Here is a 105,619-nt window from a genome sequence, read left to right as displayed (position 1 = left end):
TCCCCTCGGTACACCTGCCTGAGCTGACAGCCGGGCCAGGCTCCCTCTCCACTCCCCCAGCGACCAAAGCCCAACCAGGCCCCCCACTCCCTACTCCCAGAGCATCCCAGGCTCACTCCTGTCCCCTAGAGAACTTTCTAGCAATTGAAGTGGCTAGAAGGGTAAGGAGAATCTATTAATGGGGATAAGCAAGCTGGGGCTGAAGGAAACTGGGGCGGAATTCCTGCTCCAGGACATGAGACGGAGTCCCTTCCAGAACTAAAGATCCTAAACACACAGAGATAAAGATTCCGATACCCTCGAAATCCACACTGATTTATTTCTCAAACACAAAGCGTTTATCTGCGCCAGGCCCTCATTTAAGCCCTTGACAAATATTAACGCATTTAATCCTTTCCACAATCTTGAAAATCGTCACTACCGTTTTACAGAGGAGGAGCCGTTGGCACAGAGAAGTTAGGTAACTTGCTCAAGATCACACAGCTAATAAATGGCAAAGCTGGTATTTGAATTCAGGGCGTCTGGCTCCGGAATCTGTGCTCTTAACTAGGATTCTGGATTCCGAGATTCAAAAACTCTAAGAGTTAAAGTTTCCAGGATCCCACACTGGCAAAGTGGCCCCCACCTACCAGAGCAGAACCTGGCCCATGATACCCTCACATAGGCCGCCCTGTCCCCCTTTAGAACGCATTCCCCCTGGGGCACGGGAAGGGACCGCCCTCAGTGCCAAGCAGCATCCTGAACACCTAAGAATCAGGCCCCAGGAGCAGCCCACTGTGATAGGAAAAAACCAATGGCCGAAAATGAACTTCAACATCCCGAAAGCCTTCATTAAGCATCTACTGGGTACCAGGCCTCTGCCAGGGCCAGAGCATGTTATGCGATGAAAGGTCTGGAAATGCTGTGGGTGACACAGGGAGGGATTTGGAGGGTGGGCCAAGAGGATACAGAGGAATGGGTTCCGAGAGGCCAAGGTGCTCTCCAAGCCCAGTCTAGGGGTTGAGGCTGGATCAGTAGAGGAAGTTTCAGAGAGAAAGTGTGGAGCGTGAAGGGAGAGAAAAGGAGGGACAGCAAAACGGAGGAGACAGGGTCACGTGGAGGGGGAGCACCCCCAGAGAGTCATGGAGGACCCGATGTGAGTAGCTTGTGTGGCTGTGGCACCGGTTCCCCTCCCTCTGCAAGTCTCCTGGAAAGTCAGCTAGATGCACACGGGCCTCGTGCAAGTGCACGTCTGGGGTGTGGATGTCAAGTCGGAGCTGACATGGCTGACCGGGCCTGGGACCAGCCAATCCATCCCCCAACTGGACTAAGCTGGCGGGAGGTCAAAGCCAGAGAGGACCAGGAGGATGCTAGCATCCCCCACCCTCCCTGGGTGTCACTGTGGCCACAGGACTCCTGCCCAGGCAGGAAGGGTGAGGTTGTGGCATTTTACCTAGATAAGGAGCAGGGGGATCCCTCCTCCCCACTGACAGGTGCCCATTTACTCCGTTAGCCCACTTAACCCTGGCAACAGTTCTGGGTGAGAGGTATCATGAAGCTCACTTTATAGATGGAAGAACGCAAATCCGGAGAAATTAAGTAAATTATCCAGGGTCACGCAGCTAATGAGCGGCAGAAGCAGGATTCCACGCCAGAGTGAGCGTGTGTGTATGTGTGTGTGTGAGACAGAGACAGAGACAGAAGTCCTTCTCCCACCTGCCCAGGAAGGAGGCTGGAGACAGAGGGAGAAGGGACAGATTACAGGATCCTCAGGTTCCTGCCGGGCGCCAAGTCCCTGACTCTCAGCCAAAGGCGGCCACTGACGCCCTAGAAGCTTCTGGATGGGGTTTGAAGAATCAAGTCCGAGTGCATCTGGAAAGGACTCGATACCGCAGCAGCCTACAACCAGCAAGGGTGAGGACGCAGCGGCAGTGGGTTTATTCCAGCGCGAACGCAGACAGAAGAGCAGCAGGGAACTGCCCACACCCAACCCCAGACAGAGGCACCAGGAGCCCCCCCCCACACCCGACTGGTGCTTGACCAGTGGCACATCATCTCCTTCCTGCCTCACAACATCCGGCAGGCACAACCTGGCATGCAGTAGGTGTTCAATATTTGCTGAGTGCACTTCTTGAAAGCCAGTGGTCTGAGCAGTCATTTCCATTTCCAGATCCATCTTACTGATGAAATTGAGGTCCTGAGAGGCGATGCGGCATGCCATCGGTTACCCCGGGTGGTTACTCAGTGATACTTATTGACCACCTACTATGTGCCAGGGGCTAGATATACAGCGATGACAAAACCCAGCCCGGTGGGGGACAGCCATGTTCAGACAGCCAGGGTAAGTGGAGTAGAAGAGGAAACCATTGTTCCTGGGAGAAGGCTTCACACAGTAGCCCTTGTGAACTTGACTGTGTGAAGGCTTGGAGGGACTTGGGGAGTGCGCAGGTAAGAGCCTTTCTGCCAAAGCATGGCAGGAAGGTCATTCCAGGCAGGGGTAACAGCAGGAGCAAAGGCCTGGGGGTATGAAGGTGCAAGGCTTGTGTGGGAACAGCAGGAAGTCCCAGCCTCTGAATGCCAGGCTGAGGGAGGTGTGAGTGGGGAGGGGCAAGGTTGGGTTTGGGGAGGCCCTGCTGGGTGCTGTGTGAGCTGAATGCGGAGGGCAAGATGAGGCCCTGAGGCCTGCACCAGCCTGGGCCTTATTGCTCACAGGAGGGACGAGACAGATTTTGAGGGATGTTTCAGAGGGCAGAGGAGCAGGACTGGAAGCTTAAGGAGGGAGGGAGGGAGGGTCCTGGTTTCCGGTCCTTCCCTGGCTGGACGGTGGTGCCTGATATCTCCCCCAGCCTGGCTCCCAGAAACTCCCCAGCCGGGGAAGGCAGAAGGTGCGGTGGGGAGAGGGAGAGGCGGCGAATCAGGGAGGTGTGGAAGCTGGAGACAGAGGACAGGGGCAGAGACGCGAAGGAAGCCTAAGGGAGGGGTGAGGGAGGGGAGGAATGGAGAGAAATCAGCACAGCTGGGGGGCATCCCTGCCCTCTACTTCTGTGGGTGTCTTTCTCCTTCTTCCTGGTTCTCCTGGCAGCTCCCTTCCTCCTTGGCTGTTTCTCTGTCTTCCCCTTTCTCTGACTGTCTCCATCTCTCTTCCTCTGTCCCCCTCCTCGCTCTCATTTCTCCTCTCTGTGACTCCCTGTCGCCTGGTGTGTCTGGCTCCCTTGCTGTCTGTTTGTCCTGCTCCCTGTCCTCAGGCTCTGTGCGCGTGTGCTCTCACACATGCACGTGCGCGCGTGTGCTCTCACGCCCTCTCCCTCTCTGCAGCTCCTGCTGCTTGGAGAAAGAATAATAGAGGAGGCAACTCTTCCTTTTATCCTCGACTGGACAAAGGCAGGCGCCCCAGCAGTCCAGCCTCAGGAAGTCGCCTTCAATGTCACCATCAAGGAGAGATGAGTGGGGGTTGTGCAGGTGGGAGCTGGCTCTGGGCCCGAGAGGCCGGCCCAGGTTGGCTTTGGCCCCTGCCCTACAACCTTCTGACCCCTGGTGGCTCAGGACAGGCATTTTAGGGAGCAGGCTGGCTTTGCCCAGGGGTGGGGGGGGGGGGGTTGGCTCCTCAGCCTCCCAGAGGCCCTGAAATTCCACCATCAGGGCTATAGTCCCTTTCAGGGTTTGATCTTTGTTAAAACTGGAATCCACCCCCTCCCAGACCCCCAGGAAGGACCACAGAGCTAGTTCCCCAGCTGTGAGGCCTACTCTGTGCCTTCGCCAACTCTGGGTTTTAGAGAATAATCCCCAGCCCTGCCCTCTGTTTGGCAGTAGTCCTAGGGCAGGGAAGGGGCAGGGGGTAGTAGAAAGAGCCATAATCAAATGTCTCCACCTGAAGAGCGCTTCCGAATCCTCAAGCCCAGCTCAGACATCTCCTCTTCTGGGATCACACCAGGCCGGGTCAGGGGTCCCCCACTCCCACCCAGTCTTGATGGGCTACCTCTCTGTTCTGCCCCTGCCAGGCTGGGAGCCGGGCAAAGAGTGGGGCACAGTGTTAAGTATCAGAGGTCTGCTAAAAGAATGAACAAACGAATGAATGAATGAATGAATGAATGAATGAATGATGATCACATAGGAGGATATGACAGGCCATCTTTGTCTCTTCAGCAGCTCCTTCTGAGTGTCCAACTGTGTGTCAGGCACAGTTCTAGGCCCTGGGGGTACAGCAGTACATAAAATGAAGCCCTTGCCCTCATAGAGCTTACACTGGAGTGGGTGAGTCAGAAAATACATAAGATAAATACATGAAATACATAGGACATCAGATGATGATCAATCTGTACAGAAAAAATAAAGCAGGGGAGACTGATGGAGAATGAGGATGTTGGGTCATCTGAAGAGGAGCAGATCACCCTGGCTGCCCTGATAGAGAACGTACCAGGAGCGGTGCTGTTCATCAGTCCCCACCCACCCTGGGGCCAAAGGACTGATGCTTTCTCAGCCCATTCCTTGGTCCCTGATGCAAAGTCTGGGCCCACCGCCTCAGCTGACGGCCCAGACACTTGTCCATTCTGGGAGAGCAGAACCTGGGCTAAAACAGCCCAAGCTCTTGGCACCTCGCTCCTCCCCTGCTCTCCATCTCTCATCCTTCCTCTCCTGCACCATCCCCGGGGCACACGCACTCACACACGCACTATTCCCTTGTGTAAATTCTTTCCAGGAATCCCCATGTTGAAGGCAGAGACACAGACCACGGTGAGGGTGTTAGACCCCCAGAGGAATGGAGGAGGCAAATCCACACCTCAGCAGAGTTCTGGGGAGGCTTCCTGCAGAGAGCAGCTTTCAAGATGTGTCTTGAAGGTGGGAGCGGACATCCACTAATTAAGATGGGGGAACACTCCCATTGGGGGGTATCCAGCCTCCAGTTCTGCCTGAACATCAGTATAAATTATAAATACACAGTTGGAGACACAGCATCAGCCCCACTGAGGCAGGAAAGCATACACCTAACAGAGAGGCCTTGGGTCTGACCACCATGTCCTCACCAGCATTGACCTGCACCTCTGCACACAATTCCCTTGCTCCCTGTCTCCCTCTCCCCCCCCACCCCCCCCACCCCCCCGTGAGGTGAGCAGGGTCATCACGCTCCTCTGGCAGATGCAGAAGCATGGCCCAGAGAGACTGAGAGACTGGCCCAAGGTCACACAGCAGAAAGCGGCAGGGCCCAAGAGCCAAGCTTGGGTCCACTCTCTAGATAGCCTGCAGCTTGCAGCTGCCTTGCTAGCAGTCTCTAGGGGCCAGAGATCCCCCTGCCTGCCAAACCCCCGGAGGAAACTGAGGAAGGGGTTCTCCACTGCTTAACCCAGAGTATTTACTTCTGGGGCACAGAGCTGCCCTTCCCCCGAAAGAGAAGAAACACAGAGAGACACAGACACACAGTCCTCACATTCCCATGTATGCGCTCACACAGACACAAAATGACACATTCACACAGATTCACAAACACCACAGACACCCTCACACGTACACCCAAACAGATATCATTTTTGTTAAATACACCCTCACACCAAGACACAAATTCACACAGACACAGGCACACCCCCTCTCAAGTACATACAGACACATGCATGTCGTTATCACTAGGTTCAAACAAAGTACAAGTTCAAAGACACCCTTTTCCCAAATGCACTCAGGAAGAGGGAAGGACACACTGAAGAGAGAGAGAGACAGAGGAAAAAGAAAGAGGAGAAGAATACAAATGGGGGCGGAAATCAAGGAAGAGGGAGAGCACACAAGGGGAAGGGCAGATCAGGGAGAAATGGAGTTTAGAGCATCCAGGAAAGACTTAGGGAGAAAGGTGGGAGGGGAGAGGGGAGAGGTGGGAAGAAGTGATAAGGAGATAAGGAGGCAGTAAGGGGATGGAGTGAGGAAGGGAGGGGAGAGGGGAGGGGGAGAAGGGCCGGGAGAGGGGGAGGGGAGGGGGAGAGGGGAGAGGGGAGAGAGCCTGTGATTGGAGCCTAACTTTAGCTGCAGCAGCACTGATGACTCACGCTTGGGGGGGAGCATTGAGTCCGCTCCAGGTTTCTGTTTATATACCTCGATGAGCTAAATATACAGGCTAAGGGGTTCTTCTGTTCTAGTCCAGCAGCTCCTCTGCGTTTCTCCCTCCGCCCTCGCCTCCCCTCCCCAGCACACACACAAACACCATTGGAGCCCCCCCTCCCTCTCCCAAGCCAGCCTGGTCCTGTCTGTGTTCTCCTGCAGCAGCCAGCACACATCCTGCATCCTGCCCTTGCCTACAGCTCTCCCCACCAGGGTAGTGGCTGCCAAGAGCTGACCATGGGGTTTGGCTCCAAGCTCAGAAATGACATGGTCCAAACAGCCCCTTTCTGAAGCCAGGAGGTCAGGTGGGAGGGGCGGGAACACTTGCCCAAGGTCACACAGTGTGCAAGTAGATGAGCCACACCAGATCCTCCTGTGACTGCCAGGCCAGAAACTCCCCCAGGAGTCAGGGGTGAGGGCCTGGGATGGTGGGGCTGAGTGCCCAGGGACAGGCAGGCTGGGGGCTGGAGAAGGAAGAGTGGGGCAGGGAGGGAGGGAGAGCACACCCAAGACCTGCAGGGCAAGGAAGAAATGGAACCTGATGTGTGTCCTGGGGGAGGACTGGGAACAGGGTGGTCAAGGCTTTGGGGAACAAAGGAGAGAGAGAGTTCCTTTGGAAAAATAATCTCTGGGCACGAAGGGAGCTACTCTGACAACATCAGCCCCCCAACCTAGCTCCCTGCACCCGACCTTCTGAGTCAGCATTCAAGGCCACCCACCCAGCCCCGTCAAAAGCCGAAAGAGTCACCTCCTACTGAGCCTGTCATGTGTCGCTGTCCGCGGTGCTGAACCTCCCATCTCCTCTCCCCCAGCCTGGATTGGGTCCACTCCCACCCAGACTTCTCCCAGCTGCCCTGTAGGGTTGGAGGGGGAGGTGATGGTGGACAGGAAGGGGAGAAGGGACTGTGAGAGAAGTGGCCCCCGCCAGAGGTTTTCAGGGAGGGAGAGCGATTTCTTCTTTGACATCATTCTCAAATAACCACAGTGACCAAGAACACTGGAAGCGAAGATGGCTGACAAAACGAGGAACCGAGGCGGAGTGAGATGTCTGCAAGTCTGGGCAAGTGTTGACACGCACAAACGAATCCAGGCCAGAGGGCGGAAACTGGGCAGGCTGGGAGTCACATCCTCAGCAGAGTTGAACCAAAGCATTTCTAGTTTTCCTGTGTTTTCATTATCCGTCTTAGTGAAAAGGCTGTGAGTTTTCACACTGTCAGAACAAACGGCTGTGACTTCCGTTTCCCAAGGTGCCTGGATGTTTCATGGACTCCTCACAGCTACATCACATTTCTGACAATGTTGAAATTTTTGTTTTCCTCTGGGAACATGGAAGAGCTCTAACCCTCTCCCTCCCCATCACATGCCAGGCAAGGAGCCTAGTTCCCTGGCACACACCTGCCCCACCCCCAATGTTCCAGTTACACTTGCCCCATCCCAACACTGTCTCCTGCCTCTAAGCCTTTGCACATGCTCTTTCCCCCCACCTGAAGTGCCTTTCTTTCCCCCACTTTCTCCTTGTAGACCCAACTCCTCTGCCTCCCCACTGGATACTACAGGGCAGGAAGTATCACACTCATTTCAGTATCCCCAGCAGCTAGCTCCCCAGAGACTGTCATACCCATTTACTTTGTTCCCTTTCCTTCTATATGAGGGAGCTGAGCCTAAGAAATTTCTGGCTAAATACCCTAGGACTGGTGGGGAGGGCTGCACAATTACTCCGTGAGCAAGCAGTGTGGTGCAGGTCTTCAAAGGGAGAGGGCTCCAATTTCTTAGATAGAAACTTACTACCTAAAGCAGCCTTAAAGACAGTTTAATAAAATCTTCCCTTCCCACCTGGCTTCATTTTTCAGATGAGAACACTGAGGCTGAAAGAGGAAGAGGAACACTGAGGCTGAAAGACGACCTCTGTGCTAGGTTGTCCAAAGAGACAGGGGACATCCTGAAGCTTACTGGGACTGTAGGGAACTCCTTCTGAGTCGGAACAAGTGGGGAAGAGGCCAGCTCTCTCTCCTGGGCCGCCAGGCCCCGCCTTGGCCACACACACCCCTCAGGAGAGAATCTTTGAGCCCTGGCAGAAAGATGGCCCCGCCTCCCCTCCTCCATCACCCCACCTCCTAGAGGATCCCAGCCTTCAAATAATGAACAATTCCTAATTTAATTACATCTTTAATTCATTTGAGTCTCTGAGGAGATCTGAGCTGGAGTCTTGAGGAAATGTTCAGTAATTCCCAAGAGGGAGGGAGGATTTCCTTTCCTGTTTCAGAGAAAGAAGAAGGAGAAGCCAGGGTCCCATTTTCCTTTGGGACTGTATGTGCCCCCTACTTTCCATGCAGAGGAGCCTTCACGCTTGGGCTTTAGGACAAGCAGTATGCTGGGCAGAGGTCAGGCAACTTCCCTGGAGGAAGCAAGGGGCAGAGGGGAAAGCCCCCTGCCCGGGTACTTTAAAAGACAGTCCTCATACACAGAGCCAGGGAGTTGGTTCTGGATTGCCATGTACTGGAGTATCATAATTATTGCGATCATCTTTTGAGGCTCTTTTCTTGTCAGACACTTTATCTGACTTAACTTTAAGCTCACAGTTTTACCTTCTGCATTTTGCGAAAGAGGAAATAAAGGTTCAAAGGAGAGGAAATGACTTGCTCAAGGCCACAACGTAGATTAGAGGGATGACCAGGACTCAATAGTGCTCTGTCTGGCTTAAAGCTCCTGCCCACAAGCCCCAACCCCATAGGGGTCTCTAACACACACACACACACACACACACACATACACACACACTTGCACGCATGCACACACACATCCCTCTGACAAAGAACCCTAGGGGGTGTCTAATCCAAGAATGCTGACACGCCAGGGATGAAGCTTCTGGAAATGTTTGGGAAATCTTCTGCATATGTGCAAATTTCCTCAACGAATAATAATCATCGTACCAGTAGCAAACACAGAGTCTCTGTTATATGCTCGGTGCTCTTCTAAGTACTTTTACACATTAACTTGTTTCATTTTCCCAACAGCTCTAGACCCATTTTCCAGATGCAGAGACTAAAGCACTGAGAGGCAAGTAACCTGGCCAAAGGTCATGCAGGGAGGAAGGAGTAGGTTCTCAAAATCCTGCAAAGTAAGGCTTATAACCCTGAATCTAAAGACCAGGAAACATGGGGTGCCCAGGTGGCTCAGTCGGTTAAGTGTCCAATTTTGGCTCAGGTCGTGATCTCACGGTTCATGGGTTCGAGCCCCATGTTGGGCTCTACACTGACAGCTCCGAGCCTGGAGCCTGCTTCAGATTCTCTGTCACCCTCTCTCTCTGCCCCTCCCCCACTCATTGTCTGTCTGTCTCTCTCTCTCTCTCAAAAATAAATATTAAAAAAATAATCATAATAAAGGTCAGGAAACAGGGTCAAAAAGAGTAGCCCCCCACCCAAAACACAGAGGAAATGACATGGCTTGAAATCACAGCCAGGTCCGACCCCCAAGTCCCAGCCTCTCCACTGCACTGTGTAAGTAGGGATCCCATTTCCCATATTTCTCAAATGGGTCTGACACCTGCGTCACAGATTAAGTGTGAGGACCAGATGCCAACCGGAAAAGCACTCTGTAAATGAACAGGCACCAAAAACATGATAGCTACATTCATAAAGCACTTAGAATGTGTTCAGTTAACCTTCACAGCAACATACAGGGTTGGCATTATCGTAAAGCACGTATGATGAGGAAACTAAGGCACAGAGAGTTTAAGTAACTTGTCCAAGCTCACACAGCCCATACGGGGGGAAGGGGGCCAGGATCTGAACCCAGGCAGTTGGCTCCAGAGTCATGCCCTTCACCACCACATTCTGCTCCCTCCCCCAAGGAGTACCAGGGAAGAGGTGGGAGGCAATGGAGCAAGCAGGCCTGGGGAGACACAGGAGGAGGTCATCCGGCAGAGAAGGGAGGGCAGAGTCAGAAAAAGGGGTGATCCTGGGACCAGACCTAGGGTGGAGTCACAGGCCAGCCCCCTACTCCCAGGACTGATGGGGTCCGTGAGCCTGTCTGTGCAGAAGCCATGGGGCTCCAAGCACACTATTGGTTTGTATGAGGAAGGATTGTTGCCAACCCAGGGGCAGGCAGAGGAGGCGCGGAGGCCCCATGTGGACTACCGGCTATGCAGGAAAAACTACCCTCCACTGTCTGCTCCCCAACTGGGCCTCCCAGCAACTCCTGCCGCTAGGACCTAGGACGCATCTGAAGGAGGTGAGCCTGGTGGCAGAGGGGAGGCGGTGTTGGGGAGGACTGGGAGCGTGGTCCTGGGGGTGGAGAGGTGGGAGAGTCTGAGAGTGATTTCGAAGTTTGAATCTACAGGACAGACGACTCCTCTCATGTAGGTTACAGGAAAAGGGGAGGATGGCACCCCAGTTTCCTGCTGGGGTGAGACAGAAGAAAGGGGAGAAGGAGCAGGTTTGGGGGAGGAGAGCAGGCTCCATTTGGGACAGGTGGAGGCTGAGAGGTCTGTGGGGCATTCAAGAGTAGGAGGAAGTGCCCAGGAGGCCATGGAGAGCCTGGGGAGCTCTGAGCTCACAGGGAAGCTAGACAGCCTCGGATGGCTCAACCATGGCGAGTGGATTCACCAGTCAGTCCTCCTCGTGCCTGTTGCTCAGGAGAGGAGTTGAGTCCAGCTGCCAGGATGCATTAGGACATCTCCTGCTGGCGTCCACCCTGCCAGCGCCCCAGCGGGGGGGGGGGGGGGGGGGGGCGCCGTTCTAGGACTCCTTCTTGGCGCGAGGCTGCCAAGGTCCACTGTCCTCAGACCAGGCTGTGCCTCCCTCTGGGCAATTCCGGGGATGTGAACTCGAGCACAGAATCTGGCAGACAACCCAGCTTCAGGGAGAACTTCCCAAATCTGAGGGCTATCTTGCTAGGGAACACTCTTCCCACTCAAGAACAAGCTCCCCGGGACAGGTTACAGCCAGACAACTGAGACTGAGCCTTTTAGTCCCTCTTCCTGTCCTGGAGTCTGTGGCCACCTTGAGTCGGCTCCCCCACATGCCCCTGCAGGCTTTCCGACCTCTCACACACAATGCCACCCTGCTGCTCCGCTTTGTGCCTCAAACCTCGCCCAGGCTGAATTCCCTGAAGATCTTTGGCACGGAGTGGGTGCTCAATAATGACTATTTACCTAAACAAATGGTTTGACATTCACTCATTCATTCAACAAACATCCGGCTTGTACCTGCTAAGTGGCGGAAACCATTGGAGGCTCTGCAGCTATAGGTGAGAACAGGGTATATAGAAGCCCTACAGTCCGTACACTGTGATTAAGAAGACAAATAAGAATAAGAAGTAAAACATTCGGTAACCAGAAAGTGCGAAGTGCTGGGGAGAAAAGCAGCAAGGAAGGAGGGGGAGGGGTGGTGGCTGTAACTTAAATCTGTGGAGTGATTACTGCCCCAGGCCCAAGACTCCAGACCTAAGCAGAGCATCGGCCCACAGAATCCCCACAACAATCCTTGAAGGTGGGTGCTGTTATGCTTTCCATTTTGCAGATGAGGAAACTGAGGCACAGGCAAGGGCAAGTCTCTGGCCTCTAGTCCCAGCTGGCTCGGAAGCAGACCACGTGGCCCCACAGGCGGAGCTGGAAGCCACCATGGTAACTGGGGTGGGGTGGGGGTTGTCCAGCCAAGCTGAAGGCCCAAGGCTCCCCATGCCGTCGGGCAGGACAGCATCACCGGGGCGTGACTGGTGCAGTCACACAGAGTCCCCCTCCAACCCTCCCGCACACAGAAAGGCTGCATTGCCTGGTTTACTGCTTGGCCGTTATTGTCTTAATAACTTCTGAACGAGAGGCCCCCTCATTTTTATTTCGCACTGGGCTCCACGAAGATGTAGCCAGTCCTGCCCTCCTCCTTCCCCTCCTCTCTTCCTCCTGCCTGCCAGCCCTCATCACACCAACTCAGGGGTCACTGTTGGCCAGGCTTCCCACCAGACTCCTTGATGGTGGGGACAGAGGAATGCTTCTCTGCGTCTCTAAAGACCAGCACAGGGCAGGCACAGGGCAAAGACTCGGGGAGCACCGGCTGGGCTGGACCGGCTGGGGTGGGATGGACCAACCTGGCCCGTCTTGAGTACAGTCTCTAACTTTGCTTCCTCCTCTGACATCCTGCCATCCCCCTCTGGCTGCATGCTGACTCCTGGTCCAGGGCTCCTCACCCAGATGTGGCCTCTCAGGACACACCAGTCAGGGGCTGAGATCCAGAGAAGTGACTACCACCTGCCCAGCCCCTGTCCCCCTGCCCCCTCAACTCCACCTGTGTGGGCTGAACAGATTCGGACATTTTCATGCTTTCTCTGGGTTGGCAAAGGAGGCTTAAAAGGGGCTGACTGTCCTGGGCGGCCAGCAAGGACAGCAGAGGTGGGAAGAAAGCCCCAGCCTCTGACCCTTGCTCTTCTCTCTGCCCCCCCCACAAGTCATCTTGGGACCCTCAGGTTTCCTCCTCTGTGCTTGACGAAGCCCCAGGAACCCGGCCAAAGGCTCAGCACACCCACAGGCCTCAAGCTCGTGGCCTTGGAAGTAGAGCGGCCAAGGCCCAGGCCCCAAGGTCTCTTCATTCTTTAAGCCTAGACCTCAGGGACCGACTGGGGTTTTCACGAGGGAGCAGACACAGGACCCTGAAGCCATGACAAAGCCTCCTCTTCCTGATTCTGCTTCCATGCCGGCCCCTTACAGACACAGGTCATCCCAGAGCCTCAGCTCGACCTCCTGGGAGGTCCTGGGGGGACTCTTAGGAGAGGAACCAAGAGGTGTATTCGTCAGGGTATCCTAGACCATGCCGCTGTAACAAATAGATCCTACGCGATCTCAGAACTTTAACAGAACGGTAGTTTATTGCTTATATGTGCCATAGTCCAACTGGATAGTGCCCTGCCACCCACAGCACACTGTACCAAGGTGGTGGGAGCAAGAAAAATGAGCTGGAGACCGCAAGGGATGCCTTCGAGAGCCAAGCCAGGCCCAGAGTGGCGTCATCCCCTCCACCAACATTTCATCAGCCAGAACTGGCCCTGCCTAATTGCAAGAGAAGCCACGGCAGAAGCGGGGGAGATGGTGTAAACACACAGCACTCTCCTGTCACGATCCGTAAGAGAATTAATGCACCTTCTCTGGCCTCTTCTGGGCGCTGAGCCGCCATCTTGTTCAACAACTGGCCCCGCCAAGATCATCCCTTCCAGCCCCACCTTTGTTCTTGCTGGGGCGGGTTATCCCCGGCCTCGTGTGAAGACCTCAAACTCAGTCATCAGACCCCTCACCACTCCCAGCCTTCCCCTCCTGGCACTTAGCCTAAGGCCGCAATCACCCAGAGGGTTAGGGGCTGAAAGGCTTGTGCAGAACAACCCATGCTCGTTCTCTGTCTCTCTGTCATAATTGTTCATTTATAATTTATATTCCCAGCTATTTCTAAAGAGGATTTCTTAAAACGTACAATAAGAGATCAGAAATAATTTAGGGAACGGAAAGGAGCTAAACGTACTAGAAAGTTAAAACGAACACTTATTACAGTTGAATGATATAGCAGCGTAAGACGATAGTGTGACAAATAACATCGCAGCAAGGCAATAATCACACACTGCGATCTGAGCTTCTTAGCAGCAGAGGCAAAAAGAGAAACACCTTCCTCCTCCACACATTCGTCCCTTCCTGCTTCTTTTGCCAGCTCTCTTTTCCTTCCCTTCTTTATTGTCCCTTATTTTCAGATTCAGTCAGGGCAGAAAGACCCACACACACCTCTCACTGTTTAGGTATCCCTGTCTCCCTTGCAAGAAAAGAACAGCATCAAGTCACATGGCTACAGGATTAGTATCGGGGCAGCATCAGCCTGAAGAACTGAGCCTGGACAGCACTTGAAGGTCACCCCACACCATCTTTGGGCTCCTTGTTCACGGACGGAGCAGACGCGAGAACTCCAGGGCAGGGCACACCGAGAGCCGCACGGGGAGGGGTCCAGTACCTTCATCAAGTACCCTGGAACTGCATCCGGAGGGCAGACCCCTTTCCCTGATGTCCTCCTACACGGTAATTTACTCAATCCCCAGGATTCACCCTGCAAGAGAAGCCTATAATGGTAGACCCAATTCACAGATGGGGAAACTGAGGCCAATAAAGGGAAATGATTCATGCAGTTACAGCTCCTCTACCATGAAGACCTAGCCTCAGCATAGGAGACCCTCAAGCTGCGCGTGAGATGCTGAGTTTGAGAGGGAGAGGAGGGGGGCCTCCGGGCAGGTACCAGCTTGGTCAGGAAGGATCTGGAGGTAGAGACCAGTTCCCCTCTCCCCCAACCTCAGTCTCCAGTTGCCATGACAACAGGGCTTCCAATCCTGTGTTTCCTAGAAATTTACATTTTAATGGAGATGTAATTAGAATTAAAAAGCTGAGGCTGGAAAGGACGAACCCTCCCCATTCCCTGGGGAGCCAGAAACCACCCCCCAAGCCCTGCCCCGACACTCCCTCCCACTATTTACCCACTGCCCACAGGGGGACCCTAAGCCCCGCCCCCCAGCAGAGAAGGGACTTACTCAAGGTCTCACGGTACAGCCAAGTCCCAAGAGTCTGGGCTCCATTCATTCTGCCTCTGGGACTCCCCACCATCTGATTCTCTCTCTGCTAGGGAGTTCTCAGGGTACAGGTTGGCTAGGGGAGGGGTGTCGGCTTGGTGACAGCCACCCAAGTCCTCCCCTGAGTCTTCCAAGCTCATCCCTTCCTCTCCCTGTAACTTTGTTTTTTCCCTTTTAATGTTTTATTATTTATTTCTGAGAGAGAGAGAGACAGAATGTGAGCGGGGGAGGGACAGAGGGAGAGGGAGACACAGAATCCGAAGCAGGCTCCAGGCTCTGAGCTGTCAGCACAGAGCCCGACACAGGCTCGAACCCACAAACCGTGAGATCATGACCTGAGCCGAAGTTGGACACTGAACCGACAGAGCCACCCACGCGCCCCTCTACTAAGTTCTTAAAATCAGTCGTGCCAAAAATTTCATATTTTCAAATCACTGAAAAGAATCCACTCTGCCTCTGTCTGGACCCCGGGATGGGGCTGCTGTCCCTGGGGCCTGTATCTGGGCCACCACCCTGAACCCTGAAAACCTTGGGGTCATAAAACCAAGGGGCATTTGCTAAGAGTGTAAAATGAATGTGTGAACATCACCCGGCCCCTCACTCACCAGGAACCACCTCCCTGTCTGCACACCGCCAGGCTCCTAGGTTCAACAGACCTGTGAGGGAGGTACCATCAGTCCCCCCAAAAAACCCCACGAAGCTCAGAGAAGTGACGTGGCCTCCCCAGGCCACACACTGGTAAGTGACAAAGGTTGCATTTGAACTCAGACCTGCAGGCTCCGGGCTCTTGAGCATTACTCTGTGTAGCGTCAAACCTCCCCTCGTGCTGATCACAAGAGCACAGAGGTCGGGTGGCTACATACACGTGCAGGCCCTACACACAGATGTGGGCACAGGTCCCACAAGCACCCTGCTGGCACCTAGGGCCATCATTTATTTACAAACATATGGCACTTACTCTGTGCCCAGTTTTCCTTCCTAAGCTCTTTGCACTCAGTCCTCACTGCAACCGTACTTACAAGGTAGGGACCGTTATTATAGTCAATTCACGGATGAGGAAACCGAAGCACAGAGAGGTTAAGCGACTTACACAAGGTCACACAGCTAGTGAGTGGGAAAGCCAGAATTTGAATCTGCACAGCCTGGCTCTCAAACTCAAGCTCCCTCCAGACCTCAGGACCCAGGAACCGGGAAGCTCTGAAGCCCTCCCCACTCTCAGCCCTGGGAGGCGGGCTGGACAATACTTCTCAAAGCCCAATTCACAGAGGAAGCAACAGGCCCAGAGACAGAAGGTAGCTTGCTCTGAGGCACACAGTTGCGTGAGTCCAGTCTGTGGAACCTCGAGCATCTGCATCTGCCTCCGACCCCTGGGGACGCCCCTCCCCCAAGCTCTGCCCTTGATCTGGGAAACTGAAGAGGAGTGACTGCCTGATGACAGCGTGGTCAGGAGGGAATGAGACAAAGCTATCACCTTTTAGAAAAGAAAGCCCGAGAGACTCTGAGAGGGACAGAGGAGACCAGAGGCTGAAAGCAGCCCCCTCACACATCAACCGAAAACCAGACAGGGCAGAAATGGATTCTCTGGAGCTCTCAGGTAAACACACTTCAAAGCCACCGAGGGCAGGAGTCGGGAGGCAGAGGTGAGAGGAGGGACAGCAATACTCCGGGCAGGCAGCACAGAGAAGGGAGGGCTGGACACACAGAGACAGGCAATCACCACTCGGAAAAGGCAATTGGAAATTCCATTTGGGTTTTCAATTTGAAGGTGGAGAGAGGCCAGGAGCTTGGGGGCTGGGGGGGGGGGCGGGTTGACGGAGGAAGAGATGGAAAGAGAGAGGACTTTGAGACAGAGAGGGCGGGGGCACAGAGAGAAAGACGAGAACCAGAGACCAGGGCAAGGAGACAGAGACACATAGAGCCCGAAGGAAGATGGAAAGAAAGAAGCAAAAGCAAAGCCCAAGATGCCAGGCGCCCCCCCCAAACACACACTCAAACTTGCACACACTCACACTCCTACATACTCACACACACTCTTCCTCAGCATTCAGAGACCTGGGTTCTAATCCTGCTTCTGCTCTTGAAATGCCGTGTGACCTTGCAGAACACCTTACCTCCCTCTGAGCGTTTGGTCCCCCTGAGGCCTGGTGAGGTTAAGCTGGTTCCAGGAAGGCGAGGAAGGAGACAGGGTCGGGCACGGGAAGGCAGCAACCTCCTGGGCACCTCCTTCCCGCCCAGAATGGGAGTGCATGTCTGTAATATCCCCTGCAAACAGTGGCTGGGTGCTGACCTCCAGTCCCAGCTCTGGGTGATTTACCCGTATTAATTTACCAGTTCCTCCTCACTCCCACCATATTAGGGGCTAAATCCCATTTAACAGATGAGGAAACTGAGGCACTCTCCATTAAGGGACATTAAGTCACCTAGGGTGACTGCAGCCTTCCTAACAGTGAGAGCCCACCTGCTGCCATTTACACCCCTTTTCGGAGCTAGGTCTCATCCTCCCCAACCCCTCCCCATCCCCCAACGGGGGGGGGGGGGGGGGAATGGTGGCCCGGCCCAACCTGACCGCGGCCTCAGCAGGCCCACGAGGGGTGTCTAGCCTGGCCTCGGAAGGCCGCGAGTCAGAGGCAGCAGGAAGCCGCAGCCATGTGGTGCTGGCTGCAAAGAACCAGCTGAGGCCCAAGGGTGTCCCGACCCCACACTCCCACCCCGAAACCCGAACCTGGACGCCAGCAGCCGGGATGGCCGGGAGTCGCGTGGTGCAAGAAAGCTGTCTTGCGGCGCCACCTAGTGGCCAAAGAGGCCGTCTGGCCCCTCCAGAGCCCGCTGAACCGAGGGCGCTATAGGAAACCACCGGCCTGTAGCGCCCCTGTTCGCTGGGACATTGGAATACACAGAACTCCTCCACCCCGGGGACCGTGTGCTGACTGTCCCAGATTGGGAGGAAGAAAGGAATACGACAGAGCTTGGTTCTTTGCCCTCCTGAGAGACAGACTCACACATCCCGCAATCATCTACTCATCTCTACCTAGCCTCCCACAGGCGTCCCACACTCAACCCTCATCCATCTGATTGGTTCATTTATGGAGTGCTTACTGTATGTCCCAGGAGCTAGAGCCATAACCATGAACCAAACAAAGATTCCTGCCCTTGTGGAGCTTACTGTGGGGCGTAGGTGGGGAAACAGACAACAAACACAAACATAAGAAAACAATCTACCTATTTTAGAAGCAGAAAAGAAAGAGCCTGTCTGACAGTGTAACTGGGCTCCATGACCCCCCCACGGTCCTTAAGGCAAATTCATGGAGTCTGATGTCAATTAGACCACCCTTCCCCGGTCACTCCTCTGGGGGCACTCCTGTCCCAGAGAATGTACCCGAAGGGGCCCTCCTGCCTGGGACTCCCCCCTCCCACATGAATAGCTCCCCTTCTCCAGAGACTTCTTGATCCTGTGGGCTCATCAGCCACCCCCCCCCAGGTCCACACCCCACCCCCCCCCGCCCCCAGCACCACAGCACTTACTCCCCTGGGTGGCTGGTGCAGGGTTGTGGCACACACTCAGGCCAGGCTCTGAATCTTGATTCCCAGCTCAGACATCAACACGTGTGACCTGGACAGCCTCTGCGGCCCCTCTGTGCCACTGTTTCCTCACCTGTAAAACAGGGGAAACAGTTGCTCCTACCAGAGTCAGTCGTGGGCAGTGGGAGGGAAAGGAGTTAAAGGTAAAGCACCTAGAACAGCACCTTGACATAGTGTCTGCTGGCATTAACATCCGTTTAGATGTTCTCTCCCTCCAGGACTGGCTGATGGAGGTTAGACAGAGAGGTGCATCCAGAAAGGTCCACCGAAGTCACCTCCATCCCCCACGCAACAGCACAGGGCGTACGAAAGGCCCTCGAACCAACTTCACTCATTTACTGAGTGCCTTCTGCATGCCAGGTACTGGGCTAGTACGGCTCCCGGCGCAGCTGCTGCTGCCTCCCCACAGATGCTTCTTGCCGGTTTGTCGGTTCCCGATTCACGTCCCGAAGGTGGGCGGGTCAGCTGGCGGTACTTCTGGATGGTTTGCAACAGTAACTCCCGGGCTGCCTCTTCATGCTCCTGGGCTTCCCGAACCCGCGCCCACCACGTCCAGCTGCCCCCGCAGCTCCGGTTCTGTCTCGCGTGCATCATCTCGTTCGTCGCTTCCAAGTCCCCCACGGCCTCTCTCAACTCTCGCGCTTTCTCTTCTAGACTCAAGTTCGGGTCTGTTAACATCTCCACCACGTCCTCGGCACCCAGAGCAGCATCCGCGTGCTCCCTGAGCTCATCGCTGGTGCTCTCTGCCTGGCTCAGCTCCTCCTGCAGACACTCCCGCCGGTGACTCACAGCTTCCAGCTCTTGGTTCTTCTTTTCCACGAGCTTCTGGAGTTTCACGTGCTCCTGCTTCGCCGAGGAAGAAAGATCCCTCGCCAGGGCACCCTTCAGGCGGGCGTTCTGCCCCGCAAACTGCTTGAGCTGGTAACTGGACGCTGCCCCGTCTGAGCCCTTCTCTTCAATCTCAGCCTTGAGGATCTCAAAGTCCGTGCTGAGCTCGTCCACAAGTTCTTTCAATGCCTCCACCTCCCGCTGCGGGGACTCAGCCCGCTCTTCAGCCACCTCCTTGTCCAGAGTGGCCACCTCGATGGCATCAGCAGGGTCGGCCGGCTCATCGAAGTAACGTCCCTTGGCCTCCCGTGCCTCCTTGGCTTCCTTCCCTGCCTCCTGGAGGACCGCCTGCTGCTCCTGCATTTCGCTCTTCCATTCCTGCACCTGCTCCAGCTGGATCTCATGTGTTTCCAGATCTTTTAGCTTTGCCTTGTCTTCCGCCTGTTTCAACCACGGGGTCTCCAGTTTCTCCTCCAGGTCCCGCACCGGGGCCCTCAGCCCCTCCTCCTCCTCCTCGGAGGGGGAAAGCAGTGGGGGTACTGTAGCTCCAGGAGAGGTGAGAGCCGGTGTGGGGATGATGGGTGCTGCCAGTGGAGTCTGAGCGGGGGTGCTGGGCTCGCTGCTGCTCAGCTCACCTGCTGATGCTGAACCAGAGGGACCCAGGGAGCTACCTAGTCGCAGCCACCCCAGATGGAGCTGTGAACAAGGCACTGTAAGAAGAGTAACATCTTGGGGCACCTGGGTGGCTAAGTCGGTTAAACATCCAATTTCAGCTCAGGTCACGATCTCATGATTCATGAGTTCGAGCCCCACATCAGGCTCTGTGCTGACCACTCACAGCCGGGAGCCTGCGTCGAATTCTGTGTCTCCTCCTCTCTCTGCCTTTTCCCGGCTCACTCTCTTTCTCTCTCTCTCAAATAAATAAACATTACATTTAAAAAATTAAAAAAGAAGAGTAGTGTCTAGGCTAGAAGTTCTCAAACTTTTTGGTCTCAGAAAGTCTTTTTTTTTTTTAATTTTGAGAGAGTGTGTGAGCCAGAGGAGGGGCAGAGAGAGGAGAGAGAATCCCAAACAGGCTCCACGCTCTCAGCACAGAGCCCCACACAGCTTGATCCCAGGAACCAGGTTCCATCCCATGAACCAGGAGTTGGAGGCTTAACCGGCTGAGCCACACAGGTACCCTGGTCTCAGGAAGTCTTTAACACTCTTAAACAATTTCAGGATCCCAGGGGTATTCTCTTTCGAACGTCCCCTCTCTGTAAAGAGAGCTTTCCTACTATTCTTTTCTGGTCTTACACTTTATTAAACTTTTGCCTGCTGTTCAAACAAAAAAAAAAAAAAAAAAAAAAAAATTCAGGATCCCAAACAGCTTTTCCATGTGTAAATACCTATTGATAGTTACCATATTAGAAACTAAAACTGAGAAATTTTTAATTTTTACAATTTAGTGGTTAATAAATTTTGTTTTAAAAAAACAATAGCAAACTCATTACATGTTATAAATAAAAGGACGTGGGGGACCCTTGGCCCAGTGACGTTGTCAGAGATGCTCTTTTTCACTGCTTTATGTTAAGTAAATATTTCTAAGGAAAACAGTCGTATTTTCCAAAGCAAAACAAAATCGCGGGAAAACACTGATACGGTTTTGCATTTTTGCAAATGTCTTTTAACGTCTGACTTAATGGAAGACAGTTTTTCATGCCATACTCGACCTGGGAGACACGCTGCTTTGGTTGAAGTACCTGAAAAATACTCCCCTTGCACACTTTTCCTTTTTCAGAAAAAATATAGTCGGAACACTCCGCTCCACCCCGGACCTCACCCACCACGGAGCTACTGGACGCGAGAGGCTGGACCAACCAGCCTGGGCTGGTTTAGGACGGCTTCTGGGAGGAGGCGTGGCCTTGTGCGCAAAGGGATGGTTGGATTGGGATTGGACAACAAATGCGTCCTTCTGCAAGTCGGCCCCGCCTCCGGTTCCCGCCCCCATTTCTTCTCAGTAGTAAAGTGGCAACCCCAAACGCATGCGTCCTAAGGCAGGCGGGCACTTCCGCCCGCCCACCCCGGAACCTTTGTTCTCGCTCGAGTTTCCGCGGAGAAGCTCAGGAAGGCCAAGGCGGAAGTAGTGTGAGCGTGAGGGCGGAGCTGAGTGTAGCCATGTCCGCGGCCTTGCTGCGGCGGGGCCTAGAGCTGCTGGGGGCGCCAGAGGGTGAGGGGGGTCCGGCCGGGGCCGTGCAGCGCGGGCGGAGGGGCGGCGGGGGCGGCGGGGGCGGCGGGCTGGATCCCCGAGGGTACGGAACGATCCCAGCCAGGCTTGGCCCCGGTGCGATGGAAACCCTGCGCGCCCTCAGACCCGGGTGCATGCCTCTCCCTCTTCCCCTGCAGCCCCCCAGGCCGCGCCAGGCCAGGCCAAGCCGAGCGGGGCTCCGGTGAAGCGGACCCGGAAAGCGAAGACTACCCAAGCCCAGAAACTGCGGAACTCGGCCAAGGGAAAGGTGCCCAAGTCTGCGCTTGGTGAGCTCGGGAGGGGGGCGGCACCCTGGAGGAGGGAGCGCTTGAGGCCGAGCTTGAAAGTTTCGCCAGGCATTTCTGGAACACCTGGTGTGCGCCGGGCGCGGGGCGGGATCCTGGGAATACGGAGAGGAACGAAACGCATCTTCCCGGAGAGTGTAAGAGCGAGGCGGGGGGGAAGAGTGCTCTAGAGAAAATCGCTCATGCGGAGTTTGGAGGAAGTTAGTTACTTTGAGAATTTTCTTTTTTTTTTTTTTTATTTTTTTTCAATGTTTATTTATTTTTGGGACAGAGAGAGACAGAGCATGAACAGGGGAGGGGCAGAGAGAGAGGGAGACACAGAATCGGAGACAGGCTCCAGGCTCTGAGCCATCAGCCCAGAGCCTGATGCGGGGCTCGAACCCACGGACCGCGAGATCGTGACCTGGCTGAAGTCGGACGCTTAACCGACTGCGCCACCCAGGCGCCCCCTTTGAGAATTTTCAAGAAAGAAGTCTGGTAATGACATTGTGAACAAGGGTCAGAGGTGGGAGCGCCTAACAAAACAGTTAATATTCTGTGGGCCTGGTGCTGTTCTAAACCCTGTATAAATAAACGTTCGCTCGCTTGATTCCTTGCACAACCCTGTGAGGTCAGTACTGTCGTTACCCCAGTGTTCAGATGCAGAAACAGACACCTGTCCAGATGGTATAGTAACCAGGCAGTGGGTCTCCAGAGATTTGCTCTCCCCTACTCGGTTCAGAGGGAGGCAGTGTGGCCTGGGCAACTGCCATGGTGCAGAAACAGTTGTGGGGGGCGGGGGGGAGCATTGATGAGCTTCAGTGGTGAATTGGCTGCAAGGATGGGGGAAGAGGGAGACACCGAGAACAGAGCCTAGTTTTAGTAGAGGATCCTGGGGGATACGATTCCCCTTAAGGAGACGAACAGACGTGGGGAGCGACGGGCGTGGGCTGGATGGTGGGGTATTCTGACCTGTGGCAGGGCTTGGTGAGTTCCTAGTGTGTCTTTGAACCCCTGGGGCCTGGTACATAAAAGATGTTCAAGTGATTGTTGACAGAGCTGTGAATTCCAAGCAGGAAACCACATGAACAAAAGCGTGGAGGCAGGAAAGTGAGCCGCGTTTGAGCGCCACCGATGTTGGTGTGAAAGAGGCGTGTAGCGTGCCAGAGGTCACCTCCTTTATTTATCCCAGCCCTTGTGCCCCCAACCTGTCACTGTACATAACTGATGATGAGGGGACTCTTGAGCCTCAGTGACCAAGCTAAAGAACCTCTGTGACGGCCACCTTGGTGTGAGCTGCGTCATCTCTCGCCTGGGTTATTTCAGCCACCTCTTAACGTCCATCCCCCCTCCCCACCACCACCACCACACCCAGTAATCTTGTTCTCGCCACAGTGGCCAGAGTGATCCTGTGATGTAAGTCGGACCTGTCTGTCCTCTGCCCCTCACCCTCTGGTGGCTTCCATCAGACTTGGTGCCCAGTGAGGTCCCGCGTGGTCTGCCCCCTCTCCAGCTTCGTGTCCTGCTCCCCACGCCAGCCATTTTCTGTGCTGCGAACACATGGACCACACTTCTTCGGGTTCTTCGCGCGGCCTGTTCCCTCTACCTAGAATGCTCTTCCCCAGATGTCCATACACTCTGCCTCCAGCATTTGCTAAAACGTCAGTTCAGTGAGGCCTGCCGAGACCCTCCTATTTAGAATCCTGGTCCTCCACCCTTGGCATTTCTCATTTGTCTTTACCGTGCTGTTTTTCTTCATGATGCGTATCACGCTCTAAAATACCGTTTACCTTGTGTACCATGTCTCTTCGCTCTGGAACGTAAGCTCCACGAGGGCAGGAGTTCCGTTCTGTTTTCTGCTGTATGTCCTGCACCTAGAACAGTGTCTGATACACAGTAAATGCTCGGGCCTTATTTGTTGAATAAGTCACTTGAGCATCTGGGAGCCAGTGGGGGGGCTTTCAATGGGATCTGTGTGGAGAGCCCAGGATGTTGGAGTAACCTAGGGAGGGGACACAGGGCCTCTGGTATGGCTGGTACAGGGGGTGGGGAGGAGATATCAGGAGGGGACCCCGAGGCCCCCAAGGGAGTACATCAGAAATGATTCCTGTCCGCCTGCCCTCCACAGCTGAGTTCCAGAAGCGAGAGTGTCAGAGCTACCTCGGAGTAAACCTGAAGTTTATGACCAGTGCAAGAAGCACAGTGGCTGAGTCAGTCACCCAGCAGGTTTGTCAGAGGGGTGGACCTCGGGGAGGAACCTGGGCGAGGAGAGCCATGGGAGTCCCTGCCCGGAGCGTGGAGCAGAGGTTGGGCCCTCGCTCTGGAAGGCAGAGAGCAGAGCAGGGCTGCTGGGAGGCTGGGCCTGGCCTTACTCCCCTGTTCCCCTCGTGGGCCCCAGTTTGCTTCTCTGTAAGTGGAAGTGGTGTGCCCCACCTCCCAGGACAGCGTGAGAGCCGGTTGAGAGCGAGGCATTTGGTAGCTGTACCAGGCTGTGCAGCTCCAAGGGGCAGTCCCTCATGCGCCAAGAGTCATCACCCAGGGATCCTGACTCCCCCACATTCCTAGATTGTGCGCCAGAACCGGGGCCGCAAGGCCTGTGACCGACCTGTGGCCAAGACGAAGAAGAAGAAGAAGGCTGAGGGCACCGTGTTCACTGAGGAAGACTTCCAGAAGTTCCAGCAGGAATACTTCGGCAGCTAGGCTCCCAGGAGGATGCAGCGGGAAGGGCACTCAGCCCATCTCCTCCTCTGACCTCACAGCCTCTGCTGGCCCCAGGACCCTGCCAAGCCGCCGGCCTGGCACAACGAAGCCTGGGGGCTAGAGCCAGGGCAGGGTGGCTAGAAAGGAGACGGTGAGCTGGAAGCCCTGGGGAGGATACGCACTCAGAGCACAGCTGACTTCTGCAGGAGGGGGTCGTCTACCTGCCAGATAACATGTCTGACTGTTTCCTTTGCTTTGGCCCGAGGAGGGCCTCTGGGCTGTTTGCTCTGGAGAAGCCAGTCACTAGGCCCCCAGGGCCACACCTCTAGGAGTAGCAGGAGGGCTGCTGGGCAGGCTTCCGGGCTCTAATAAACGTGAACCCGAGAGCCGTGTGTGCTGCTGATCTGCCTCGGGTGGTGTCTCCCAGTCTCTTCTGTCACCAAGGGGCCTGTCCCCATCTCCCATGGTTCTTAGAGCTCCGGGTCACAAGCCCTCCAGTCCGGGGCCGCAGGGGTGGCTCAGTCGCTTGAGCTTCTGACTCTTGATCTCAGCTCAGGTCATCATCCCAGGGTCATGGGATTGAGCCCCGTGTCGGGCTGCGTGCTGAGCATGGGGAGCCTGCTTAAGAGTCTCTCTCCCTCTGCCTGCCTCTCTCTCTCTCTCTCTCTCTCTCTCTCTCTCTCTCTCTCTCAAATAAATTTTTCAAAAAGTTCTGCAGTCCAGCCCCAGTGCAGGTGCCCCCTCCCCCGCAGTGGAGAGCAACTCACCCAGCATCTGCTGATGTGCCCAAGAGGAGCCCCCTCCCCTGAAGGTGGCAGCCACAGATGACAAGGGAGCCCTTGAGAAAAAGTAGCACCCACAGCAGCTGACTCGGGGTTTTGGGCAGTGGGAGTGCGGCTGCCCTGTTGCCCAAGGCTTGTGCTCTTTTGGGGGGCAACTCAGAAGGTGAGCTCAAGAAACAAGCATCACACCGAGGTCTGTGCCCAAGTGGGAAGATTGGGCTGGGTCCACACCACCATGAAAGGGCAGGCTGGGGACCGTTCCTGGCAGGCGCGTGCATGTTGACCGAGCATGAATGAGTGGATGTACCAACTAGCTGGGTCTTCAGGGTGGAGGAGACCAGTCCTGGAAGTCCAGGGGCCTCTCCGTGGAGGGGTTGCGGTCCTCGTGGGGAAGAGGGCCCTGGGTGCCCTGGGCAGCTCCATCTGACTCTCCACCCTACAAACAGGGCCCCAGAGGTCATGTCCAGCAGAGGACTTCAGAAAGGCCCCCTGTGGCTGAGCCAGCTGGGGACCCACAGTCTGCCAACCCAAAGTAGGTTCTGTCCAAGGAGAGAGGGTTCCACACCCCACACACATGCCCCGGGGGTCCGTTCTTGGTTGGTAACTGGCTTTCCATCCTACCTGAGGACAGAAGGGGGCCTGCAGACCTGCCTGAAGCAGAGCTGGAGCCTGTCCTGTGTGCAGGTGGCCTTCATCCCAGCAGCAGGAAGCAGACCATCCACCCAGGAGGCCAGGAGGGCCAGAGAGGAGGGTGCCATTACTCCAAACCCTTATCAACCCACTTTTCCTCAAATGAGCTGGTTCCAAAGAAGGGGAAGACGGGTATTCTTCAAATTCTCACTCCTGCCTGCTGAGCTTTAACGACCCCTATGTGGAGAGAGGGAGACGAACTTGGATACCCTTGCAGACCCCCTCCCTTCATCTTTTCAGCAGCTCGGCAAGAAGCTGGCTCAGCTGTGCAAGCACTCATGTGCTCACACTCCCTGGGAAGAGGGGCTGACCAGCCGCTGACAAGGACACACCTACTGTTCCACAGGCACCCTCAGGTGCCCTGTTTCCAGTTTCCAGGTATCGAGCGACTGGCCTGGCTCTACGGCAGGGAGTTTGCAGGCACGAGAGCCAGGGTTCTGCTGCTTCTCTGCTCCTGGGCTTTCCGGCAGTTGTTTCACCTGTGCCACGTGGCACTAGTGAGGTGGGTGTCCGTGCTCCTGAGTGACCAAGCTAGTGCTCACCGCTGAGGTTCTGGGCCAGCAGGTCAGGGGAGGACTCTGGGATCTAACGGTCACCCTGGCCAGTTCTGGTACCAGTGGTCAGGAGGTGGCAGAGGGCCCAGGAGAGGCTGGTAGAGGCACTGGGGAAGCGAGGATGTGCCACCATGGGCGGGGGGGACGGGGACGGTGTGCGTGCAGAAGTCACGGATCGGGGGGTGCAGCTCCAGGACCCGGTGGTTGACATCAGCTGGAAAAGGAAGGGACAGGGCTCAAACAAGAGGACGCTGGGTTGCCACATTCCCACCAGGACTACAGACCCAGAGGAGGAGGCCTTCCCCAGTTGAGACATTGTGAGCAGATACAAAGCGCCTGGAAGCATTTGTGTCTCACGTGGTTTGGGGGGACCAGGCTGAGCAAAGTTTCAGGAACTCACGTGACCAGGGGGAGGGCCCCAGCCAAGGCTACCTGTGGTTTCCACAGTGGGGTAGGCTGTTTGAGCCGTCTACACTTCCTGCTCCTTGATGACTGGAAGGGTCGGCCCAGGGGCCAGGTGGGAGTGGGGCAGGACTGCCACGTGGAGCCTCGCTAGGGCCCAGCCACAGGCCTGCCCGGAACTTGTGAGGACAGAGGGCTGGGTTCAGCAGGAGCTGGGTGGGTCCCCATCAGGGGCAACCAGTGTATCACTCCTGCTGCAGGGACTCCCCAGGTCACACAGAGGAGAGACTCAAGTCCCATCAGGGCTACTAGGCCCTGTACCGTGTGCCTGTCCCCCGCTGCAGGCAGCCCTCCCCCCGACCCCCTGGGCCCCTCACTCCCTCCCTCGTCTCCTGCCAGCTTTGCCTCCCTAAACACCCATCTTACGGGCAGATCCCCCGACCTGAGTACTCGGCCTGCCCCACGGCCATCTAGCGTCACATGTCTCACTTTAAGATTTTAAGTAATTTCTACACCCAGTGTGGGGTTCAGACTTACGACCCTGAGATCAAGAGTCGCATGCCCCACCGACTGAGCCAGCCAGGTGCCACTAGGTGTTTTATCCTTACTGGCGGTCTCCGTCACCAGAACGAGAGCAGAGACTTGTGTCTGTTTTTCTCACCACTGAATCCTCGGCATCCAGGACAATGTCTAGCCCGTGGTGGGGGCTCGTGAATAGTTGCAGAGAAACACGAAGGCCGTTCCCTGATCTCCAGCACTTGCGGCCTCATCCTAGGGGTGAAACAGGCGGCAATGCCGAGAGCTGAGTGGCTCCTGCCTCGGTACAGGCAGCAGAGGGCTTGGAGCTGAACCAGGAGCACCCCACCCCCACCGCACCACGGTAGAGCCCAGCCCTGGGGCTGGACCTGGGCCTCAATCCCGCCCCCTGCCCCGCACCCCTCCCTCTGTGTGGGTCTCTCTAGCACTGAGACCCCACGTGGCCTATCTGTACAGGCCTCGGTCATTGTCTATACCAGCTGCCCCTGGACCAGCATCCACCTGCAGCCTCACCTCATTAAAAAAGGCACGATTGGGGCGCCTGGGTGGCTCAGTCGGTTGAGCGGCCGGCTTCGGCTCAGGTCATGATCTTGTGGTCCGTGAGTTCGAGCCCCGCGTCGGGCTCTGTGCTGACAGCTCGGAGCCTGGGGCCTGTTTCAGATTCTGTGTCTCCCTCTCTCTGACCCTCCCCCGTTCATGATCTGTCTCTCTCTCTCTCAAAAATAAACGTTAAAAAAAATTTTTTTTAAATAAATAAAAAAGGCATGATCATCAGATCCTCCTCACAGCTCCTAATGAGGATTATGAGCCAATAACCGCAAAGCTCTCAGTGCCAAGCGTCAGAACTCTCAGTGACTATTAGCAGTAATCATTATTACATGCCAGGCACTGTCATGGGTCCTGGAAATACGGAAATGAACAAGACAGCAAGATCTCTGCCATTGGAGAACTTACCCTGTAGTTGGGGAATAGGAAATAGGTAGGGTCATGGAAAATAACAGTTAAGGCAGAGGGGCTGGGACATTTGCAGAGTCCTCTTGGAAGGCCTCTGGGATGACATATGAGACCTGCATGAGAGAGGGAAGGAGCTCTGGAAAAATCTTGCAGGCAGAGTTTACAGCAAGTGCAAAGGGCCTGAGGGAGGCATGAGCTTAGCAGAAAGATGCAGGAAGGCCCTTGTGGCTGGAGCACAGCAAAGAGTGAAGGAGGGCGAAGTCCGAGCATGGTCTCTGGTCTGAGCCTACAGACTCTACAGGGGCCTTTGCTGCCCACCCCATCCCTGCCTTTTGTGGTTTGAGGAGTCTTTACCTACAGGGGCCTGGGAAGGGGCATAGCCCAGTGTCCTGGCCTTAAGCCTTTAGTCTGCACTGCCCTTCAGGGCACCCCAGGGAAAGGTTTCCCTTCAGTCAAATGGGGGAGTGGGTCACTGTCTCCAAGGACAGAGGATCTCACTGGCACTGGATGTGACAAGGTGGCTGGGTCACTTCCAGGGCTGTGGTCTCCCTCACCTCCTCTCAGCTCTCCGTGTCCCCCTCCTGTCCCACCCCACATGCCCCAGGCTGGGGCAGCTGCCCAGTCATACAAAGCGTAAGATACTGTTGGGGGTAGATAGAAGGAAGCACTTGTAGTCGTAGATTCTTATTTCCCATCTCGGATTTAAAAACCATAAGGTCACAAAGCTGAAGTGAGGCATAGAGCAGGGGTCACAGGTGACAGCTGTGCTCATGTGGGGGCCTTTGGCAATGGCTGTAGACTCCCCACTCTCCTCCAGCTCCTTCCCAAAGCCACCAGGGATGATCCACGTGGACAATGGGTGTTATCTTAACAAAGCCTCCACGTTTGTGATCTGTGGCACACCACCTTAGCACCCACACACACTTTCTCTGAACTCCCAGTTTAAGACAAGTGTCCGGGGTCCCCCTATAATCCTTCCTATAAGGAATTATGGAGCCATACAGAATGTTTAAAAACATTCTGTGGAGTCAGACTGCCTGGATTTGAATCCACCTGGTAGCGGGGGATGTTACTCAACCTCCCTAAGTCTTGGTTCCCACATCTGTAAAGTGGGGAAGAGGTAATCCTGATGAAAAACTTTTTGGGGGCGCCTGGCTGGACTCTTGACCTCAGAGTTGGGAGTTCAAACCCCACGTTGGGTGTGGGGATTACTTAAGATCTAATTTTTTTAGTTTATTTTGAAATAAATAGCTGTGTTGTTAGTGCAGAGCCCGATTAGGGTCTCAAACCCACAAACTGGGAGATTACCACCTGAGCTGAAATCAAGTCGGACACCTATCCAAGCCACCCAGCTCAAAAATCTTTTAAGACATCTTAGGGGCCCCTGGATGGCTCAGTCGGTTAAGCGTCAGACTTTGGCTTAGGTCACGATCTCACAGTGTGTGGATTCGAGCCCCACATCAGGTTCTGTGCGGACAAACTTGGGAGCCTGGAGCCTGCTTTGGATTCTGTGTCCCTCTCTGCCCCTCCCCTGCTCTCACACACACTTTCTCTCTCAAAAACAAACATTAAAAGAAAAACTTAAAAAAAAAAACAAAAAAAAACCAGGCATTTTAGGGACGCCTGAGTGGCTCAGTGGGTTGAACATCCAACTTCCATCCAACTTTGGCCTAAGTTATGATCTCACAGTTGCTGAGTTTAAGCTCCTCTGCGGTCTTTAAAAAAAATTATTGAATAGAACTTAGTTTTTGTAACCTCAATGTGTGAGGCTGAGTGGATGCTGTTCAACCAGTAAATCCCCACATATTTAGCTGCAGTTAAGCTGCTTAAATGGGGCTGGGGGGTGGGGGTGGGATCTTGTCTGTGATACTAATACCTAGATGGGTGGTCCCTGCAGAGTAAACTGTGGAGAGAGACCCACAGCTTTGTGGGATCTCTACCACCTCAAGGTGTAAGACCTGTACCAGGCCCAAGGTCCACTGTGACCCCCCCACCCCCACCCCATGCCTCAGAGTAATGTTCCCATTTGGGTCATTGGTTGTATTCCAACACTAGGTGTTGGGAAAATCAGGGAAACATGGGCCTCCCCTCCCCTTGCACACACACCCAGTTCCAAACTCAAGGGGCAAAACAGGTTTAAGAGCCTGATGCTCCTTCATGCACCGGTTTCCCTTTGGGTTATCAAAGAACTGAGAATACACATTAAGGGCTCAAACACTGCCATGGAGATAAAAATCCAAGGCTCCCTCCCTGGAGAGCTAGACCCACAAGACACACAAGATGAGGTGACCTGACCAGGATGGACTCCAAAGGAGGACTTCTCAGACTTGAGAAATCCAAGTTGCAGTAGTGTGGCTTCCTGGTACTGTGCCGACGTCTGGCAGCCTTAGAGGCCAGGAACTTCAAGCTACAGGTCGGTCCTCAACTCCCAGCAAAAACCAAAGACCCATTTCTCTGACAACTGGGAAGAGGCCTCTACAGAAATGTAAAAGAGAAACTTCTCAGGCAGGCCTTATCTGGGCACTTAAGGACAGATCACAATTCTGCAGGAGGCAGAAGCCAGGCTGTACCTCCTGGCCATGAGCTCCCTCAGGGTAAAGCTCTTTGGCCTGAACTACACTCGAGAAAAACACCCAGCGGCCTACTGGAGGGGGCTCTAAGTCCAACGAAGTTGAACCAGTCCCTCCCTCCGGGGTGATCACAACCGCCAGGCCAAGGTCGGTAAGGCTGCCTTACCAGAGATCAGAAAGCAAGCACGACTCACAGGAGTACTTTCACTACAAAATAATTTATTACAACACACAGCTGCAGCACAAGCCTATGTACAAGCACATACTCCGCTGACAACCCCAACTAGGGGACCCTTTTCTTCTCCCTGGCCTTTCGGACCTCTTCTATCAAATCTTTCAGATACTGTATCTCCTTGGCCAAAGAGTCTGCCCTCTCTTTCAGAGCCTCGTTCTTCTTTTCTAGCTCTTTACACTCGCCAGTAAGGGCCTCTTGCTCCGCCCTCTTCTTCTGGCGGTACCTAGTGGCTGCTGTCTTGTTCTGCTCCATTTTTTTCAGCTTCTTATCCAACTTCTCCACCTTTACTTTTGCTGCCGTTTTCTCTCCAGGAGGATCGTAGGGTTTGGGGCGGGCAGAACCACAGAGGGAACATGGAGACAGCTGGCTCTTACTTGGAGAGCCCCTCGAAGCCGAGGGGCTATGCTGGGGGGACCCCAGGTAGGACTCAGGACTCATACAGATGCCACTATCATTATCTGAGGGGGCATCCTCCTCCTTTATGCACTGAGGGATCATGAGAATGTAAGCAGTAGAGTCTGGCTTTCTATCTCCTTCAGAGATATCCACCTCACTGCCTAGCTCTAAACTAAAAGAATGATCTGGAGTGGAGGATAGGGCCCCTGGGGAGAGAGAAAGAGGTTGCAGGAAGGTAAAAGGGGCAACCTGGTCTGTTTTGGGTAAATTTTCTGGGAGATGGCCAATTGGGTTCATGGTCTGGGGGGGCTCCTTATTCGTCTCCTGGACTAGGGGGTCAAAGAGATCACATGTGTCATCCAAAGTGGCCAAAAGCTCATCTGGCATGGTTTCCAGGTCATCTATATTGAACAGAGAATCAAAATCAAACTCCTTCAGATCCATTTTCTCCACCATCCAATCTGTCCCGGAGAAGGCATCCTCTGCAAAAGATTGAAAAGGAGTCAGATACACAAGGCAGCAAGCCGGACGCTCAGGTCCCACCGGCAGGCAAAGGACTCCTACTCACCCTTGCCGTTGTCTGAGGCACTGACCAACCCATCCACAGCCAGCCATTCGGAGGAGCCCGCCTTAGCCTTGTCGCTGGAGAACCCATGAGGTTTGAAGTGCTTGGCCACCTCCAGGTAATCGTCTAAGAGACCTAGGCTTACTTCAGCCCCCAAACCCGACTGGTCGAAGGGGGACATCAAGTCCCCCCCCAACACCTCGCTGCTCAGGAAGTTCATCATCTCGGCCATGTCGTGGGACTTTACTGGAATCGAGGAATGTGCTTGATTCGAAGAGGTCTTTGTCGGTTACAGCAACGCTGCTGCTGGATGCCGTGAAAAGCCTGAAAAGAAACCAGAAACCAAGGCCCACTAGACACCAGCCGGTCCCAGAACTTCATCTTTTCATCCTGGAGGGAGACCGGCCAAACTAGAATTCCACTCGGCAGCAGAGAATCGGGAACACGTGGCCTCAGAGCCATCGCGTCCACCTTCCTCGCCGCCGGGTCAAGCCGCACAAGATGGACGCCCTCGGGGCTGGGCCGTCCCTCCACCGGCCGCCAGAGGAAGGCGCGCCATCCTCAAGTCCAAATACGGCCTGGGCCGCCGGCCCCGCCCACACCCGCCCATGACTCACACCGCGCCACCGCCCTGCCCCGCCGCCATCTTGGCTCCTGCCACGTTTTGCTGGGAGCCGGACGGGGAGGCGCCCCTGAATCGGAGGCCAGGGTCGTCGAGGACTTCTATCCTCGGGGACGGGGCGCGTTCCCCCAACCCGGAGGCGTCGGCGTCTCGGGGACACCCAAACAGGGGTCACGCGTCTCGGGCGCTCGTAAAACCGCTTCCCCCTCCGGGACGCCGCCGGCCGCAGGCCGCGCCCAAGCGAGCCGAATGCCCTCGCCGACCCGCGGGAGCACGGCCAGAGCGGCCCGGCCCCGATACTTACGCCATGGCTTAAGCCGCTGGGGGGTGCCGCTGCAGAGCCTGGTGCTGCTGCCGCCGCTGCAAAGGCCAATGCTGCCGCAGGCACTGCTGCCTCTAATACGCCATGGCGGCCGCGGACCCTGGGGGAGCGGAGGAGGGAGAACGCGCACTCGCACAGGAGCTCTACATTTATAGGCGGGAGGGAGAGAAATGGCCGCGGCCCGCCGGCCGTGGGTCCTTTATAGACTTTGCCTCTATGAGGACGCATCACAGGGAATATCCTTCCGCCCCGGTCACGTGACACACGCCTCCTACCCACTCATTTTCGCCCCTCCGACGCCCCTACTATCTCCAACCTACGACTTTTATGTCTAGAAGGTAGCTGTGAAAAGAATGTGAATTATTTTTAGAGTCTCAAGAAAGGAAAAGGGCGCACTACTTTACACGGCAACTAAGATCAAAGAGTCACTTTCCCCTCTGGAGCCGGAGAGCGCGGAGGGATTCTTCAGACACACCTCGTTTCCGGTGTTAGCTTCGGGGGCGGGGAGAGAAGTCTTTCTGCCCAAGGAAGGTTTTTATTGTGAGGTTCGAGGCCGCTTGGTTGTCGCGCGAGATGTTGGCGGAGAGCGAGCGTCGAGCTGATTGGTTAGACATGGTGAGTCATATATATCTCGATTTTCTATTGGCTCTGAGCCCGAGGTGGGAGGGCTTCTCGCTGAGAGAGCCCCGGTCTGAGCGGGAAGGGGCGGAGTGGTGAGGGAGGTTCCCGCTGCTGGAGTGTGTTCTCGGTGGGCCAGTCTCGGTTAATTTCCCGCTGCGTGGCTTCCGCAACTCTGCGCACACGTAGCGGCCCGTGGCTGCGCCGGCTCCTTCCCCGATCTAGAGCGTTCAATGGTGACGACAGGCCGGAACCCGTGTGGCCCCTTCCTGCCCCCCTCAGTGAATCTCCGAATTAGCATCCAGTTTCAGGCCCTACATGAAATTAGGGGAAAGGAAGTGGCATTTCGTGTGCATTTCCACCATATGCAAGGCCTTAAGTAGCTGAAAGGGCAGACGACCTCGGTCGGGATCTCAAATGCTTCATGCCCACCTACCATAAAGGGCCAACTCTGCATCCTTACTGTCAACTCTCAAGTCCAGGCGGGAAGATGCATAATCTATAGCCCAGTTTAAGGTATTTTTACGTACCCAACCTGCTAAGATGTTTGCTATTCTATTAAAAGTATTCAGTCCATCACAAGGGAACTCCTTTTGGTTTATGCAGATGCAGCTGCCCCAAGAGATTTTATTAAACTGGTATCTGTCACTGTCAGTTAACGCCCAATTCTGGACTGCCCGGTGTAACCTAACCACTTCTCAGCCTAATGCCGCTAATGAGAGAAGCTTGAAAACCCACGCCCACTTGCGGGGGGCAGGAGGGTTCGTGTGTTCGGAAGCAGCGGTCCAGGGTAGGGCTTGCATTTTGCTCTCTATCGGGGAGCTACGAAGTGTGCCAAGAAAGCTCTTCACCATCCTCCAGTCCCCTTCCCCAGTCAGGCCCTGTGGGGGCAGAAACCTTAAGTTTCTGCCTCCCTTTCGGTGGGCCATAGAATTATCTGTAGCAAGGCTGTGAGGTCAAAAAACGTGGGGAGCGCTGTCCTTGTCCGTTCACTGCTTTGATTCCGTCTAGCCCAACGATTTCTTTACAACAGCAAACCGAACTAATGCGATGAGGTGTGTGGCCCAAAGCCACACAGCTTTCCGTGGAGGCAGTATGGGGTAGGGCTTAGAAGACAGATTTTAGAGGCAACTCCAAAAGGATCCTGGCTCTTCCATTTAGTGGCTGAGACATTTTGGTTACGCAAGTTATCCTTGCTGAGCCAGTTTCCTCATCTGTGAAATGAGGCTAATGATGAGTATCTTTATGCTTAGAATGAAGTAAGATTATGTATGGAAAGCATTGAGCAAAGTGCTGATAAATGCTCAATAAATGGTTATTACTATTATTAGAACTCAGGTCTTCTGCTCCTGACCTCCCAGTCCCCACTCCCCATTTTCCTTTTATCATCCTGCTTCCTCAGAGGACTACTAGTATTTATTGAGTTGATGAAACCAACAACTGGTATATGTAAAGCATATTGCAAAGTATGGTTTTTGTATTGCTTTGGAGAAATCACAGATGTCAAGATATAAAGTCTAGTCTTACGTGCAAAGGCACTTAAGTATCCCTGAACCATTACACAAGTCTTCCAAGGTGTACCGAAGAACCCATGGGGCGTGTGTCAAGAGACCTGTCAGTGCGTCCTTACAGATGACTAGGCAGGAGGTTGAGAATTAAAGAAAGTAATGTTGCCCCAGTTTTGACACTGCAGAGGTCATTGATGAATGGCTCCAGGGGCAACCTGTCCCATCCATTCTATCCTGGAGACCCAGATCAAGCACTTCCGAGGTTCTAGCCGAGACTGGAGAACCAGTACCGCTCCTGTAGGAAAATGTTTCATACCACACACAAGTCAACGCTGTGGGAAAGGAGATTTTTATTTTTTCTTTCCATGCTGTGGAAGGACATCATTTCCCCCAGCTTTACTTCCTCCCTCAAGGAGAATAAAAGATAGCAATTCCCCAGGTCTCAGGGCGAAGCTACTTCTATGTGGACCTAGCCAAGGTGGGACACAAAGACCAGTGACTGATTCCAAATCTACCAGCTGAATGTATCAACTGCTACTGAAGGGCAGGCAAGTGACTGGAAGGCAAGTTGTGGATTTGGCCTCAGGGACCAAGAATTTAAAGACTACAAGGTGATCTGAACGAAAAGGTAAACACGCTGGACTCCACCTCGGAACCCACATCTGGGGGGGCACCCGGGTGGCTCGGTTGGTTGTGTGTGTGACTTCAGCTCAGGTCGTGATCTCACAGCCCAGGAGTTCAAGCCCCGCATGGGGCTCTCCGCTGTCAGCGCTGAGCCCACTTCAGATCCTCTGTCCCTGCTTCTGCTCTCTCAAAAATAAACTTAAAAAACAAAAACCAAAAAACTCACCTAGTATTTTGGCCACTGAGAACCAGCAGTGTCTAAAAGGGCCGCAGCCTAACAGATCGAGTCTTAAGTGTCCCTTACCATTGTCTTTGGCCTGGACCTTTAGCAGGAAGAGCAGAGTACTAAGAAACCCTGTGAACACAAGTTTCCAGGCAAGGTCACAGCCTCAAGGAAGACAGGCTAAGGCAGAGGACTCCAACACAATGCAGGTTTTCCCTACTTACAGAACCCCTGCTGGGGCCTCTCCAGGAGATTGTGATCATGAAGCTAATTCCTTGTCAAAACCATGGGAGTTCTCAAGTTGGAGTACAAGGGAGCAAAATCAGCTAATCTGGGATGTGAACAGGGAGACCAGCAGGGGCCGAGACCCAGGAGGAAAGACCGTAGGCCTCGACACAGCTTTTCCAAACGTTAACTTTGATCATTTATTTGAAGGGGGAAAACAGTCATGACAAAGCATATCATAAAAATACTGTTATCCTGAACTCATTTTTCAGGAAGGGGCACCAGGGAAAAAATCGAAATATACTTTGGAATGGATTATGCTTTCGAGACAATGAGTATATTTTTAAGCATTAGGCTAACTGTGGTTTGCTAACATAAATGGTGCAAAACAATTTCCAGAGTAGGAGCTGGTGCCATGACTTCAGGCAAAGGTGGGAGCTACTGGGTACACAGGCAGGAGAGTGGTGGGGAAAGGCACGACGTCCTTCCCCAAAGATCAAAACAATTGGGAGGGGGTGCAGAATGTTGTCCTCTTCCATCCAAGAACCTCAACACACTGGACAATCTTCCACGTTTTACAAGGCTTGCCCAGTCTCAGTCACCAAACCCACTAGGACCAGGGCCAAGAATTTCCACTGCTTCTTGTTCCTGAGGACTTCCAGGTGGTTCTTGCTTGTGAAATGGGAAAGCCACGGTTTTTGGTTTTGTGAAACACAGTTAAGAGACAGAGATGCCCTTGTGTTGCTCTTTAAGAAAAGAGATAAAACCAAATGGCAGTTACACTTGGCTTTGATAATCTGGGCTTAAGTCTTTAAAATCTTTTCTTTCTTTCCAGCTCTCCTTCCAATGCTTTACATGCCATTTGGTCAGAGATGCCAGCTTGAGAAAACTAGACTCTATAATACATTGGGAAAACCGACTGCTTTACCTCAATGAAGACTAACCCACTCTTTTGCAGCCTCCCCTCTCCTTTCCCCCTAATGGATCCGAGAAGCGAGCTCCGTGCTCTGGAACCACCAAGGTCAGCTCCACCCCATCCCCTCCAGGCCAGTCCCCGAGGGCAGCACTCAGGCACAGAGATTTCCTTTAAACCCTAATTTGACTCTGATGAACAGCCAGGGTGGAGAATCTCTCTCAGGGTTCCGGGCTTTTTATGTTTCATTCTCTCTCAGGAGCTTCATACAAATGAAAGAGCTGAACCACTTTAAGGAACCTCTGCATACATAGAGAGGAGCAGGAAATTTTTCCCAACAGAATCGAGGTTAACCCTAGTTCACCCTCCTAACCCATGACAAGAAGGGGGCAGGACCGTCTACCCTAAATTCAAAGGTAGTTGAGGGTTCAATGCTATTTAGAGTCATTTCATGCTGCTGTCGTTGGGAAAGAACGAGACAGCTGTGGAGAGCTTCACCAGAATCTCACCGAAGGAGAGGTAGGAAGAATAGAAAAAATAATAAAAGTTGATGGGAGAACGAAATACTGGATGGGCAGATCAGAAACAATTATTACTGGCTTCTTGCCACGGACAGGACAAAAGCACAACACAAGACGCACAGACGTCGTGTATCAAACACTCCTCCCCACCCTCAGGATACTTTGCAATACACACAGCGCAGTTTTAGCAGCTGGAAATAAGAGGGGGTGGAGCAAGCTGCACCGCACCCCCCCCCCCCCCCCCGTGTTTTATCCACGAACTCTCTCCCTAGGTAGCACCAGTCTCCCCAGGAGCGGGCTGAGACAGGACGGGGAAGAGGTCGGCGCAAGTCTGCTCGCCCTTCGACGGTGCCTTGGGGGCTCGGCACGCACAGCTCTCACGTTCCTGTGGCAGAAGCTGGGGAAGGAAGGGCTGGCTTTGGGCCGGTTCCTGCTCTGAGGCAGCATCCTAGAGGGGCGGGGCCTGATGGGGGAGAAACTCGGTCACCAAGCCTCGACTGGTGACTGGATTTTCCACTTAGTGTTCAGACACCTGTCAACCTCCCCCAAGGCTGTGTCCTCGAAGGCTTCGTCCTAATTGGCAACAAGCAAGGAAGGGGCTGAACAACAGCACTTGTGCAGGGGGGGGCGGTGCCCCGGCAGGCAGCCCCTTCCCTCCCTCGTCCTCCTCCTGTCCTCCTGCCACTCCGCTCTCGCAGCTGATCTGGACCAGCCAAAGGGGAGGTCTAGACACCAGGCACACGCACCCTCCCCAGGCCCCCCTCACCACCTCCAGCTCCCCCGCGGCACCCTCACAGATGGCCACTAAAAAACACAATCTCCAGGCAACTTTGCATCCAGTTTATCTTGAGCCTCACTCCTGCGTGGGTCAGTAACCGTGTTCCCAGGAGGGACCTTCTCAGCACTTAGGAATCTGAGCTGGTCAGGACGTAGGCTGCTTCTCCAGGAACCTGGGTCAAGAGCCAGCTCTTTTCCCGGTTTTAACCCCAGAAATTCTAAATAGCGTCTGAGCGCTCACTCTGCAGAGCTCGGCTCGGAAACGTGCCGATCGGAACTCTTCGGTGACATTCAACTCAAAGGCAACATCTTGACGGGGCAGATATGCTCCAGGGAGAAAAGCAAAACAGAAGGCGTGAACAAGAGGAACAGACAGAGGCGACACTGGAAAGAAAACAGGCCAAAGGGCAGACAGGAGCAGAAAACCTGGGCCAAATTGCAAAACAGCAGCTCAGGTCAGGCCAGTGCTTCACCTTCTCAATTCATTCCAGAAAAGTCAGCCTGGAGCAAGGGGGCGGGGAGGAGTAGGAGCACAGTGTTTGGTAACAAAAATAGAAAGGGCTGGGTGAGAAAAGAGGCAAAGAGACGGCATTCTAATCAGCATGAAGTGACCGGGGCGATGACCAGCAAGATAGGAGGCACCTAGGGACCCTGTGAGGCACCAGCTGTGCAGCCACGTGTTTCTAACGGAGAAGCCCGGGTCTGACCGCCTGACGTCCACTTTGGCCTTCACCTGCCCTACGTGTGCAGCAGCACCTCCGGCTCAGACAAGGAGCAATAGAGAGTATATCCCAATTCATCTATTTCTTCAGGAGTGAGCTCTGCAAACAAGTTCACCTTGGGGTTCAGGGCACTGGGCAGGACTCCGGCCTCTAGGTAGCTGATGAGTCCCCTCAAGGCCTGCAGGAATCGGTCGGCCAACATATCTGGAGACCAGTCAGCCTCCTCCTGGGCCAAGTGGAGGATGACGTTGGTGAGCTGGCTGGCAGTGAGGTGGCCCAGAGCCGGAGTGGACTTGCATATGGCCTTGAGGATCTTGAGGCACAGAGATCGGCAGCCCGAGTCGGCCTGGTCCAGAGCCCGCAGGCGTGCCGTCTCTGCGGGCCGCAGGCTCAGCCGCCACAGGTTGTCATACTGGGCCAGCCGGTGTGGTCTGGCTACCAAGACGGTGTCGCCGAGGGTCACCGACGGCAGGAAGTCAATGACGAGATGCTTGTCGCGCTCATACTGCACTTCCAAAGTCAGGGCTTCTGGGGGCGGTGCCGGTCGGATCACGTAGTCCAAGAGGGACCCTATGGCTGGCCAGTTGATGGAGCCAGCCACTACCTTCTCAAATGTGTCTGCCACCGTCTTGGGGGAAAGGTAGCCCCCTACTACGCAGCGGTCCCAGTAGCTGCTACCACGAGGAAAATACTCCGGGTTCTCACGGCGAACCAGGCAGAAGCCGGGGACATTCATGATGGTGTCCTCACCAGGGATACACGACCACAGGTTCTGCTCCAGCACCAGGGGCACGATGAGTTGGATGTGGTCAGCTGTCACCACCTGTTGGAGCACAATTAAAAAGGTTTTGAGGGATTTAATCTGCTCAAGAGAGAACTTTCCCCGAACACAGGTCCCACCATCTTGTATTCCCCCAACAATAAAGGAAACGACGAATTCGTTCAGAGCAAGGATTTGAACCCCGGTCTGTCAGAATAAGAAAAAGAAAAAAGAAAAAAAAAAAACTGAAAAAACAGCAAGGGTTCAGGAAGACACGACAAGGGCTACGGCAGCAGGTGGACTTCAGAAACAGTAAGACCCAAGACTTCAGTCTTTCTGGCACGCCTGGGACACCGATCTTCTGTACCAAGAGCACTCTTGAGAAACGGCTTTTTTTGTTTTAAATGTTTCACTATTTTTTTTGAGAGAGAGCGTGAAGAGCGCTCGTGCGCACATAAGCCGGGGAGGGTGGCGGGGGCGGGGCGCGGGAGACAGAGGATCCGAAGCAGGCTCCGCGCTGTCAGCACAGAGCCCGACTCCGGGCTCGAATTCACGAACTGTGAGACCGTGACTTGAGCCGAAGTCCGACGCTCAACTGACTGAGCCCCCCCCAGGCGCCCCCGGAAAAGCATCCTGGTCAGCACCCGACCCTACCCTTCGTGAGAACCACCTTGGTACCTGTAGGTCGTCATAGAGGCTGCCACTCAGGTACATGTCCCGGAGCGGCATGTCCGGCAACTTGGCCCGCAGGAAGCTCCGGAGCTCGGCACATATGTCCACGGCAGCTTGCTTGGCCCGAGCCTGCTCGCCAGCAGGGATGGCCGCCCGGTTCCGGTAGTAAGTAAGAAGTTTCTCCTGCAGGGACATGCGGAGCCGTGACTTCTTCAAGTCTACCTGGCCCTTCCTGGCCAATGGCTTGGGCCGGGGCGGGCAGAATGTATCTGCCAAGGCAAGAGAGAGAGGCACATGAGCTCTTCCCGCGCTCGCTCAGTCCACAGCTGCCTCGGCCCCGGAAAGGAGGGCCCGGCACGAAAGTGTGAGCGCGGTGCCTGGCACACGGGCGCTCAAGAAAGGTCTGCTGAAAGCGGGGGCGGCACTGAGCACCCAGAGAGAGGCCCCGGAGGGGCGGGGGCCTTGTCCTCACCTGCATCAAAGGCTGAGGAGTCTGTGGGAAGGGTCTGCAGGGACCGGCTCAGGCCTGTCTTCATTTCTTTATTCAGCAGTCGGGGCGAGCCCATCCAGTTCGGTTCTTCCCAGCTCCTCTTCCCTGAATGGCTCAGGCGGGTGGGGCTGGTAGGGGCACTGATCGCCCTATCGTACATCTGAAATAGCAGAGGCCGCGGCATAGGAAGCTTCCTGCCTCCGTTTCCCTTCTTCTCAGCAGCTCTGCCCTAGGGGGTTCGACTACTGTTTTTCAATAACTTTAGTTTTACTCTAGATTATGGAACACTGTGCTCTGTGCAGAGAATCTCGGGAAATACTAAATGATGCAAACAAGAAACAGATCTACCATAAGGACACAACACAGACACGACTGTTAATATTTTGGTCTGGCTCCTGCTGGGAAATATGTAGGTATATACTTAGGATCCTACTCTACGTGTACTTGCGAAATTGGATTTTTTTCACTCATCCTTTTTATCATCTCCCCACTGTCACTGAAAACGAACCCAGTGGTCAACACTATGTACCTTTTCTGACTATTCAGCATTGTACCTTATGAACGTACCATAATGTTGAACACGGATTCATTTATTTAACGGATATTTACCGAGTGGCTCCTACATGCCAGGCGTTGTTCTAGGTGCACAGAGTCAAGCAGTAAAACACAGAGACCCAATCCCTGCCCGCATGAGTCTGCAGTGCGGTGGAAGGATACAGGCAATATGTAATAAACAAGTTAAATGTGACATACGCAGTCAGAGACAGATGTTAAGAAAAATAAAGTAGAAAAGGGAAATAGGAAGTGTGTATGTGGTGGGAGTGTTGCTATTTCAAATCAGGGAGTTAAGGAAGGGCATTTGGGTTACTTGTAGTTGTTTACTCACTGGGATAGATTTATTTGTATTGCCACCGATTTCTTCAGGGCGGAGTCCTAGAAGTAGACTTGCTGAGTTCTCCTATGGGCTCATCTAACAATGTCAGATTTCCAGGTTACGCCCCCATTAGCAGTATCCGAGGCTCATTCAAGGTCAGCTCCACTTTACAGAGGCAGCCTCCCCCACCCCTGGCCCTGGCTGCGCCCACTTACCCGCTTAACTGCCAGTGTGGCGATGCCCAGCATGGCTGCTCCGCCCACCCCCAGCACCAGCCGGGCATTGGAGAGCACGAAATCAATGGCCGTGCCGATGCCATTGTCATCCTTCTTGCCTTTGCGCTCACCAGAGCCTGCCATCTCTCACCTGAGGACGAAGTCAGAACACAGCCATCACCACCTGGGACTCAAGAGCCACCCCTCCTCCCTCCCCCATCAGGCCACGCCGCAGTAGGGACAGGGCATTCTATGAATTCCAGCAACCCAAATCCTCCCGCCTCTAGCCTGCATGCTCTAGGGTCAAGGGAGAGATTCCACGCCCCATGACATATCTGCATATGCAAGGGGGGGGCGGGAAGAATGGATCACGCTCATTGTGAACAAAATCTCTCCACCAATCTACTGAGGTTGTAGAAAGAGAAAGCCTTAGCTCAGTGTCCATCAATCCCTTCTTATATTATATTATATTATATTATATTATATTATATTATATTATATTACCCTACCATGCACTTCAACCTTCTCCCTCTCCCTTCCCACCATGGTAGCATAGATTGTTTTGATCCTTTGGCTACCACTTCCTGTAAGGTGAGACCTGAGAAGGTCTAACCTAATAGACTAGGTTAGCAGATTCTCATCCAGTCCCATGGCGTCACTTCACACATAGGGAGGTGACCTGCCAGAGGTCCCAGAGACAGGGAGTGGCAGAGTCACCTTTACCCACACCAAACTTTCCCACTCTACTTTCTGCAAAAAAAATAAACCGTTAAAAAAATAATAATTAACATGGACCAGACTACTGCACACGGAGACATAACCTCAAGTCCACACATGAGAAAGGTCCAAAGGGAAAAATAACTCTGTGGACACTCCCACTTGACAAATGCTTTGCTTCTTGGGGAAAGTGTTCGGGTGGTGGGGGGGCACAAGGAGTTCAGGTGAGGCTGGCACGGTGACACGGAGTGTAAACCCCAAGGACGCTGTAGGCTTGGCTGTTAACTGGGAAAACACACACACACACACACACACACACACACACACACACACACACACCCATCTACCCAAATGCACTTGAAAAATGAACTAAAAAGGAGCTCATGGGCTCAAGACCAAAGAGGCGGCCTCTCGTACAGAGCTCCGGCAAGGGGAGCACACACTTGCTCCCTGGCAACAATGAAGTCATCCTGACTGAAGTTCCCCGCGTCCCCACATTGGCCCGTGAGAACCGTGGGTCCGACACAGAGGAAGGATGGCAAAGCGGTGCAGATCTGAGCGCTGCTCTTACCACTGCTACTCTCCGACCTCCCGCGTCCAGCACCCCAGGAATTACACAGGGAAAGCCAGCTGTGCACCACTCAGGGTCCCAACATGTCCAGGATGGGAGGAGACAGAGACAGGATCCCTGGGTGCATCTTCCAGTGTAAGTAACCTTCTTTCTTTCTTTCTTTCTTTTTTAAATGTTTAGTTTTGAGACAGAGACAGAGCATGAATGGGGAAAGGGCAGAGAATGAGGGAGACACAGAATCGGAAGCAGGCTCCAGGCTCCGAGCTGTCAGCACAGAGCCCGACACGGGGCTCGAACCCATGAACCGCAAGATCATGACATAAGCCAAAGTCAGACGCTTAACCGACTAAGCCATCCAGACGCCCAGTAACCTTCTTTCTAATACCGCTACAACTAGGTATTGCTGGCTTCACCTCTCCTGGCCCTTGCCTCTATCCTCCCCGGCCAAGGGAAGGGAAGGGAAGGGAAGGGAAGGGAAGGGAAGGGGAGGGAAAATGTTTCTGACTCTACTACTTCCAGCAACTGAGTTAACTAAGAGTCATTGTCAAGTCCAAAAATATTTTTCCCTAACCAGAGTTCACAACTTTGGTGGCACTTTTCTCTACCTTTTCCAGTCAACAGAAGCTTCGGGCTTAGGGACATAAGGGAGACTACTTGGCCAAATGAAATACATTCCCACTTGCACAGAGCAAGCAAGGCCAAGGGGAAGAGTTAAACTATACATTACAGGTGGGGTCAGGGAACAACACTACTCATCGTCCCTCCAGTGGCCACTGAGACAGAGATGGCACAGATCAAACTTGGCCAAAGCAGAGTAATTCAATCAGGACAGAGCACAACTTTACACATATGTGTTCTCCACACATAACAATGACCAGTGTTTTCTTTTTATTTAGTTAGTTTTTGAGAAAGAGAGCAAGAAAGGGGCAGAGAGAGGAGACACAGAATCCCAAGCAGACTCCGCACTATCAGTGCAAAGCCCGACGTGGGGCTCAATCCCACAAACTGGAACATCAAGACTTGAGCCCAGATCAAGAGTTGGACGCTTAACTGACTGATCCACCCACACGCCCATTTTCTTTCTTTTAAACAAAAGAACCTTTACTGATATGTTTATAATAGAAACACTGGTTGCAGGCACCTCCTTGAACGTGAGGCAGCAGGACCAGAAGGGGATGTCCTCCACCCAAGTGAAAGCCAGAAGGAGCCTCCCCGGGCCATTTAACCCAGGGCCCATCTGATGACTGGTAAGAACGAAGCAGTGATGTGGCATAACAGAAAAGAGCCTGAGTTCTCAAGCCGGCAACTCTGAGGACAAGTACTTGCCTTTGAGCCCCGACTTATTAGCTGAGTGACCTCCCTAAGTTACTTAACCACCCCAGCTATGAAAAGGGGATAACTACCCCCACGTGGCCTGAATCAGAAGGTTGTAGTGAGGAAAAAAACATCTACAACAATACTGAATGTGAACGCTTTATAAACTGGAAGAGTACCCCACAAGTACGAGCTATCATGAAGTCTTTTACGACTTCCATTCACAGGACAAAAGGTCACCTTCCAGAAGGCAGGCAGCAATCCAGACTGTCCTCTCAGTTACATCCTACCTTCTGAGATAGAGCTAAGAAATGGCCTCTAAAGCTCACACTGATGCTCTCCCACACTTCAGACCCAGACCATTAAGTTGGCAGCTTGTGAGAAGGCTCTCCCTTATCTAGTGCCGTGCGCTCCCCCCATCTGTGGACCAGGTGATGCCACCGGTGACCAGGGAGAAGAGAGTATGTCCATGAGCTTCAACAGCGAGATAAAAGCTCTTGTTCTAAAACCTAACTTGTTTCAGTCGAGACTGCTTATCTACCGTACACTGTCTACTCAGGTTCTGTGGCTTAGCCTGCCTATTAGGACACAAGAATCCACCTGGCATGACGGGGAAGGGGGAGGGGGGTGGGGGGTGGGGGCTGGGGGAGCCTGGCTCCTCAGTGCCATCAAGGAAGAGAACTATTGGTTACTGGGTTTAGAGTTTCAGTTTTTCAAGATGAAAACGTTTTGGAGATCTGTTATGCAACAATGTGAATATTCTTTTTTTTTTTTTTTTTTTTTTAAGTTTGTCTATTTATTTTGAGAGAGAGCGAGCGAGCACGTGCCCATGAGCAGGGAAGGGGCAGAGAGAGGGAGAGACAGTCCCAAGCAGGCTCCACACAGTCGGCACGGAGCCCGACGTGAGGCCTGATCCCAGGAACCGCGAGACCGTGACCGGAGCCGAGATCAAGAGTCAGGTGCTTAACCAACTGAGCCCCGCGAGTGCCCCGACGGTGTGAATACTCTTACTGCTACTGAGCTCTACACTACAAACTAACGAAAACGCTTTTCGAAAAGAAGAGGACAAAGAAGGAGGAGGAGCACTGACATGGCAGGCAGGGCTGGGGATGGAAGGTCTCAGCGCCGGTGACATTTCCGGGCCAGTTATTCAACCTGTCGCCCCAGGTACAAAAACGGGAACGGACGTACTCACTGCCCCGATGGAGCGGGGATGAGGCGTAACGGTGGCCCTGCAGCTTCGGAGGCAGACCGCACAGAACCGTGAAAATTTCAACTTCTCTTACTTGAGAAAGCCACAGGACGTCAACATGTCTGGCTCGAGCGCACGCGAGGCCAACTGACACTCGCTGAGGCACCGTGCCGGGCACGTTACACGTGTTAATTCCCGAATCCTTAGGCCGCCACCGTGGGGTCACAGTGTTACCGCCAACGTACAGACGGAGAAGCGGAGGCAGAGGTTGAGTCACCGGCCCAAGGTTATCGCGTCAGTAAGCGGCGCGGCCAGAATCCGAACCCAGAGCTCGTCTGCCGGAGAGTAGTGCAGAGGAGTCCTAAGGCCTGCCACCCCGCCTCGTTCACATCTTATGAGCCAGAAGACCTTAACCTTCTTGGAGGCATTTTGGCACATTCACTGCCGTGTCCCAAGGGCCAGCACTGTTGACACATAGATCATATCGTATCTGCGGCACAAATGAGCCGTTAACCCTATGGGGGGGGGGGGGGCGGATTTCTGGTTTTTTGAGGAGGTGGTGAAGGCAATCTGTAACCCAACTCACAGGGAAAACAGATGGACAGAGACTCAGTAACGATTTCTCTTTCGGATCCGCCACCCTTCCCGGCGCAGGCAGGCTCCCACGGGCATCAACCCTCCCCGGGCCCTCCCCTGCCGAAGGCAGTCAACCTAAGTGGCCTCAAGTCTGCAGTCAACCTAAGTGGCTGAGGAGAACCGGAAGCCGTTACATAAGGCTCCCCGCTCCCCCCGCCCACTTTCCCCCTCTATGGAAAACAGCACCCTCGCCCAGCCGCCCAGCCGGCAAGCCTTATACCCCAGTTGTCCTTCTTTTCTCTCTCTGCCTCCAGCCTCAGCCAACTGGCCACCGAGCCCCGCTGCCGCGCACACTATGGAAGCGCAGCTGCCCCACCACCCCAGTCGCTCAGGGTCGTCCGGCCGGACTTGCTGCCTCCGCTCTCTCATCAGCAGCTTGTTCTCCGCACGGCCACTGCCACGATCCCTCTTCTGTGCCATTCCCCTGCTTTCCAGAGCTGTGACCGTCCCCCTCCTATCGGATGTCACAATCTCTTCGCCAGGGGGGGTCAGTCTCCTTGCAGACTCGGCCCGGCCTCAACTCCTGCCACTCGCCTCACAGGCGTGCTGTGCCCGCCACAGCAGACTCCAGTTTCCAGACTACCGTTCCCACCGCCATATTTGCCCGTTCGTGGCCGTCTGCATGGCAAGCTTCTATTTCTCATTTGAGGCGGACCTCAAACGGCCCTTTTCTATAGCCACCTATGACCCCCCCCACCACCTCCCTCCTCAGGCAGAATTACGTCCTCGTCCCCATCTCTAAGCTCTTTATGTGACCCCCTGGCACAGAGTCGCTCCCCCTGGAATTACGTTCCGTTCATCTCCACATCAGACCAAGTCCCTTGATGAACCGTATCGTTCACCTTTATCCCAGAGCCTGCCGGACATGCCAGGGCCATAGAAGGCCCTCTGGAAAAGTTGCCGAACTAAATATAATCACTAGGTTATAGAGGGACTTCTTGTTAACACTGGTTATCAGGAGTAAACAGAGCTGACCTACCACCTACTGAGCACCATTCCAAGTGCTGTGTGTGCGCAGTCTCACTGGATTCTCAAAATGACCGCACAAAGTAGGTACTGTTCTCTCCGTTATAAACGAGGAGATGGGAGCTTGGAAAAGTCTAGTGATTTGCCCTAAGTCCCACCGCTATTAGCACCAGAGCCAGGATTTGAACCCAGACACGGTCCCTTGAAGTCCACACACACTATGCTTGCTTTGTAAGCCGTGTTGTAACAGAATATAGTCATGTCTGGGGAACGTGATCTTGACCCATAAGGTAACGCAATCCACTGAGAGTGAGCCAGCCTGGAACTGAGCTCTAATACTTCTAACCAGGATCTTCTGTAACATTTTCAGAAGTAAAATGTTCCAGGAAATAAAATGGTGACAATAATTTTATCCTGGCGGGCCTTGAAACGCAAGGCCTATTTTTTTCTCAATAAGGAAACCTACTTCTGTTAATGTCTCTAATTCCTCCATTGATTTCTAATGACTGAAAGACTATGGTCACTGAAAAGAAACTGTCCCCTCTCCTGGCCCCCTGCATCAAAAAGAAAAAAGAAAAAGAAAGAAAGAAACCTACAGGATTAAGCGTCTACCTACCTGAGACTGCTTACTGCATCTGTGAGGTAGGGATGGGAAAGAGCAGGAGTGTCTATGAAGACACCTTTGAACTCGTTCCCTTGGAATTAGGAGGAGAGGGGAAAGGAGGGAATCCTAAATAATCCCCCCCAATTTGCTGTGGAGGAAGACCAGGCCCTTTTCCAGCTGCCTCTCCCGGGCCTCAGGATCCTCTAGCTTCTGGTTTTTCCGGAACTCACGGCGGATGGAGGCAAGATAGAAGTCTCGATCAGTGTAGCGAAGCTCTCGACCCTGGCGCAGCAGGGCCCGGTACAGACTGAGCACCGCCTCTCGGCTCCATGGGGCCATGGGGGACTGGCGGGGGCTGGGCGTCAAGCTATAAACAGAAAGGAAAAAACAGAAGCCTAGAATCAGAATTAACGATAGAAGGGTCTATATAGAGACTATCTAAAATGCAGGCGTTCTTAATCTGGGTCTCAGAGATCCCAAGGTCACATTATGACTTAGTGGCAGGGCTAGAAGTAGACCCCAGCCTCCCAGGGTCCTCTCTGGGAAAGTACAGGTTATGCTGAAGGGCCACGGCTTGAATCCTGGCTCTGCCGTTTACCGGCCATATGATTCCGGGCAACGTACTTAACTCTTCTGAGCATCAGGTTCCTCGGTGGTAAAAAAAAAAAAAATGCGGATGACATTGTATGTTAAAGAGTACCTACCACATGGGGTTATTTTGAGAACTGCATGAGATAATGCACATATAGCATCTCTAATAGAATTCCACTACGAGGGGTGGTCTAGAGTGGTTGAAGGCAAGGACCCTCAGCCACACTTGAATCCTGGCACCACCGCTTATGCAGCGATTACCCTGGCAAGTTTCTTAACCTCTCTGCGCTAACCTCAGTTCTCCACTTGTACGAGGAGCAAGACTGTATTCTGCCCATTCGGTTGGTACGAGGATTAAATGACTTAATGTATGTAAATGGGTCTAGAATAGTGCTTGGCGCCTACAAAGAAGCACGCTATCACGGCCGCCTATTACTAGTGGCCCCCAGCCCAATAAATAGTAGATTTAGTTTTGCGTGAACCGCCACCATCTGCCTTCAGTAACAATGAACCTTTACACAAATACTGAGTGTCATTTATAAAATGCTTTGTCATCCATTACATTTAGATGAAGAAACCTAGGAGGTGGTCAGGGGTCCTAACGTTGACAGTGAACACTTACGGAGGGTTTACTATGTATCAGGCATGTTTCAGGCACATTCCACAGAATAACGCGTCTCGTTCTGTCAACAACCCCAGCGTCCTCATCCCCATTTTAAGTGGGGGAAACTGAAGCTCCCACAGGGAAGTAACTTGCCCACAGGCACATAGCTGGAAAGGGGGGCTGCATTCCTGCCCCCAACTCTGCCTGCGTCTGTAAGGACAATTACCATTCGCTGGGGCCTTACCACGTAGGACAGGGGTGCTCTACAAACTTTCCCAGCACAGCGCTCGGCACATATAAGGGCCTCAAAAAATAAGTTGGATGAAAGAAGCAAAGTCCCTATGTGGGAGAAATGATCACCCCTATTTCAAAAATAAAGAAATGAGATCGAATGGGGGAGGTACTTGGTAAAAAGATCTGAACTTTGGGCCCGAAGTCAGTTAGCCATCAGCGTCCGGCCTCACCAACTTTCTGCGCGAGCTCGAGCAAAGCCACTGTCCCTGTCCTTTTTTCCTCAATTGTAGAAGAGCTCCCCTCGGCCCCAAAGGCCTCCCGGAATGGGAGATGAACCCAGAAAATCAACAGGAAAAGTGCTTTATGAGGTTGGAGGCGATTGTCACGCGAGGGCTGTTACTGCAGGGTCGATGGGCGATTGGGCGACTGAGCCCTGGTCGGTCCCCAGTTCCTGCCTCGACCCTAGGGGCCGGGCCGAGGCGGGATGGGGAGGGCCTGGGCTGGGGCAGGCCGGCTCGGGGGGGCCCCGGGAGGCCTCCGGAGGCTGGGGCGCGGCCACCGAGCGGCCTCCCGGGAGGAAACTAGAGCGGTCTGGGCGAGACCCCCGCTGGCCGGGGTGGGGTGGGGGGCGCCAGCGCGGCCCTGCGCAGACGCTCGGCGAGCCCCGGCCCCGGCTCCTCCCCGCACTCACCCGCGGACTGCGCGCGCTACCACTCCTCGCGATTCGCCTCTCGCCCGGTACTTTTCCCGGGGTCACCCACCAACATGGCCCCTTCACTTCCGGGACACGACCTTGCGCACGGAGCTGAGGGGAGGGACTGAAGGGAGCGAGGGGGCGGGCGGAGGCGGAAGGACTTCCGTTCTTCGCGGCCGAGGCCTCTCTCGGGGCGGGGCCAGGAGCCTCGTCGGGCCACGCCCCCTCAGGCGGGCTCGGTCCCGCCTCCTTGCGTGACGTCCCCCAGGGACCGGTCTGCAGAGGCCGTTCGGGCCCCGCCCACCCGGAGAGCGACCGCGCCGTGGGCGGGAGTGGGGCGGCGGACTGGCCCCCGGGTGGCCTCGCCGTCCAGCGACCGGGCTGCGTCGGGCCGACCCCCACCCGCTGCCAGCCTCGTAACCTGTCAGGCGGTCAGGTCAGGTCAGACCCCAGCACCGACTGCCGATCTCGGGCTGGGGCCGTGGGCACACGTGGGGAAGTCTGACACTACTACTATTCTCTGTCATGGCTGTCAAAGCTTCTCAAGTCCCATTTTTCTCAGATCGCTTTCTTTTCACCCCTCGGGGCTCTTCCTGCTCCCCGGGCCCTTCGGCTCGCGGCAAACTCCTACCCTTGAAGGTCCACCTCAGTTGTTCCCTCCGGACGTCTTTTCCAGCACCTTCCTCCTCGGGCGTCCAGCACAGGCGCCTCCTTTGGGCCGCACAGAAATGTCTGCACACTGCTGTTGGGGCTCCTAACCCTTTCAACAACAAATCGTATTTACTGGCACCAGTTATTTGCCGGGCACTGCTGTTTAACGTACCCGTTTGCTTCTCTGTCTCTCACCAGATCTGGGGGCGCGACCCACACCTTCTGGAATCCGTGAGGCCCCTGCCCGCAGCGTGTCCAGGTGCCAAGCGAAGCCAAGGAGCGTTGGGAGTCAGGCCCCTGGGGACCCCCAGTTCCAGTTGCACCACTGAAGGACTTCTGCCCTCTGGCAAGTTTCCTAACCTCCGCCTGGGGCTGTTGTGGGGACTAACGGGGCATCCAGCAGGAGGGGGTGGGCGTTGAGGAGCAGTTACCATCCACTCATTGATTCACGCATCCAGTCCTCCTCAGGGGTCTCTAACGTGCAGGGCACTGCCACCGGTGTTGCAGGGAACAGAAGGATCAAGTTGTGTCATCTAGTGGGGGCTGGACGCAGGTGGTGAGGAGAGCTGGGAGCCCTCCTGCAGGTGCGAGGATGGAGGGAAGGGAGTGTGGTGGGAGGGAGGGCGTTGCTCTTTTACACGGAGTGGGCGACATGCGGATCTTCTCCTCTTTGGTGGCTGTGGACACCATTCCGTGCCACCTTCTCGGCCTTCAACGCCTTTGCTTCGGCTTCGGCTTTAGGAGGAGCCGGGGTTTTCCTCTTCCGTTTCTGCTCCGTCTTCGTGAAAAGGGTCCCTCCCTGAATTCCATTGTCGCAGGGTCGGCCTGGCTTGAGCAGAACCGAATGCACCAAGCGCTAAAGCAGGGAGGTTGGTTGGGAAGCTGTTGCAGGACCCCATGGGGGACAGGGGCTCAAACCAGGGGAGGCGGCAGTGGAGGGAGGAAGTGGTCAGATCCTGGAAGTCTTTGGAGCTAGAGCCACTGCTCACGTAGGGTGCGAGAGAGAAGGGTCACCGTGGCTTCCGGCTTCTGCCTGAGCAACTACCCTGCTGCCTCCCTGCTTCAGCTCAGTTAGGGGCATGTTCCGCATGTTCCAGAAGAAGGCTGTTTTCCAGGTCTCCACTCAGATGAGGGAAGACTTCCCTGTGACATGGGGAGCCCCGCAGCACTGAGGGACGGTGAGCCCTAGGGCTTCCGGGAAAGGGAGGGCCCAGTTGGGGGCCTCAAGGAGGGAGGCTTAAGACTTAGGACCAATGGTGGTATGGAGCCTGGGCTCTTAGGCTGGGGCTGGCTCCCCCAGGGCTGGAGGAAGAAACTCAGCAATTGTCTCCCTCACGCTCCAGTGCAGCGGCCCCAGCACTTACAGCCGCCTTTATGAAGCGCCTCTGGGGTGCCAGCCATTTGGACTGACTACTTTACAAACGTTGTATTATGTCCAGGCCCAGCGGCCCTGCTTGGTAGGCATCGTTATCCCCATCTTGCAGATGAGAAATCCAAGACTGAGAGAGGTTTGCTAATTTCTCTGATACTGAGCCAGGCAGCTGGGAAGCTCGCGGGGGAACGCATATCTGTCTTACACCAAAACGTGTGTTCTTTCCACTCTTCCAGGCTGCCCTACTTTGCTCGATAAAGAAATGATTTTGTGACCCAAATAAATCTATTTGGTGACATTTCCAGCTGGAAGACTGGGTGACCTTTCGTACCCCTCCTGACCCTCCTGCTCTATAGAATATTATTTTTAGGACGGAAGGGGGGAGGCCCCCGGGGGGGCCTGCCTTTCAGATCAGCTTCCCCAGACTCTTCTGGGTCTTTTCTTTACTTCCAGACTCAGAGCACTCATTCCTGTTCCCAGTGCTCCCGTGACAATGGTGGGGGGAGGGGGGGTTGGAGAAAGCGGGGCAGGCACACATCCATGGTTCCTTTGTAGGTCTGAGACCCCTGGCAAGGAGCACTGCCCCAAATGTCAGGGCTCTGCCGGGTGGATGGGACAAAGGGTCCTCTGGGATCTCTAAGATATTGCAGCTTTGACCTAACTCCCAGTCACACATCTGGATGTTGGCAAATGGTGTGTTATGGGGTCACGGATGGAGGGCAGGAGGGAAGCCCTTGTTCATCAGAGCCGTGACTCGCACCAATAGTAGACATTTCATTGCGGAGTGAATGGATGAAGGGATATTTTCCAGAAAGGTAGAGGGACTGGGAGAGAGAGACCATTTCCCCAAGTCAGGTCAGTCAAGTCTAGTTGCCTTTGAAAGGGGCAGTGGGGTGGCGACGGGCATGGGGCAAGTGATTGAAGCTTTGCGTGTCTTGCTTTCCCCATCGGTGAGCTGGAGATAGAGATAAAGAGCTGTCTCCTTGGGCCGTTGAGGGTTAAATGTGAGAGGGCATGCAAGGCGTCATCGGGAGCCTGACACCCGGTGAGCACACAGTAAGTGGTGGCTTGTATTATCATGAGGTGCCGGTGTCTCTCTCTCTCGTGAGTGGACAGGGACGTGGGAATATCACAAACAGACTTTGGAAACCCAGGACACCAGTTCCAGGGCAGGAATTCGGGGAGTCTCAAGCTAGGGCCCTCCAGCCCTGGAAAGCCTCCGTGGCCAAGGGTCCGGGCCCCAGAGGGCTAAGGCAGGATACAGGAACAAAATGAACAAAACGTTTTTGCTGAGTGACCGTGAGAATCAACCCTGTTGTTCCCAAGCAGTCTATTGTTCAGCATTTAGTGAGCACCTAGTGTGAGCCAGGGTTAGAGGTGGGGATGCAGATGTAAAACACGCAGTTCCTGTCCTCAAGAAGGCGGGGGGGGGGGGCAGGGGGGTGGAGACAGACAGGTACGCAGGTGCTAGGAGAGAAGCCTTCACAGGTGCTCTGGGAACCAGAAGATGCTGTGACCCAGTGAAGAAGCAAGGTTGGGTGAGCACCCACTGGCTACGGAAGGGAAGGGTTGAGACCCAAAGCTGGACCGTGAGCATGCTAAGGTTTCTCGGAAAGGAAGTGATAGCCGGTGAGGCGTGCTTCAGGCACTGGCACCGTTAGTCTGGAGTCGGTCACGGGTTCAAGTCCCAGCTCTGCTACCTGACCGCTGGGTGTCCTTCAGCAACGTGCTCAACCTCTCTGAGTCTTGGTTTCTACACTCAAAAATGGGGATTCATTAAAGTACCTAAGCAATCAGACCTTGAAACTGACTCATGCTAAGATGGAGAAAGAGAGAAGCAGTGTATATCTGTGTATATATTAAGTGTGTATCTGCAATGAGAATTAAAACTATGGCTAAGGCCTTAGGGAGTCCAGGTGATGGGAGGGGGGCAGGAGTGGGCCGGGCAGAGGATGGAGTCTCGGCCCATTGCAGAGTTCAAAGGACTAGAGCCAGAGAACTCAGGAGAGGCCCGAGATGAGGCTGGGGAGGAAGGCAGCAGGCCACAGCCAGGAATTTGACCCTGAGCCAACAGCAGGGGAAAGTCCCAGCCACGATCAGACTTCCGTCTTAGAAAGAGCTGCCTGGCCCTTTTACGGGGACTAGATTGACAGGCTGAGACCTGCAGGAGCTGGGCCCCAGGCCACTTCAGCGCCCCTTTGAGAGAGCCATCAGCGGACGGTAGGAGTGAGCCCAACGCTTCCTGTGTGCCGACATCTCTTGCACACACAACCCCCTAACCCTCATCACAGCCGTGTGAGGATGAGAATGTCCCTGTGCCAGGTACATCCAAGGAGGCAGGATCTTAAAGAGCCATAAGCAGCAGGACTAGGATCTGAACTCCGTTCTGGGGCTTGAACCGTCCCGGGATAGATGAAGCGACTAGAGGCAAGGGTGGAGGAAGAAGACAAGGACAAGGAGCCCCTGGGGACACTGACAGCTAAGGCCCAGGAAACAAAGGACACTGCAGAAGACAGGGGTGTCATGGAGGCCTGGGGAGAGGAGAGGGTGGCCATGGAGGCCAGGGCCCCAGCCAGTTTGCCCAGTTAGGTGCTGGTCTCAGACTGGTTCACTGAGAACCCAGGGGCTATAGAGAGTAATTGGAGAGGTGGAAAGGGAGACCGTGACTTTGCTGGCAGGAGAAAGGGTCAGATGGGAGGACAGTTGAAGAAAAAGTGGTGGGGTTGGGCTGGGGGTGTGCTGGTACCGTTCCAGCCTGGGGAGGGGAAGAGAGGAGCCAGTTGAGGCAGAGGAGTTGGAAGTGCCAGAGGGAGTGAGCCCTCAAAGGAGTGAATTCCCCGATGCTGCTTACTGAGGGGGGTGGGGAGGGCAGGGGGCACGCAGGGCAGCTCCAGGCTCCCCTGCTGGAGGCAGAGAGGGTGAGTGCCTGCAGCCTGGGTCTTTCCAGCCTCCAGCCCTTTGCTTTGCCCAGCAGTGTTGTAAGGCACACAACATTGCGACCCTCTTTAAATGCTGGGTGCTTTGAATGGGAGGGAAATGGCTACTGAATGACAAGACGGAAAGCTCACCCCAGCCCACCCTCCCCACCCCCCACCTCCCAACCTTGCCAGGGGAGGATCCAGGGTGGAGTAAGGGTGCAGACACTCAGTAACCGTAACGGATCAGCAAAGCTCCGGGATGTGAGCCTGCCAGGGACCTGGAAATCTCTCAGAGAGAGCCACCTCCCTCCCCATGGAGTTTGCTGTCATCAGACGTCATCGATCCTGTATTCACCAGACCAAAACCTGATATCCCTGGCCAGGAGTGAGATTCCCCCATTAGCCTGTGAAATCTTTGCTGCCCACATAGTGCCAGGTGGTGTTGAGAAGGGCACAGAGACTGTAAGCTCATTCATGGAATACCCTCCCCTTGGCAGGCAGCAGGAGTGGGGGCCAGGACTGGCAGATGGGCAGGCTTAGAGCCCAGCTCCCAGCTCCCCCACCTGCCACGTGTACCACCTCTGTGAGGTTCAGAACGTAGGAGAAGCGTGGGGAGGCTGAGTACAGTGTCCAGCCCAGGGCCGTCGCTCAGTGAATCTCAGCCAGTGTCCCTTTACATCCTTTCTACCCATTGACCCACTGGATACCAGCGACCCACTTTACAGATGAGGCAGCACCACTCAGGCTGATTACAGCCTCCGTCTCCTCCAGGGGCAAACAGGTGTACGTGCGGGACTGTTCTCGCCCCGCAAAGAGCTTTGTAAGACCCAGAAAATTATAAGAGCTTTCCGCGTTTGCTTAAATGCTTAAGGCATCTGGCAGCGTTGGGCTCCCCGGCCCCCTCTTCTGCTAAGGAGCAGCTAATCCCTTTGGACAGTTTGCACAGCAGCCTGTGTGGGCTGGCAGTGCAGTGGCCCTGCCCGGAGGGTGGATTGGCGGGGGAGGCTGGAAGAGGGAGAAGGGAGAGCCAGGTATGATTTCCAGGTCAGAGTCTGGGACGTACGGCAACACAGTAATTAAGACAAGATATACTCCAGAGGTTGCGCAGAGCTTGGGATGACGCTGAGTGTGGTTTGGAGGAGTCGTGATGTTTGCACATGCTCTTGGTCCTTTGAGTCTTAGAACTTGACCCGCCGATGTCCTTGGGCTGGGCTGATTGGCAGAACAGCCTTTCCTCCCCCAGGTGTCTCGGCAATTCCACAGCTGGTACGGGCGGGAGGATGGGAGGACCCTCTCTAAATACGACGCCATGATGGGAAAGCCATTCTCACATCCGAAGATGGTCAGAGGAGGACACCGGCCAGGAGAGCAGGCAGAAACAGGCAGGCCTGAGGCCCCTCTTCTCAGATCAGTGAGGTGAAACCCAGGACCAGATTGGTGAAACCCAGGACAGCCTGGTCCTGTTCTTTTTCTTTAACACTGTTCTTTAATGTCTATTTTTCAGAGAGAGAGAAAGAGTGCGGGCAGGGGAGGGGCAGAGAGAGACACAGGATCTGAAGCAGGCTCCAGGCTCCGAGCTGTCAGCACAAAGCGCAACACGGGGCTCGAACCCACGAACCGTGAGATCATGACCAAAGCTGAAATTGGATGCTTAACTGACTGAGCCACCTCGGCACCCCCCCCTTTTTTTTAATGTTTTCTTATTATTTTGAGAGAGAGAGAGAGAGAGAGAGAGAGAGAGTGCATGGGGGAGTGGGGAAGGGGCAGAGAGAGGGAGACAGAGAATCCCAAGCAGGCTCCCTGCTGTCAGCGCAGAGCCCGACACGGGGCTCGATCCCACGAACCTGTGAGATCCTGACATGAGCTGAAACCAAGAACATGCTCAGGACTTCCAAGAGTGTTGACGACGCCACCCAGCAAAGCCTCCCGCTGACGCAGCGCGGTGGGCCTCTGCCCTCAGTGACTCCGAGGGGGACGAATGGACCCTAAGGAAGGTGGTGGCCCTGGTCTGCCAGAGTGCGGGGGTCTCTGGGGCCTGACTGGGGACGTGCCGGTGGGTGGATATCAACGTCAGCCACCACTACTGACGCAAGTGGGGCTGGGAGCCGGCCGCCCGAGGAGGGATGAGCTGTTACGCGCCCGCCGTGTCATACAGCTCAGCAGGATCCGGTGAGCGCCACGGGGCCCCGGCGGAAGTCACACCCAGCCCCGCCAGGTACGGAACAGACGCTCCACAGGTGTTCACCTTCCGGGCTCCGCCACGTCGTCCTGTGCAGGCTCTGGAACCTTCCTTTCCTCGTCTGCCGAAGGGGGAGGAGAGCACGCCGCCCTTTGCGCCACATGCCTTCACCACACGGATGTCCCCCTCGCGTGGCCTTCATCATTCTGTGTATTTCCTGGTCTCGGTTTTCCTTTCTCTTCATAATGTTCTGTGATTCTATTATATATACACACACATGTATGTGTATTTACATCCTTCCATTCTGCGGCGTCCGCTTTATACGCCCTCTGAGATCCCACCTGGCATCCAGCTGGGTAAAAGAAAGGAAGGAGAGGAGGGAAGGCCGGCCCGCACCGCCGGTTGTGGACATGCCTGGCTCTCCCACTAGGAGGCAGCACAGCACCGTGCGAAGGGTGGTGGAGGCCCTGGTCCTCTAGGTCCCATGGGGAGCTGTGTGGCTTCCAGCAATTTATACCCTTAATCTCCCCGGATCCTAGCCTCGCCACCCCTACAACCTTGCAGGCTGGTAAGGCGTAACCCCCCCTAGATACCATGTAGATTACATGAAGTAACGTATGGAAAGTGCCTGATTCCGCTTCCAGGGGACATTTAACGATGTCTGGAGACACGCATGGTTGTCACACTCGGGGGAGCGGATTCATCCGGTAAGTAGGGGCCAGGGATGCTGCTAACACCCTGCAATGCATCGGGACAGGCCCCCCAACACAGAATCATCTGGCCACGAGGTCACTAGCGCCGAGGTCGAGAAACCGTGGCCTTATTTGCAAGTGGATTTTGAGCTCCTAGAGGGCAGCAAGTGTGTCTTTTCCGTTTCTGTATCTTCCTTGGGGCCTGTCATACGGCGTGCAGTCAGTGAGCGAGTGCAGGGTTGAGCTGAAAGGTTAAGTACTGGCAGAAGAGGTGGCATGGGTGCAGTGGGTGGGAAGAGGGGTGACCGACTAGAAAAAGTCACTGTCATGGAGTGGGGTTGCACACCTAACTGCATTAGCATGGCGGCTTCCTGAGAGATGAGTCTGATTTGCAAAAATGAAATTGGTTCTAAGCATCCTAATCAGGTTGTTTTAAATGCTGGCGATCAAGGGGACCCTTCGAGAACTTTCTAATTTTTTTTAATGTTTATTTATTTTTGAGAGAGAGAGAGAGAGAGAGCAGGGGAGGGGCAGAGAGAGAGGGAGACACAGGATCTGAAACAGGCTCCAGGCTCTGAGCTGTCAGCACAGGGCTCGAACTCACGAACTGCGAGATCACGACCTGAGCCGAAGTTGGATGCTTAACCGACTGAGCCACCCAGGTGTCCCTCAAGAGCGTTCTAGAACTGAGCAACCCCCTTTGGAGCCTCTGCCCCAGGACACTGTCACAATGGGCTGGAATCACAGAGTCAGGTTTCCTGCCTCCTACAAATCTCAAGAATGTTGTTTCTTTTTCCCACCACCAACCTGCACCCCAGACCCTGGCCAATATTTACAGAACCAAATGGCAAAGAGTCTAAAAGTCTCATTACTGGACAGCAGTGGACTGGCTGGCAGAGCAGATCAGGGAGCGGAGACAGCTATTTTTGACTAGTTGATGGGCGGTCACGTGGATAAGGGCCTGGCCGTGTCCCATGTGAACTTCTAGAAGACGGAGCATCCAAACTGGGGCCTGGCATGAGGCATCCTGGGTCTTCGGAAAGGTCGCTGCATGGGACATGCTGAATGTTCTCATTATGGCATGGGGACTGATCCAGTGTTATATCAAAGGAAGTGGCAAATCTTGGCCAAGAGGCGTGGCCACAGCTAATCCCGTGGGCAAGGCCCTTCAGGGGAGGAAGCTTGGGCCATAGAACACCTACTGCCCTCACATGGCAGGTTGTATGTGACAGGACCCCAGTGCTTGGGCAGGCAGAGTGGGGTGTTCAGGGGGCAGGGTCTCTGGTGGGTGTTGGACAGCGTAGGAGACAGTCCTGGGTTCAAATCCCAGTGCCTCCACTTATTAGTGGCATTTGCCTGTTAGTTGCTCATTCCCCAAATAGATGTTGAGTCGTGCTAGGAACTGTTTGCTCCCAAGCGTGGGAGACCACACCCAAACGCAGGCAATCCTAAGACCATGTGGAAAGGGCAGCACTGGAGACGTCCGAGGCATAATGGGAGACCAGAGGATCAGCACCTAATCTGGGTGTGGGGAGGTAGAGGTGGGGCCGTCCTAGCAAAGGCCTCCTGGAGAACCTGACACCTGAGCCTGAAAGAGTGAGCAAGCGTTAGAAACAAAATGGCGGCAGAAGGTTCTGGGCTAAGAGAACAGTGTGCCTGAACTCAGAGAAGAAGGTTTTCTTGAGAGGAGTTAGAATGTTTTCTGCTGTAAATAGCAGAAAGCCCAGCTCAAAGTGTCTTTCACAAAGGGAATGTATTGGCTCGGGTAATTGAGAAGTCCTAACAGTGTGGCTTTTAGGGAAGGTTCCACACACCAGCCAGTGCTATCAGCTGTATGCTCCTCCCTCTCCTTTTATTTCTGGTGGTGAGGGCTCTTTCCCCTTTCCTCATCAAATTTTTAAAAAAAAATATTTATTTGGGGGAGAGCGCAAGCGGGGGACAGGCGGAGAGAGGGGGACAGGGAGAGGGACAGGGGACAGAGGATCCGAAGCGGGCTCTGTGCTGACAGCGGCCAGCCCGATGCAGGGCTCGAACTCGCGAGCCATGAGAACATGACCTGAGCTGAAGTCGGACGCTCAACCGACAGAGCCACGCAGGCGCCCCTCCCCATCATTCTTGAAGAAAAGAACTTCTTTTCCAGAAGCTTCCAGCAGTTTTTTTTCTTCTGTATCACTAGTCTGGATTGGGCCACTCGTCCATCCCTAAAGTAATCGCCCTGACCAGGCAGTGGGTTGTACAAACTGGCGGAGCCTTTCAGGGCTACCTTAGGAGCTGGGTGTGTGCATGTGTGAGTGTGCACGTGTGTCCGTGTCAATCCCCACCAAAGCACACGATCGAGAAATTCTGGTAGGAAGAGATGCCGAGAAGAGGAACCGTAAATGTCCACTGCAGCCAGCATTTACTGAGTGCCTACTGTATGCCCAGCTCTCTGGAGCTGCTTTTCGTTTGAGGTGACCTTGACACCTTGGGGACTCATCTAACGAGCAGTTGGATCCATGGGCTGGATGCTCACTGGGGAGGACTCTGGAGAGGCTGGGCCAGCCCTGCCTCTGCAGGAGTCCAGAACAGTAGGCAGAGCAGTGGGCCCAGGATGAGGCCCTGGGGAGCCCCCTTATTGAAGGGGCGCATGGGGTAAAAGGATGCTGGGAAGGCACCCGAGAGGGAACATCAAGAAGGAGGGAGAGGGGGCGCCTGGGTGGCGCAGTCGGTTAAGCGTCCGACTTCAGCCAGGTCACGATCTCGCGGTCCGTGAGTTCGAGCCCCGCATCGGGCTCTGGGCTGATGGCTCAGAGCCTGGAGCCTGTTTCCGATTCTGTGTCTCCCTCTCTCTCTGCCCCTCGCCCGTTCATGCTCTGTCTCTCTCTGTCCCCAAAATAAATAAACGTTGAAAAAAAAAATTTAAAAGAAGGAGGTAGAGGAAGTCACAGCGGCTGAGGAAGGGGGTGTGGAGAAGGGCTGCGTGACCCGTGTGTCAGGTGCACCACGTGAGGAAATGGGGGGTGCGGCCAGAGTCCTGATGATGACCGCTCCCACATTTGAAGCTCTCCCGATTCTCCAGGCTCTGTTCCAAGTTCTGAGTGCCCTCACAACCGCTCTAGAGTCTGTCCCATGAAGGTCTTTATTTCACAGATGGGGATGCGGGAGACCGACTTGGCCAGGGGCCGGTGAAAGACCTGATGGAGGCAACTAAGGTTGTGCCAGTGGTGACCTTGATGCCCCCCATTTCTTTTGGGCATCCTCCTTCCTCTGGTCGAAGAAGGCTAATGAGCATAGCCCGCCCAGCCCCTCTCCAGTCTCACCGATTGGCCCCGGGATGATCACATGACTTTATCCAAGTCAATGGCCTGCAGGCCCGGGACTTTTAGGGGAGAGGAGCTCTATTTCTTCTGTGCTAAGTACCCAAGATGGGATGCCGCGAGGCCTGGAGCTGCTGCAGCCATCTTGCAGGCATGAGGGTTTTAAGGCTGTTGGAGAATAGGGACAACACAGGATAGGAAGTGGAGCTGAGCCGAGCCACAGAGAGAGCCGGACGACAGTGTGGGAGTGAGCTCCACCTCCAGCTGTACCTGAAGCCTTTCTTGTTACTAAACTAACATGTCAGCGAGCCAATAAACTCCGCTGCTTGCCTCGTTTGGGTCGGGCTTCCGTCATTAACTGAAAGCCAACTGCGTCAGTCACCTATGGCCACAATCAGGCTGCGTAACAAACCACCCCCGGTGGCTAAAGCAATTGAGCTCACGAGACTGGATTTATGTTTAGGTTGAACTGGGCTGGGAAGCTCTTCTGGTCTTGGCTGGGCTCACACAACACGTTGGGCGGCCGGGATGACGGGAACAATGAGGCCACACGCCGAGGCCCCGGTGGAAGGACTTGTGCCACTGTTGATGGTTTGCCGCAGTAGCTTTCAGCAGTCTAGGGTAGGTGTCTGAGAGGTGGTTTGTGGTACCGATGTAGGGTCGGACTTTTCCTACAAACGCAGGAAATGAGGAGCATACGAGAGGTCAGGTTTGTGGGCGGATTGTCCCTCCACTTGAATTTGTGTGTTGCTTCCCTGAGGTGAGATTCAAGCAATGTTTTTATGGCAGGAGGCAGGGGGCCTGTTTGCGTTAAGCCCTGTGTGTCTCCTGCATAAGCACTGACTGGCTGACAGGCTCATTCTTTTGTGAATTATCCCTTCCTCTGTCACCAATAATCCAGGTCAGGCCTGAGCAGGTGGGCACATCCTTGAAGCAGCTGCCCACGCGCTGCCAGGCAGAAGAACCGTTCAGTTGAGCCTAGATCGAATTGTGGAACCGTCAGCAAATCAATTGTTGTGTTAGATTTCAGGGTGGTTTGTGTTGAAGCAGTAAATATTTGATGGAGTAAACTACAAAATGAGACTTAAAAAAATTATTGTAATTTAAAAGCATTAGTTTCCTGCTATAACTGAGTGTCTGGGAATTCACTAGAACAGCACAGGAGGGGTCGAGGATGCTGGCCAGAGAGCTGGCCCCAGGGGAAGGCTTTTCACTGCTGTGAATGGTAACCACAGATGCGTGGATGTTCCATGATGTGGGGTGCCCAGGTGGGGACTCCCAGTGGGCTCCAGGATGTCAGGCCTTCAGGGTTTGTTTTTGTTTTTTAATGTTTATTTATTTGAGAGAGAGAGAGAGAGAGGGGCAGATTGTGAGTAGGGGAGGGGCAGAGAGTGAGGGAGACACAGAATCCGAAGCAGGCTCCAGGCTCCGAGCTGTCAGCACCGAGCCCGACGCGGGGCTCACGGGATTGTGACCTGAGCCAGAGTCAGACGCTTAACCAACTGAGCCACCCAGGCGCCCTGTTTTTGTTTTTTTTAAGTTTATTTACTTATTTTGATGGGGAGGGCGGGAAGGGAAGAGAGGAGGGAGAATCCCAAGCAGGCTCCACACTGTCAGCACAGAGCCCGACGTAGGGCTCAAACCCACAAACCATGAGATCATGACCTGAGTCGAAGTCAAGTTGGACTGAACCACCCAGGCGCCCCAGGGCTTGGGAGTTTCAACTGCCCACAGCTCAAGCCCCGAGCTGGAGGGCAACTCTAGAAGCACTTCAGTGGTTGCTGTTACCCAGTCACCGGGCTTGCTCTGGTCTCCCCCATCCTGATGGAGCTTTACAGGTTGTAAACCATTTCCCTGTCTTTTATGTTGTCCTCTAGATGCAGTAAAGCTCTCCATGGACCATTTTTATAAGCAGATTGCGTCTGGAGAGAATAGGCGTCCCCCCCCAAGGCCGCGGAGCCCGCCAGTACAGTACATCCAGCTCCCTGGATGGCCCGTGGAGGAAGACAGTCGTATCTGATGCTCACAGCCGCTCACAGCCGGCTTCCTCGGCTCTGACGACTTCACGCCAGCCCTCACCTCACCGCACTGACGTGGCGCTTACCTGTTGGTGTTTCCCACTGTCCGTAATCCTCCTGACAACAGGGACTGCCTTCGGTCGGCGTCCCCTCACCCGGCACCACGCCTGGCTTGATTAGGAGCTCGGATGGTGTTTGAACATCAGTGTGGAACGTCACGAGCATCCTCACGCCTCCAGCCTTCATCTTCCTCCCCCCCCCCCCCGCTGCCCCCCGCCACGGACGCTGACACAGGGAGGGGCGCGTGGCATTCACTGCCTTAATGTACCCAAGCCTCCCTCCCCACAGCTGTAAAATGGGAGTGATGGGGAGGGAGATCTCTTAGCCCAGAGCCTGGCACAGAATAGGCGCTTAATAAATAACGTCTGTAAAAGTCTGTGATGAGGATGATTCATTCTGGGACATGATTTAAGGGTTATACACTTGATCTCAAGTGGAGAGGGGTTACCGTCACCCCCTTTTGGCTAGGTGGGATGTCTGTATCTCCTCCACTCTCCCCCAAGCCTGTGGAATTACACTCCCCACGCCCCCCAACCCCCCAAGCACCTGCAGCAGGTGCCTTCCTGGGCATCGGCAGCACGGCCGGAGGCCACGTATCTGAGTTATGTATGTGACACCCTGCGCACCTTGTGGCTGCCCAGGGGACATCAGCCCCTGCCGTGGCCACCGACACTTCTGTCTCTCCTCCCTGTCTCCAGCCTCCGTCTCCCCATCTAACAGGGAGGCCACCCCACGGGGGACTGAGGCCGAGTTCAAAGTGTGCCTGCTTTCGCCATCTGAGACCCTCCTTGGAAAATACCCAGAGGGTTCCTTCCCCAGGACGACACCATCGTCCATGGGCTTGATGGAAGCCTCCAGGAAGGCCCCCGCATTCCCTGGCTCCAGGCACCATCTGAGCACAAGTCCATGGGAGAGACAGTGCCGTCTGCACGTGCTCCAAAGGGCTGGCGACAGGACCAGTGCCGGGAATCCAGGTGCGGTCCCTCTTCTGCCACCAAGCGGCTGTGTGACCTTAGAACCTGTGACAGGGAAGCACCTGGATGGCTTAGTGGGTGGAACTTGCGAATCTTGATCTTGGGGTGGTAGGTTCGAGCCCCACATTGGGTGTAGATTACTTTTTTTTTAAATCCTGAAAGAAAAAGAAGAAAGAAAGAAAGAAAGAAAGAAAGAAGAAAGAAAGAAAGGGAAAGAAGGGAAGGAAGGAAGAAAAGAGAAAAAGAAAAAGAAAGGAAGGAAGGAAGAAAAATTGAAAGAAAGAAAGAAAGAAAAAGAAAGAAAGAAAGAGAGAAAGAAAGAAAGAAAGAAAGGAAAGAAAACCTGTGACAGGCAAAGAGGGGAAGAACACTGAAGCGGGAGGGTTTGTCCCGACGCCCTGAGGTCAGGACTGAGAACCACTCTCCTTTGGGGGTAGACACCAGAACCTTCATCTGGCGTTCCGGTGAGGTACAGGTCCACCCTGGAGGGGTGAGGGTGGGGGTGGCGTGGCCAGTCCTGGACCTACCTCATCTTTCTGCGCCCCTCCTTCCAGCTGGTTCCACCAGGTGGGGGTGGGGAAGGGGAGGATGCGCCCCTGGTTGTGCGTGGGTGCCTGCACGTGTGTGTGCATTCCTCGGTGCGGGGCTCGGCACGCCCCCCTCCTGCCCAGCGTCCGTCCGTCTGTGGGGAGGCTCACACCCCGTGGGCCCGGCGCTGGCGGCGAGGAAGTTTTTAGGAAGACCTGAGCCACCCCCTCGCACCCCTCCCTGACCCAGAGCACCCCCAAACTGGACCCGCACGCGCACCTTTCAGACTTTGTAGCTGTTTTTATTATTAATATTATCTTTTCCTTTAAGCATCCCTTTAAGGGTGAAATGAAATCCAACCATTTACAGAGAAAATGATTTCAGAATGTACATATTGATTTTCCCTTACAAAAAAAATAATACTATTATCATTGGCGTCCTTAAATTATACATTTCCCAGGGCCTTGCCTTCTGCTTGGGGAAGTCCTGTATCCCCTCCCCAACCGTCACCTTTGCCCCCAAAGCTCTCCCACACCTGCCCCTGGGAATGGACATGACCTGTGGGCCGGCTGAGCCTCCTGAGTCTAGAGGTCATAGGGCCAGTGGTTCCCAGGGAAAGACACCTGGTTATGGCGACAGGGCCAGCAGTGTGCCCGCCCTCACACATTCACAGTTTGGTTTCCTTTCATACTGGGGGAGTGGCCCGGGGCTCCCCTGCCCGCCCCCCACCCCCCACCCCCCAGAATTCCCAGTGTATGAATGTGAGTATATGTGAAACTCTTCAACCCCACGCCTTGCCCCCCGCCCCCCCCCTCCACTGATGGCTGCTGTCTCCACCCAATGGCCAGGTCTCCACTCGGCAGTGACCGTGAACAGGGTTCTGGGTCTGAGAGGGGAGGTGGGTCCTGGCAGATCTGAGCTCCTCCCCTCTTCCTTCCCCTGCCTCGGAGCTGGTGAACTGGAGGCCAGGGACCCCTGCCAGCCTGGGGAGGGGCCATGCCCATAGCAGCCGAGGGTGCCAGGGGCACGAGGTGAGGAAGCCCTCAGGAGGGAGGCCCTGGGCTGGGACTCAGGCACGATTCAGGAGCCCCCAGAGACTGCCTGTCCGGGGGGTGAGTAGAGGTGTCTGGGAAGGCAGGCCCCGGTCTGGGTTGGCCCAGAGCCACAGGGACATGCTGATTTCTTTTGCCACTTCTCAGATCCAAGAGGGACTAGGGGGACTGCTGTAACTCCAAGGGAGGGCTTCCCTCAGGGCACCCTAAAGACTCGCTTGGGGTGGGAGACTGGAGGCCATAGGGCCCTGCCACCTGATTCATGCCTGCCGGCCGGACGCTGCTCTGCGGCCAGCTCCCCAGACCACGCCCACGCCAGACAGTTCTCTGGACAGAGCTGAGGCAGAGGAGACCCCCTCCCCTCCTGGCCCGTCAGGAAACCCCAACAAGACCCCCAGAGACAGTCCTGGCTGGAGGCTGGGTGGGATGGGATGGAAGGATATGGTGGGGACCAAAACAGGCCAGGGAGGTAGTGAGCTCTCAGCTGTTCAGCCCTCGGGCCCGGAGGATTCTCATTCCTTGGACTGAAAGACAGACAGACAGACAGACCCCGCATCCCCCTTTAGCCTTGCTTGCTAGGCTCCCCGAGGGCTTTGCGCCTCAGTCACTTCGGGGGAGCTGTGAGGGGCTGTGGCCACAGGCTCCAGGTCCCGGGGAAGGGGAGGCCTGGGCCCTGCCCCCACATCCATACAGAAGCATCTATTTACAGGGACACCCCAATACAGACACACACAAGTACACACCAAACATGCACACATGCCCATAAATACACACACGCACACACAAACATGTCCCGCTCGACAGGCAGGCTCTGCATCCTGGCATGGCTGGGTGAACACCTGTGGGGGCCTCAGGGGGGCGGTGTCTCACCCCTCCTTCAACTGCGGGCTCTCACTGCCCCCCCCCCCCCAGCTCTGGACTGGCAGTGAATGGGGGCAGGAGCAGGTGCGTCTAAGAGCTCTCTCTGAACTTGAGAGGAGGATCCTAGGACTGTGTTAGTCATTCTGACGCTCTCTCCCCATGCCCCTCCCTCTGTGCCAAAGATGCTCCTGGTTTCCTCCTTCCTTTACTAAGAGGACTCTCAAGCTGAGGCTGGGCATGTGGCTGAAGACTCCCTTTCCCAGCTTCCCTTGCAGCTGCTTGTGACCACGTGACTAAGACCCGGCCAGTGAGATGCGATCGGAAGTGACCATGCCATGCTGGCTCATGCCCTTAACGGGAAAGGACATGTGCTTCTCTTGCCCTTCTCTGCTTCTCCCAGGCTGGGATGCACATGTGATGGTAGGAGCTGAAGCCACCGCTCTGTCCAGAACTGGAAGGTGTGTATGTGGGAAAAAGTAGAGCTGCCCTACTGGATCTGGACCATCTCCCTCTGGACAGTTAAGCTAGAAACAAGCTTGTCTTGCTTAAACCATTGTGTTTGGGGGCCTCTTAATGGCAGCAGGGGAGAATCTAACCGATACGTCCCCTGCCCCCATGAGATAAACTGAGGGGAATGAGATGACATAACTGACCTCAAAGTCCTTCCTGGTCCCAGGCAGCCTGTGGGCCCTTCCTGGCTCTAGCCAGCCCCGAGCAGGGGCACAAGGGTGACTCTATCAGAGACGGTGGAGGGCTGGGGCTGTGGGTCCCAGTGGGAAGGGGTGACGGGGAACCTCTGCCTCCCCGAGGCCCCCACCCAGGCCGGCTTGACGGTCCAGCCTCGGGCTCCCATCCCACCCCGAGAACTGGAGTCTTGGCCTTGCGAGGGCTGAGCGGGCAGCCCACAAGACGACAGTATAAAAAGAAAGACGGAACGTCAAGGCCAGGTTTGGAACCAAAAGCAAGACTCCCGGGGCTTCGGCAGACTCCAGGCCCTACCCCACGGGTGCTATCCAGCGCAGGGGTGTCCTGCGGGCAGAGCTCTCTGCTCCCTCCGGCTCAGCCCTTCCCAGGACACTGCGCTTCCTCCCAGCTGGATGCTCCTTTACATCCCTCCCACCTTGCTGTCCCCTCTTCCTCCTGCTCCCGAATGCACCCATTTACAGAGCCCCAGGACCTCCCGGCCTGCCCACCTTCCCGCTGCAGGTCCAAAGCCCCAGGAGGCCCAACGGCAGGTTTCTCCCCGGCCGGGGCCGCAGCTCCCACGTGGCTGGCCTGGGGAGCTTCTCCTGCGGGTCCCCTTCCCCGACCCTGCCCGCCCTCCCTGGCTACCCAGTAACCGTCATGCACTCTCCGTTGGCACCTCCTGGCCACAGCACTCTGGGTGGACGGAAGGGCTGGACTCCCCTCTCCCGACGAGGAAGGATGCTTTGTGAGCTCACAGGCCTGGCCCTGGGTTCCCAAGGGCTGGGTCCTCTCGGGAACCAGGCAGCCGGCAGAGGGAGGCAGGGAAACAGCGGGAGGGGCTGCCGCCACCCCCCCACCCCGCCCGCCGGCTCTTTGAAGATCTCGCAGCCTTAGCCTTCGACCACATCCGATCTGCCCCTGGCGGGCGGCCTTCCCTCGGGCCCCCTGTTCCGCCGCCCACCTTCCGCTGTGCCCTTGGGCTCCCGGTAGGGGTTATCCAGCAGGTAGCGGAACTGGGCGTAGTTGCTGAGCAGGTACTTAGGGGCGTACATGTGTTCGCTGGGGTCGGCCGGCGGGTACTCCTGCCGCGTGCCGTCGAACCAGCCGCCCGTGCGGATCAGGCTCCGGATGTAATTGAGGTCCCGCTTGTCCTCGTAGTCGCCCCAGCGGGGGAAGTCGCCGTTCTGGGCGGACACGAGCTTGAAGTAGATGCCCTCGGGCGTGAAGCACCAGGAGCAGTGCCAGCCGGCGAAGTGCAGGGGGCTGCCCAGCGACCACTGCACCAGGATGTGGCCGGTGCGATTCTCGTACTGGCGGAAGTTGGGCATGGTGTAGTACTGGCGGCGGCGCAGGCGGATGCCGTCCAGCCCGTACACCGTCTGCAGCATGTCCACGGTGCAGCCCGACACCACCTCCAGGGTGCCCGGCTGCTTCCAGAAGAAGCCGTAGAGCGACTTGCGCATGTGGAAGGCGAAGGGCTCCGTCCAGCCGTCGTACAGCTTGAGGAAGAGCACGCCGTCGCGCGCGGGGATCTCGTCGGCGTCGTCGATGATGAAGACGTCGTCGGGCCGCAGGTTGCGCAGCCGCGACACGCCGTCCTGCGTCAGGAAGGTGCGCAGGTAGTCGTCGGCGATCCAGCCGTCCTGCCGCCCGCCCGGCGGGAAGTGGTCCAGGAAGACGTAGAGCACCTTGTGCCGGATGTACTCGAAGGTGCCGTTGGTCAGCATCTCGCGGAACTTGAGCGGCCGCGGCTCCCCGTACGCCGTGAAGTTGGACTCGCACACCACGAACGCGTCCACCACGTCGCCCAGCTCGTGGAAGCGCACGTCCAGCAGGTCGAACTCGTGGTTGACGTTGATGGCGTTGATGACCCGCCGCGGCACCTCCCGGGGCACCAGGCGCTCCTTGGTGGGCAGGTTGGAGTACTGCACCACGGTGGGCACGCCGCAGCTGGGCCCGTGCCAGCCCGGGAGGCACACGCACTCCACCCACTTGCGCCGCGCGCCGCGGGGCCCCGGGCGCTCGCGGGTGCTCAGCAGGTGCCGCGCGGGGCCCCGGGCCGAGGAGCCGTCGGCGCCCTCGGCCTTCTCGTCGGGCCGCCCCGAGGGGGGCTTCTCCAGCATCTTGGTGCCCGGTTTGAAGCAGACGCCGCCGGCCTTGGTGCGGACGAAGTACTCGGTGGTGTCCTCGGGCAGCACGAAGTCCACCCGGTGGAGCTCCTCGGTGGCCTTGCTCGGCGACAGGGGCTGGAGCAGGGGCGAGTGGGAATAGAGCGGTGTTCGCAGCAGGTCGGGGCTACCCGGCTCCGGGCTGGCCTGGGGCGTGACGGGGGCATTGTTCCAGAAGAAGCTGGACACGAGGTTCGGGCTGAGGGAGGCCAGTTCCCGGGGGAAGGTGACATAGGACAGGGTCTTAAAGAAGTGCAGGAAGGAGATGAGGCACAGGCCGGCCATACAGAACATGAGAAAGAGCTTGTAGCGTCTCATCTTCATTCTGCAGTAAAGAGGGAGACAGCAGACGGGTCAGGGGGTCTGCAGACCCGGGTGACCAGAGCCCGAGGCCCCTCTCCTAAGTAAGGGAGCCTGAGGAAGCCTTTGCCGCCACCGTGCCTGTGAACGTCCTGGCCAGTGACTGGCGCCCTTGCATGAGGTCACTTCCTGTCCCCCAGAAGTCTAGCCTGGGAATCCCACTCGCTGTACCAAGTACCCCTGGAAGCCCCCCAGCCCCACCCCGTCAAGGAAATTCCCCTCCTGGCTCAGGACCTCCTCCCTGTTGCCTCAGCCCTGCCCCCCCCCCCCCCCGAGACTGCCAGGTCAAACACCCCCCCTCCTCCCCTGCAGTCTGATCTTCTACCCCGCCTGCCCACCCTGACCCGACCAGCTGCACCGCTAGGCTTTGCTCCAGCAGCAACAAGACCGGGCAGGGCTGAACTTGCCCCGGGGGGCTCCCAGGCCCCAAGAGAGGGAGTGCGGCCGCCGACTTGCCCCCCACCCCGCCCTGCCCCGGAACCGCCCAGGGTGCTGTTCTTTTTTCCGTTGGTGTGGATATGTTGACACATCTAGTTCCTTTTCACTGAAAACTATTCACAGGCCTCAAGGAAACACATTGAACTCTAACACACTTAAGAGTAAGTACAGGTGCCTGTTTCACTCCCCCCTCTCCAGACCGGTCTCCCCACACAGCTTGACCTGTCTGACGTGTGTTGCTGGGTTTTATAGGCAACGATTCTGTTCTTGGTTTCCTATTTTTCGTAAATCGTATCGTACTGGACACTAAGCGCACTCGAGTTGTTTTCCCCAATCAATGACAGATGAAACAGACTTTCGTATCAGTAGTAATAAATCTGCCGTTTCCTTTTAAATCCCACATAATATTCCACGGTTATTCTGAATGAATCACTGTCTATTCATGAGTGAGTCATGACTACAACCATTCTCTATTCATTTATGCAGTGTGATTTATCGATTCGTTTCCATTTATTTATTTATTTATTTATTTTGGAGCGAGAGAGAGAGCGCCAGCAGGGAAGAGGAGCAGAGGGGCAGAAAGAAAGAAAGAGAATCTTAAGCAGGCTCCTCCTTCAGTCGGGGCTCGATCCCATGACCCTGGGATCGTGACCTGGGTGGGCCTAAATCAAGAGTGGGACGGTCAACGGACTGGGCCACCCGAGTGCCCCAATTTTATCAATTAGTTGATGGCTGTGGAACGGACAGCCTTGTATACTGTCTTTTACAGTTTAAGTAAATGTTCCAGACACTCCTCACTCGGTCTCCCCTAGGGCTAATGTCTTATATATCACCATGGTACATTTGTCATAACTAAAAAAATGGAAATGGCCACATTACTATTAACTAAAGCCCACACTTTATTCAGATGTGCTACTTATCTCGTGAATGAGCCTGTGTAGCGAGACGGCACTTCTGACTGTAAGCGTCCAGCTCACTTTGTCCCGGGGCCCAGGGAGGCCGGCAGGCAGGCTGGAGGCTACACCCATTTGGCCGAGTTGGATGACCTACAGGGTCGCTGGAGGGGCCAGGACAGAAACCGGGCTTTGGCATCTGGTGTTTTCATTTCCCCTTCAGTAGATCCCTATGAGTGAGACCCTGCCCTTCCACCTAGAACATTCTTTCCCTGAAAATGTTCCTTTCCGTGGCTTCTCTTCCCTTCTCCGGGTCATTTGGGCGCCTTCCTGCCATACTCTGCCCTCCACTTCCTAACTCTGAAGACAGCAGGGTAGAGAGAGGCACACTTGTCTTCAAACTTCTGTGACCTCAAGAACAGCTCACCATCCTAAACGTCAGTTTCTACACCTGCGAAATGGGTACAGTGGTCCTGGTGGGCAGCAGGTGCTCAATAAACTTCCATGCTTTCAATGCTGGAAGATTCCAACGTTAATTTTCTCTAAGCTGCGTGGTCAACACGTTTGACCTAGAAAACATTTTAAGAATCACCTCCTGGGGCGCCTGGGTGGCGCAGTCGGTTAAGCGTCCGACTTCAGCCAGGTCACGATCTCGCGGTCTGTGAGTTCGAGCCCCGCGTCAGGCTCTGGGCTGATGGCTCAGAGCCTGGAGCCTGTTTCCGATTCTGTGTCTCCCTCTCTCTCTGCCCCTCTCCCGTTCATGCTCTGTCTTTCTCTGTCCCAAAAATAAATAAACGTTGAAAAAAAAAAAAAAAAAAAAAAAGAATCACCTCCTTCAATCCTTTCATTTTCTAGAGGAGGAAACCAGGACCTAGGGGGCTTCAGGGAGCTGCCTGAGGTTACAAAGCAGGGGCAGGAACCCGGGTGGCTTGACTCCCGTGCTACACCCCCTTCCCGGGCTCACCTTGGCGAGGAGTCCTGAGCAAGCTAGTGAGAACAGTGGGGTCGCCAATCCCACTGGCCAGGGTACTTGTGCTGTCGGGTCCAAGGGGACCCACCTCCTCTAGTTTGAATGCCTGGGCGCTCCTGGAGCCTGCCCAAGGGTGGCCTGCACAGCTGACTGCAGACAGGCAGGACAATCGGGGGTGGGGGCCTGACCTCTGCTAAGTGTCAGCTTGCCCTAGGGCCAGGGTGGGAGGGGCCGGTCTCCACTGGCTTTTGGGAAGAGAGGAGGGAGGGGCTGCCCCTTGGCAACCTTCTGAAGCAGGTTGTCTGGGCTCCTCTCTCTATCAGGGATTCCAGCCCTACTCTGGCAAAGTGAGACCAGGTAGACCAGGCCAGCAGGGTGGGTGCAGGGGCAGAGGGGTGAGGCCCGATACAGGCGGGTAGATAGGAGTTCTTGCTGTGGCGGACACCGGGCAGAAGGCAACACTGAAGACTGATGTCAGCACAGCGGAAGCCTCCACGGTGACCCGCCAGAGGGCTTTGAGGACCTACTCAGGCAGCCCTGATCCTTCCGGCAGGCCATTTCCACCCCCGCCTTGGAACCTGCCTCCGTGGAGCACACCCCGATCCTGGCCCCCGCTGGACTGAGCTGGCCCATGAGCCGTGGAGGGCAGGGTCAGGCTGCCACTCAGACTAATTCCTGTAGCCGAGGTCACACTGACCCAGCTGCCCCTAGGTTCCCGGGCCAGGCTGGCTTTCAGGATCTCGTTACGCCTGGCCAGATGTGCCCTGCGGAAGACAGACTCACCTGTGCCTGGGATCCCCCTTTCACGGGGGCTTTCAGCGGGCGGCCCCCTGATGAGGCCCGGGCCTGGCTTGCTGCTGGGCATGAAGGAGCCGAGTGGGGCTCCCGTGTTGCTCCGGCGGCTGGGGAGACTCAGGTGGTCGGCCTGGAGCAAGTCAGTGCCTCACAGACCAGACTTCCTGCGGGCGCCTTCGCTTCTGGCTTCACTCTTACTCTTCTTGTCCTGATCCCTTCTTATCTTATCTTCATGTATTTTGATAAGTGCTCCAAATACATTTTTTTTTTTTTTGACTGAGTGGCATATAAATAGGAAACTGAATAAATAAAGCATCGGCACCTGTGGTCTCCTGTCTCATCCACCCTGGGAGGCTACTGTAACCACCCATTTCACAGATGCGGAAACAGACTCGGAAAGGTGACGAGACTTTTCCCAAAGGACGTTAAGCAGGTGGCGACGTCAGGACCCGCACCCACTTCCGCTGTCATGCCAGCACCTCTCTCCCTCCTTACAGCCAAGGCTAGATCCCTCCAGGTGGCCCCGCCGTGAGCGAAATCCACGGAACCAAACTAGGCCCCAGCTGACAGCATTTCTACCTCTGTCCGAACGCCTCCTCGAGAAACACCCAGCGGTAACAATAAAGCCGATGGGTCGCTGACGCTTACAAGCCAGCGATTGTCCCGAGCACATTACACACTTGACCTCACTGGATCCTCTCAACAGGAAGCAGGTGCTATGCTACTGCCACCCCCATTTTATAGATGAAGAGACTGGGGAGAGAGAGATGATATAATTTGCCCACTGTCACACAATTAGGGAGGGTCGGGCTCTGTGGGATCAGCGATGGTAAACCTGTCCTGAGCCCCCTCCATCTGCCACACTCAACCCAAGTAGGGTGACACTCATGAAGAGTCTACTGGGGATCAGGGAGGACAACCCAGTGGATGGAACAGGCACCGTCGCAACTGACCCACACGCTACCCCACGGGCTGCTCACCCAACCCGTATCTTCCATTCATTCAGCAACTGCTTATCATGAGCCCGCTATGTCCCAGGCACTGTGCAAGGCCCTGGGAACACAGGGGACAAGGCAGACGAGGACCCCCACCTCCATGCAGCACACATGGGAGTGAGTAAGGCAAGGGACTGCAATAAACTAGAAATCAACGAGTCAGGTAATGACTTTAGCAAGAGTGGTGCTCTGGAGAAAAAGTAGGGTAAAGGATTAGGAGGTCACATGGCTTCACTGACAAACGGGGGCCAGGGCAGGCTTCACTGAGAAGAGGACACTTAAGGAAGAGAAAGACTTGAAGACGACAAGAGAGCAGGGGATGAAGGTTCTGGGCAGAAGGAACAGCCGGCGCTCAGGAGGGAGGGATGCGCCCAGATCACACACAGCCTGGGGCCACAGCAGGAAATGTCGCTTTCACGAAAGGAGTCTGATCAGAGGAGGAACATGACCCGACTTGGGTCTGAGGAGGCTCACTCGGGCTGCTCTTTTGAGAACACACTGTTGCCTGAAGAATGGAGCGGGGAGAACAATGAAGAGGCCCCAGCACTGTCCAGGCAAGACAAGAGTGGCTTTCACCAGGGTGGGGGAGAGGGCTGCAGAAAGTGCTCAGATTCTGCTGGATTTGCCAAAGACCTGGATGTGAAGTGTGAGCAAGGGGTCAGGACCTAGAAGGACGGGGTAGTCTTTGACTGGGGTGGGGGCCACCCCTCAACAGCCTTCATGGAGATGGTAAACGGCAGAGCTGGGGCTTTGAGACGGGCTGTCTCTGCAGGGTCCTCGCTCTAACCCTCACCACGGCATCCTGCCCAGCAGATGCAAACATGGAGGCTGAGTGAGGGGCGTGGCCAGTCACACAGCTGGCTAATGGCAGAGTCTGGCTGTTGACCTTGGTCTCTGGACCCAAATCTCATGTCCTTTCCATAGTACGCTTGGTCTAGAAGCTTCACAGTTTGGATGGGAGCGGAGGTGGGCAATACTTTGGATCTGGGAGTAGGAGCTGGGCTGGGGGGCACTGTCCAGCTCACCGCTCTCCAACCTCTACTCCTGCCTCCTGGCATGTTTGAGTGCCTCTAAGAACTCAGGACTCCAAGAGGGGTGTGGTGGTCAGGACCTGTCTGGAGAAACAAGTTTAACTGAGGAAGGACTTGGGGTCTCTAATGGGCTCGCCCATGGCCCTCCAAGGCCCTGGGCACGCAGCTCCCTGAGGACAAAACCCCTGAGTCCCTCCTCCTACAGAGAATGATCTTAGGCAACTCAGAGGCCACAACTTAGGCCCTTACTCATCTCAGTGAAATTCACCCAATACTTCTCAGGCGCTTGCTGTGTGTCAGGGCTGGCCTCCCTTGAAACCAAGTGCCTCCTGTCCCAGGTCACTTGGTCCCAGGAGGAACCATCCCGAGCTCTCCCAACCCTCTTCCCGACTCCCTGCGTCAGCCTCCGGGCTCGTAAAGCCACTGTGAACCCGAGCCTCAACTCCCTGATCTACGAAATGGATATAAGCATTCCTGTCCTGCCCACTTTTCTGTGTGTTTGCGGCTTAAGCAACAGAAATTTATGTTCAGTTCCTGAGGCCAGAAGTCTGAGACCAAAGTGTCCGCAGACCTGATTCCTTCTGAAGAGGGAGAATCTGCTTCATGCCTCTCCTCTAGCGTCTGGTGGTTTTGCTGGTCATCTCTGGCATCCTTAGCTTATAGAAGCAGCACCCCATCTCTGCCTTCACCGTCCCATGGTATCCTCCCTGTGTGCACGTCTACGTGCACAAATTTCTCCCATCAGGACACTAGTCATATTGGATTAGGGGCCCACTCCGCTCTAATACGACCTGATCTCAATTTGACTAATTAGAGCTGTACTGAACCCATTTCTGTCCTGCCCACTTCAAATGAGACACCAAATCGGGGAGACCAATCCATAGCCCTGTCCTGTTGGCAACGCTCACCACGCTGGGCTCACCTCCCCTGACATCTGTCTCCCCAGCGGGACTACCAGCTCCCTGGGGCAGGGGGCTGTACAAAAAGCTCAAACAAAAAGCACCCTGCATTGAGGTCTCCTCAGTGTGTTCACCATCACTTCCGCGCACACAGACTCTGAAACCAGACTGCCTGGTCCAAATCCTGGCTCTGCCATCTCCTATCTGGGCAGCCTTGGGCAAGTTCACAACTTTCTTCCTTTTTCATCCGTAAAGTGAGGGTTCAGTAATACTCCATGTAAAGCACTTGGCACATAGTGAGTGCTAAATAAACTTGAACTCTTCTTACTCCCATTGCTATGCCCCAGCCTGGCAGAGAGCAGAGAGAACCTTCGGGTAAGGGCGTGGCTGGAGCAAAGGCTTGGAGGTGAGCCTCTGGCAAAGCCTGGGCCCTGGTGGGTGCTGTCCTGTCCCAGAGGGGAACGGAGCAGGGCAGGGGCTCAGTAAGTGAAGCCTAGGCTGAACCTGAGCCTGACAGTGGAGGGGCTGAGAAGCAGCTCCCCACTTCCTGGGATGCTGGGGAAAGGAGGAAGAAAGAACTTCTGTCAGGTTCTCTAGGAACTTCCCCAGGCCGCCCCCCCCCACCCAACCCCATACACACATACTCCATGAGTTGTACCCAGCCCCAGGAGCCTGGATCTCCTGCATGAAGTTGGCAGGGGATGGGCTGGATGCTTCCTGGTAGCCAGATAATCAGGGACAGGGGAGGCTAAGGCCGATCTTGACCCAGGACGGTGACAGGATCAGCCCAACCTGGGCCTCCTCTTCTTGTGCTGACTTGTGGCTGTAGCCATGCCCCAGAAGGTACCCCTGGGCAGGTTTTCTTCTTTCCCTCCCTCTTCCCACGTCTTCCTTCTCCTCCTTGTGCCCTCTTTCTTTGGGCTCTGCTTAGAAGGTTGATTGGGTGAGGGAGGGAATCAGATGAACTCAAACCCCACAACCCAGCAACGACCTCAGGGTCAGGGCTCAGGCTGAGTCCAGTGGGGGCTCTTGGCCAGAGAGAAGACAGGTGCTCCCTGGAGACCACAAGCTACATCTGTGGGCCTTACCAGGCTGGCAGCAGCCTCCTGGGTGCAGACACACCCTGACAACGGTCATCGGGTGATGAGAGGTTCCCATGGAGCTCTCCATGGTCCTGAGCTTGCCTGCGCTGACCAGGGTCCTAGCTCAGCCCTGGGAATGCCCTCTGCCAGCCTCTCACTGGCCCCTGCCAGCCTCCTCTGTGGTTCAGTGGCTCATGTCCTAATGGTCACTTGCCTTGCCCACCATCCTCTGACCCCCTTCCCTGCCTGCCTCATGACACCTGATCCCTGGTGTCGTCAGTTCTGGAACAGCCATGGGGCACTCAACTCCTACAACTGGAAGAAGGGACCAGCTGCACTCTATGTCCAGCAGCAGAGAGATCTGACACCTAGTAGGTGTTCAGGACGCTCTGGGAAATGTCCACTGGGGAAACCTTGGAGGTTCCACAGCCCACCTTGTCTCCACTCTTGGGCAGGAACTGGCCCATCTAAAACCCCCGGCCTGGGAGCACCTTTGAATGCAACCTCACGGCCTCTCCAGGAATTGGTCCATCTGCTTGAAAGGGCATCTTGATTTTGCGCTGAAGTCTGCCTCCCTGTGCTCACCTCTACCCTACATTCTAGTCCTGCCCCATGTGACCCAAGGGCTCCGCCCATCTCCACGGGGGAGGCAGGTGTATCTTTGCATCAAACTGCCTAAGACACAGAGTAGACACGGCGGTTGTGATGTCAGATCTGAACACTGCCTATGATTTTGACAAGTTATCTTACCTCTCCCTGCCTCAGTTCCCCTTCTCTGTAAAACGGAGGTGTAATACTCCCTACCTCATAAGGTTGTTTTGAGAATCAAATGAGTTAATCCATGCAAAGGACTAGTAACTGTGCCTAAGCATGCAGTTAGTGCTCAGTGAGCAGTGGCCTCCATTGTTACTGGAAGTCAGAAAGATTTCATTTGAATCCCAAAGCTGTAATTTCCTGTGTGCTCTTAAGCAAGTTACTTAGCTTCTCTGAGCCTCAGTCTTAGATGAAGAAGGAAGATATCCTCTCCCATGCAGTCCTGTGGGAGATCTGGATGAGCCATGGTGTCCAAGCATCCTGCAAGGAGCCTAGCAACTGGTAGATGCTCTAAAAATGCCTGTCTCTTTTCTTCAGTTTGGCTTTCCTGCCAGACAACCAAATGTAGATGATACAACTGAACATGCCAGGCCTTGCTCCTGGCCAGCTTTGTTAAAGGACTGGGCCAATTGGAAGGCTGCTTACTACTGACTGGCACCCAACACCCTACAAGGCATTCTCAGTGACTCATCTGGCTTTCAGAACCCAGGGAATGTGGAGCCCACAGAGGTCCAGACTCCTCTCCCAGGGTCGGAAGGGTCCTGGTGTAAGAATATTGGCCACACCCTCACCCGAGGCCCATGCCAAGTGCCCATCTGGCCTCTGCTTGTCCAATTCTTAGCACTACCCATTCCAAGCACGTTGGGCTGCTAGAAATCTTCCTTCTGTTGACCTAAATCAGCTTCCCTGGAGCTGCTGCTACTGCTTCCGGGTCCTTCCTTGGGGTTAAGCAGAGCAAGTCAGCGCCGCAGGGATCAGAAGACTCCGGGACTAAATAAGGGTCCTTCCAATATGAGGTTCCATGATCCCACATAGGGAGACGGGCAGAGGAGGCAGCTACGGAGTACGACAACTTCCGGAGTCCTGGCAAGATGTGAGAAACGGCTGACGCTGTATCTATTTCTTTACCCCTCATTTTATCCATTTCTTCGGCTCATGTCCATCAGGCAAAGCTCCATAAGGATCAAGCCGACACGCGAGGGTCACCCTACAGCCAGCACATCATCCAGGCCACTGGTGAGCATTTACCAAGACCTTGCAGTGTGCCGGGCACTGCCTCCGCAATGGCCGGAGAAATTGCGGCCCGATTCCTGGGGCCAACCCTGGAGGAAGGTACGTGAGTCTTCACTTTATAAATGAGGAAATGGATGCTTCAGGAGGTTAAGCTACTCGCTCAGGTACACAAGGCTGGTGGGAATGAAGCAGATGGAAACCAAGATTCCCCAAGCCTCCTGCACCTGCTGACAGGCAGACCTGGGACCCAGTGGGGCTGCAGATTTGGGGATTCTGCCCCAGGCTGAACACAAATGGCTTGGCTGAGGGAGGGTCTGGTCTATCATGACGCCCAGTCCCCAGGACTTCTACTCCCCGGTCTCTCTAGAGAGAAGTCAGCTTAAAGGGCCAGCCCTGGCCAAGGACCCCATCTGCCCAGCAACTAGAAAGTCCTGGCAAACCTTGTTCACCATGGGGCAGGTGGGAGAGCTGCTGCTCCTATCCACAGGTAAGGAAACCAAGGCCCGAAGGAGATGCACAGCTACAATGGGAGCCAGTTCTTGACCAGCCAGATGGGGCACCCAGGCCACTCCCCTGGGCACAAAGATCCGGGCCCTACTCTTTCTGCTGGTACAGCTCCAGGGCAGGGGCCCGGCTGAAGGCTCAGCCAATGCCCATGCCCAGGAGCTCTTTCCGTGATGAACCCTCCCCCCTCCCCATACTCCACAATGAGCCAGCATGCCCTGGGCCTCTCTCCTTCCTCCAAACCCCTCCCCTCCAGAACTCCGCCTGGTCCCAGCCCCCTGCCAGCTGCTGGAGAACTTTCCCACGGTGTGGTTAGCATGTGCCTGAGAAAGTTAGTTCCCAAGGCTGGGACCTGCCCTCGGCGACCTGGGGCCTCCTCTTTCCCCACTGGTCATTGGCCCACCGAGGATATCAGTGTCTGCTCCCCAGAGGCCCATGGGTAGTGAAGATATAGAACATTTCCACCATCGCGGAATGTTCTATTGGATAGCACCGAGGCTAAACAGATCAGTCATCCTCAGGCATCAGCCAATGGGGTGGCTTTGCTCAGAAGCCTGCAGTGGTTCCCAGTATCCAGCACTGAGGCTCGTGGCTGTTGTGACCCCTGCCTCTTGAGATCTGCCCCTACCTTCCCTCATTCATGTTAACATGGTGGTCACCACTTATCACGTGCTTAAATAATGTGCCAGCTGTCAGCTGGGGGTTTTACACATACTTGACCCTCCCAGCCATCATGGGGGTAGGACTTATTATCCCCGCTTTACCCAGGAAGAAACTGGAGCTCAGAGGGCAAAGCCACCTGCAGAACATTCCTCTGCCCACCTGTACACATCCACTGCTCTGTAGGGCCTGAGAGCCACACAGCCTCCACTTACAGTGGGGGGGCGGGGGTGGAGATGTTGGCCTCATCCCCAGGCCACTGAAGGCTCTGAGTGGGGCAACTCCTTAAGCCTGTGCCTGAGGGTGGCCCATGTGAGCTTCCAGAGCCATCCGAGAGCACACTCTGCGCTGTCCACCACACCCGCCATTAGCCCCATGTGGCTGCCGAGCACTTGAAATTGACTGGGAGACTGAGGAGCTAATTTACAACGTAACTTAATTTGAATTTTAGGTTAATAGCCGCGTGTGCTAACAGCTACTGCATTGGAGCCCACAGGTTTGGACCAGACTGGGGAGAACAGGGCAGGGAGATGGGATGACAGCACCAGCCCTGTGGGAATGGGGGGGCTGGCCACGGGAGGGGGCAGCGTGATCGGAGGAGAGGATGCTCATCGGGACAGCTGCGGTGCAGGAGGCGAGGACGCAGCCTGTGGCCTCCGGCCCGGGACACAGGACCAGGGTGGGGAGGGGTAGCGAGCTGCCGTGACACAGTGACGGAGGGAGTGAGCAGCAGGAGGGTCACGGCCTCACAGGCAAGAGGTGGGCTGGAGGTAGGACCTGGGGAAAGTCTGGGAAGGAGGAAAGGGAGGAAGAGAGCCACAGGGCCTGGGGGTGGAGGGATGGGAGGGAGGGGGCTGGGCCTCATTCTGCCGAGGCGGCTGGAGGCACGGCTGCGACGGAGCTGTGGTGTTCAGGTCACAAGGCTGTGGTGAAGATTTCACTTTATTTTTTAAAGCTTATTTATTTTGAGAGAGAGACAGAGACAGAGACAGAGAGAGGCTGCATATGTGAGTGGGGGAGGGGCAGAGAGCGAGAATCCCGAGCAAGCTCCATGCTATCCGTGCAGAGCCTGACGTGGGGCTCGAACACACGAACTGATCATGACCTGGGCCAAAATCAAGAGTGGGACGCTTAAATGACTGCACCACCCAGGCGCCCCAGGATTTGAAATACAAGTGCCTGCAGCACTGCCTGGAAGAGAGACCACCAGGTAGGTGCTTGTGAAACACCATCTGGTGAGGGGCATGTGATGAATGTCACAGGAGGGAGACTGAGGCATCTGTCTCTGGGAAGCAGGCTCTTGGTGGGTGGCTTTGGGGAGGAGAAGATGGGAATAGACACAGACATACACAAACATCGCACGTAAAGGGCTATGTGGGCACCGAGAACAGGTGTTCCCAAATCAGGTTCCGTGGAACCTCATGGGGTCCTGCTGGGACCAGAGAATGAGGTGGGGGGGGGGGGAGAGGAGAGAGGTAACAAAGCCAGGGACAACCCCCCCCCCAAAAAAAAAACCATCAAAAAGATGCTCTCTCAACTTCTCAATTTCATACATTGGCGTTCCTCGTAAGATTTTGTTTGCGGAAAACTTTTCTACACCAAAAACCGGTCTGAAAACCCCAGCCAGGCAGAGAAGGAACCGTGTGAACCTCAAAGGGCAGAGCACTGATGAATGCCCACCCACGGTGGTGGTGGGCATGCATTTCAGAAGCCCCCTCCCCGCCCCTGCCCCGGGGGGCTCTGATGGCCTCACACACACAGCCTGGAAAGGAAAGTCACCAACTGGGCCTGGAGGAACAGCCATCCCAGGAGTGGGGAGTGGTTTTGCCCGAGTCCCCTTAGCGGTCCAGGGAGGGAAGGTGGACGGGTCCCAGCAGGAGTGCAGGCACTGTCGGGCCGGGGTTGGAGGAGCAGGTGGCGGCCACCCAAGTATGACCGCCAGCCACTGTGCCAGGGGTCATGTCTCCGCCAACCCCTGCTTCTGCCCCGTCACAGCAAACCTCAGCAGTGTTCGGTCTTGTCCCCTGCCCTGTTCATTCCATTCCCACACTGTGCGCTCCAAGTCAGGCTGACCCTGTGTTCCCGGCGCCCAGCACGGGGCCCAGCCCAGACATTCAGTGGATGTTTGGGACAAGCCAGAGGGGTGAGCACTAAGGTGGAACAGGGATCTGGCTGTGTCCCCGTCAGCAGGGCCACATCCAGTCACGGGCTTGCCCGGTGAAGAATCAAGGGGCATAGCTACCCTGGTGGGGGCTGGGCCGGGGTGGAGGGAAGGCACCCAGGGGCTGGGAGGACCAGTCAGTCACGGCGCTTCTGTCCTTCCCTAGGGTCGGTGGAGAGAGCAGATCGGTCCTGGCTTTTGGAGCTGGGGTTGCAGCGGGGCTCGGGATACACAGATGAAGTCCCGCCCCTAGAGCTCAGTCCGGTGGCGGGACAGAGGACGAATGACGAAAACGAACGACAGATGCCAGGTGTCAGAGGGGACCTCCCGAAGACAGGACGTTTCAGCTGAGACCCAAGAAGGAGCCACCTCACAGAGTGGGAACAGCATGTCAGGCAGAAGGCTGACAAAGGCCTGTGGGTTGAAAACTCCCAGTGCAGTGACAGCAAAGGGCGGGGGGGTGTTTGAGTCCTTGAAGAGCATGTGGAGCCCAAGGGGGTGACAAGGACCCCCCGCACTTCGGGGACTGCTTGGACAGAAGCCTGGGCACCCCTTCTCACCCCTCTTGAGTCAGTAATCTGGATGCAGCTAAACCCTCTAACTGGGCAGGGCTGGACAGGTCTGGGGAGCAGTTGGCCTGGAACATTCCTTCCAGAAGATGGCGCCTCCATCATCATCACCTTGATGGCAGCTGGCACGTTCTGAGTGGCCTAGGTGCCTTCCTCCATTTGTCCTCACAGCCACCGGGTGGTGAGGAGACAGGCACAGGGGTTGAGGGACCTGCCTGAGACTCACAACCGGGAGCAGCAGGACTCACGCCCACTCACCATCTCTGGGGGTCCTCAGTCTGGAGGCAAGGTCTAGGCCGCTGCCTTCAGCCTTGCCCAGAGCAAGGAGCCCTCTCACCTCCACCTTAGCCCCTGGCGGGAGCCCGCAGGCCTGCCATTTGTGAGTCCCCAGCCTCCCTGGTTCCAGCAGGTGACTGGATCTGTTACGACAGCGCTGGGCCCAGGAGAGCCGCATCGCCAAAATCCTTTCTGTCTGAGGCTCCCCTCCACCTGGGGCCCCCCCAGGGCAGCGCTCTGGCTGCAGAACAGTGACATAAACCCACAAAGCCCAGGGTTTCCTGAAAGCCCGCAGGAGCCCCAGGGCCCCTTCCCTCTCCCGACCTGGTGACAGCAGAAACAGATCACCCTGGACAGGGTCCGGTGTAGGGATCTCCAGTACCCTTCTGGTGCTCTAAACAGTCAGGAGACCTCCGTGGTGAGGTGTGGACTTCAGAAGGTTCCAGGGGGCCTGAAGTCCCTCAGGGAACCCGGCTCATGCCTGTACTGCAGACCCCCCGCCCATGAGTACTGTCCTCCTAAGACTCACTATGTTTTCCCTAGTCCTGCTGGCCAGGAACTTCTGGAATTCTCAATCATCTTGGGAGGGTCCCATACCAGCCACACCCATACTCCGGGGGTTTCTGTCTACTTGCTGTTTGCCCGACCCCTCAGCGGCCTGTCACCACACAGGGGGAAAGAGAGGGCATGCCTGAGGCCTGGTCCGGCGCTGCCCTCTGGCAGAATGCTAATTGCTTCAGCTCCCTTCTCGAATTGCATCCCTATATCAGCCCCTTGGCTGTTACAGACAGGAAACAGGTTCGGAGGGTCTGAGTGACCAGCCTGGCTGGCCCTGTGAGTGGCAGCAGTGTGTCTGACCCAACCCTAGGGCCTCCCACTCCCCACCATGCCACCCTGCCTCGGTACCCGCCTGGCCTCTCCCTGCCGGGGCCCATCTTGCCCTCCCCTGACCCGGTACCTGCCTCGGGTCCCCAAGGTGGCACACCACAGGTGAGGCACAGTGTCCCGTTCCAGCTGCCACAACCCGTGCCGGGCCGCTGTGGCTGTATGACAGCGGTTTCCTCGCTGGAGGCTGTCTCCTGCCCCCAGGCTGAGCACAAGCGGCAGTTAGGTGGCCACGTCCCGGGGACAGCCAAACTTGGCCCGGCCTCAGCTCTGGCCTTCACCTGGGCAGGTTTCCCGGCCCCACCTCTCCCCAGCTGGGTCACCTCGCTCAGGGCTCCAGTCCCCTCAACTGTACAAGGTAGAAACAGGTGGCCCAGTGGCAGTTGAGGGCAGCCCCACCCCGCTGGAGCTGCTCTAAAGTGCCGGGTGCCGGGGCACATGGGTGCCGGGACGTGGGCGTGCTCTCAGTTTCCACCTTACTTACAGGGTGAGGGGCCTGGTAAACCACGTGCCTGTCTCCTCTTGGAGCCTCGCCTGCTCCCTCTGGGTGGCAGGTCACCCTGAACGGTTCCCATACTCCCAAGGCACTGCTGGGCATTTTTGGTAGGGCACTGATGGGCAGTGGAGGAGTGGGGTACAGGTGGAAAAGGTTGGACGTGCTCTCTACCGGGGGGAACCCGGTGTCCCAAACCCAGTGTGGGCGTCGGGGGGCCAGAAGCGGAGCCTGAATCCTGACTGTCCCCCAGAAACCCTGCACCGTTCGCCTGCGAGTGGGCTCAGTACTCAACAGCCCGTGGCCCAGATGAGACACTGGGGGCCCAGAGGAGACCAACTGTCCAGCCTGGCCCCGGGCCCAAGTCCAGCATTGCAAGGCGTTCATTCCTGGCAGTGGGGATGACCCTCTCCGGGCTCCTTCTGAAGAGGGTGAAGACAGAAATCAGAGCCTGGCGGAGAAAAGCTCTGGGGGACTCCTCCTCCTTCACACCCAGCTTAGCCCTTGCCTCCCCTGGGGAGCTGCCCTCAAGCCCAGCAAACTCAGAAGCCCGCAGAGAAAACGTCCCGTCGGCCGGCCGTGCGGGCTGAGAGGGCCTGAGCCCCGCTCTCGGTGCCTGACAGTGAACGTCAGCTGAGAGGATGCCAGTGTGGGAGGACCGCCCTGTCAGCTCTGCGGTGCGGGCCGGCTGGGTGGGGCAGGGGTGGGTCCTGGGTGCCAGGAGGGGGAAGGAATGAGAAAAAGAGAAGCACAGGGTCCAGCCAGGGTGAGGCCAAGGAAGCGGGGGGAGGGGACACGAGCCTGTAACGACTCATTGGGCAGATCATTAACACGCACGGAGCAGCCAATTAGAGGAAAGTCAAAAACCCAGCTTCTTCTAATCCATGAACAGAACATGGTGCCAGTCCTTCCACAAAGTTCACTGACCCAGACCCCACGCAGGCTCATTGCTCACACCCCTGTGGGGCCTGCTGAGGCTCCTGCACTTCTGCCTTGCGGCTCCCTGCCCAGCTCCTGGCCTCTCAGCCTCCGAGACCCAAATAACCCACCCACTGGGGGAGAGCAGACAAGCCCGGGAGGCGGGGGCGGTGAGCGGCTCTGCCCGCCTCCTCCCCTGCCACGTCTGTGGATTGGCGATCACCATGAGAAAAGCGAGGCCCGAGAGGCTGGGGCTGGCCTCCCCGAGAAAGGAAACTCCCTCAAAGGCCCGGAGATGCTGTTCAAGAGTCCCCAGCCCCACCTCTCAGGGCACCACAATGGGCAGCAACTCCCTGGAATCTGGACTCAAATCCTGCCTGTGCCCCCGCCGCATGTGATCTTGGGCAGGTGGCTTAATATCCCTAGGCCTCTGAGTCCCCATCTGCACTGTGGGACCATCCCAGCCCCTCACCCCATGACGAATGACTTAACAGGGTCACATCCAAAGAGCCTCAGCACCGACCAGTCCTCTGAGCTCCTCCTGAGCTGAAAAGTTCACCCTGTGCCACCCAACCACGGCCTCACCATGTGCCTGGTGTCATGGGCAAGGCCCGCTGGAGTGTCCTTCCAAAATGCACCGGGAACCCAGCCCCACTCCTCCTCCTCACTGGCCTCCCTCCTGCCCCCTTTTTTCTCCGTCTTGAAATTATTTTTGAACAAGGGGCCCTATATTTTCTTTTCATTATTTTCTTTTATTTTTTTTAATGTTTATTTTTGAGAGAGAGAGACACCGAGCGTGAGCAGGGGAGGGGCAGAGAGAGAGAGGGAAACGCGGAATCCGAAGCAGGCTCCAGGCTCTGAGCTGTCAGCACAGAGCCCAACGCGGGGCTCGAACTCACGAACTTGGAGATCGTGACCTGAGCCGCAGTGGTCAACCAAGTGAGCCACTCAAGTGCCCCTATTTTATTTTCTTTGAGACAGAGACAGAGAGAAAGAGGGCACACAAGAGTGGGGGTGGGGGGGTGCAGAGGGAGAGAGAGAAGAGAATCTTAAGCAAGCTTCGGGCCAGACACAGGGCTCAATCCCATAACCCTGGACTCCTGACCTGAGCAGAAATCAAGAGTCGCAGGCTTAACTCACTGAGCCACCCAGGCACCCCTCGGGGCCCCACATTTTCATTTGGCACTGGGCCCCACAAATTCTGTCACTGCAAAGTCCCCACCAGGCCATGTCCTCCCTCTCCGCACCCCACTCAACCTCCTCCCACAAGACCCTCCCCCCCGACCCCACCCGCACACCGGTCTCGCTCAGAATGAAATCCAAACTCCTCTCTGGGCCCACAGGCCCCCCCAATCTGGTCCCCGAATCTTTGCTGCCCTCGCCTCCCTTGTCCACTCGGCTCCAGTCACAGTCCCCACCTTTCCGTCTCAGGGTCCTCCCATTGGCTGCTCCTCGGCCTGGAATGTGGCTGCCTGCTCAGAGGGGCCCTCCTGGCCCTCCAGCTAGAGCGGCTGTCCCCTGCCCAGGTCGTCTGCTCCCCAGCACTCACAGCGGAAGCTAGCCATCTCCAGCGGAAGCTAGCCATCTCCTTGTTTACGTGTTCGTGTTCGTGGCCTGTCTCCCCCACCCACACCCCGGGGCTCAGAATGTCAACAGGAGAGCAGGGTCATCGTAAGCCTGTAAGCCTCGGTCACCGGTCACGGCTGCTCCCCACCCCCTAGGACAAAGCCTGGCCCGGAGCAGACGCTCCATAAACAACTGGTGCGCGACGACGGACCTTGCCTGAGAAGTGATGACAGACTCTGAGTGACAAGTACCGTCTAGTGTGGGGCGGCAGGCCCGGCCAGTGCGAGCCCATACCGGGCAGGGTGTTCTCCCCTGATCCCAGGCCCAGAGAACCACCCCCCCCGCCCCCCGCCCTCCCCACCTGGATCCTCAGTGCCGCTGAGATCAGCACAGGGTGTCGGGCAGTGCCAGCCCCTCCCACCAGGCTCCCCCCTCCCCCAGGGGGACAATGTACAAAGGGCCACTTCAGCACGGAGCTGCGTCTCTAGCCCACAGGCCTGAGGTGGGGGAGGGGAGGGGAGGGCGTGCCCCAGCCCTCGGCTGTCCTCATGGAGCCTGCTCTAGCACAGGGCCAGGAGGGTGACAGATTCAAGCTGTAGCGCGGAGAGGCTTTGTTCCAGGAGCTGCGCCTTGAGGCGCAGGGATGAGACACATCAATGCACGGGGTCGGCGTGCCCGGGCAGAGGGTGGTCCCCGTGGACCCAGGCAGCAGGAGTGGAGTGGCGCTCCCCCACGTGGACAGGGCACAGTTGCGAGGTGCAGCCGGGCACTCAAGAGGCCAAAGTGCCCGCGGGGTTAAGGGAGAGAGAGGAGCAGACCCGGCGGGGTCTGGGCCAGGCTGGAGGGCAGAGGCCTGGGCTCAGAGTCGGCTCCCATCCTGCCTGGGACCCTCCGCCGCAAAACCAGGCACAAAGAACTCGCTCAAATAGTGGTTCCGGAAACCTGAGCTGATAACCCGAGATGTGACCATCCACCCAGTCTCCCAGGCCAGGAGCCCGGCAGTCATCCTGAATCTGGCTTCTCGCTGACCTCGTGCTCCCCATCGCCAGGCCCGTCTCTTCCACGCCCCGGTACTTGTCCCGCCCGGCCCCCTGTGCCACTGGCCCACGCTGCCTGTGCCACCATCCACGCTCACCTGGACAACAGCAGCAGCCTTGCCAGGGAAGGGGCTCCTGGCTTGCGCCCCACGAGCCAAGCAAAAGCCACATCCGATGCTTGGAACACCTGCCCCCGGGGATAAAGTCCAAATCCTCTAAGAGGCTCCAAGTTTCTGTGTAATCTTTCACTCCGTGCCCAGGTAGGCTCAGCTGAACTGCACTTCCCCCAGGCTGAGGAAGGACTGAGCCGCCTCACCCCTGGCCTGCCCCCCAGAGCTCCTCACCCGACACTGGGTGGTGCTGCCCAACTCTCCTGGGGCCCCAGCACAGAGCCTGATGCAAAGGAGGTGCTGACCTTGGCCTGTTGAAGGAATAAACGACAGCCCCCCCCCCCGCCCCCAAATCCACACACCCGCACCTTCAGTCAGTGCTGCTGGGCTCTCAGAACTGGTCTGGGGTTTGGAAAAGTCTAGTCCTGCCTGGGCAAGGCACACCCCAATGAGGTGGCTTGTGTACGTGAACTCGACGGGTCCCCTGCAATGGGAGGGGAGCGGTGGAGAGCGGAGACACGGGGAAGGACTCCAGGCTTCAAAGCGCTCTGAGCAGGATGGCTGATGGTCCGGAGGAGACGCGGCAAGGAAGAAGGGGAAACAGGAAGTGATCTCGGTTCACCCCTGGGTGCTCAGTGCCTGGCACCATGCCCGGCTGCTGCTGGCTCAAAGGATGGGCTGGAACCCTGGCTCTGCCCCCCCCCCCCGGCCCCCAACTCTGGAATCCTACTGTCTCGGAGGCAGAAAAGCGGGGGCTGGTAACACCGCCTCACAGGGATCTGGGGAAGTGACGAGGCTGCTCCTGGCCCAGAACCTACAGCTCCAGCTCTCTGGGAGCCCGAGCAAGGTCGTCCACCTCCTTCAGGAGAGGTGGCCTGGAGCAGATGCACCTGGGGAGCCTCCGTGGAGCTGGAACAAAGAGCCCTTTCTCCTTTTCCTTCCCAATCCACCTCTGCCCACCCCTGCCTTCAAGGGGCCGCAGCACCCTCGGCTCAGGACCCGACCGTCTCCACTGGGGGACACTCAAGAAGCCCTCACCAAATGGCACAGGGCACCGTGCAGGGCTTTAGGCACTGGGCCCCTGCTCCTTCATATGGAGCCGCCAGTCTGTTCTTGCTCCTCTGATTAGTCAGTCTTTTCCCCTTGCTAGACCCTGAGAGCATTCCGGAAAAGGGCCGCAAGTGCCCAAATGTCTCTCTGAGGATGAGAAAGAAGAGAAAGGAACAGCAGTGGCCAGACCACCACCACAAGGGGCCAGAGTCATTCAGGAGTCAGGTGGCCAGGGTCCAGGCCTTAGCCATGCCACTAGCTTCCCGGGAGAGCCTGAGCACCAGGTGAAGTGCTCCATCTTGTCTGACCGTCACGTGGCCATTTCGCAGATGGGGAAACTGAGGTTTGGAGAGGGGACAGGACGCGCCCGAGGTCAGGCAGCAGCGAGCTGTGGGGAGGGCCTGGCTCAGCAGAGACCACGTGCGTGCCACGGCAGCTCACCAATGCTCAAGGCCTCCCCGTTCCTGCCAGACCTCAGTTTCCCCCACTGACCACCGGGGGCACAGACTGGATCTTCCAGCTTCCGGCTGACTTGAGTGTTTCAGGTTCTGGAAGGCCCACATTCTAGGTCTGCTGCTCCATATTCCTCCTCTAAGTTCCACGATCCCGCTTCTCTGGTCTGGATCACGGGGCTCTACTTTCCAGGTGCTGTGTTCTCGTGCCTGGTCCCCAAGTTCGCCTCTCAGAAAGGTCTGCAGCCCAGGCAGGTTCTCCAGCCAACATGCTTCATTTTCATTCCCTGTATTCTCTCCCAGCCCCCAGCAGTCAGGGCCCACAGGTCACCACCCAGAGCTCCAGTTCCGTCGGCCCTCGGGGCTGCTTTAGGGCATTAAAATGGGCGGGGAGGGGCGTCCCAGACCCTGGGTCGTTGGGCTGAAGGGGATGCTGGAGATCATCTCACAGCTGGGCAGGAACACCCTTCCCCACTCTTCCCCGTGTCTCCAGGACCACGTTTCTGACCACCCCCAGCCCTGCCGGCCTCTGCCCCCACCAGTCCGCACCGCGACAGCCCCCGAGATGGCACTTCCCGAGGACAGAGACCTTGGGTCATTTTTCTTTGGGGTCAGAGCCTGGTACTTCCTTACTGGGTGTCTGTTAAACACTTGCAGAATGAATTAACCAGGTGTGCCCGGGGTCCCGGCAGGATTACACATTGTCACAGCCTCAAAGACCAGAGTTCACATATGACGGAGACGCTCACGCTGTGTGTGCGTGCAGGTGATGTGCACAAAACATGTGCTCAAACACACAGACACGTCACACCCTAAAATCAGCAGATCTGTGCCCCTGGCACCTAGCCTGGGCCCTGGCACTTGCTGAATAACAGCTGACCGAATGAATGGGTGCTCTGTACTAGGTACATGGGGGAGACGGAGATCGCATCCTCACCCAGGATCAAGGCTCAGCTGTGATTCCAAAGACCATTTCCACGAGGTCGAACTTGACTACATCGGAGGAGGACCCCCTGGAAGGGCACTTCGGGGCCGGAGTCGGTAAGGAAGGCAGTCAACGGTGCTATGCACCCAACTGGGCACCCGGATGGAGGTGAAGCAAACAGCCTAGGGTCACCTCTGGCTGGGAGGGGCAGAGGGCAGCCTGGGGTGGGGTGGGGTGGCTTTCCAGGTGGAGGAGGGAAGGCGAGGGCCCCGAGGCCTAACCCACACGACAGGAAGGACATCAGAGGCTTGAACGGAATTCTGGGTGTGCTGCATCCCAGTAGGCCCCAGGTCTGGACTCTCGCTGACCCAATTTCCAAGAAAGAGAGACACACAGGCTGAGCTGCCTGCTACAGGCGCACCTGTTCTGGAGGATGTGCCTGGGGCCAGGGTCCCTCTGGAAGCCACTCACACGTGGTGACCCCAGAGTCTCCTGAATGGGGAGCTGGCTGTTCTCAGGGCACCTTTTCTTGGACTTCTCTCCTTTCCATGGTAACTTCATTTTTCTGGTTATCAAGGTTTCACCTACAACCTAGGAAATGTGAAAATCCCAGCGAAAGAAGGGTAATATCACCCACCATCCCCGGGGCTAAGATTTTGGCCTAAGTTCTCACCGGCTTTTTTTCCTGCGCACCTTTTTGCAGGAATGAGCTATCGATGTGGATTTCCTGCCAGCTTTTGGACAGCAGGCATTTTCTCTAAGGAGCTTTGTCCTCCGCATGGGAAGACCGAGTGCAGACCTGAGCCCTGGGGACTTTGCTCTCCTGGGCTTCTTCCCATCCCCCCCAGACCTGACCTGCATCCTGCAGAGAAATGCTCCAGCTGGGGACCGGAGTGGGGGAGGGGTACGGCCACATAGCCCTGGGCTCTCCTCCTACAAGCCACAAAGGGACTACCAACCACTCTCCAGGGTGCTCTAGGTCAGTCCCAAGCACCTCGGGCCTTCAACGTTCCCTCTGTGAAATGGGCATGTTTGGCTAGCTATCTGGCCTCAAGGCTCCCCAGCCTGGTCTCCTCTCTGGGCTGCGGGGACAGTCACCTGAATTGGGCTGCACCTTATAGCTGCTTTCCCTGTCCACTCTACTGGCATCTCTGACCAGGCCCTGGAGTATAACCAGGCCCTCAAGGTTCTCAGCATCCTGTGGAGCAGCCAGATGGAAATCCTGGCAGGGCGGATCAGCCTGGCCCTTGGGGTGGGAGTCAGGCAGGGCTTCCTGGAGGGGTCTTAAAGGATGAGCCAGCACCTGCCAGGAGAGGAGGGGAAGGCCACTGCAGACAGAGGGATAGCATCTGCAAAGGCCCTGGGGGTGTAGGGGGGAAGCCAGCACCTGGATTTCTAGTCTGGGTGGGGTGCTGGTGCATTTCGCCCTCCCCACATGCCAGTACCTGGAGGCAGACCACAGAGTCTGTTACATCCCCCCCTGGTGGCTGCAGGGCCACTGCCCGTACTCAGGTATGGCCCCGAACATCTGTGACAGCAATAACACACCAGGCCCCGCAGCAGTCCTGGACACCGCTGAGAGGTGGTTTGCCTGGGGGCCCTTTGGGGCCAGGCTCTGTGGTTTCATGGCTGTGACAGAGGTCATCCCGCACAGACAGAATCCCCCTGCCCCATTCCCTGGACCTCTCGGCCGTGGTGGAGCCTCACACCCTCTGCTCTAGTCCTTATGACAGGTATGACCTTGGACCCGTCACGCACACCCTGTGGGCCTTGGCTCAAAGACTGAAGCCTGATCTGGGCTGTTCCAAGGTCCAGGTGGGACCAGAGCTGGCTCTGCCTGAACTGACCACAGGGGTTCCCAAACACCTACTATGTGCCAGAGCCCCCAACACTGCCTCTTTGTTTCTCTGTCCCGCCAGCCCGGAGGCGGGATCTCTTCCCACCACTGCCCCTTACAGACACAGAAGGCCCCTGGATGCAGGTTTTCTGACCCCGGGATGTGGGCATAGGTGAAAACGTAGAGCCAAACCTCCAAGCCACAGCTAGAACCAACTCAGATAATGTGTTACCGCTTCATAAACTGTAGAGTGCAGACTCATTTATTTTTTTTCGCACAACGGGCAAGGCTCCGTTTTGCAGGACCCCCTCCCAGCTGTGTGACCCCACCAAGTCACCTGTCTAGGGCTCAGTTTCCATTGAACGAAATAAGGATTACATCAGCACCCCCTCCCAGGGCTCCTGAGATACTGAAATGAAATCGAGCAAGAAAGCACCAGCCCCTCACTCCCATCCGAGCCATAAATGAGTTCGGACCATTAATAGTCACGGTCCTCAGAGATGGCCGGGAAGGCGCCTTCTCAATCTTTCACCTAAACCCGCCAATCTGCACTGCTTCCGGAAGGAGCCCTCACCCCGTCACACGACAGATCACCATTCAACAAGCAGTTAAGAAACAGTCATCAAATGCCTTTTCCATGTTAGGCAAGGTGCCAGCCCCAGAGAGTGCCTGTGCACCCAGCCTGGAAGCCTCACCTGTCATCGGCAGCCCTCCCTTGTTCCCCCTTCCCCGGCCACCATCACTCACCCACCACGATTCGCCCAGGCTGTGTGCCAGGCCCGGGCTAGCAAGAGTGGGGCCACGAGCGACTGGTCCAGAGTATTACACAAGCTCTGTGGGGTCTGTGGCCAGCTGGGACCTGTTTCCAGAAGGAAACAGCAGCAGCAGGTGCCTGGATTAAGGCAAAATGGGGCGTGGGGGGTCAGTGTGGTGTGTGTGCAGAGCTGGGTTAGGGTAGCAGGGGGCAGAGGCTGGGAACACAAGCGGGGGCAGGGTCATAGGGATCTGGGTTAAGGGCAAGGGAGTCTCTCTTTTTTTTTTTTAATTATTATTATTTTTTTTAATGTTTATTGTTGAGAGACGGAGAGAGACAGAGAATGAGCGTGGGAGGGGCAGAGAGACAGGGAGACACAGAATCCAAAGCAGGCTCCAGGCTCTGAGCCATCAGCACAGAGCACGCGGGGCTCGAACTCACAAACTGCGAGATCATGACCTGAGCTGAAGTTGGACTCTCAAACGACTGAGCCACTCAGGCGCCCCACAAGGGAGTCTCTTAAGGCAGCCTGGACTCCACTGGGCCGGGCAGTGGTTCTGGGAGTCCGCAGGCCTCTCTATCCCCAGGACAACATTTTAAAAATTGGGTTTCCAGCCCCCTCTCCCGCAGTGGGATTCTGACTCAGCGGGGTGGCGGGGCCTGGGAAATCTGTATTTTCCCCAAGCCGCCCAGGTGAGGCTACACGAGGCTTCCAGAGACAGTGCCCCAGGACTATGGGAAAGAAGGAAGTGGCAATCAGGGCCACAAGGAGGGTGGCCTGGAGGCCAGGACACCAGTGATGTGGCTGTCCCGGGCGTCCAGGCTTCAGAGACCGTTCCCTTCTGAGTGACTGAGGGGCCTATCCGAGGGGCCCCATCGGGCTCTGGGGGTCCTACAGGCTGGATACAATCCCAGCCCTGCCACTTCCTGGCCCTGAGCCCCAGGCACCCTCAAACTGCCAAATGGGGATAATAATAGTACCTACTTCGAGGGAAGTTAGCAGGCGTCGCTGGGATAATGCAGACAAAGTGCTTGGCCCAGCGCCCGGCACATAGTAAGTGCTCGATAAATAGCAGCAAATTATTATGACTCAGAGGTCGAGGTGGGGTAGAACAGCCTGGGAAGTCATCCATTATGGGTCTCTGTCAACCAGAATCCTGGAGACCGCCTCTGGCCACCCTCCCTCGCTCAGACCCCCATCTGGGCTGCTGCTTCTGGGAAGTTCTCAGCCTGCCAGGAGAGGGCAACGGGAGGGCAGACCCGGAGGAGGCCCCAGTGTCAGCGCAGACTCTGGCCTCCTGCCTTGGCCCTCACCCTGCCCCTCCCAGGGGATTCCTACTTCGGTGGGAACCAAAGTCTAGAGCCAAACAGGCTCTAAATTCATAAAGCCACGGAGTAATTAGGTGCGTGAATGATTCTTGTTTCCAACTTTATTTTTCTAGATAAAATGAAAATAAGTGGGCCAACAGGGGAATTTCCACTTGGGGCGGTGCGAGAAAAAGTATTTTGGGACCCCGTTAACTTCCTGGGTTACAGGCAGGGCTGTGGGCCCATGTCAGCCCTACTCTAGACCACAGGAGGGTGGTCCACTACCCTTCTAACCATGCCTGCTTTCGGCCCCGCCCACAGCCTCACTTCCCCTTCTGGCAGGTGTGGCTAAGCAGGGTCCCTGTGACCATCCCTCCATGGTGTGAGGCTGCCCTCTGGGGGGTCAGTCTCCTCCCACAGGGATGGAAAGGGAGGAGGAATGGGTAAAAGAACAGAGATGCTCCCTGGGGCTGAAAGTCATTCACTCACTCATTCATTCATTCATTCATTCGAGCTCCTATAGGATAGGGAACTCACGGCCTAGTGGAACACGCCACAGCAAACACGTTCAAGAAAGAGAAGTGGTTCTCTGCCCAGCCCACGGCAAGGAGCCTCCCTGCACATCGAACGGATGCTCAAGCCGAGAGGCCAAGGATGGGTCATCGTTAACAAGACAGAGCCTCCATTTCCCCATCTGCGAAAGGGATTATCACGGTACCTCTATCACGGGTTGCTGTACAGATGCAATGTTAGCTACTAATATTTTTATGGGCAGGCAGGGTGCACACGAGAGGGGCTGTGAGGCCAGAGGAAGAGCAGAAGGGGAGAAGGGTCTGTGGGATTTGGGGTGGAGGAGGCTTTTGAAGGGTGACAGAGTTTCAGGGGACATAGGAAGAGGTGGGTGGAACAGACATTGAGGCAGAGGGAACAGCACAAGCAAGGGAACAGGATCTGACGTTTGAGACCCGTCTGGACCATTTCTCAGAGCTCTGTCAGGTTAATGCTTGGGATCCAGCTAGGTCATTCTGTGCAGACAGCCCAAAGCAGGCCAAGGTCAAGAGGATCCAGAGCAGAAGTGACGCAGGGTCGGAGGGGCAGAGGTTCCCAGGAAGGGAGGACACCAGTCCTCCTTACCCTCTGCCCTCCATCTCACCACGGGTTACTTACTCAGAGTGGTCTCTTGTCCTGGCCTCAGCCTGTCTGATGCCTCCCTCTCTCAGCTACAGTATGGCCTGGCAGCTCCCCAAGTGTCTGGAGCCTTCTCTCCTTATTCAACCATCATTTATTAAGCACCTACTGAATGCCTGGGTGCTGAAGCTGGCATGGACCAGCTCCCACTGCGAGATGGTGACGCTGTTGGTAGCCTCAAATGGGCCTTGCTGGAAGACTTACACCACGGAAACCTGCCAACGCTGTTGATCAGGTACCTTTGTCTCCCAGAGGGCCTGTTGCCAGCACACCATTGCCCCCTGCCCGAGCAACGGACACAGAAAGGCAGGTCCCCGCCTATAGGGACTCACGACAAAAGGAAGACGATAGCCTACTGGAGCAGGCTGTGTAGTCTTCCAGGAGGCAGGGGTGACCTGGGAGACCCATTCTGGAAGAGGGGGCGTAAATGCCCACTAGAAACCGAACCAAGCTGTTCAAATAGCACTAGTGTGCCTCGTTCCCATTTTAGAGGCAAGGAAACAGAGGCACAGAGAGGCAGAGTCACCAGTCCACAGTCACACGGTAAGAAGCGGCAGAGTTGAGATTTGAACGTGGGACACTGGATCTGGAATCTTTGCTTTTAACTTCTGCCCTTGACCGTCCCATGCTGCAATTATTGCAAGTCTCCTCCCCGTCCCCCCGCCACCCCTAAGCAGCCAGCACAGGGCTACGCAAGACCATGGGTGCCCGACTGGTTTTGCTGCCCAACTAGATTCCATTCTCCTGGGGGTAAGGTCCTCTCCACCCGACTGCCCATGACATTGCCCCTCAAAGGAGAATATTGTGTTTGTTGGTCTCAGTGTCTGAAGAACCTTCTAGAAGGGAACCCTGGTCCCCCATGTGCCGGGCTAGAGCTGACTAGGAGGAAGGGGTGCATCGTGCAGCATGGAGAACAAAGAGGCTTTGGCCTTGGGGAACACAGCAGGGTCCGCTGAATGCCATGGCTAAGGTGTCCGTAGGGGCACAAGGAGGACCACCCCGCCCCAGCCACTGCCCACCGCTTCTCTCTTCTTCCAGAATAGCGTAAGCACGCGGACTTGCAGTTCCCCCAGCCCCTGGCTTCCCCGGGTCACATCCAGCCCTCACAGGATCCTCATCGCCACCGGGTAAAGTGAGCCTGGCCCACCAGCTGACATCAACACCCCCCCCCCCGTTTTCCAGGTAAACATACTAGCAGCGGCCAAGGATCTCCCGAGGCCTTCTCAGGTGCTGGGCTCCCTGCGCTCATCACCTCACGCAGACCTCCCCACAACCCTGTGGAGGAGTCTCCCCATTTGACAGATGCGAACACTGAGACTCGGAACGCGGACTTGGCTTGGGGCGGTCCAGCCACCAGCAGATGCGGGCCAGGCAGCCCTGACTACAGCAGAGGCCCTGGGCAGGCTCCGGAGGGGCTGCTGAGCCAGATGGCAGCACTCCCGGCCCCATCAGCGCCTCGCTGTCCTCGGGAGCTCGCTTGTGCCAGCTCCCTGGGATGGCCCGACACCTCACCTCCACCTGGCCCTCCTTCGCTTCGTTCACGTGGGTCACTCCCGTGCCTGACCAGCCTCCACTTCCACAACTCTCCACCCCGACCAGGCGCTCACACCTCAGAGCCTCTGCTCGCGCCATTCCCTCTACCTAGAGTGCCCTTCCCTTCAGTACTGAGCAAGCGAACTGTTCCAGCAAGTTCTCTCTCCTCCCTGGGCTGGCAGAACCTCTTCCAAACTTTCCAAAGACCCTGTGCCTAACTCCTCAGCACCAGGAGGCCTGGATCTTCAGGACCTGCCCGGGGAGCTGACCGGCCAGTATCCACAGCTCCCCATCAAGGCAGGTCTGGACTGGTGTCCCAGGAGTGGCAAGGAGTGTTAGGGGGATGGGGGCAGGGCCAATGCTGGGGGGCCATGGAGGGGTCTCTCTGGGGTAGTATTCTGCCCACACGCCTTCTCGGGAGTCCAGAGCCAGGAGAGTCACCTGACCTCCCGCTTCCAGGCTGGCTGAGACCCACCTCTGCTTCTCGTGGCACCCCAGCTCAGGCTCCACCGTTCCCACTTACGCCCAAGCTCCCCTCCCCACCCCCGCTTCCAGAACTCACTATTTGCAGATATTTATAGCGCCCTCCCCCAGCCAGGTTCCCTCCCCCGCCCCGGGCAGTGCAGCGAAAAGAGCGGGAGCCTCGCCACCCCCCCCCCCCCCGCCCCAACCCCGCCGAAAGGACTAGGGGTGCTCTCCCCACGCCCCTCCGCCTGGTCCCCACAAGCAGCCACAGTCCCAGCCTCCGCACCCGCCCTGCTCCGGGACCGCGCCTGGGCCTCCGCCGCCGCAGCCCGGGGTCGGGGTGGGAGGGGGGGGTGGGGAAGGCGGGCGCTGAGGCCTCCCACCCCCAGCCCCGCGCCGCGCCGGAGGCTTCGGGGGGGTGGGGGCACAGCGCACAAAGCGCCACTCGAGCCCCGCGCCTCGGGGACGCCCCCCGCCCAGGCCGAGGGAGGGGATCGAAGGGATGAGGCTTTGCCCTCCGGGGCCGGGGAAAGCTCCGCGGAGCAGCCGGGTTGGGGGAGGGGGCGTCGGGGCCGAGTAGCCTCCCCGGCATCCCGCCCCCCCCCCGCACCCCGTCTCGACGCCCCCAACCCCCGGGCCCGGCGCTCCCGCCCCCGCCCCTAGGGTCACGCTCAGGGAGGGAGGGGGCTGTGGGAGCCGTGACGGGGTGGGGGGCGCCGCGAGCGCGGAGGAGGCGGCGCGGAGATGGAGGCGGAGGGCCCGGAGTGCGGGGATGGAGGGACTGCGGCGCGGGCCCCCCGGGACGCCAGGGTCAACTCACCCATCGCCCGCCGGGTCTCAGCAGCGGCGGCAGCAGCGGCGGCGGCGGCTCCGCGGCCCCCGGGGCCCCCGGCGGGGAGATGCTGGCGTCCGCCGCAGCCTCTCGCCCCATCCCGGGCTCCGGCGGCGGCTGCGGCGGGCGCCCGGCATCGCGGGCGGCGCGGCCCCGGCCCGGCCCCGATCCCCGCCCTCCGCCCCCACCTCCACCCCGTCCCGCGGGCCAGGCGCGGCCGCCTGGCTGCACCCCGGGGCCGCGGCGGGGGGCCGGCGAGCGGACGGGCGCGGGGGAGGGGCCCCCCGGGAGGCGCGCGTTGGGGGGGGGGGAGGGGTGCGGAGGCGAGGCCCGAGCGCGGCGCGCAGAGGTGCCCGCTCCCGCCGGGCTCGGCGGCTCCGGCCCCCGCCCCACCCCCACCGGAGCCCCCTCCCCTCCGCTCGCCGCGCCGCGCTGGGCCGGGGGGCGCCTCGGGCCGCAGTCTCCGGCCGCCGCCGCCGCCGCCGCCGCTCCGCGCCTCCCGCGTGTGCGATCGAATGTGTGTGTGTGTGTGTGTGCGCGCCCCTGCCTGTGACCGTGCGTGCGCCGGCCCACGGCCCGGTGCGTCCTGGGCGGCTGTGTGTGCGATGGGGGGCGGGGCGGGTCAGAGTGTGTGTGTGTGTGTGTGTGTGTGTGTGTCTGGCGTGCGCAAGGGTCCGCGTGTCCGGTTCTGGTGTGTGCGTGGATGTGTGCGCTCGTGTTCTGCTGTGTGCATGGGACTGTGTGACCTACAGCTCCCGGGAGTGCATGGGCGTGTACATCTGTGTTATGGTGTGTGCCCGGATCCGGCGGCCCTTCCTGCGTGTACCTGAGCCGTGATTGTGTGCACACATCCGTGACCGCGTGGAGAGGCCTCTGGGGCCTGTGTGCGTGCGTGGCTCTGGGCAGCTGTGCTTATGTGTACACGCATCTATGGTCGTGTGCAGAGGCCTGGTCTTCTGTTGTGGTGCATGCACGGCGCTAGGCCTTTTACCGAGTCCACACAGGTCTGTGTCTGTGCAGGTGGCCAGAGTATACCGCCGGGGGTCCACGGGCTTTGTCTGCCTGTATCCTTCCGTCCGACTCCCTCCATCGCTGTCTATGCCCAGAGTCATCGTGGCTCCGTGACTCCTCGCCCTGGAACTCCAGGGAGTAAACCTCCCCCTCCCTCGCTCCCCTCAGCGGGCACTAAAAGTCCCATGGTCCGTCGGCCCACCTCTTGGGTCTCCTCTCCTGCCATCTGAACACCATCGGTTCTCCAAGCGCCCACCACTTCACACTCTGGCTCCTCCTGATCTTGCTCCGGGCTCCCAGGCGGCCTCCACGCGCTTCCCGCCCTTCTGGAAGTTCCTTCCGCCCAGGGACTCGGCCTGAAGCAGTCACTTTCGGCCCCCGTGTGGGGTACCCTGGGTATACAGCGAACAGGCCTCTGAACCGTAGGCGAAGGTGAATGGGGAAGGCAGGGAGACGCCTCAAAGCTAGGTCCCGGCAAATGTCCTCAAGGGTGGTCCCACTGGTCTTTGCTAGGCCTTTGGAGCTGCCTCTGGCTGGGCTTCCTGCTCCGCGAGCCCCCTGCCCACCATCTATCCTTGGCAAGCAGTCGGTATGACTCCTCTCCAGCGTTCATCTGAGCAGGTCGCATTCCCCCTGACCCCTCAATGGTTCCCACGTGCCCTCAGCTTAAGCTCAGTGCCTGGGCAGGGCAGAAGGAGGCCCTGGTGACCTGGTTCTGTCCCTTCGCCAGCCTCATCCCCACCCCTCCTCTCCCTGGAGATTCCCTCTAAACCAAGAGTAGGCAAACTATTTTCTGTAAGGACCAGCTAGTCAATATTTTAGGCTTTTCTGCCAGCAGAGTTTCTGTCTCAACTACTCAACTCAGCCACTGTAATAGAAAATCAACCCTAGACCGTAGCTGAAGTAATGAGCATGGTGGTGTCCCAATAAAACTTTATTTTAACGACACTAAAATGTGAATTTCATGTAATTTCCCTGTGTTCTGAATTATTCTTCTTTTGGTTTTCTTTCCCCCCCACCTCTCCATGCCTCTCCCCGTGCGTCTGCCTGGGGAATCTTGTCATCTGGAAGGGACCATCTCAAAGACGCTTTCCTTGCCCTTGACCTCCCCGGGAGAATCTGCTCTTCCTCCTGCAGCAACTTGGGCATCCCTCCTGGCCCACGAGAGAAGCACAGTTTCAGGTCTGGCTTGCTCTGGGCGTCTCAGAAACCTCAACGCTGGCCCATGAGCACCAAGCTGGGAAAAAAAAACACCGTAGCCCTCAATTTTCACAGCTGCCATCCAAGGACGCCCAGGGTAACGAGACTGGGAGGCCCTGGAGCCTGGAATCACACCCAGGTTGGCCAGGGTACGCACAGTGAGCCGTCGGCATTCATTTCTCGCCTAGTATGTGTTCTTTCTCCCCGTGATGAGCAGGGGCTCCCCCCAGCCCTATGAGCAGGAAAGATCCTGATCAAGACCTGAGCCACAAATATGCCTTTTTGTCCCTTGACATTTTGTCATTGATTTGGGTGAATAGGTAATAGCTGTACACAGTGCAAATTTGAAAATTATTGAAAGATGTCCAATCGAAAGTAAGATTCCAGCCTCGGCCCCGGCCTCCCATTTTCCCTCATGACTTTTTTTTTTTTTTTTGGATGCAGTTCGTTTGATGTGAAGCCATTTTGTTGTGACCTAAAAACGAATCCATTACATGTATAGCTTGTCTCCCTTTTGGTTGTTTAAAATAAGGTGTGAACCAGATGTTTCCTCCTGTCCTTGAACCTCCAGGCCCTGCCCGTGGTATGGCGTGAGAAGTAAATCTGTGGGGAGGGTCCCACGGCTCAGGTGTAACCGGGTTCAGGAACCAGAGAGGTCTGGCTTGGGTCTGGGTCTTCTCGTGCAAGCGGTTTAGCTCTCAGTTTCCTCATCTGTGAAATGGGGATAAGGAAGCCTCCCTTCTAAAGCTGCTTAGAGGGTGAGATGGGTCTCTGTACGCAAGGTGCCCTCCTCAGGGTCCGCCAGCCAGACTGTCTTAGCTGGCACCATGACCGCCAGGCCACTGTCTCCAGAGCACCCAGTGTCAGGCTGGGTCCACGGGAGGCCCTCAATAAACATTTGCCAGAAAAAAAAAAAAAAAAAATGAATGAATGAATGCCATCTGTGGGCATATCAGCTGTGCTTTAAAAAAAGCCGCTGTTCATTTGGACCTGTCCGAAATGGCCACTTTAGGAAAGCTATGTCCCCCAGGCCCTGCTTCACTGGGCTATACCCTGTATCCTTCACGAGGGCACCCCCATCCACATGTGGGTGCTCTCAAGCCCGTGCAGGGGTAGGTGACCCCCCCCCCCCAGAACACTTGTGTAGCGCAAGTGTGGGATTGCCCTGCGCGGCCTGGAGATGGCCAGGTCAACTCTGGGGGCCCGCTCCCTGGGTTCCATCCTCCCCCCAGCTCTGTCTTTGTTCTCCTGACCTTTCTAGATTCCAAGCTTCTTGTGAGGCCGCAAGGGAGTCGGCCTTGGCGGGGCCATACCAAAGTCAGCCCCCGTCTGCCCAACGCACTCTGGCAGTCTCACCGTGTTGGGGATTGTGGGTGGCCAGCCTGCCCTCCCAGCCCAACAGAAATGACAACTGACCGGCTCAGCCACACGCAACTGGCCAAAAGGCAAGGCCGGCCAACCAGGCCCCACCTCTTCACCCTCCCTGTACCAGGAGCCCATCGCTGAGAGAGCTGGCTGGCTAGGAGGGGAGACACCCCTCTGTTTCTTCAGCATTGAGAGAGGACTGGCACACAGGAGGTGCTTAGCAAGTGGAGAGGCAGAATACTGGCATGATTAATCCAGCTCTGCTGTGTGTCCCAGTCATTTCAATGCCCTAAACCTCACTTTCCTTATCTGCAAAATGGGAATAATCACCACCCACCATCACACTGATATCAGTGGAATCTGGACCCCACCCTCCTCTCCCTCCTCGCTCACTTCTGGTCTATCTGTAAAGCCACAGAAAGGGCCGTAGGGGAGGGGGGTGGGGGCTTGCTAGGTGGTCCTCCTTCCCCAACCCCTCCCCCAGAGTAGACAGGGAAGCTGTGGGCCCCTGGAGCTAAAGAAGCTCAGATACAAGATTAGCCAGTCCGAGGCGGTGTCACCTTACAGCTCCGCAGTCCCTTCACCTGGGGCCGATTTGGCTCTGTGAACAATCGCTAGGTCTGTTATCCCTTTCGGCAGCTGCTGCCTGGCCCACGGGAGCCACATTCTTCCCTCCCCGGGTCATCTGACTCCTGGCCCTGGGTGCCCGAGGTGAGGAGTCCCTGACCCCTGCTGAGGGCCAAGCACCGGCCCTCGCCAAGGCTCCTGGCTGGCAGAGTGAGCTGGCTCAAAGCCTTTGGCTTCTTCATCTGCAGAATGGGCTGGAGGGTGGCCGCCCGATTACATGCCGGTCATCAGCAGAGGTATTCAATGCAGGCTCGGTTCCCTCCCCTCTCTATCACCTGCTGTCCAAAGTGCAGAGCCCTCCTGTCCCGCCCTCACCTACCCGCACTCCATCCCCCGCCCCCCATAAATGAGCCCTTCCCCAAAGCACCCTCAGGCAGCTCTCCCAAATGCTTGTAAGTTTCTCTGACCTTTCTCGGCCCTGCACCTTAGCGTGTATCAGTCTTCCTGCCCAGAAAGACTTTCTGGCAAATCTACTCATCGTTCACGACCCAACCCAGGCGTGTCCTCCCCTCAGAGGCCACTCCGACTTCTGGTTCCCACAGGGCTCGCTCAAGCCTCGTTTGGAGAGTTCCCACCTCAAGGTCTTTGCTGCTCCCGGACTTTGCCCGCAGGGACCTTCCCAGCCCATCTCTAAGTATACGTTCCACCCATCTCAGACTCTAGGGCAAACCTCCTCTCCTCCCTTGCCAAAGTGCTTACGGAAAGCCTTGCAGGGAGGCCAGGATACCAGACAGGAAGTGCTCAGGATCCCAGCCTCCCCCTGCCTGGCCCCTTTGGCCCAACAATGAGATGGGGTTTGCTCTGGCGCCTAGCTCAGTGCTGGGAGACGGAGGGCTGTAAGGCCGAGGTCTCCTGATGCTCCAGGCTTGTCTGGGCCAGGTCCTGCGGGTCAAGTCCTCTCTGCCTCCGGGACCTGGGATAAGTCTCCTTCTCTCTGCAAGCCTCAGTTAAGTAGAGGGGATGGACTAGACAGGGGGCCAGGAATCTCCGAAAATTCCCAGGCGTGTGGCGTGTGTGTTTGTGAGCACGTGGGAGTGTACGTGCACACACAGAAACATCAGTGTCAGTATACGCATGCGTGGATGTGATTGTGTGCTTGCTTGTGGGAACGTGTGTGTGTTCACACACGCCCGTTTTTCTGGGAGAGGGTCTACGGTTACTGGGTTCTCAAAAGGTTCAGGACCTGGGTGAGGGACTCCCGGGCTCTCCCCCACAATTCCTTGGTGCTCCTCCCTCCGAAGGGGCTCCTGTGGGCTCCGGAATTGCCCATCGGTCCTCCAGGGCCCTGGCCTGCGTCCTTGTCATAGCTTCCCCATGCCTGTTCCTCTCCCCGCGGAACAGTCAGCGTGACTCTGCAAAGCACGAGTCAGACCACCTCCCTCTGCTGCTCAAATCATGCTGTGGCTCCCATCTCTCCCAAAGTGAGGCCAGGGTGCTTTGGGGGTCACGAGTCCCCGCCTGGTCTAGGCTGGAGCCTCCCTGGCCCCCTCCCTCCACACTCCCTGAGCTCATCAACCTACTGTGCTGCCTGTTGCCTCCATCTGGACCTCTTTTCCCCCAGGGACCCATGGGGCTCCTCCTTTTCCAGTCTCCACCCAAATGCGGGCGCTCCCCAAGCACCCCAGTTAGGTGCAGCTCCCCCGTCCCTTCGCCTGACCCCCTTCCATCTCCATAGCCCTTTTCTGCATCTAGCATACTAGGTAAATTCCTACGCTTCTTCTTTTGCTGGTCTCCCCCACCAAACATAGCCCCCACCAGGGCAGGGCTCTGTCTGTCCTGCCCCCGCTGCTGTTGGCCCAGCACCTGGCGCAGCCCAGCCCAGTACGTAGTAGGTGCTCAGTAAATACTACTGCATAGGAAAGAAGCATCAGAGGCGTGAGGGCTGGTGGGAACCCAGAGAAAGAAGCACCAGCCTTCCAGCAGGGGAGGCCTGGAGACCGAAACAGCCCTTTTATTCGGGCCAGGGCCGCTGTGTGGTTGCAAACGGGTGTAACCCAAGATGCGCATCACCTTTGGTACTATGAGCCGCACACTTAGCTGCGCCCTGGCAACCACTCAGGAACCTGCTCTGTCTCCAAGCCCTCTGCCTTCCCACCCCGCCCCCCTCCCCCGACTCCAGAAGCCCCTGCGGGCCTCACGTGCTGGCTCCCCATGTGAAGAAACTGACAGAGCCCACTCGATGGCCGAGAGGCAGAGCCGGGCCCCGGACTCCAGAGCCAGGGCTTTGGCCACCAGGCGCCAGGTCTTCTCCCTCGCGGCGGCCAACCCCACAGAGAGAGCGGAAGGCGAGCATATGGTGTGGGGAGGTTATATCCACTCATTGAGAGCCTACTGTATGCCGGGCTCTGGGCTCCAGGCTGCGGCAGAGGCAGAGGGGACTCAGACTCACCCCTGCCCCCAGGAGAAGCCAGGCCAGTGGATGAGACAGAAATTCGGCAGAGAGGCGGCCACATGGTCCACCTGGGGGACCGGGAGAGTAGAGGAGGCATCGGCCAGACCTCGAAGGTTGGGGCAGATTTAGAAACCCAGCATAAGAGGGGAAAGGGCATCCAGGCTGCGCACGGATGGGGAAGGGACTCGTCGTAGCTAGAAAGTGTGCGGGGGGGGGGGGTGGGGGTGGGGAGGGCGTTGGAGCGAGCGATTCAGCCTAAGGACCCCCACAAGCTCCAAGGATACCACGGGTGTCCTTGAGGGATGGATTGAGTCAGCAGGTGGGAGCCGAGCAGGTGACACCCACTGAAGCGCACGGCCAACCCGGGAGGGGGCCCGCTGGCGTGAGCCTCGGGGGGCTGGGTCCCACGAGGTGGGGCCCCACAGAGGTGAGGCCCCAGCACAGCGACGCTGACTCACGGCCTGTCTGTCCGACGGCAGCTTTGGCTCCTGGGCCCCATCGGTGGGGTCCCGTCCTCACGGCTGCCGGGCCGAGTCCCTGCCCGCGGCCCCGCGGCCACATCTCCCAGGCCCAGATGGTGAGTGACCCTTGGAACAGCCG

The 105,619-nt window shown here is 56.4% G+C and overlaps 6 protein-coding genes across 11 annotated transcripts; 2 read left to right on the top strand and 4 right to left on the bottom strand.

Moving 5' to 3' along the window:
* The first annotated feature begins 21,121 nt into the window (after positions 1 to 21,121).
* RPS19BP1 (ribosomal protein S19 binding protein 1) lies at positions 21,122 to 24,647 on the top strand. Of its 2 annotated transcripts, none has more exons than XM_043562658.1 (4): positions 21,122 to 21,259; positions 21,436 to 21,564; positions 23,690 to 23,867; positions 23,902 to 24,008. In XM_043562658.1, exons 1-4 carry the CDS (start codon positions 21,208 to 21,210, stop codon positions 23,972 to 23,974), a joined length of 432 nt encoding a protein of 143 aa, XP_043418593.1. In that variant the 5' UTR covers positions 21,122 to 21,207; the 3' UTR covers positions 23,975 to 24,008. The 2 variants fall into 2 exon arrangements, with proteins under 2 accessions (XP_043418593.1, XP_043418594.1); XM_043562659.1 differs by lacking the exon at positions 23,902 to 24,008 and adding an exon at positions 24,127 to 24,647 and having other exon boundaries at positions 21,130 to 21,259; positions 23,690 to 23,787.
* Positions 24,648 to 30,949: 6,302 nt separating this feature from the next.
* Positions 30,950 to 33,120, bottom strand: ATF4 (activating transcription factor 4). Its single transcript, XM_043562656.1, has 3 exons — positions 32,873 to 33,120; positions 31,950 to 32,270; positions 30,950 to 31,863 (listed from the first exon to the last, which is right to left on the bottom strand). Exons 2-3 carry the CDS (start codon positions 32,176 to 32,178, stop codon positions 31,034 to 31,036), a joined length of 1,059 nt encoding a protein of 352 aa, XP_043418591.1. The 5' UTR covers positions 32,179 to 32,270; positions 32,873 to 33,120; the 3' UTR covers positions 30,950 to 31,033.
* Positions 33,121 to 35,349: 2,229 nt separating this feature from the next.
* Positions 35,350 to 48,370, bottom strand: MIEF1 (mitochondrial elongation factor 1). Of its 4 annotated transcripts, XM_043562655.1 has the most exons (6): positions 48,045 to 48,157; positions 46,072 to 46,290; positions 42,033 to 42,183; positions 40,926 to 41,103; positions 40,460 to 40,722; positions 35,350 to 39,844 (listed from the first exon to the last, which is right to left on the bottom strand). In XM_043562655.1, the coding sequence occupies exons 3-6, from the start codon at positions 42,174 to 42,176 to the stop codon at positions 39,038 to 39,040; spliced, it is 1,392 nt and encodes a 463-aa protein (XP_043418590.1). In that variant the 5' UTR covers positions 42,177 to 42,183; positions 46,072 to 46,290; positions 48,045 to 48,157; the 3' UTR covers positions 35,350 to 39,037. The 4 variants fall into 4 exon arrangements, with proteins under 4 accessions (XP_043418590.1, XP_043418587.1, XP_043418586.1 ...); XM_043562652.1 differs by lacking the exons at positions 46,072 to 46,290; positions 48,045 to 48,157 and adding an exon at positions 48,263 to 48,370; XM_043562651.1 differs by lacking the exon at positions 46,072 to 46,290 and having other exon boundaries at positions 48,045 to 48,154.
* LOC122472783 (MIEF1 upstream open reading frame protein) lies at positions 48,159 to 48,371 on the bottom strand. Its single transcript, XM_043562657.1, has one exon. The coding sequence runs from the start codon at positions 48,369 to 48,371 to the stop codon at positions 48,159 to 48,161; it is 213 nt and encodes a 70-aa protein (XP_043418592.1).
* A 1,500-nt stretch (positions 48,372 to 49,871) lies between these two features.
* Positions 49,872 to 63,717, top strand: LOC122473690 (spidroin-2-like). Its single transcript, XM_043564306.1, has 4 exons — positions 49,872 to 50,199; positions 50,386 to 50,591; positions 51,005 to 51,152; positions 63,141 to 63,717. Exons 1-4 carry the CDS (start codon positions 49,872 to 49,874, stop codon positions 63,281 to 63,283), a joined length of 825 nt encoding a protein of 274 aa, XP_043420241.1. The 3' UTR covers positions 63,284 to 63,717.
* A 1,918-nt stretch (positions 63,718 to 65,635) lies between these two features.
* MGAT3 (beta-1,4-mannosyl-glycoprotein 4-beta-N-acetylglucosaminyltransferase) lies at positions 65,636 to 98,538 on the bottom strand. 2 transcript variants are annotated; one of them, XM_043562649.1, is made up of 2 exons: positions 98,413 to 98,538; positions 65,636 to 69,936 (listed from the first exon to the last, which is right to left on the bottom strand). In XM_043562649.1, exon 2 carries the CDS (start codon positions 69,933 to 69,935, stop codon positions 68,334 to 68,336), a length of 1,602 nt encoding a protein of 533 aa, XP_043418584.1. In that variant the 5' UTR covers position 69,936; positions 98,413 to 98,538; the 3' UTR covers positions 65,636 to 68,333. The 2 variants fall into 2 exon arrangements, with proteins under 2 accessions (XP_043418584.1, XP_043418585.1); XM_043562650.1 differs by lacking the exon at positions 98,413 to 98,538 and adding an exon at positions 73,056 to 76,582.
* Between the last annotated feature and the right edge of the window lie 7,081 nt (positions 98,539 to 105,619).

This window comes from Prionailurus bengalensis, chromosome B4 (genome assembly GCF_016509475.1).
Source record: "Prionailurus bengalensis isolate Pbe53 chromosome B4, Fcat_Pben_1.1_paternal_pri, whole genome shotgun sequence".
NCBI classification, from domain to species: domain Eukaryota; kingdom Metazoa; phylum Chordata; class Mammalia; order Carnivora; family Felidae; genus Prionailurus; species Prionailurus bengalensis.
The sequence above is the reverse complement of the archived record's forward strand: the minus strand, read 5'-3'. Positions and strand labels throughout refer to the sequence as shown.

Coding starts and splice junctions, on each gene's coding strand:
- RPS19BP1 (XM_043562658.1), top strand. CDS start 21,208: ATGTCCGCGGCCTTGCTGCGGCGGGGCCTAGAGCTGCTGGGGGCGCCA. Junction 21,565..23,689: donor GGTGCCCAAGTCTGCGCTTG/GTGAGCTCGGGA, acceptor TGCCCTCCACAG/CTGAGTTCCAGAAGCGAGAG. Junction 23,868..23,901: donor GCCCGGAGCGTGGAGCAGAG/GTTGGGCCCTCG, acceptor CAGAGAGCAGAG/CAGGGCTGCTGGGAGGCTGG.
- ATF4 (XM_043562656.1), bottom strand. CDS start 32,178: ATGGCCGAGATGATGAACTTCCTGAGCAGCGAGGTGTTGGGGGGGGAC. Junction 31,864..31,949: donor TGCCTCAGACAACGGCAAGG/GTGAGTAGGAGT, acceptor AATCTTTTGCAG/AGGATGCCTTCTCCGGGACA.
- MIEF1 (XM_043562652.1), bottom strand. CDS start 42,176: ATGGCAGGCTCTGGTGAGCGCAAAGGCAAGAAGGATGACAATGGCATC. Junction 41,104..42,032: donor CCACACTGGCAGTTAAGCGG/GTAAGTGGGCGC, acceptor CTGCTATTTCAG/ATGTACGATAGGGCGATCAG. Junction 40,723..40,925: donor CTCCTCAGCCTTTGATGCAG/GTGAGGACAAGG, acceptor TTGCCTTGGCAG/ATACATTCTGCCCGCCCCGG.
- LOC122472783 (XM_043562657.1), bottom strand. CDS start 48,371: ATGGCCCCATGGAGCCGAGAGGCGGTGCTCAGTCTGTACCGGGCCCTG.
- LOC122473690 (XM_043564306.1), top strand. CDS start 49,872: ATGGGCGATTGGGCGACTGAGCCCTGGTCGGTCCCCAGTTCCTGCCTC. Junction 50,200..50,385: donor CGCGATTCGCCTCTCGCCCG/GTACTTTTCCCG, acceptor ACGCCCCCTCAG/GCGGGCTCGGTCCCGCCTCC. Junction 50,592..51,004: donor GTAACCTGTCAGGCGGTCAG/GTCAGGTCAGAC, acceptor GTCTCTCACCAG/ATCTGGGGGCGCGACCCACA.
- MGAT3 (XM_043562649.1), bottom strand. CDS start 69,935: ATGAAGATGAGACGCTACAAGCTCTTTCTCATGTTCTGTATGGCCGGC.